The sequence below is a fragment of the Chlorocebus sabaeus genome, chromosome 10 (genome assembly GCF_047675955.1).
Source record: "Chlorocebus sabaeus isolate Y175 chromosome 10, mChlSab1.0.hap1, whole genome shotgun sequence".
Classification (NCBI taxonomy): domain Eukaryota; kingdom Metazoa; phylum Chordata; class Mammalia; order Primates; family Cercopithecidae; genus Chlorocebus; species Chlorocebus sabaeus.
In genome coordinates, this window is record NC_132913.1 from 21,491,838 (window position 1) to 21,636,016 (window position 144,179).

General features: G+C 38.9%; 1 protein-coding gene across 1 annotated transcript; it reads right to left on the reverse strand.

The window, feature by feature from the left end:
• Positions 1–1,175: 1,175 nt before the first annotated feature.
• On the reverse strand, positions 1,176–82,194 carry DARS1 (aspartyl-tRNA synthetase 1). The gene is made up of 16 exons (XM_007964857.3): positions 81,970–82,194; positions 79,974–80,031; positions 75,824–75,916; positions 58,316–58,418; positions 38,888–38,990; positions 29,090–29,170; positions 27,942–28,001; positions 18,906–19,017; positions 17,614–17,748; positions 15,231–15,378; positions 11,087–11,233; positions 9,247–9,289; positions 7,268–7,348; positions 6,165–6,276; positions 5,916–5,987; positions 1,176–1,899 (listed from the first exon to the last, which is right to left on the reverse strand). The coding sequence occupies exons 1-16, from the start codon at positions 82,033–82,035 to the stop codon at positions 1,808–1,810; spliced, it is 1,506 nt and encodes a 501-aa protein (XP_007963048.1). The 5' UTR covers positions 82,036–82,194; the 3' UTR covers positions 1,176–1,807.
• Between the last annotated feature and the right edge of the window lie 61,985 nt (positions 82,195–144,179).

Below are 144,179 nucleotides of genomic sequence, written 5' to 3' on the forward strand. Positions count from 1 at the left end.
GACCACAGAGCAAGACTTGTCTCAAAAAAAAAATAAATATATAAAAAGATCAGGCACAGCGGCTCACACCTGTAATCCCAGCACTTTGGGAGGTGAAGGCAGATGGATCACTTGAGGCCAGAAGTTCAAGACCAGACTGGGCAACATGGAGAAATCTTGTCTCTACCAAAATACAAAAATTAGCCAGTCTCATAACCCGGTCTCAAAACAAATACATAAAAATTAAAAAAAAAAAAATTTTTTTTTGAAGCAAATGTGATAGTGTTAAGATTTGATAAGACTGGATAATAGGTACAAGAGTATTTTATCATGTTCTAATTTGGTCAGCATGTTTGAAAACCTTCACAATAAAAAAGATTACATCATTGTAAGACTTTACAAACTTTATTTTGAAACAAGCTATAATTACATGAAATTGAGAACAGCTCTGGGGCCAATATTATTGTACTATTTTAGGGCCTAGCAATTACATACTATAGAAAAAGATGGATATTCATTTTTTCTTGCTGTGAATTAAATTATGAAATACTTTTGGGGTGCCTTCTATATTTAAGGTATTCTGGTAGGATATGAAAGAAAAAAATAAGAACTGAATCTAAACTTTCAAAGACTGCACAATCTAGATGGTAAACACTCTCTTTAACTTTCAAAAATAATGGGCAGATGTTTGAGGTCCAGGGGTAACTTCCTAACTTTTTGACCCTCCTATTTTTCTGCATATAATTTTTTCTTCCTGTACAAAAATATGTTTTGTTCCTGCCCAATATTTGTGGTTCATGTAAAATTAACATTAGCATCAACATTTGTAATAATCTAGAGGGAAAGTGCTTCTAATTGTAATTCTTACACAAAAATTTCTTTTTGATGGATAAGATGGGACTGTATTTTAGTGACGTTCACTAAGTATTAGTACCAGTTCCAGTTAAAAATGAAACAAAATTCTGCAATATATTTTAACCCATGTGAAATGAACTGTCAACCGACCCAAGCTGTCAACTTTAAGAACTCTATCTCTATGCCCATCTAAATATCTGAAATGAATACATGTTGACAACATATTAGTCTTCATTTATTTATATAAACCAGTTGTGTATTTTTTCTTTTCCCAAATTATAAATGCCTAGCACCAGTTATAAAATCAGATGGTCACAAAGTTACACAAAAACAAACTATAATTAGCTTTAAAATTTTATTGAAATTCAAGTTTAGAATTTAACAATTTAATACAAGATTACACTGAATACTTTCTAACCAGTATTTTAGCCTGCTTTACATAATTTCTAGACATAACTTTTAAGAACTGATACTTTCTGGTTAATTTTCCATGATATGCCAATTATACAATCATTAAAATTTCAGATGCTACCTGAAGATTCTTATTCCAATGTCAGAATTTAAAAAAATAAGTTCAAATACTGAAAATCTAAGACATTAACACTGCGGCCCTTGTCATATAGAAAAGAAGAAAACTTGTACAATCTTAACTGTTTAAAACTCGTAACATTTACTGTAGTAACAGAATATGAATTTTTAACATAACCATATGAATTTCTCAAGTATTTCCTACTGACGCACGTCTGAAGTTATAAAAATCTCTTTTAAACATATCTATACTGAATTACTCCAAAAATAACAGTGATCCTTTAGGGCCTTGCAAATTTATTCTAGTGCATATTTTAAGTACCTAAAGTACAGCCTGTGCACTAGCAGGTTACTGGAAAGAGTAAGTGTGGCTTTCTTTTTTGTTTTTTTTGAGGCAGGGTCTCGCTCTGTCATCCACACTGGAGTTCAGAGGCAAGGTGTGAATTTAAGGAGTGAGTCGTTTGGGATCACGAGGGAACATGGAGGTCTGACGAACATTATGCAATCCCAGAAACAGCATAGTCACTCTTTCCAACCCTGGGGAAGACAAAAATAATCATTAATTCCTTTCTGAAAATCTCTCAGGGTCTTACTTAGAACTATAAACATAAATATAATTGTTAAAAACGAAATACTTTTCCTTATTAGGAAAGAAAATGACTCCTATTATTTTGGGTTTATTTAAAATTGTTTTGAGTATTGATTCAGAAATAAAGATGCTGCTATAAATGAAAAGGACTAAGTAATATACCCTTAAGTGGTATGGAGTCTAAAATGTGAACCACAAAAATCTATATGAGCCAGGCGTGGTGGCTCAAGCCTGTAATCCCAGCACTTTGGGAGGCCGAGACGGGCAGATCACGAGGTCAGGATATCGAGACCATCCTGGCTAACACGGTGAAACCCCGTCTCTACTAAAACATACAAAAAATTAGCCGGGCGTGGCTAACATGCTGAAACCCCGTCTCTACTAAAAAATACACAAAATTAGCCAGGCGTGGTGGCGGGCGCCTGTAGTCCCAGCTACTCAGGAGGATGAGGTAGGAGAATGGCATGAACCCGGGAGGCGGCGCTTGCAGTGAGCCGAGATTGCGCCACTGCACTCCAGTGTGGGCAACAGAGTGAGACTCCGTCTCAAAAAAAAAAAAAAAAAAAAATTCTATATGAATGAACAAAATCTATGATGTAAACAATAAGAAAAACAAAAGACTTCATAAGCTTGAACATTTCAAATGATACCACACTCTGATTATATAGTCCAGGCAATGAGGATCAGAGCCATAAACTTGCTTAAGCAATAATAGAAGTATGCGAAAATTTATTGTAATTCTATAGACATTTAACATGGTGGACCCTATGATAAAAAGCTCTGGAGTACATTATTATACTAAGTGTTTTGACTGTAAAAAAGAAACTGATTTTTGGAAAGTGGTTAACAAGATTATGGTTCCTCCTTTCAATGGATTCTATGTAGAGATGTAAAAAGAATGAAAAAGCTCTTTAGCTATTGATAACAAGTTGTAAGATACATTAAAGTATTTCTTCTCCATCTGGGCTCATATTTAAAAAAATGATACATTAAGTAAAAAATGCAAATTACTAAATGGTTTATATATAATAGTATGCCACAATTTGTGTAAAAATATTTAAAGAAATGTGTGTGTGTGTCTTTTCATATATGCGAAGATATCTTTGCAAAGGTAAGCTGAAAACTAGAAACAATGGTTTCCTGTAGGGAGGCGAATATGCAATATTCTCCTTTTTCCTCCTCCAATTTAAAAAACAGTGTTAAAATACATATAAAATCTACCATCGGAACTATTTTTAAGTGTCCAGTTTAGTAGTACCAAATATACTCACGATGTTGTGCAATCATCACTGTCATTCATCTCTACAACTCTTAAAAAAAAATCATGTTTACATCCAGAAGAATGGGACTGCTGGGTCACATGGTATTTCCAGTTCTAAATCTTTGAGGAATCGCCATACTGTCTTCCACAATGGTTGAATTAATTTAAATTCCCATCAACAGTGTAAAAGCATTCCTATTTCTCTGCAACCCTGTCAGCATCTGTTGTTTCTCGACTTTTTAATAATCGCCATTCTGACTGGTGTGAGATGGTATCTCATTGTGGTTTTGATTTGCATTTCTCTAATGATCAGTGATGTTGAGCTTTTCTTCATGTTTGTTGACTGCATAAATGTCTTCTTTTGAGAAATGTCTGTTCATGTCCTTTGCCCACTTTTTAATGGGGTTGTTTTGCTTTTTTCTTGTAAATTTGTTTGAGTTCTTTGTGGATTCTGAATAATAAAGGTCATGCACGTGTATGTCCATTGCAGCACTATTCACAATAGCAAAGACATGGGATCAACCCAAATGCCCAATGATAGACTGGATAAAGAAAACGTAGTACATATATACCATGGAATACTATGCAGTCACAAAAAGGAGTGAGATCATGTCCTTTGCAGGGACATGGATGAAGCTGAAGCCATTATCCTCAGCAAACTAACGCAGGAACAGAAAACCAAACACCACATGTTCTCACTTATAAGTGGGAGCTGAACAATGAGAACACATGGACACAGGGAGGGGAACAACACACACACTGGGGCCTGTTGGGAGGGTGGGGTGGGGGAGAGCATTGGGAAAAAGAGCGATGTATTCCGAAACTTAAAAAAACAAGAAAACAAAAAACCATATGTAATGACCTTAACTGGCGCTATTTATTTTTAAAATTTTGCCCAGCTTTATTGAGTTACAATTGACAAAAATTGTATGTATTTACAGTGTACAATGTGACACTCTGATACACTGTGAAATAATTAAATCAAGCTGATTAACTTATCTATCATCTTGCATACCTATATTTTTTGTGGAAAGAACATTTAAAATCTACTCTTTTAGCAATTTTCAAGCATACATTATCACCTGCAGTCACAATGTAGAACAATGGATCTCCAGAACTTAATCATCCTAATTCAATCTTCATACCCTTAGAACAACTTCTCCCCATTCCAACAACCATTCTACTCTTTGTCTATGGGTTCAACTTTTAAAAGGTACCATATGTATGTGAGATCATGCAGTATTTGTCTTTCTGTGTCTGACTTGCTAATTTGTTTAGCATGATGTCCTCTAGGTTAATCCACATTGCTACAAATGACAGGATTTCCTTCTTTTTAAAGGCAGAGTGTTATTTCATTATATAGATGAAATAGGTTGAGTATTCCTAATATCCAAAATACTTCAAAATCTGAGACTTTTTGAATGCCAACATGATACCCAAAAACACAAACAAAAAAACCAAAAATGCTCACTGAAGCATTTCAGATTTCTAGATTTGGCATGTTTAACCAGTAAGTACAATGCAAATATTATAAAATCTGAAAAAAAAATCCAAAATCAGACATGCTTCTGGTCCCAAGCATTTTGGGTAAGGGATACTCAATCTATACTATACTTTCTTTATCCATTCATCCACTGATGGACACTAAGGTCATTTCTATATCTTGGCTATTGTAAATAATGCTGCACTGAACATGAGAGTGCACATCTCTTCAACATACTGATTTTATTTCCCTTGGTATATAAGACCAGATAAGGAATTACTGAATCATATGGTAATTCTCATTGTAACGTTTAGAAGAATCTCCATCCTGTTTTTCCTGACAGCTGTACCAATTTTACATTCCCGTCAACTATTTACAAATACGGATTCCCCTTTCTCCACATCCTCACCAACAATTATCCATTATCTTTTAGCTAACAGCCACAGGTGTGAGATGGTTATCTAATACTGAGGTTTTAATTTATATTTCCCTAATGTTTAGTGATGTTGAGCATTTTTTTCCATATGCCTACTGGCGATTTAAATATAGGTTTTACATTTAAGGCCTTTGATCCATTTTGAGTTTATTTCTTATATGATGTTAGGTAAGTGTCTAATTTCAATCTCCTGCAAATGGACATCAGTTTTCTCGGTACTGTACCATCTGTTGAAAAGACTGTCCCTCTACCAATTTTAATTTGAAAATTTTGTAAGTACATATTGTATTTTCCAAAAAACCCCAAAACAAACAAAAACTTCAATAAAACTATACATTCAAAATTTTTAAGAATGTTTGATATGGACATCCAAAGATGAGTTAAATATTTACTGATTTTAAATTGCAGGGCAGTCCCTTACATATACTGTAGAAGTGTTCTTAAAGTCAAATCAAGTGCTACATCTCAATAAAAACACTTAGCAGCTCTTTGAGCTATTTTAAGGTAGAGTTTTATTTTGTGCTAATGTGAACGAACTCACAGTAGCAAGAGAGAAAACAGGATATTCCACTTACAAGGCATTTGGCTTCTAAAAACTCAAGAGAAAAAAATGGCTAGAACTTTATGACAATAATATTTTAAAACACACAAGTTAGCTGTTCATTTTGTTTCTTGGAAATCAAATTTTCACTTATGTCATAATTGACTTAAAAATTCTTGTAATTCAAATTTGTATTATACTTAGAACTTACGAACTTATTTGTAAGCAATAACAGAATATTACCAATGCCTCCACCAGCATGAGGAGGAGCTCCAAAGCGGAAGGAATCAATGTAAGCCTTGATTTTCTCCAAATCTACAAAAAGACACAAAACAAAACAGAATATAATTTATCATCTTATTTATCTTAAAAAATCACAAAAGCAATTATTGTTCAATGGAGACTTTTAAAAAAGACCGAGAAGTCTTTTAAATGTTTACAATGTATTATTTTCAGAAAATATACTCTCTTAAATTATTTTAAGTTGTTTACCAATTCCATGATGTAAAGCTCTCTCTGTTAGCAGCTGAGGATCATGTATTCTTTGAGCTCCTGACAATATTTCTTCTCCTCTCATGAACATATCGTAAGAGTTGGACTGTTTCTGCAAGAGAAAAAACACCACTCTTCAAGTGACTACTATCCTATTTCTATTACACGTATACAGAAAAAAAATCTCTGCTGCATGAAGAGTAAGTTCATTTTTTCCTATAATTAACAATGCAACCTTGTTCTCTAAAGTAGAATTAAACTACTGAGGGCTGAATAACTTTTTCTTTGTTTATATCAATTTTGTGCTCTCCTCCCACATCCCCCAACAACAAATCAGAGCGCCACATCTAATTTTTAAGAAGCAGTGCTGATCCTTATTTCACTTTATCATCTGAGATGTTTTTAAGCTTGATATGATTTTGGGGTGACTTCTGGAACTCCAAGTTAATAGGTGTGAGTCTTTATTATTATTTTTACTTTAATCCCCTGTCTTTCAATAAACCAGTGGTTCTCAAAGTGTGATTCCCGGACCAGTAGCTTCAGTATTACCAGAAATTTGTTAGTTGGTCTGGAGTGGGGCCAGCAAAATGATCAGGCTCCCATTCCAGAGCAACTAATGAGAAATTCTGGGTGGGCCCCGGCAATCGATGTTTTAAAAAGCCCTCCAAGTGATTCTGATGCACGGTAAAATTTAGAAACCACTGCAATGGAAAAATGGTAAAAGACCATAAGACATTATTTAGATTATTAACTCCCAGGATACAATGTGAATTCCCAGTTTAAGGTCAATGACAGGATGATTTGCTAAAGTATGCAAAACTAGTAGTACTATTTGTAATTTACATAGTCTTTCTCCCTCATTAATCTTCAGAAAAATGACCAAGGAAAATGATTTTAACATAGGTTTAAAAAATTAATTTTCTAGAATATTCAAATTTTACAATATCATTTTGACCAGTGGTGACAGACATCAGTGGTAATACGTATGTCTATCAAAACTGCAAATTATTAATGAAAACCATTATTCCCATTATGCATTCTGACAGTGGCAATAAAATTTCCCTTCTGCCCCCAAATGGGTTACTTAAAACCGAATTACTTACGGGATTTCTTGGGTCAGGCATCGTATAGAAAGGTCTTACAGCCAATGGATATTTATCAAGAATATAAAAATCTGTATCATACTATGAAAAGAATAAATGCAATTAAAATACATTTTTAAAAAGTAAAATGGCTAACATTTTGGTAATTAACTTTTTTACACAAAAACTTTGGTTCTTCATAATTACTCTAATTATATTGTATATACAATGAATATCTTGCTTTTTTTCAAGTAACATTTTTATCGTATAGCATTTTGCCATGGTGTCGTAAATTCTTACAATACCTAATTTTTAGGCATTGCTTATTATTCATAGTTCTCAAAAAATTTTTTTTTTTTTAAAAGAGATGGGGTCTTGCTCTGTTGCTTAGGCTGGAGTGCATGATGCGATCATGGCTTAAATAGGAGCCTGGCTAATTTTTAAAATTTTTTGTAGAGATGGAATCTCGCTGTGTTTGCCCAGGCTGGTCTTGAACTCCTGGCCTCAAGTGATCCTACTATGTCGGCCTCTCAAAGTGCTAGAATTACAGGCATGAGCCACTGTGCCAGGCCTACGGTTTAAATATTCATTTTTTTCCTGTTCTTTTTTTTTGAACATGTAATCCCTTTCTAATTTCTTCCCCATTCTATATTATGCTTTAATAAACATCTTTGATTTTTACTTTTTTCTTTGTTATTCTAGTTCATCTAGTCATTCGGATGCATTTTATAATGAAAAAAATTATCTGAAATCCTTTTGGTTGTTATAGAAACTATATTAAGTCTATGAATTATTTTGGGAAATTTGACGTAATTTATAATATTCATCATTGAAAAACATGGATTATCTTCCCAACAATTTAAATTTTTATCTAGATATATACATGAGATTTTGGTAGTTTTCTTCAAATGAATGCTGCAACTGAAAGAAATAAATGACATTAACTTGAAATTACAACTTTTTTTAGAGAATGCTTACTATGTGACCTAGATTTAATTAAAAAAAAAAAAATTACATTTCAGGGTCGGGTACGGTGGCTCATGCCTGTAATCCTAGAATTTTGGGAGGCCGAAGTAGGTGGATCACCTGAGGTCAGGAGTTCGAGACCAGCCTGGCCAAAATGGTGAAACCCCGTCTCTACTAAAAATACAAAAAATTAGCTGGGCGTGGTGGTGGGTGCCTGTAATCTCAGCTATTTGGGAGGCTGAGGCAGGAGAATTGCTTGAACCCAGTGGGTGGAGGTTGCAGTGAGCCGAGATAGTGCCATTGCATTCCAGCCTGGGCAATAAGAGCGAAACTCCATCTCAAAAAAAAAAAATTGCATTTCAACCGTTTTTGACTTTCAACATTTTTGATAAAACTTGAGAAGACAGCTGACAAACTGAAATTGGCTCTGCTGTAATAGCATTTTAAACGTATAAACTGAATATTGTATGGCTTCAGAAATATCAGTTCTCTAGTTTAACAGTTTCAAGTGCAACCAGTAGGAGGAGCTCAAGAACTAATTTTCCTTTTCATTATACCAGTATCTTAAAATTTTTAAAAAGATCACACTAAGCTTAGCTTTTCTCCTCTTTGGAGTCTTGGTTTTAGAAAATGAGATTGGAAAGTAGCTATTACATAAGAGGCAGAGAGGAAGCTCATTCATCTTTAAGTCTCATGAAATAGCAGGGGTACACAGGGAAGATCAAATCTAAATAATTTCAAATAACTTGGAGGTCATTTCTAACTAATCCGACATTCTAACTATCACTTTTAGAGACACCTCAGAACAACTTCGTAGAAATATTAAACACTGAGTTAATCAAACCATCTGGGAGAAACGCAGGCTGTCTGAATATTTCTCATTTTTCTAAGAAAAAAAATTTTTGAACGTCCCTCTTTTTATTTATTCCAGAATCACACCATTCTAGGAAGCTCAGTCCCCTCTGCAACTGTTTTTAGTCCCAAGAGACATTTCAGAATTAGAAAAAGAAATCCAGCATATACAAGAGTCCTACCTTTTCCTTTACCAAGTGACCCAACAGCTTTTCATTTGGTGTACTGAAAAAGAAACGCGAAATCAGTGTTTGAAGATGAAACGGCAACTTAAAATTGTTAATAAGGAACTTCTTCTATTTGAGTTTCTCAAGGGATTACAAAATTTGGCCAAAACACGCAGTTGTCTATTCTGCTCTTTTCTTAAAAGGCAAGTCCTATTGAAAATCACTTATGAGTATACCTTGGTAGAGTGACTCAGTGCTTAGTAGATGCTGTTCAAATATTTAATTAAAGCAATAAACAGAATTTAGCAACTCATCGATTCAGAAATATCATGGATGAAATAATTTCCTATAATTACACATAATAAAAGTTCGCTACACTAATATAGGCTAGTCTTGCCATGAAATAGTCTTCCCTTTTTGGTACTCTTTATCAATGGTTTATGAAATAAAAATTAGTATTATCCAAGGTTTTAAAATAGTGTTTATATGAACATGTTACATTTATAGCCAAGAGGTAGTTAGTTACTTTAGTTTCCTACGTAAAATCAATTTCTAAAATACTTAAAAAAATACTACTCAAGCTTGTAGGATTTTTATTTTGCCTTAAAATATCATCTAGCAATGTAGGCAATGTTTAAAGCCATACATATGTATATTTTTGTTAAACAAAAATAAACGGTTTTGGGTGAATTGTTTTTTGAAAAACCCTAAAAAGTGACAATAATCATTTCCTTTCCCTCCTAAAATACATAAGTATTGTGATGGTTTAAAGGAATCATTCAAGGAAGTCTTGAATAAAATATAAGTAGATAGAAATTTTCAACCTTTACATGTTTTGTTATTTTTTACAGACAGGGTTTCACTCTATCACCCAGGCATGATCATGGGTTACTACAGCCTTGATACTCCTGGGCACAGGTGACCCAATTGCCTCAGCCTCCAGAGTAGCTGGGACTACAGGTGTGTGCCACCACATTCAGCTACATTTTAAATTTTTTTTGTAGAGACAGGATCTGTGTTGTCCAGGCTGGTCCCGAAATCCTGGCCTCAAATGATCCTCCCACCTCGGCCTCTCAAAGTACTGTGATTACAGGCGCAAGCCAACATGCCCAGCCTCAATCTTTATTAAACGACATCATTTGTTTATGATCTGAATTTAGATTGTACTCTGAATACCAGGGACACTGGGAGGGTTATTCTTTCCAGGTTGTAGGAGAGGGTTGTGGGTAAAGGTCTGTCATAAGGGACCAGAGGGGAGAAGAGAAAACAAATATCCACTCTATACCAAATACTACATATAGTATAGTATGTATGATACTATATAAACAATATTGACTTTTATAACTTTTGGATGTTAACAGTTTATACCCCAATCCTGTGTGGGGATGGATTTAGACTGCTGTCTACTTTCTCTAATACCACTAATTTGGAAAGAGAAGTAACATATTAGAAGACAATATCACAGGCAAAACTCCCTATACTCTTTAAAGAGTTACAAACATGAGGGAAAAATAATGGAAAATGGTGTTTATAAACAAAATTATGAAAACTTAAGCAAACCATAGTAAACATTTTTATTTCAGATCACACATTATATAAAACAGCATCATACTGTATACCAAAGTTAATAAAATATAAGTGTATCAGGTGAAAAAAATCATTTATTAATATTTTCATTCTCTCTTACCTTAAACCAAATTACTAAGGTTTTAAAAATCACAAAGACAACTTGGAGGATGGATCAATAGGTGCAGCCAACCACCATGGCACATGTGATCCTATGTAACAAACCTGCATGTTCTGCACATGGATTCTGGAACTTAGAGTAAAAAAAAACAAAATCACAAAGACAAACCTCAGATCGTCTTCATCTCCCATTTCGACTCCAGCTTCCCTAAGCATAGCCAATGCTTCACAATATTCTAGTCTTAGAGTTGGCTCCAAAAATTTGAATGGCTCACATGGGAACTGTTTATTCACCGTTTGAATTTCAGTCTGAAACCTATTTGCAGAATGATTTAGTTAAGAAAATGTGTGAGATAAATGTTTCCTCCACAAGAGGTCACTGTGGCAATATACAAAAATCAATCTTTGAATCAGTATATACACCAGGAAAAGCATATCAAATTATTAAAGAATGAAATTTAAATACTTAAAATATCTAACACCATTTTTCAATCTTATGTTTTTGTAACCACAGTAACATCAAAGGATTAAAAATTTTCTTTATAACTCATATCAGTTAATATAGTTAGAAACATAAAATGCCCATTTTATAAAGCATTACAAAAATCTGACTTTTTAATTCTTTAACAATTCTTGTTATCACTGAGGAAGACCAAATTAATGAGTATTTGTCTTATCTTCCCGCATCCATATTACACTGTATGTTCAGAGAAGTGCCAATTTCCCATTTTGATAATCTCTATAGTACAATGCTTACCCTATATATATAGAAGGTACAAGACAATGTTTATTGCACTGAGCTGAATTTCTGCTATGGACGATGATATTTTATTGAGATTTAAAAAGTTTATTTTTGGCCAGGTGCAGTGGCTCACACCTGTAATCCCGGCACTTTGGGAGGTGGATCACCTGAGGTCAGGAGTTCAAGACCAGTCTGGCCAACATGGTGAAACCCCATCTCTACTCAAACTACAAAAATTATCTGGGCATGGTTAGGAGGCTGCGGTAGGAGAATCATTTGAGCCTAAGAGGTGGAGGTTGCAGTGAGCCAAGATCGTGCCACTGCCCTCCAGCCTGGGTTGACAGAGCAAGACTCTGTCTCAAAAAAAAAGGTTCGGATTTGCTTCAAAATAATAGTGAATGAGGGAAATGGGCAAACAAAATTGGCCACAGGTTGACAAGGACTGAAACTGGTTGGTGAGTTCATGGGGGCTCATTAGACTATTGCACATCCTTTTGTATGTGTTTGAAAGTTTTCCATAATTAACAGACTTGAAAAAAGTATGTTTATATTCTATATACAGAAAAAAGTACGTTTGTATTTTATATATAGAATTCTCTACCTAGAATTTACATTCTGCTTTTATTTTTTTTATTTCTGAGACAGGGTCCCACTCTGTTGCTCAGGCTGGAGCGCAGAGGTGCAATCTTGGCTCACCACAACCCTGGCCTTCTGGGCTCAATCGATCTTCCCACCTCAAGCCTCCTGAGTAGCTGGGACTACAGGCATGTACCACTATGACCAGCTAACTTTTTGTTACTTTTTGTAGAGACGGGGTTTCACCATGTTGCCCATGCTGGTCTTGAACTCCTAGGCTCAAGCAATCTGCCGGCCTCGGCCTCCCAACGTGTTAGGATTATAGATGTACACCACGCCTGGCCTAGAATTTATATTCTCGAAATTAAAACACCATCATTTCTTGATTGGTCTTACAGACTTTCATGGGAATAAAGCTTAGCCATTGATTTATTAAAATCTTGATATAAGGGTTAGAAAGACCCCATAATTGATTATTTATTTATTTATTTATTATTTTTTTTAGACGGAGTCTCACTCTGTTGCCCAGGCTGGAATGCAGTGGAGCTATCTCGGCAATTCAAGCAATCCTCCTGCCTCAGCCTCCTGAGTAGCTGGGACAACTAGTGTGTGCCACCATGCCTGGCTAATTTTTTGTATTTTTAGTAGAGACGGGGTTTCACCATGCTGGCCAGGCTGGTCTCAAACTCCTAACCTCCTGATCTGCCCACCTCGGCCTCCAAAAGTGCTGGGATTACAGGCATGAGCCACCAAGCCTGGCCCCCAATTCATCTTTACATAGCTTTTCTTTCCTTTATATATCAACTCCCATTCATCATGTCTACCAATGGTAGTACAAAAATATGACTGTCAATACTTTAAAATACATTTATATATGTATTTTATACACATATACATATTTGGATATATATACAATACATATACATACAATACAATACATATACATTTGTATATGTATTTTTCTATGAGAGGTAAATACTAATGATAAACATGAGAGGAACATGACACAGGCCAGATAATCCAATAAACAAGTGACACCAAAATTTAAAATTCCTAAATGACTCGAAGAACATACAAAGAAGGCTTTATTTTCAAATTGCCACCTTAACTCTACTGAAAAAGTTCAGCAGTAACGGCGTTTGAGTCCAATTTGTAAGTCGAGATTTGATTAATCCCAAGGACCCAAATTCATGCTTGGTCTGTTGTTATAAAAATCAAAGTGGAAATGTCAAACTCTATTATTTAATAGAGAAGCTATCAGTATTTTAAAAAAATGAGTTTCTGAAACTTTCTTGAATTATAAATGTGAACCGAAAATGAGAAAAGTTGTGTGTGTTCCTTCAGTGTAGTTCTAAAGTATATTTCGTCTTATAAGGAAAATGTTATCAGTTGTTCCATGAACCATTGAAAATTGATTGAAATAAACTGCATCAAAATATTTTAGAGAACAAAGATATAAAAAGAAAAAGGCTGTCTGCAATTAATTAGCCATCAAAGGCACAGATCTGCAGAGAATGCCTTGAAATATTGGCACTTACGCTACAGTATTCTTAAACAAGATCAGTAGTTAATTTCTACATTCTATTTTTTTTTTTTTTGAGACGGAGTCTTGCTCTGTTGCCCAGGCTAGAGTGCAGTGATGTCATCTCAGCTCACTGCACCTCCGCCTCCTGGGTTCAAACGATTCCCCTGCCTCAGTCTTCCAAGTAGCTGGGATTACAGGTGCATGCCACCATGCACGGCTAATTTTTGTATTTTTAGTAGAGATGGGGTTTCGCTAAGTTGACCAGGTCGGTCTTGAACTTCTGACCTCAAGTGATCCACCCGACTCGGCCTCTCAAAGTTCTGGGATTACAGGCGTGAGCCACCGTGCCTGGCCAATTTCTACATTCTTAAACTTACTCATTAAGCTTGCAATGTAGTAAATAAAATTCGGATTTCTGAACTCTTTTAAAATACCAATGAAACATATCAAATACATCAATAAGGAATAAATTGCTGGCCTTCAAATAAAAATTTTTAATATGATCCTTTGTCAGTTATTAAAATGCTAGCTTAGACTATTATAGCTTACCTAATACTTGAAATATAGTCACGAATACAGAAAGAGGGAAAAATAGAGACTTTCTTAATCAACTTAACTCACTTCTATTTTCTTTTCCTATTTTCCCCATGTTAAACATCATCATAAGTAAACAACTTTCAATGACCTTTAAAGGGAAGAGCTCTTTGCCAGTTTTGAGGGTGTAGCTAAATGGACATTCTACATAATTCAATTTTCTGAACATCTAGAACACATCTAATATTTCTGTAAATGTTAATTCATCAGATCCAAATACGTTTAAACATCCCTTCAGTCTACTAGTTTCTAATCTTTACTGAGCACTCAATGTAAATATAAATTGATTTAAGAATTAACCATATTTGACCAGACTTAATTTACATGTCGACAGATTCAGCTGACTGAAGGAACTTTTTACCTTTGAGGTGGGTAATAATGCTATTTCCACTTAATGGCTGAGGAAACTGAGGCACAGAGTTAAATAATCTGCACAAGGCCCACACAGAGAAGCAGCAGAGCTGGGATTTGAACTCAGGCTATCTGGATGTTGCTGAATCTAACCTCTTAAGCATTACCCTCATACTATTTCCCTAACTATTAAAAGTAACATACGCTGTATTTCTGGAGACATTTGGGATGTCAGTATAAAGGAAACAAGGACAACAACAAAATACAGTTGGACTGTTCACGATGTGGTAAATTTACCAGCAAAATAGAGGTTAATTAGTTGAGTCCCCAAATGATTTGAATCCAGAAGCAGTATTCTGAGTGTGAATTTTTCCAACCAATTAAATGGATCATCTAACTGATAAATCTTTATATATATGTTCATAGAAACTTCGTTTGCATGTTTAAATTGAAGAATTTTTTTTTTTTAAAGAGCCCAAACTGATTTGAAGTTAAGTCCATCTAGGTGTATAAAATACTTTTTACCTTTCTTGAAGTCCTTTGAATATTTGTACCATGGTGTCAGCAATTTCTTCCATAACTTCATGGTAATGGTAATTAAAAGCCATTTCAATGTCCAAACCAACAAACTCAGTTAGATGTCTATGGGTATTAGAGTCTTCTGCTCTGAATACTGTGAATTTAATAAAAGAAATAAACAGCAAATACTGTTTTCAATTTTGGATAAATTGGGATTTAAATACAAAACTGTATTTAGTAGGATTTCAGTGGCATTATTTTCCTATTATAGGGCTGGAAGGACCTCTGATAAACCAGCTGTTTGCACATTCTCTTGGACAGCAAGTTCATTACAAACTCCTATGGTCATGCAATAAAAGCCGTACCAAATGTAAATTAGTAAGAGAGGTTCATGAGAACCCTGGGGGAATGTAAGATCCTGAGGTGTCTTCTCAATATTTAAAAATATATTCGATTATGACCAAGACAGTGAGTTCTTCTCAATTTTATTAAAACCTGACTCAAACTAAGTGAAACTCTACAAATAAAGTAACATACATATTCCATTTAACTACAGTAGTCATTTACAGGAATATTAGTGATGTGAAAGATGAGTCGAGCTACAGTCAGGAAGACTGGACAGGAGGAAAAGGCACTGAGGATATTACGAGCCACTAGCTCAGTCCAGCTAATATCCAGTCCAGACTTAATATCCTCAGTGCCTTTTCCTCCTGCCCGGTCTTCCTGACTCTAGCTCGACTCATCCTTCACATCACTAATATTCCTATAACACATTCTTGCTCAGAAACTTACAGTGGTTCCCAAATGACTACTGTAGTTAAGACATAAAATGACAAAAAAAAAAAAAAAAAAAAAAAAAACCCTAAAACCTTTATGCTTTCATAAGTTAATCCTAACCTATATTTCTCACTTCTTAATACTAACTTGTCTTATTTTGTTTTCTTGTGTAGTTCTTGCTCTTTACTTACTCTGCTTCCCGTCTAGAACGCCATCTCTGTTGTCTACATATCCTACTCTGTCCTTAAAGCACATCTCAGTTTGAATTTTCTTTTATGGTGACTCTAGCACACTCTGTTTTCTCTCTTTTTATACTTACTATTTATACTACATAATTAACACCCATTTGCTGATTGTATAGGACAATCTGATTATTCGTTGTGAAAATTATTTGATTATTCCCTATGACTGTGATACATATGCATGTCTTACTCAGTCTTGGGAGCAGGCTACAATGTTGATTCCCTTATCACTCAAAGCATGGTCGGGAAATGAGCAGCATCAACAATACCCAGGAACTTGTGAGAACTGCAGAATCTCAGGCCTCTCCCCAGATCTACTGATAAGAATCTGCATTTTAACAAGATCTCCAGGTAATCTGTGTGCATATTAACATTTGAGAAGTGCTGGCTGGTTCTTCTTTTATGTACATGGTACCTAGCACAAGGTTATATAAGCAGCAGGTGTTCAACAAATAACTAGTTAATAAATTCAGAAAATTAAGACCCTTAATGATCTTGCTAGTTTCTCTATTAGCAGGTATTTAATTTTTATTAAGCTATCAAAAAAGATATATAAAATAACTTGGTAAGTTTTAAAGAATAAAGTAAAACTGCTTTTCAAAGAATAAAGTAAAACTGCTTTTCACTTATAATTAGCTCCAAAAAAGAAACTGCCATATGATTATGTGCCTGTGCTTGACTTTTAGCAAACATTTCTTAAAAACCGTATTAATATAATTTATTAAATATATGATATTTGTTAGTAGTTTCTAATGGATATAGCACATTACCAATAGTAAGGACAATACAAACAAAATAGTGAAACAGAACAGCTCTGGAATAAAATTGATAGCAAATTAGAGGTACACTGTAAACTTACAAGAGTAAGAAGTTATAAAGGACAAAAACATATATTACTTTGGCCACTGCAACTACCTGCTCTTTACTGCTGATAGGGAGCTGAAAAGAGTCCAAATGGGAGCTAATTCTGTTCTAACTGCATGTAGGTATATTAAAATATATACTTAGGTATATTTCAGATGGTGTATATTTTCAAAAAAATGCATTTTTACAATGATATATTCTCAAGATAAAAATTTTCTTCAGCATTCCTCTGTAAGAATACATAATGCTTACAACTGTATTCACATGGAACGATGCTCAACTGTTTAAAGTACTATTGACATTATTATTATTATTATTATTTTTTGGAAAATGTCTACCCAAATATATTATCATTCTACCTCAAAGTCTAACATTTGTGTAGTCAGCAGATAAAATAATTTAAGCTTTCAAAGTGTCTGTACATTATATAAGTAAAATGTATTTCTAACATTGTAACTACTGCACAATTAATGAACTTGGATAAAACATAATTGCCAAAATCTTACCTGGTCCAATACAGAAAACCTTCTCAAAATCAGCACAAATGCACATTTGCTTATATAGCTGTGGGGACTGAGCCAGGTATGCATTATTTTTAAAATATGACACAGTAAAAACATTGGCTCCTCCTTCACTGGCAGCTGAAATGTAAACATTTATATTTACATTATTATAATCAATTGTAAGCTTATCAATGCAAACTTCTAGTTAAAAAGTTTATACTCAGGTAGTTCACTTTAAGAAAAACTGGAAAATGAAGAATTGTGGCTAAATCATAGTCTATGTATGTCTTCTTCTATGTGATTCTAAATAGTTTATATTTAAACCAGATTTACTTCTTTGGCTACGCTTTTATTTCACTTCTGTGGATATATATGCTCCCTTTCTGCATCAATTTCAAAACTATTAAAGCCCCTTTGGAGCTGTAAAAAAATTTTTTTTAAATGAAAAAAGATATTCTTCATCATTTTTCCCTTTTTAAAAAAATTTCCCCAGCAGCTGGAATAATCATTTTTCTAATTATTAAGAATACAATGTTCAATTTTGAATTTGTAACAAAATGCCATTTGTAACACACTTTCTCGTGTTAAACAAATCTAAAAAGGGTAAAATGATTAAGACAAGATTCTCATACAAGAGTAAGAATTAGCCAAGCGCAGTGGCTCACATCTGTAATCCTAGCATTCTGGGAGGCCGAGACGAATGACCTCAGGTTGGGAGTTCAAGACCAGTCTGACCAACATGGAGAAACCCTGTCTCTACTAAAAATACAAAATTAGCAGGGTGTGGTGGCACATGGCTATACTCCCAGCTACTCGGGAAGCTGAGGCAGGAAAGTCGCTTGAACCTGGGAGGTTGCGGTGAGCCGAATTCACAACACTGCACTCCAGCCTGGGCAACAAGAGCGAAACTCCGTCTCAAAAAAATTTACCCATCATTAGTATTTACTGATTTTACAATGTAGTTTATACAAAACAAAACTGCAATACTAATTTCAAAAGAAATCTATATAATGAAGTAGTTCCTGGTGTAACTTCTGTAACAGGAATCTTGCTTTGTGTGTTACTACCTCACTTTACAATCATTATCACAAAATGACTCTTGGAATAAGAAAATGTACTTATTAATGTTGGTGATATATGATTGTTGCTATGTAAGATGGTCTTCAAAATAGTAGTCTCATGGCAATAAACCTTAATGGACACTCAGATTCTCAAGTTAAAAATTTTATTAATATAAAGCAACTCTGGGGCTAGCAAATTTATTTTTAAAAATTGAGAAATATTTTGAAGCTTACCTGAAATAATTTTAGGAGTTTGGATTTCCACAAAACCTTTGTTAATTAAAGTTTCTCGGAAGAGATGGCAGATGCCAGACTGGAGACGGAAGACTGCCTGACTAGTTGATGTCTAGAAGACAGTAATAAAATCTAATTAAATCGACACACTTAATTACTAAGCACTAACTCTGTGGGCTAGGCACTGTGGAAGCCTAACAAGTCTTGCTTTTTTTTTTTTTTTTTTCTTTTTTTATGGAGTCTCACTGTCGCCCAGGCTGGCGTGCAGTGGTGCAGTCTTGGCTCACTGCAAGCTCCGCCTCCCGGGCTCACGCCATTCTCCTGCCTCAGTCTCCCGAGTAGCTTGGGACTACAGGCGTCCACCACCACGCCTGGCTAATCTTTTGTATTTTTAGTAGAGACGGGGTTTCACCATGTTAGCCAGGATGGTCTCGATCTCCTGACCTTGTGATTCGCCCGCCTCAGCCTCCCAAAGTGCTGGGATTACAGGCGTGAACCACCGCACCCGGCCACAATTCTTGCTTTCAACGTTTTTAAATTCTAATAATTGGGAAGAGGACAAAATGACACAAATAAATACAAGGTAAAAAGACATGCTGGAATATAATGACTATATATGATCATATAAAAGTATTTCACCAGAAATGCTTAGTGAGCAGAGGTTTTAATTTGTAGGAATTCCATGAAAGAAAAATATTTCTTAACAATTAGTGAAACAACTTACTTGTGATGGTCTTATTGCTTTTTTTAAAGGCCACCCATAAAGTGAGACATAGCAATGTTTGTGCAGCATATTAATGTTCTAAGTAAGATTTTGGTATTTGACAATAAATGAATAAAAACCATGTATTTTTATTTTAACCATTACAACAATACAATTGCAGATACTTGTGTATTTGTTCAATTAGATTAAGAAATTAAAAAGAAAAAAAATGCAGTAAAAGGGGACGGCATCCCATGACACTGACTTCCAATGTGGTACATAAAACAATAGTAGTACTCCAACTGTCCACCACAGTCACCTGTTTCTATTTTCTCTCTTTCCCTCCTTTCTTTCTCAGTTTCTCTGGTCCTTCTAATTTACTTTTAGCCTCAATCAGTTGCGATGGTGACCAGAAAGCTCTAGAGGTAATTATCTCTACTTTAACGTTTGTCCACTTCTCTGGTCAAAGGAAGTGACTTCTTATCTTTAGGTCTTGGCTTATTATATTTTTTTAAAATAGCTATCCTATGGCTAGATAGGTGTTTAGTAAAACGTGACCTCAAACCACTAAGTTAGCTGTGAATAACTGAGTTAGGTGAAGAAGCTGTCTTCTTAGTCTCATTACAAGAATTTCAATTACTTCTCCCACACCAAAGGGCTCACCCCTTCTGCATTTACACAGTAGTACCCTGTGAAAACACTGTTAATGATGGAATGATTACATTTCTTTCACTCTAAAGAATAATATTGAAATAACCTTGAATTTCTGCAGATCAGATAAAAACATTCATGTAAAGTGATCATATTTAAGTAACATTATTTTATAACTTACATTCCAAGTTACAAATCAGTTTCTCATAACCAACAATGAAAACCATTTAAAAGGTCTTTATAATTTATTAGATTATTTACTTATTCATTTTCAAGATGTCTACATTTACGCTATAGAAAAATACTTGCGTTTTTTTTCACATTATGTGGTTTAGTGAAACATTTGGTTCATCCAATCAAAACAAATGGCATAATCTTCTGCTTTCAAAAACCTAGTGACCTATTTAGCAAAAAGCTGCTTCACTGTTACTGACATATGTACAGAGATGTATTTTACTTCAGAATATATTAAGAGGGTCACTGAATACATTTTATTGCCGTTTGCCTCTTAGCTAGTTCAACTAAACTTGGCTCACTGCAACCTCTGCCTCCTGGGTTCAAGCGATTCTCCTGCGTCAGCCTCCCGAGTAGCTAGGATTATAGGTGCCCGTCAACATGCCAAGCTAATTTTTGTATTTTTAGTAAAGACTGGGTTTCACCATGTTGGCCAGGTTGGTCTTGAACCCCTGACCTCAGGCGATCTGCCCGGCCTCCCAAAGTGCTGGGATTACAGGTGTGAGCCACGACGCCTGGCCTAAACTCACTTCGACATCTTGCTAAGTGGAAATTCAACTTATGAACTGGTTGTCATAGATTATTTAATATGAATAGAAATTTCACCAATTATGGTTTTTAAAAAACTGTACTTCTTCACTTCCTGATTGTATAAACAAGTATGTTAATGTGTAAATTAACATACTTGTTAATTTACAAGTATGTTAGTATGGATCTGTCATATATAAAAAAATAATTTTTTTCTCATTAGTTTCTTCAAGGCACTTGCTAATTGCTAGGAACACAGGCACCTATTTGATTAGATAGTGAACAGTTATTCACATGACAATTCTAATACATCCTAATTTCCACCTAGCATTTACATACTGGAGAATATTTTCTAGCAGATTCTAGCTTTTAAATGGTTTAATTTGAAAACCACCACTCAAAGCAGAGGTGGATGGAAAAAGAATTAAACAAGAAGGAATTACTAAATATAAGATGTTCTTTAAAAGTAAATAACAAGGAAGAAAAATATTCTTCAACTATTTTGATTATGTATCTTACTAGTAAGAATATCCATTACTGCAAAGAGAATCACACTGTGCGAGCAAATTCAGACTAGCTGTCTCTGCTGGTTGGAACAAGACAAAGAAGTAAGATTAGTATCCTGTAAACTCTCTAACTTTGCTCAGAGGAAAATACTGTCCTCAGGCCCAGGTTGGTCAGTTAATTTAGCAGAGGAAGAGTACTAAGCAGACTACATCAGAGTCTGAGAAACTTTTTGTAAGTACTTCTGGGTTGTCTTTCTACATTTATTCCTCCTTCAAAAAGCATTATCACTACATGAGAGAACAACACAACATAGTTAAAATAAGAAATGGTAACAGTATTTTTTCTTTTCCTGGTCAAAACAAGACACTTTGGGTAGAACACATCTAAAGAGAAACAAAATCAATTTTTTATAGACTCATTTTCAAGCTCTTTCCCTATTACATATTGATTACTACAACTGACTTCTATACAAGTATAAGAATTTGCTGGTTAAGGTAAAAATCAACAATGACCCAACTTATCAGTAATATTACAGAGTGTATGTAACAAAATAAAAGTATGTTTAATAGGGTAATTATGTATTAACTCTATCTCAAATTAAATGCTTCTAAAATATAGTACATAAAGTGAAAGCAACATATGTTAATTTCAGTGCAAATATATAACAACCTTATTTTCAATTGACAAAGAATGTACAAATACCCGATATATTTAATTTATCATTACTATACTTACCCTTACCTTAAGATACATAAATGAACAGGAAAAAGGCTTTATCATTTAAGTTATAAACCATACTAATAATATTAGTTTCCTTAATGTTTAAATCTAAAAATTGTTTTGGGTCAAACAAATAATACCATAATATGTGAAAAAATAATACTTCCTCCTCACTCATTAAACAAATATTTATTATATGCTCCTGGCACTGGGCTAGGTGTTAGATGATAACAGTGATTACAGAGGGCATGAGGTAGAAGACAAACTAAACAGAAAGCAGAAAACTAATTTTTCTACACTTAAAAAAAATTACTTTTAAGCCGGACACGGTGGCTTAAGCCTGTAATCCCAGCACTTTGGGAGGCCGAGACGGGTGGATCACGAGGTCAGGAGATCGAGACCATCCTGGCTAACACGGTGAAACCCCGTCTCTACTAAAAAATACAAAAAACTAGCCGGGTGAGTTGGCGGGCGCCTGTAGTCCCAGCTACTCGGGAGGCTGAGGCAGGAGAATGGCGTAAACCCGGGAGGCGGAGCTTGCAGTGAGCTGAGATCCGGCCACTGCACTCCAGCCTGGGCGACAGAGCGAGACTCTGTCTCAAAAAAAAAAAAAAAAAAAAAAAAAAAAAAAATTACTTTTAGAAAAACAAAATGAAAAACCCAGTCCTTGAACTTTAGTTCTAAAAAAGCCTGACATTCCTTACATTAAAATAGTTATTTTTAAATTCTATAGCAAACTTCCCAAAAGTATGGTTATTAAAATTAAAACACTGCTATTCTGTATTATGCAAAAGATCTGAAATAAGGGGAAAGAATATTCTGCATTTATAGAATTCCTTTCCCTGAGGTCCTCATAGCACTAGAAAGCAAAATTATATCTTTTGTGGAGAAGAGAGGCAGGTATATGGAGAGAAGTAAGGGTGTTGGGAGAAAGAATTCCAATAGAAGACAAAAATGCAAACAAACCCAAACTTTATAAAGCAATCTTTAATAGTATTTAGCTCCTTACAATTCTCACAACAAATTACTTCCATGCTGTATGAGACTTGTAGCTTTTAAAAATACCTATTTAAGTTATCAACTAAACTATACCCACTACATCTTTTGCTTTTAATGGCTGCAGAGAATCCCTGTTTATGGTTTATCAGGTTACAGAGACACTACCGTGAAGTTGGACTAGGGGTCAGGAGAGATAGTAGAAAAGACAGTGGGAAAGACATTTCTAAACTGGTATCCGATTTAATTCCAAAGAGAACTATTATTTTTAAAAATCAGATTTATGTAGACTCCCCCCATTTTTTTTTGAGATGGAGGCTTACTCTGTTGCCCAGCCTGGAGTGCAGTGCTAACTGCAACCTCTGCCTCCTGGGTTCAAGTGATTCTCCTGCCTCAGCTTCCTGAGTAGCTGGGACTACAGGCACTGCCTGGCTAATTTTTTGTATTTTTAGTAGAGATGGGGTTTCACCATGTTGGCCAGGCTGGTCTTGAACTCCTGATCTCAAGTGATCCACCCGCCTCAGCCTCCCAAAGTGCTGGGATTACAGGCATGCGCCACTGTGCCTGGCCTGATTTATGCAGAATTTCTTTTTCCTTCTTTTCTTTTTTTGAGACGGAATTTCTTTCTTGTCACCCAGGCTGGAGTGCAATGGTGTGATCTTGGATCACGGCAACAACCTCTGCCTCCCCGGTTCAAGCGATTCTCCTGCCTCAGCCTCCTGAGTAGCTGGGATTACAGGTGTCTGCCACCACGCCCGGCTAATTTTTGTATTTTAAACAGAAATGGGGTTTCACCATGTTGGCCAGGCTGGTCTTGAATTCCTGACCTCAAGTGATCCACTGCGCTGGCCAGAATTATGTAGAATTTCTACTCAAACAAAAGTAATCTCTGTGAGAAAGAATCCGAACTGTCTGCAATTGCTATTATATTACTGTAACAGGGGAATTCCAGTTGTATGTGTTCAGGTTAACTCTGTGTCAAGACATTCCAACACATATCCATTCATTCTAATGTATGACAAAAACGCTAGCCGATCAAGTATGTATGTCCTATGGAGGGACCCTGTGATACACAGCAGTGCTGAGCACCCTTAAAATATTTTTCTAATTGATGTATTGGTCTTGAGGTCAACAGTTACCACATCCCTGAGGATACCTCCCTTGACTATTTCAGACTATCCAGATCTACTTTCAAAGAACTCCTATAGCTGTGGTGATCAAACACCTATCATTTTCATGGCAGCCCCGAGTTCCCAATTTTCTGTCCACTGCTGACACAAACCAGCATTTCTTTAACTTGTCTTTTGCCTTCTACTATCATTTCTGTCTACTGGGTATCTCTCATACTAGTACTTAATATTTTCCTTTAAATCAGGTTTTAAAACTTAACTAATTCCAAGCAATAATATCCATGAAAACATGGTTTTATTTGCTGGTTATATTGTATAGCTATTAAAATAAAAAATGTTCATCTGTTTAACACCCAGAAATCACTGTGTACCTCTGGTGGTAAAGCTACCATACTTGGGAAAACACTGCAAAACCACTGAAATGTCATAAAAGTTTCAATATATTGGCATCAAAAAGTAAAAAACTTCTCTTAAAGAGTTGAGATTTTAATTTTTAGTTTGGAAAATATGTATTGAAAGTAATGAGCTAGGCGATGTGTTAGAAGATGGGCTCTTGATATTATCTAATTTTTCTTTGTTTCAGCGTTTTGTGGCTTTGTTAACAGAAAGTTTCAGGGAGATATGGCAAACAGGCTTATTTTCAATCAGTTAGTGGAGGCTGCCCTGAGTGCTGTGTGGCTACTTTAAGCTCATCAAGAATAATATGTATGTGGTATGTTGTGACTGATTGGGGGCATTTGCCAAGAATGTAATTCTTTTCTCTTGGACACACTGTTAACCCCTTAACTCATGTACTTGCCTTGACTTAAGGGATTAACAATCTGTCCAAGAGAAAAGAATGGTGAAGACAAAGATGACCAATTTCAAAACAAAAATATGTAATTGATAAGATGAAATCACACCCTAATAGCAGATACTTTTCATTCATTAACCCACAGGGTCAAAGTAGGGTTCATTGGTGAACAATAAAATATATGCTCAGATAGCTATTTCTTAATCCCTGCATGCCACAATATACCTAAACATTCAGGAAAAAAATGTTACAGAATTACATAGTAGGAGCTATTTGATACTGTGATTTCAGAGGTAGCACTGAGGATAATGTGGTGTATTAGCAAATGAAGGGAACTTTAGGAAAGCCATGGGGTCTCAAGGGTTAGGTTGCCCATGAGTCCTGAATTGTCTATTCCCTTGGCATGTGAAACCGAGTAGCAAAAAAGAGCTGATGATTCACCTTTAAAGATGGCTCAGTTTCTATGCTTACCTGGCAACCCAAGGGAGGGCATCCCTATTAAGGAGACCTCACACTACTAGTCTTATCTCCCCAACAAAATGATGTGTTCTTTGAAGGTGACCAATATATATTCCACAGGATAAGAAACCTGTAATATGAACATAATAAATATTCTGTAGACTAGCTATAGTACAGGGGGTCTAGATAAAGAAATAGACTGTAATTTTGAACCAACTAAAGTAATCCATTCATATTTGGGAAAAGTACTTAAACAATGATTCTCAAGAGGGAAGACTAACATTTACTCCTAGGACAACCTTCACCTGTACCTTAGAGTGAGGTGAAATAAAGGGAACAATTCTGATCTAAAGGGAACTCTCTTGAATAGATTCCCAGAAAACCTTCCTAACAACCTGCTAACCTATGAGGATGAAGCTAATTTGCCGTGCCAATCCGGAATATGAGCTATGTGAGTGCTATGCACGAAAAGGGTGCCAAAGACATTTTAATCCACTTTTCTAGGAATGAAAATTGCTTTAACCTTCTTGGGGGCTGGAAAGTGAAGTAGTTTTAATCAGGGCACCTGCCTGGAAAGTTCAGAGAGAAAACAATTCATCTATGAGAAAAAAGTTAGGCTACACTAGAACCTAAAGAAGGATATATCTTGGAACATTCATATTATAGAAGAAGAGTGGCAAATTTGCCTTTTATTTTCAAATTCTTTAACCCTTGACTTTGCTGAGAGTCTATGAAAAGAACTAGTTGGGGACTAAATTATATAGTAGTTTATTTTTTATTTGTTGAGACAGGATCTTACTCTGTTGCCCAGGCTGGAGTGCAGTGGTACAAACACAGCTCACTGCAGACTCAACCTCATGGGCTCAAGCAATCCTCTTGCTTCAGCCACCTGAGTAGCTGGGACCATGGATGCATGCCAACATACTTGGCTAATTTTTAATTTTTTTGAGGAGACAGGGGTCTCGTCATGTTGCCCAGGCTGGTTTCAAATTCCTGCGCTCAAGCATTCTTCCCACCTCAGGCTCCCAAACTGTTGGGATTACAGGTGTGAGCCACTGCACCCAACCAAGACAGTAGTTTAGAAGGAATCTGAGGTGCTTAAAACCTTAAAGTGACTAATGTACACAATGTCTCCCAAAATGTAAAGTTAAGGTAAGAGTTAAACATGTGAATGCTTGCAAGGGCCAAATAACATGAATGAATGAAATGAATGATATTTGCCGGGTGGTGCAGGGCAAAGCAAAAGACAGTGTAAGAAACCTGTATATGTCCCATCTAGCATGCTAGTTCATGTGCCAGATTCTCCTCTTTTTAAGAAGTGTCATCCAGATTTTAATATGAAAACCCATTTTTTCAATGGTGGTAATGAATTTAAACAAAACAAAACAACCCAAAACCCAAAAACTCCTCAGGCCAACTTCTAGAGGCACGAACCAATAATAACTTGTGTGAACAACTAGCAAGGACAAATAAATACAGAATGATGTCTCACTCCTGTGGCCAACATACATGAAAAACCTGAGGTTCTAGGTAGTATCAAGAGGACTTTGGATTACTGCTTGCTTTTCCTACACAAATTAAAATGGAAAAGGTAAAAGACAAAAGGCAAATAATTAGGAATAACACGAGTAAATAATAAGGGTAGACTCACATGATGGTAGAAGAGCCAAGAAGAACTCTTAAGGTGACAAAAAATTTGAGCTTCAGGTAGAATATTTAAGTAAAAAAGGAAGATGTGGTCAAAATATTAAGAAAGAAAGATGCAATGGTTTTACTACAATGATGATGAAACCACTAAACTCTCTTTCACTTGCAACCAAACCAGAAAGGGAAACAGGAGACCCATGAGACTACTGCATAAACCACTAGGGCCAACTGCTTGTACATTTTTAATTTGGTGCTCCAATCAAACTCAAAGGATTGAAGCATTAATTACTCATCTCCACCTGGTCGATCTAAAATGTGCATGTAATTTTTTTCATAACTTTGTAGTGATATTAATGGTTATGTTTCTACTTCCTGAATAACTTGTTTAAAAAAGATACCACCTGGAAGCAAGATCATTTACTGCCTTCAAATTCATCTGACATTTTAAAACAAAGCAAGTCAATATCCTGTTAACTAGTATTTAACTGTTCCTGTTGCCTGCAGTTCTTTTTAGGGGAAGGTCAGTCAGAAAAGTAAATTGTTTCCTGTATTATCATACTTACAGTCAGGCAAATACCATTAGCTTTATAAGCCTGAGACAGGTATGGTATCCCTGACCCTCTCAATTGCGGCCTGATTGCTTCACTTAATAAATAAATTAGGCATACCCTAAGATCAATGACTCTGTTGTCTAATCTTGTATCCTGGTTAACAGTAGCTCTTCCTTCCTAAAAAAAGAAGAAAAGAAAAAAACAAATTTTACTAATATTTTGAAGAGCACAAAAAATACTTTCAGAAGTCATATTTACTTTTAATTGAGCAGGATGTTTGTTAATACTATGCCCCAAAATCTCAGGGATCTCAAATAATGGTAGAAACACAAAGTGCGGCCAGAGAGAAGTTAACATTAAAAGAGAGATGGAAAGAAGACAAAGAATTAACAGATATTAATGGTTTCTTTCCCTCCTCCACCCCTCAAAGCCTTGCCTCATTATTAGGATATAAGAAAAATTCACCACCCGCTTCTTCATTGATTCCTGGATTTAACCTGCTAGCCCAAGGGTGAAGGAACAGATAAAAACTGACATAGAGTAGTGGTTCTCAAAATGTGGTCTGGGGAGCAGTGAAGGTGCCTGAGACTTTCCGGGAGTTGATGAAGTCAAACTTACTTTTTCATTATAATACTTTTTCTTTCTCACTCTTCATGAGTATACTGAGCAGTTTTCTAAAGATTCTATGATGTGTATTCATCACAATAGAATGAATGCAGAAGCAATATGAGAATAGACAACTAGTTGTTGTCTATTAAGCCAGAAATTACAAAGAACCGTGGTTATATAAACAGAATGTCATCTGAAGGATGAGGTAGCTGAGTGGTTAAGGCAATGGACTGCTAAATACAATGTCACTCTAACAATAATTATTTTTTGCTTTGGACAACTGTAATTTTTTCATAAAATGTTATTAGCTTCATGATTTGCATAATACTACATATGCCAACATGCATGCAATGTATACATAATTTTAAATAAATATTTAAAAATGTGTTTTAATTCCCAATACTATAAATATTGATATATATACACCAATAAAAACAAAAGCTTGTAGGGTTCTCAATTATTTTTAACAATGTAAAAGGCATCTCGATACCAAAAGGTTTGAGAATTGCTGATTTTAACAGTAAATTTAAATAACAGTTGGAGCTCACAATCACTTCACAGGCACCCTTAGTACAAAAGTAGGGCATCAGGTTTTCAATGTTTTGCAAACTAAATATACAGAGGAAGCATAATATTTCATAAGTAGAATTTTTTACCTCTTCTCCTTCCGCCTCAGGCCGAACAGCATCATCCAGCTGCAGGGGCAGGCGGGGTTCAGCCAAACTGATCACATAAATCTGAAAGTGAGAGATTGCCAAAAATAGTAGAAAGCACACAAAATCTGCATCCTTTGCTTAAAAAACAATCTACAGTTGACTTAAGCATGAAGCAATGTTTGCATACATCTTTAATTGAAACTACTTGCTGAAATCAAACAAGATGATACAGGTTTTTTCACCTTGATGATGTGTTTAAAATGAGGATAATATTTTTTGCCTACCTCTATGGTTGTTAGAACAGTCAAATAAGATAACAGATATAAAAATTATTTGTAAATTCTAAGATGCCTACCAACGTAATAAGTAATGACTGGGGTGTAGGCACTGGCTTACGGTCTAGCTATGTCAAAAAAGCTGTGGTTAGGGGTTGGTGCTGTGGCTCACACCTGCAATCCCAGCACTTAGGAAGGCTGTGGTGGGTTGATCACTTGAGCCCAGGAGTTCGAGACCAGGCTGAGCAACATGGTGAAACCCCGTCTCTGCAAAAAATACAAAAATTAGTCAGGCATGGTGGCACGTGCCTAAAATCCCAGCTACTTGGGTGGCTGCGGCAGAAGGATCACTTGAACCTGGAAGGCCTCTGCCTTCCAGTGAGCCAAGATCGTACCACACTGCAGTCTGGATGATAGAGTGAGACCCTGTCTCAAAAAAACAAAAACAGAAACAAAAACAAACATAAACACAAAAAAGCCATTTTCAGGGAAATCACTTAATCTCAGAGTTTCAATTAAAATAAAGCCTGCTACAAGAATCAAACAGAATAGGCCAGGCGCGGTGGCTCACACCTGTAATCCCAGCACTTTGGGAGGCTGAGGCGGGTGGATCATGAGGTCAGGAGTTCGAGACCAGCTGACCAACATGGTGAAACCCTGTATCTGCTAAAAATACAAAAATTAGCAGGCTGGTGGCACATGCCTGTAATCCCAGTTACTCAGGAGCCTGAAGCAGGAGAATCGCTTGAACCCGAGAGCAGAAGGGTTGTGATGAGCTGAGATCATGCCATTGCACTCCAGCCTGGGCAAAATAAGCAAAACTTCATCTCAGAAAACAAACAAACAAACAAAAATCAAACAGAATAATAAATGTGAAAACACTTCAGTCATGTGAAGGAGCAATTAACATATGACTTGTTGTTGTTATTATTATTAGTTTTGAGATGGAGTACTACTCTGTCACCCAGGCTGGAGTGCAATGGTGTGGTCTTGGCTTACTGCAATCTCTGTCTCCCAGGTTCAAGTGATTCTCCCACCTCAGCCTCTCGAATAGCTGGGACTACAGGCATGTGCCACCACACAGGCTAATTTTTGTATTTTTAGTAGAGACGGTGTTTCACTATGTTGGCCAGGCTGGTCTCGAACTCCTGACCTCAGGTGATCCGCCCACCTTGGCTTCCCAAAGTGCTGGGATTACAGGCGTGAGCCATCACGCCTGGCCACCTTGTTATTATTAACAGCATTTGGCCAGTGCCACTGCCACTGCCACTACTAGGACCAAATTCAGTCCAGCTCTGCTACACTTCTTTTCTCGTTCTTTCTCCTTTCAAGTCCCCTTCATTGCTCTCTCTCATGTTACATATGTTACATATATCTCATTTCCTGTCAGTCTCCTGGTTAGGAAATGCCCTAGAGGATGTTCCTTTATGTTGTCAAAATTCCTCAATATTCACTCACACTAATTTCACATTTTAGTGATAAAAAGCAACTGGATAATAAAGACCGAGCTAGAGTCTTTTGCTCTTTATTTTTCTGGTTACCTTTAAAAAGCATACTACCGTATTAGTTAACCCAAACTATGTCTCGAAAACCTGCTAAAGCACAAACAGGAAAAATACCTTATTTAGTTACTTCAGGAAAAGTAACTAGTTGGCAGGTCAATATTGGCATTCAGCTGAGATACCCCAAGAAATAGTGTAGGAAACTTTAGTATTCCTTATTATAAAATAGAATTATTTGTCACCACTCCCCTCCCTAAACCCAAATTCTAGGATTCCCTTTGACAAGTTAACAGAAACTTGATCTCCAATCCAAATTGGAGAACTGAAGAGCTGCTACTTCTACTTTTATAACTAGTGGGAATTCATCATCCTCTTTACTATACCATGAGTACTCTGACCCCAGAGTCTTCACATAGTGCTTGGCACAAAGTACCTATCAACAGTAATTGCTGGCTGAATAAATAAATAAGTGATAAAGCAAAGTCATTACTTATATAAGATTCTACTTAGTATGTAATACTTCATTCTTTGTGAAATACTTTATAATTATTTTTATTATGGCAAAATTTGTAAGCTCTTTAGGCTTATAATTTATTCATATTTATTGTACACATCTAGATAATATTAAAACTACATTTGCTTCTAGTAGAAAAATAGAAGTACATATACACACACACACACCTTTTTTTTTTTTTTTTTTTTTTTTTGAGACAGGGTCTTGCTCTGTCACCCAGGCTAGAGTGCAGTGGTGTGATCATAGCTCACTGTAACCTCTAACTCCTGGACTCAAGTGATCCTCCCACCCTGGCCTCCCAAAGCACTGGGATAACAGGTATAAGCCACCACATCTGGCCAAATTTTCTTTATTCAAGTACTGAAAACGATGTGTTACTTAGAAGATGTGGAAGTTATCTTTCTTGGTCAGCATAAATGGGTTTATTCATTTATCTTTATTCTTACTCTTTGTCAGTTTGTCTTTACTAGGTTACAAACTTCCTGGTGGGGTTGGTTCAAGATGAGACTTACACAAAGACAACAAAGTCATTTGTCAAATTAGGTCAGTAAAAACTACAAGGTTTTCTAAGTCTTGAAGAGTTCCAGGACAATCAATTCCAGTTAAATACAATATTACTCTTAAATTAATAAGTACATATGGGCCTATCTCTGAATCTGTCTGCCTGTTGTTCTGACTGACTCTTACATATGCTCATGCATGTGCACATGGATCAGGGTGAGAAGAGGCCATGCTGTCTTAAAGACTACTCCTTAAGAGAAATTTAGTGATGCATATTGTAAATACAATCTAGACCTAAATCTGAGCACTGTAGGTTCAAACTGGCAGGTTTATTTCAATAGTGTGAATTCACTTATGATTTTTTTGTTGTTGTTGAGATGGGGTCTCACTCAGTCAGGCAGTTTGGAGTGCAGTGGTGCGATCTTGGCTCACTGCAACCTCTGTCTCCTGGGTTCAAGCAATTCTCTTGCCTCAGCCTCCTGAGTAGCTGGATTGCATGCACCTGCCTCCATGCCTGGCTAATTTTTGTATTTTTAGTAGAAACAAGGTTTCACCATGTTGATCAGGCTGATCTTGAACTCCTGACCTCAAGTGACACTTATCATATTTTAAGTCAATGATAATGAGATCTTTCAGTTTTTAATCCTGAGAAAAAAAAACAGATCAGGGATAAGTCTTGTGAAACAACAACAACAACAACAAAAAAACCCAGAAGCTACTGTTGGAATATAAGACCAATAAGGTATTATTTATTTTGATTTCTCTATGCTGTAAAAATATCAGAAAAATAATTATGAGATGTAAGATTAAGAATTAGTTAATTAATCATCCTTTAAAAGTATATCATTAATTGATGCAGTTTCTTCCTAGCATCGATAGTCTTTATAATTTGGCATGTTTTTGCAGTGGCTGGTACTAGTTGTTCCTTTCCATGTTTAGTGCTTCCTTCAGGAGCTCTTGTAAGGCAGGCCTGGTGGTGACAAAATCTCTCAGCATCTGTTTGTCTGTAAAGGATTTTATTTCTCCTTCACTCATGAAGCGTAGTTTGGCTGGATATGATATTCTGGGTTGAAAATTATTTTCTTTAAGAATGTTGAATATTGGCCCCACACTCTCTTCTGCTTGTACAGTTTCTGCCGAGAGATCCGCTGTTAGTCTGATGGGCTTCCCTTTATGGGTAACCTGACTTTTCTCTCTGGCTGCCCTTAACATTCTTTCCTTCATTTCAACTTTGGTGAATCTGACAATTATGTGTCCTGGAGTTGCTCTTCTTGAGGAGTATCTTTGTAGTGTTCTCTGTATTTCCTGAATTTGAATGTTGGTCTGCCTGGTTAGGTTGGGGAAATTCTCCTGGATAATATCCTAAAGAGTGTTTTCCAACTTAGTTCCATTCTCCCCGTCACTTTCAGGTACACCAATCAGATGTAGATTTGGTCTTATCACATAGTCCCATATTTCTTGGAGGCTTTGTTCATTTCTTTTTACTCTTTTTTCTCTAAACTTCTTTTCTTGCTTCATATCATTCATTTGATCTTCAATCACTGATACCATTTCTTCCACTTGATTGAATAGGCTACTGAAGCTTGTGCATGTGTCAAGTAGTTCTCATGCCATGGTTTTCAGCTCCATCAGGTCATTTAAGGTCTTCTCTACGCTGTTTATTCTAGTTAATCATATGTCTAATCTTTTTTCAAGGTTTTTGGCTTCTCTGTGATGGGTTTGAACATCCTCCTTTAGCTTGGAGAAGTTTGTTATTACCGATCATCTGAAGCCTTCTTCTCTCAACTCGTCAAAGTCATTCTCTGTTCAGCTTTGTTCTGTTGCTGGCGAGGAGCTGCACTCCTTTGGAGGAGAAGAGGCGCTCTGATTTTTAGAATTTTCAGCTTTTCTGCATCAACTAACGAGCAAAATAACCAGCTAACATCATGACAGGATCAAATTCACACATACCAATATTAACCTTAAATGGAAATGGGCTAATTGCTCCAATTCAAAGACACAGACTGGCAAACTGGATAAAGAGTCAAGACTCATCAGTGTGCTATATTCAGGAGACCCATCTCACGTGCAGTGACGTGCACAGGCTCAAAATAAAGGAATGGATGAAGATCTACCAAGCAAATGGAAAACAAAAAAAAGTAGGGGTTGCAATCCTAGTATCTGATAAAACAGACTTTATTTTATTGACTGATTGATTGATTGATTGTGAGCCAGAGTCTAGCTCTGTCGCCCAGGCTGGAGTGCAGTGGCACAACCTCAGCTCACTGTAAGCTCTGTCTCTGGGGTTCACGCCATTCTCCTGCCTCAGCCTCCCAAGTAGCTGGGACTACAGGTGCCCGCCACCACGCCTGGCTAATTTTTTATATTTATTTTTTAGTAGAGACGGGGTTTCACTGTGTTTGCCAGGATGGTCTCGATCTCCTGACCTCGTGATCCGCCCGCCTCGGCCTCCCAAAGTGCTGGGATTACAGGCATGAGCCACTGAGCCAGGCCCGATAAAACAGACTTTAAACCAACAAAGATCAAAAGAGACAAAGAAGGCTATTACATAATGGTAAAGGGATCAATTCAACAAGAAGAGCTAACTATCTTAAATATATATGCACCCAATACAGGAGCACCCAGATTCATAAAGCAAGTCCTTAGAGACTTACAAAGAGACTTAGACTCCCACACAATAATAATGGGAGACTTTAACACCCCACTATCAACATTAGACAGATCAACGAGACGGAAAGTTAACAAGGATATCCAGAAATTGAACTCAGCTCTGCGCCAAGTGAACCTAATAGACATCTACAGAACTCTCCACCCCAAATCAACAGAATATACATTCTTCTCAGCACCACATTGCACTTATTCCAAAATTGACCACATAGTTGGAAGTAAAGCAATCCTCAGCAAATGTAAAAGAACAGAAAGTATAACAAACTGTCTCTCAGACCACAGTGCAATCAAACTAGTACTCAGGATTAAGAAATTCACTCAAAACTGCACAACTACATGGAAACTGAACAACCTGCTCCTGAATGACTACTGGGTACATAATGAAATGAAGGCAGAAATAAAGATGTTATTTGAAACCAATGAGAACAAAGACACAACATACCAGAATTTCTGGGACACATTTAAAGCAGTATGTAGGTTATTGCACTAAATGCCCACAAGAGAAAGCAGGAAAGATCTAAAATTGACACCCTAACATCACAATTAAAAGAACTAGAGAAACAAGAGCAAACACATTCAAAAGCTAGCAGAAGGCAAGAAATAACTAAGATCAGAGCAGAACTGAAGGAGATTGAGATACGAAAAAACTTTAAAAAAAAAAAAATCAATGAATCCAGGAGCTGGTTTTTTGAAAAGATAAACAAAATTGATAGACCGCTAGCAAGACTAATACAGAAGAGAGAAGAATCAAATAGACGCAATAAAAAATGATCAAGGGGATATCACCACCGATCCCACAGAAATACAAACTACCATCAGAGAATACTATAAACACATCTATGCAAATAAACTAGAAAATCTAGAAGAAATGGATAAATTCCTGGAACATGCACACTCCCAAGACTAAACCAGGAAGAAGTTGAATCCCGGAATAGACCAATAACAGGCTCTGAAATTGAGGCAATAATTAATAGCTTACCAACCAAAAAGAGTCCAGGATCAGACGGATTCACAACTGAATTCTACCAGAGGTACAAAGAGGAGCTGTTACCATTCCTTCTGAAACTATTCCAGTCAACAGAAAAAGAAGGAATTCTCCCTAACTCATTTTGAGGCCAACATCATTCTGATACCAAAGCCTGGCAGAGACACAACAACAAAAAAGAGAATTTTAGACCAATGTCCCTGATGAACATTGATGCAAAAATCGTCAACAATAAAATACTGGCAAACCGATTCCAGCAGCACATCAAAAAGCTTATCCACCACAAGCAAGTTGACTTCATCCCTGGAATGCAAGGCTGGTTCAACATACGCAAATCAATAAACATAATCCATCACATAAACAGAACCAAAGACAAAAACCACAAGATGCAGAAAAGGTCTTTGACAAAATTCAGCAGCCCTTCATGCTAAAAACTCTCAATAAACCAGGTATAGATGGGACATATCTCAAAATAATAAGAGCTATTTATGACAAACTCACAGCCAATATCATACTGAATGGGCAAAAACTGGAAGCATTCCCTTTGAAAACCGGCACAAGACAGGGATGCCCTCTCTCACCATTCCTATTCAACATACTGTTGGAAGTTCTGGCCAGGGCAATCAGGCAGGAGAAAGAAATAAAGGGTATTCAATCAGGAAAAGAGGAAGTCAAATTGTCCCTGTTTGCAGATGACATGATTGTATATTTAGAAAACCCCACTGTCTCAGCCCAAAATCTCCTTAAGCTGATAAGCAACTTCAGCAAAGTCTCAGGATACAAAATCAATGTGCAAAAATCACAAGCATTCCTATCCACCAATAATAGACAAACAGAGAGCCAAATCATGAGTGAACTCCCATTCACAATTGCTTCAAAGAGAATAAAATACCCAGGAATCCAATTTACAAGGGATGTGAAGGACGTCTTCAAGGAGAACTGCAAACCACTGCTCAACGAAATAAAAGAGTACCCAAACAAATGGAAGAACATTCCATGCTCATGGACAGGAAGAATCAAGATCGTGAAAATGGCCATACTGCCCAAGGTAATTTATAGATTCAATGCCATCCCCATCAAGCTACCAATGACTTTCTTTACAGAATTGGAAAAAAACGACTTTAAAGTTCATATGGAACGAAAACAGAGCTCACATTGCCAAGACAATCCTAAGACAAAAGAATAAAGCTGAAGGCATCATGCTACCTGACTTCAAACTATACTACAAGGCTACAGTAACCAAAACAGCATGGTACTTGTACCAAAACAGATGTATAGACCAATGGAACAGAACAGAGCCCTCAGAAATAATACCACACATCTACAACCATCTGATCTTTGATAAACCCGACAAAAACAAGAAATGGGGAAAGGATTCCCTATTTAATAAATGGTGCTGGGAAAACTGGCTAGACATATGTAGAAAGCTGAAACTGGATTCCTTCCTTACACCTTATACAAAAATTAATTCAAGATGGATTAAAGACTTAAATGTTAGACCTAAAACCATAAAAACCCTAGAAGAAAACCTAGGCAATACCATTCAGGTCATAGGCATGGGTAAGGACTTCATGACTAAAACACCAAAAGCAACGGCAACAAAAACCAAAATTCACAAATGGGATCTAATTAAACTAAAGACCTTCTGCACAGTGAAAGAAACTACCATCAGAGTGAACAGGCAACCTACAGAATGGGAGAAAATTTTTACAATCTACCCATCTGACAAAGGGCTAATATCCAGAATGTACAAAGAACTTAAACAAATTTACAAGAAAAAATCAAACCACCCCATCAAAAAGTGGGTGAGGGATATGAACAGACACTTCTCCAAAGTAAACATTTATGCAGCCAACATACATATGAAAAAATGCTCATCATCACTGGCCATCAGAGAAGTGCAAATCAAAACCACAATGAGATACCATCTCACACCAGTTAGAATGGCGATCATTAAAAAGTCAGGAAACAACAAGTGCTGGAGAGGATGTGGAGAAGAAATATGAACACTTTTATACTGTTGGTGGGACTGTAAACTAGTTCAACTATTGTGGAAGACAGTGTGGCGATTCCTCAAGGATCTAGAACTAGAAATACCATTTGATCCAGCCATTCCATTACTGGGTATATGCACAAAGGATTATAAATCATGCTGCTATAAACACACACGCACACGTACGTTTATTGCAGCACTATTCACAATAGAAAGACTTGGAACCAACCCAAATGTCTACCAATGATAGACTGGATTAATAAAATGTGGCACACATACACCATGGAATACTATGCAGCCATAAAAAAGGATGAGTTCATGTCCTTTGTAGGCACACGTATGAAGCTGGAAACCATCATTCTCAGCAAACTATCGCAAGGACAGAAAACCAAACACCGCATGTTCTCACTCGTAGGTGCGAACTGAACAATGAGAACACTAGGACACAGGGTGGGAAACATCTCACATCAGGGCCTGTCAAGGGCTCAGGGGAGGGGGGAGGGATAGCAGTAGGAGAAACACCTAATGTAAATGACGAGTTAATGGCTGCAGCACAGCAACATGGCACATGTATACATGTGTAACAAACCTGCACGTTGTGCACATGTATCCTAGAACTTAAAGTGTAATTAAAAAAAAAGAAAAAAGAAAAAATGGAAACTGAATAAATAAATAAAAGTAAATCATCAGAAAACTTACAGCAAGATAGGTCCATTGTTATTCACTTATATTGGTTAGTAGTTTTTCAGATGTGTTTTATATTTTTCCCTATGTGGCTGTGGTAGACGGTTTGCAAAAATGGCTGCAATACTTCCTCTTGCTCCTGCATGTATATTCCCTTGCAATCATATTGTTTTTCCTCCCATCAAGGGCTAGAATCTATTTCTCTATCCCTTAAATCTAAGTTTTGCTGTGTGACTTTGACCAGTGGAATATTTAGCAGATGTGACACAAGTAGAAGCTTGAAAAGTATCTGTTCTTAGGGTTTCGCTCTCTTGCCTTTGGGAACCCTCCTGGTACCTGAATGTCAACATATCTGGGCTAGCCTGCTGGATGAGGGGAGGTCACAGAAAGAGATGCGCCAGACTTATCAGTCAGCCCAGCCAATGTCACATGGAGCAGATGAGCTATCTCAGTTGGGTGCATCACAGAATTATAAGCAAATAAATGTTTGTTGTTTTAAGTCACTAAGTACTGGGGTGATTTGTTATATAATAAAAGCTAATTGATTCAGTAACTAATTTATAAACCTCAGTATTTTACATTAATTTTAACTAGTAAGAACACATAAATTGGACATGAAAAACCATTAGAACCCAAATCTATTTCTATATGTGATTTTATATTTTGAAAAAAGTTACCTTCTGAACATGTAACTCAACATCTTGCTGTGTACAGCTTCCAATTTTCTGATTCACTTTTCTCACAACACCTTCTACATCCACAATGCTCTCTTTGTTGATGCTGTCAAGAGAAAAAATTCCCAATTTTAATCATCTAATCAGAGGTGTCAGAACTCATTTGGTGTTTCAGCAGTAAAGCTGAATATGTTAAACTCTTCTTTAATATAGTAAGCCACTTGAGACAAAGCCAGTCTATTTAACCTACTTAGAATAAGCTATTATGTAGCATACCTTGTGAGATTCCTTGAAGAGATGATTTTTTAGATGCCATAATTTAGTTACCACTTGTAAAAGACTCTGGACATAAAAGGTAATAAAACCAGTACTGAATTGGTAAAAGTAGTAAAAAGTCTTTTAATTATTTATTAAAGAACATTTCCCTCCCTATTTTTGAGATTCACTAAGATCAGCATTTCCTATAATGAGAAATATTGGCTTCAATAAATGCAATTACTGGTATGTGATGGAATTAAATAATAGAAGAAGGTCAACTGAAAACATTTTAAAGTAATAAGAGGACATTAGGGTACTGTTTTGCAATTAAATTCTCACTATCTTTAGTTTCTGAGTATGCTCTGTCATCGGATTTATGACTATTGGATTGTGTACTCCCATTTAAAAGGATGCCTACATGAAGTTTAATATATGATGAGTGTAAAATAAATGCATCTCCTGGGCAGCTCATTTTTATAACAACTTGAATTCTGAACACCAGACACTCAAATTCTAAAATACAAAATTTATAAAGTAGCTTATTAAACACAATGATTATTTTTTAATCACTAGTACATAACTGAGGAAGAAAATGTATAATCCAAAATGGCGATTCCCATACAAAATGTACCAGTTTTACTTTTGTGTATATTATTGCACCGACAAAGTTTACCACAATATAGTTGATGAAAAGGATAAAATTTAATTTTCATGGAAAAATTCTATTCATTCTGATGAGGATTTGGGTCTTTAGTAGTTGTGGTGCAATTAGATATTCCAGAAACCGGATAGTACTTACTTTACATAAGAGAACACCAGAATCCATTTCAATGAAAAAGGATCAAAATGAGGATAATAGGTAAAGAGTAGTTAAGAAAGAAAATTGTTTATTTCACTTGGTTACACTGCCTAGAAATCTGTATGTCTGTTACCAACTAACTTAAAAAAAAATCAACAGCATGCATATCTCTTGCACTCTCGTTAAGTCTCCTGCACTGGGGCTATCACCTAATACCTAGCTAAAATCTTGACTACTGAAGAAACTCAGAATTTATTATGGCAAAAGAAGTAGTTGATGAACTAAGGTAAGGCTCTTCTAAGGCTTGAAGGGATCAAGAGGTGCCAGTGGACTGTTGTAAGGGCTTTCTAATACTTGCAATCTAGTGTCACTGAATGAATCTATCTTCAATGTGACTGCCACCTACCAGTAAATGTGGTAACTTAGTGTATATTCAGGCGTGGTGAGAATTCTATTGCTTATCTCACATGTCTTTACAAGGAAGGTTTTCTCCTTTGTACCAATCAATGTACTGCTTCATCAAGCAACTTGACCTGTCCCAAGCAGAGGTACACTCTGCTACCTTTCTTCTATATCCCTAATCCCTTGGTCTCCTCATCTCACCTCCTTTGACTCCTATTAGAAGGCACTGCTGGCCCTCTGGACCTTCCATCATCAGACAACCTTCTTCAAGCCAACTCAAGTCAAACACATCTACTTTTTTTTTTTTTTTTGAGACAGTCTCATCTCTGTCAAGGCTGGAATGCAGTGGCCCTATCTCAGCTCACTGCAACCTCCGCCTCCCGGATTCAAGTGATTCTCCCCTCTTAGCTTCCTGAGTAGCTGGGATTACAGGCATGTGCCACCATGCCTGGCTAATTTTTATATTTTTAGCAGAGACAGGGTTTCACCATGTTGGCCAGGGTGGTTTCGAACTCCTGACCTCAGGTGATCCACCTGTCTCGGCCTCCCAAAGTGCTGGGATTACAGGTATGAGCCATCGCGCCTGGCCCAAACACATCTACTTTTAAGGATTGAGTGTCATGCTAGTATCCTTCTAGAAAGAAGGTGGAATGTAGTCAAAGATACTCTGCCCAGGGCTGGCTGTAGGTCCAATTAAAGCAAACAAAAATTTCCTCTTCTTTCTCATTCGAAAGTACCAGATGACTCTTTTAACTCAGGACCTGAAACCTGGAACTATATCTACTTTTAGTACTTTAATTCAGTAGTACTGAGTGCTAAAATATTAGATCAGCTAGTCTAGAAAACAACCACCATTTAGAACATTGTTTCCAGTCCTGAACAACTTACAAAATAACTTCTGAAACCACGAACTATTTCGTAAGCTAGGGCCAAAATTATTATAAATTTCTGCAATTACAAATTGCTCTACTGAATCAATGGGAAAGAAGGCGGGATTAATCAGACATAGGGAACAGTTAATTTTTTTAACCCTTCCCATCTCAGCATTTCTATATGCAACTGTTAAAAATCATAACCTATTTAGACATTAGTAAAACCATTCCATGATTTTGGACAATTTAGCTCTATTATCTCTATACAGCTACATCTGTATCTACATCTATTTCTATCTTACTGTAGATACGAGCGAATTCAGAAGAAAAAGCATTAAAATCAAAAAGGTTCCATTTGTGAAAAAGGGTCAGACTATCGGAGGGTTTTATGTATATATATAAAATTCAGTCAAAACAAGAGAGACAGGAATACTTGAGTACATTACTGCCAGTAGAAGAATAAAATTCTACTGATTGTAGAAAGTCTAATTATATGATTTTAACTAACATTGTATATGAAGATGGCATAATATCTACAGGAGAGGAAAGGAGGGGAGGGGAAGAAAGAGGGGAGGAGAGAGAAGAGTGAGGGTACCACTGCTAGCTTCTTTTCATTATTGGAATTCCACAATCTTTCTTCAGAAACCTCACACGCTAAAGGTGATATGTGACTTTATAAGGAGCAATTCAAGTGATAGGTCCAGTGTTTATGTATAAATTAACTATTGGAAAAACTCAAACTCATTCTCATTCTTTTAGATAAAAGAAAAAAGCAGGGAAGAAAGGGTAGGCGGAAAGAAGAAAGTTAGTTTAATTATTTTCTTTCCCTCAATGGGTAATCTTGAGCAAATCACACTTTGGAGAGCACTGGGGTAGAGAACAAGAATCATAAACCCTGAGAAATGGTTACTGCAGATGACCTGAAAATCAATGGTGAAGGTATAATTTCTGTACAGGAGACAGGTGAAAAAATATTTAACAGCATACAGCTCCAGTCAAAGAGGTCACCATCTTGCAAATAAATGATGGAGACATAAATCTAGAGAAAAAGCAGTTTATCTCTTGCTGCTGGGTCCCAGTGTCAGGTTTTGACTCTACAAGTCCTCTTGTGAGTACAGAGAAGAATCACTGGGATCAACTCACTGCAAACTCGTCTCCTAGGTTCAAGTGACCCTCCCACCTCAGCGTTCTGAGTAGCTGGGATTACAGGCAGGCGCACCACACCCAGCTAATTTCTGCATTTTATGTAGAGACAGGGTTTCATAATGTTGCCCAGGCTGGTCTCGAACTCCTGGGCTCCGATTCATCTGCCTCGGCTTCCCAAAGTGGTGGGATTATAGGTGTGAGCCACCATGCCTGGCAAACACACTTTTATTTTATAGCTCAAATGAAAGTGATTTTAGGCCAAGCATAGTGATTTTTAGGCCAGCACTTTTGGGAGGTCGAGGCAGGTGCTTCACCTGAGGTCAGGAGTTTAAGACCAGCCTGGCCAACATGGTGAAACTCCATCTCTACTAAAAATACAAAAAATTAGCCGGGCGTGGGGGAGTGGCCCTGTAGCCCCAGCTACTCGGAAGCCTGAGGCAGGAGAACTGCTTGAACCCAGGAGGCAGAGGTTGCAGTGAGCAGAGATTGTGCCACTGCACTCCAGCCTGGGTGACAGAGCAAGACTCTATCTCAGGAAAAAAAAAAAAAAAAGAAAGAAAGAAAGGAAAAAGAGAAAAGAGATTTCACAACTAAATCCCTAAAGTATTATTTCTATTATCTCTTTAGCAATTCCCTTTTATGTTCCAGGTTCTGTGTGAAGTGCTTTACGTACACAATATCTCATTTGAGCTTCACAAAGGCTTACTTACACAGTAGGTATTATCAACATTTTACAGATGAGAAAACTGAGACTCTAAAAGGTTAAGCAATCAGACTACCATCACATAGCTAATATCATTTAATGATTATTGCCCTAGACAGTTCTGTTACAGACTGACAAATTAGAACTAAATTTAAATATCTCAGAATGCATCATTGGCTCACTCTGAAATAATACATTTTCATTCTTAGAAGCTCATGAGCTGCTAGATTGCTTTATAGTTTCTGTGGGGGAAAAAAACTGAAAATAATAGGCCCTTTAGTAATAGTTTTGTTTTATACAAAGTTATATTTAACCCAGGAGAATTAATCCCACAAATGATCTGAAAATTTCTGACAGCAGATTTTAGACCTGTTTTTTCCTTAGCACATCTTTAGCATTATCCAAATTTTCAATACAGATGTTGCAGTGGACAGGACTGAAAATAGAAGCTGTTTTTCCTCTAACAGATAAATACCCTGTTCCAACAAAGAGGTATAAAATGCAGGTGCAACTGTTCAAGGAGTTGCAATACACAACAGTATAATGGCCTCGCCTCCGTTCACCAACGTATCCACACGGATGCTGAAGGGGTATCCACATGCCCACCTCTCTTTGGGCCTCAACTATAGACAATATACACTCCTACCACAGCACCTGTACCTTGCCTCTGCATGCAGTTGTTTATCTCCCTTTCCCTCTCCCAAAATCAAGCTTCTCCTAAGATATACATGACACACATAAATCTTTGCATACTCAAGCCCAGCAGAGTACCTGGACCAGGGCACGTGCTAAATACAAGTTTGTAAAAATCAATGAGACTTCTTCTGAGTATTATTTTGGTATTTTTCAGATCTAATAGTTAATGTAGGCTGGGCGCAGTGGTTCATGCCTGTAATCCCAGCACTTTGGGAGGCCAGGGTGGGTGGATCACTTGAGGTCAGGAGTTTGAGAGCAGCCTGGCCAACATGGTGAAACCCCATCTCCACTAAAAGTACACAAAAAAAATTTAGCTGGGCGTGGTAGCGTGCACCTGTAGTCCCAGCTACTCGGGAGGCTGAGGCAGAGAATCGCTTGAACCCAGGAGGCAGAGGCTGCGGTGAGTCAAGACTGCGCCACTGCATTCCAGCCTAGGCGACAGAGCGAGACTCCGTCTCAAAACAAATCGTTAATGTAGCAAACTGAAATTTTAACCTACCAACTAGTAAAACACCTATTTTAGGTGAAAGATCTAGAAAGGAAAGAAAATAAACAAACTTGTATGTAGCTAGGTGACTCATTAGAGAATGAGAAACATACTTGTGACTCATCAGCTACCAATAAATCACTTAACCACAATGACTAATATGAAGAAAAATAAAATAAAATATATATGTACACACATAATGGTACTAAAAAAGGCTCATTTTCATAATCAAAATACCTCTATGTTTGGGGAGAGTGGGAAGCATTATATAAGCACAAACAGCGATATATAAATTATAACTTTAAAACTACTTTTCACATTAATTGTAGTCCTTTATAGCAGGCACTGTAACATTAAACTTTAAAAACTTGTGTTCACACTCACTATCCTCTGTAAGAGTCAATACAAAAAGGCCTCCAGGACTTCCTTTAAAAAAAACTGGCTTTACAACACTTAACCAAAACTAACAAAAACTACTCTGTTAATTACTTTAAAATGGCACACATACAAAAAAAAAAAAAAAATTTTTAAAAGAAAAAAGGGATAATATATCAACTCCAGGATCAACTATTAAACATTAGGTAAGATTGGGATCCAGAAACAGGCCTGGACAGATAGGTACTGCATCTTTCTGCTTCTACACAAATTTCATTTAAAAACCTCAAACCATTTCAGATATATAATTAAGAACCTGTTCCTAAAACCTCTAGGGAATTAGATGTGCCAACCTTCCTAAGCAACTCATTCAGTTGCTTCATTTTTACATGCATTCAGCCATGAGAAAATTGATCTTTCCAACAAATTGATTAAAATAATGTGTGAAGAGTCCTGTGGCACTTAAATCCAATTAGTGAGTCAACTTTTTAGATTACTCTATTGATGAATTGGATGTTCCTAAGACAGACAATTTGAGGCAAAATAGTTGGCTCTGTATTAAATTCCAAAATTCCAATGTTTCTTTTAAGGAAAATACTCCAACGCTAGAAACTGCTAGCAGTATCGTCTAGCCAGTAAGACAAAAGACAAGCACTTCAGATTTAATATCTAAAGTAAATGCTAAGATCGTTATCTACTTAAGATATTAAAAGTGACCTCATATTTTGCCTTTTAAATGATTAAGAAACCCCAGCTGGAACTATCTGATTTGATATTTTTAATAGCAGAGTCCTTGCTTTTTTCCACCTGGTATATGGCCAGAGGGAATAGCATTAAATATAGGGCTTCATGGAATTAACATATAAATACCATTATTTCTCCCACTTTGTTGTGTATGAGTTCACATGCTTTAAATGTCCCGTTTCTTTGGGCAGTAACATTCAAAATGGAAACAAAACATCCTGAAAATAAACGAATAGTCCTCAGGCACTCCTCTAGCCCTAAAGATAACTCCAAGCATTTTATATACAACAACTGATCTAAGACAGAATGAAAACGAAATGGAGATTAAAAATGACCTTTACCTCACAGATATATTTCTATCCATACTATTTTCCAAACCAGATTCTGGTAAAATGGTTAGCTGGCCCACTAACTGAGCTGCTAGCTTCCCAAAGAGAATGTGTTACTAACTAAATATTCTTTAGAATTATCTCATGCTTCATTGATCCTCAAGTTTCTAAGTAAAGATTTTTGTTTTATTTAAGCAACAGAATCCAATAGAATTGGTTTAGATGTTGGTGATATGCTGTTTTTAATAATAACAGAAGGGTGGTAGAATACTAAGCAATGGAACTCACAGTACTTTCCAAATTTTGCCTTTCCAATTATATTTAGAGACTAAGAGATAAAGAAGAATGAGATCCTGAAGAGGTCAGTGAAACAACGAAAATAACAGGCACAGCCCATAAACCTCTATTTTCATTATAAAGTAGAATATACACAAGTGGGCCCAGCTGAGGAACAGGAATCAGTTGTCATGCCATGAATACACAGGATACTCCAGCCTGGTGTTAGATGATGGAATCAGGAGTCTTTGAGACAGGGTAGTTTGTAGGGTGTTTGTGGGGCAAGAGAAACAAAGGGGCGGAAAATAGTGGATAAAGGTGCAGAGAGCATGTGCCACATGAGGTAAGGAGGAGGCTGAAAAGACTGGGAGATAATGTGGAGATGGATAAAAAGACAAGAAGTCTTGATGAGGTCCAACAGAAAATGAGGTGGCTTGGGGGAGGCAGATTGGTGGAAATCATAATCAGAGGATTATGGGGTAAAACAACCTATTGGGCTTTTTATAAACTCAAAAGCCTGGAACTTCTCTTCAGTTAACTCAATATAGTTAAGCTTAGAAGACACCACTGGCTGCCTACTCAATAGACTTCCTTTCTTCTTTGCTAAAGGAGCTAGCGTCACTCCTCTTCGGTGTCCACTCTTTATTCGGCCAAGTGCTATATAGGAAGAGGAGTTCATCCCAGCTCCAAAGAGTGGGTCATATGTACTCTCAGTCCATGTTGGCAATTTATTCCAGATTAATGGTGTCATTTCTACTTAGTTTCTCAAACCACTCATTTTCTAATTCATTATTTTCCTTACCCCCACACATTACGTAGTAAGCAAACAGATAAGATTCATGTTTTATCCACTCACTAGCAAACCCTGTTGTCACTTTCAAGAGTACAGTTTTGCTATAAAGCTTGTTTTGAAAATGTGAATTTGTTTCAACACCACTGACACATTAGGGAACAATTTGAGTATGAGAATTTTGCTTTTGCCTATGCCAGATTTCATCAGTGAGAACACTTGGTCAATACAGACAACAATACTTGGGTGCACTCGGCCATGCAGGAATATACAAAATGCACACACCTTAAACATCTACCTGTAATTCATGTTATGAGCCATGCCCATCCACATCTGGTGTTACAACTCTCCCTTTGATTTCAGACACTGTTCCTTCCATCACTTCACAATAACGTACAAACTGCCTTTCTTTTGACACCCACTTCCACAAGCAAACTGCACATTTCTTTCAAGGTAAAATGCTATATTTATTGTAGTATTTATGCATTTCTTAACCATTCAATGAGTATAAAACTGTTACCTTTAAGAAGTTAGGTTACTGGCCAGGCGTGATGGCTCACGCCTCTAGACCCAGCACTTTGGGAGGCTGAGATGGGTGGACCACCTGAGGTTAGGAGTTCAAGACCAGGCTGACCAACATGATGAAACCCTGTCTCTACTAAAAATACAAAAAGTAGCTGGGCATGGTGGTGGGCGCCTGTAATTTACTCAGCTACTCAGGAGTCTGAGGCAAGAGAATCGTTGAACCCGGGAGGCGGAGGTTGCAGTGAGCTGAGATTGCGCCATAGCACTCCAGCCTGGGCGACAAGAGTGAGACTCCGTCTCAAAAAAAACAAATACAAAAACAAAAACAAAAAACAAACAAACAACAACAAAAAAAACCCTTAGGTTCTTGTCTTTTCAAAAAGTGTGCCATTAATGAAGTTTTTTAATTGACACACAATTGTACATATTTATGAGGTACAGTGTGATGTCTCCATAGAGGTATAGATTGTGTAAAAATCAAATCAGGGCATTTGGCATATCTGTCACCTCAAACATTTATCACTTCTTTGTGGTGAAAACTTTCCAAAACCTCTCTTCTCTTCTAGCTGTTTTGAAATATTCAACATTGTTAACCATAGTTACCCTATTGTGCAAGAGAACACCAGAACTTACTCTTCTTCCTATCTATCTGTAATTTTGAGCAGACTGACCAACTCTCCCTTGTCTCCCTCCCCCGCACCAACTATTCTCTCTACATCTATGTGATCAACATCTTTAGCACATGAGATCATGTAGTATTTCTCTTTCCACGTCCAGCTTATTCCACTTAACATAATGCTCTGCAGGTTCATCTATGTTGCCACAAACGACAAGATTTCATTTTTTATGGCTGAATAGCATTCCAGTGTGTATATATCCCACACTTTATCCATTCGTCTGTTGAAGGAAACTTAGATTGAATCCTTATCTTGGCTATGATGAATGGTGCTGCAATAAATATTGGAGTGCAAATATGTATCTCTCTTTGACATAATCATTTCATTTCCTTTGGATAATTACTCCATAATGGGATTATTGGATCATATGGCAGTTCTATTTTTAATTTCTGATGAGCCGCCATACCGTTTTCCATAGAGGCTATAGTAATTTACATTCCCACCAATAGTGTATGAGGGGTTCCCTTTCTCCACATCAAGTTTTTGAGTGTTATGCCATTAACCCCATTTTCTCCATAAACACCATGGTTTTTATTGCACAATTTTGCATAGGACAGTTATTTTTAGGAATGCATACGTCACACAGCAGAACTGACAGTACATTAGCACCACTCTACAAAAAGCTAATCTAAAAGGACACCCATCCCTAAATGTCTCAAGATCTCTTCTCCCTCGCTGTTGATGGAGCAATTCTAGGAAAGGACTTTAGTTGGTACAAGTGTCTAACAAAGAGCCTACAATTTGATGTGTTAAGGAACAGTATTAGTTATCCAGACAAATCCTTTCAATTCTTTCCTGCATCCACAATCTTAGTAAAAGATAAATCCTTATTTTAAATTCTGAGTCTGTGGTTTTATTTTCAACATCAGTGGCATACACCACACGGCTGCTTTTTTGAATGACTTTGTGCCTTATTCCTCACAAGAGTGATACAAAGGTGCAAAATGTATTGTGTCGTGTTAATGGCAGTGCTGATAAGAAAAAAAAGCCCAAAGCCTAAGCAAAAGTAGACGCAATTAATTATTAGATTTGCCTCTAGTGGTGTTAGGTTTCATGTTTATAACTTTCAACATTTTTATTATTGAGATTATTCAGGAAGAATAACTGTCACTGAAAACATGAAACTCTCTAGGTTCCAATTCCCTGTCTCTTCCTCTTATTTTTAGAGCATGCTTTTTAACAATAGTATGATTCCTTAGAAGGCAGCTACTGCTTTAGAGTAGAAGAGACAAACTCATTAGTGTTACAAATGGTTAAAAATAAATTCCTCCTTTGGAATTTTTAGCATGAATTTATCACTCAAACATAAAAAAATTTTTTATTACTTTATAATCAGTTCTACTTTTTATTTTTAATTTTTATTTATTTATTTATTTATTTATTTTTGTAGAGACAGGGTTTTGCCATGTTGCCCAGGTTGGTCTTGAACTCTTGGGCTCAAGTGATCCTCCTACCTCAGCCTCCTAAAGTGTTGGGATTACAGGCATGAGTCACCACGCCTGGCCCAGTTCTATTAAAAGACTAGAGTGAGTACAGAACCTAAGACACCTTAGTCAAAACACTTAATATCTCACACCTCGATTTCCTCATCTGAAAACAAAACAAACAAAAAAAAAAGAAAAAAGAAAAAGAAAAAGAGAGAACAGAATCAACCTCTTCCCCACCCCAAAACAAAAAAAAGACAAAAACAGTATTTATACCTCATGGGGCTGCTGTGCGGATCAAGTGAGAAAAAAGTCTGGCACTTTGCCAGCTCCACACTTAGTATATAGTAATAGTCAGCTATTACTGCTATTATTATAAGCAAACCTGTTATTTCCCCTGTACATCAAATGGGGAAGATGCTGGTGACCATTGTACTGTACCTTTTGGGTCTGGTACAGGGACTAACAGAGAAGAGGCATCCAAATAAGCATAAAAATCCATGCTAGACACTGGAAAGGTTGGCAAGATAAAGCAAGTGTAGTTACTATACTGAGTTTTAATTGCAGCTTAAGTTCCTTAAATATTAAAAATAATATTTCACATGCAATGAGTCCTGTATGTGGTGGGGGATGGGTTTTCCATGATCTTTCATCTAAAAAATATGACACCTCGGGAGAATGGCGTAAACCCGGGAGGCGGAGCTTGCAGTGAGCCGAGATCCGGCCACTGCACTCCAGCCTGGGTGATAGAGCGAGACTCCGTCTCCAAAAAAAAAAAAAAAAATATGACACCTACTAGCGAGGTCGCTGAAGAGTATCCCATCGTTATTCACATAATCTATCAATAAACCCAAGATAATGACAGAAGATGAGCAGCATAATAGTGTTACCTTGTATTTCTCGTCATTCTAGGTACCACAGATTTAAGCACCTAGAAGCACTATACTATATTAGATAGCCACAATAAAGGCCTAAAATATAACAGAAATTCTATATATTGATGTATTCTGATTGTGTTGTTAATAGTAGGGATACACTTGGGAGTTGGCAGAGGCTGGGTGATGACCAAAATTTAATTCTGGATAATCGCTCATATTTTTCTAAACTATTTCCATTTATTACCACCACCAAAAAAAAAAAAAAAAAAAAAAATCAATAATGGTGAAAGAGACACTATGTACATGAAGTTTTTTCATTTGCATATTTATATATCCTTATATCAACAAAAATTATTAAAATTTTTAACACAGAAACTTGACTATTAAAGGTTTTCAGCAAAACCGATAAACTTTTTAGCTTTCTTATTATCAGAAATAATGTGTTAAATCTTACTATATACTCAATGAGAAACGTACTCACAGATCTACATAACCACATTCAAATGAGTAATTTTTAAATCTTTGCAAGGATGTAATAAAGATTAGTTAGAAAAGAGGCATGCCATAAAGTTGTTACACACCAGTTCTTCAAATAATGTACCAACATAAAATGCTTTAATGTTATAAATTAAATGTACAATTCAGTAAGGCAAAGAAGTGCAAAATGCCCAAACACAAGAAACCATATATTTGCTAATTAAAACAGCATTAAAAGAACAAAAATAAAAATAAATTAGGTAAGTACTTTAAAAAATAATAAAACCACCTTTCGACAATAAAAATCCTTTTTTTTTTTTTTTTTTTTTGATAGGGTCTTGCTCTGTCACACAGTCTGGAGTGCTGTGGCACGATCTCGGCTCACTGCAACCTTCGCCTCCCAGGTAGCTGGGACCACAGGCTCACACCACCACACCCGGCTAATTATTTTGACTTTTATTATAGAGATGATGTTTCACCATATTGCCTAGGCTGGTCTTGAACTTCTGGGCTCAAGTGATCTGCCTGCTTTGTGCAGATCCCAAAGTGCTGGGATTATAGGTGTGAGCCACCGTGCCCAGCCATATGTTTCAATTCTAAGAGAAGAACAAGCTTTGTTTATACGTCAAGCAAGCATTTCTTTCAATTATAGTGAATTAGTATAGTACCACACTAGATCTCAGACTTGTGTATTTATCAGACAAGTAGAAATAAGTGTTTGAATAAGAGTGTTAGCTTTGAAGAATGAGGTAAGATAAGCAAACAGTAAACAATATATGAAGTCACATGGTTGTCTGGGAAAACCAGAGATGGACAGTATTTAAAGTGGTAAAAACAAATTTTATTCAAGACTACTGCAATAGGGGAAAACAGATCTGAGTATAAAACTGGGCTCAACTTTGAATACACCATTGGCAAGTGGAAACTTAGAGCCAAAGATGGGAACATAGTCAGTGGATGGAAAATTACTAAGAGGAGCCATCACGGAAAGGGAGGATTCTGGCGAAAGTGACCTAACAGGATTCTTGTTGATGGCAGGTGAGGGTGATCAGACATTACCTGAGGGACGGTGGAGGAGGAGGAACCTGATTAGCTACGGAGGGTGATCAGATACTGACGGGGGATGACAGGGGTTGTAGTTAAAGCAACTCAGTAGGATTCCTGTCAAAACTGAACAATGCACACATAAACATGAAGTAAAAAAGTCAAGGTTTATTGGAGCAGAAAGTTCTTTCAAACTAATCTGAGGAGAGTTTGGTCAATGAGGGACTCTTTGTCACCAGTTAGTAGGGAACTAAATCCCTGTGTTCTCTCTATTACACTGATCTGTCCACGGGTGCTTTGCAAAAATTAAAGATTTAAATCATTCTTTAAATCATGATAACTTATTTATCTATTTATTTGAGATGGAGTCCCACTCTGTTGCCCAGTCTGGAGTGCAACAGTATGATCTCGGTTCACTGCAACCTCCATCCCCTGGGTTCCAGCAATTCTCCTGCCTCAGCCTCCCAAGTAGCTGGGATTACAGGTGCCCACCACCACACCTGGCTAATTTTTTTTAATTTTTAGTAGAGATAGGGTTTCACCACGTTGGCCAGGTTGGTCTCGAACTCCTGACCTCAGATGATCTACCCACCTTGGCCTTCCAAAGTGCTGGGATTACAGGTGTGAGCCACCGTGCCTGGCCCATGATAACTTACTTTTTAAGCTAGAGTCTTGCTCTGCTGCCCAAGCTGGACTGTAGTGGCACAATCACAGCTCGCTGCCTGGACCTCCTGGGCTCAGGTGATTCTCCCACCTCAGCCTCTGGAGCAGCTGCAACTACAGGCATATGCCGCCATGCCCTACTAATTTTTTTTTTTTTTTTTTTTTTTGAGACAGAGTCTCGCTCTGTTGTCTAGGCTGGAGTGCAGTGATGCAATCCTGGCTCATTGCGACCTCCGCCTCCTGGGTTCAAGCGATTCTGCTGCCTCAGCCTCCCGAGTAGCTGGGACTACAGGCATGTGCCACCCTGCCCAGCTAATTTTTTGTATTTTCAGTAGAGACGGGGTTTCACCATGTTAGCCAGGATGGTCTTGATCTCCTGACCTCATGATCCGTCTGCCTCGGCCTCCCAAAGTGCTGGGATTCCAGGCATGAGTGACCACGCCTGGCCGACTAACTAAAAAAAAATTTTTTTTGTAGAGATGGGGTTTCACCATGTTGGCCAGGATGGTCTCAAACTTCTGGGCTCAAGTGAACTGCCCATTTTGGCCTCCTGAAGTGCTGGGATTACAGGCATGAGCCACCATGCCCAGCTGTTAACTTCTTTTATGAACTAATTTTTCTTCACTAAAACCCCAAGAATTTTGGGTCCAAAATAAGCGTGGTGAGAAGTATGCACTACTCAATAAGGCACAGACCAGCAGTTCTAAAACTACTATATGGGTTCTCTTTAGTGGAACAAAAAATGTCAAAAACCCCCAGTAATCACTTAAATAAGTTCTGTCATGTTACTTAAATACCTACAAATACCAAACTAGTGTAAATGCTTATGCTTATAGCCCTTAACTTTAAAATAGAAATAAATTTTTAAATAAAAACAAAATTCAAATTAATAAGTAATATTAAGTTTTAGTTTCACTAAAACTAAGTTGCTGACATTTGGTTTACTGAATAAAGCTTGCAGCCTCAGAGCCAGTTCCATAATTAATTTGTTTCTGTATTCTGACTTCAATACTAGTAATGTGAAGAATACCTGTTCGGTTACCTAAAACATTAACTCTGAGGTAGAGTCAGGATATTTTAGCTTCATAATTAACCAAAATTCTGTAAAGAGTAATCTAAGAATGACAATTTAAATAAAGCATCAGTAATCATTTTATAAAACTATCTTGCTTATGTCAAAGTTAATGTGGCATTAATTAAAATTTGTATCAAATGAATTATCGAATACCTGAAACTTAACTGGAACTAGAAATAGAAACATTTTTCCTTGCATCAAACTGTTATTAGTGATCTGCTGCTCCTATACAGACAAAAAGAGAATTTAATATATCTCCTTGAATGGTACAGGCTTTTCTGAGTTCAGAATTCCTCTAAATTACCAAGTACTACCTGGTAACCCAACTCGTTCAGCACGTGTCTCTATTCAAACTACTGTGAAACCTTCATTTGTACAGAATATGAATATCATTTGGCTTCAGCTGGCATGAATGCAACTGTAAACAAGACAGTAACGCTAATGGAGCACTAGATTCACATGGCAGTTTTCAGTTATAAATCTGTCTTTAAAATGATATGGAATAATATAACTTTAAGATTATCATCAAAATATATACTAAAAATTTAAATATATATAATACAGACATGTACATACATATAATTCTCAGTCTCCTAAGAATATATATGTGGATCCCTAAGAAACGAACAGAGAAACCAAACAATGAGGATACTGATGGATATGGGGTTAAGCTAAATGACAAAGAATGAAGATTAATGAATAAAGCCAATGCCTTTAAAATGAGAAGTGAAGAGAGGTCACTGCGGACATGGAATGTCTGCCCAATCTGAAGGGTACGTACTGGGAAGCAGTGGGAAATAACACTGTAGGGAGGGAAACACCAGGCGGAATGAATCTTGGACATGGTTGGAAGTAGGAAGCCATTACAGATTTTAGATAAACTAGCACTGAAAACAAAACTTCTGGCAAGTGTGGACTTAAAGAGGGAGCAAAAAGGGCATGTATCCTTCAATAAATATTAGTTTAATAAATGACTGGACTACTTTGTCCTAAACCAAATAACATGGCAGAAAATACAAAGAACACTAAAAGGAGACAAAAAAAAAAATTGAAGCCAAATATCTTTACAATCTCATGTGGACAGACAGACATAAGACTTTACTCTCAAATATTTCAGAAATTTTAGTACTGCTGTCCTTCCGGTATCATATCAGAAAATTCAATTATCTTCCATGCTTAAAAACACAGAAAGTCACACCTGTAATCCCAACACTTTGGGAGGTTGAGGCGGGTGGATCCCACCTGAGGTCAGGAGTTCAAGACCAGTTCGAGACCAACCAACATGGTGGAACCCCGTCTCTACTAAAAACACAAAAAATAAGCCGGGCGTGGTGGTGGGCACCTGTAATTCCAGTTAGGAGGCTGAGGCAGGAGAATCACTTGAACCTGGGAAACAGAGGTTGCAATGACCTGAGACTGTGCCACTGCACTCCAGCCTGGGCAACAAGAGCCAAACTCCATCTCAAAACAACAACAACAAAACACAGAAAGTCCAAGTGAACTTAAGGTTTCTTCAGTTTGGTACAACAATAATGAATATAGTTAGTGAATAACAATAATAATAACCACAGTGAATATAGTTAGACCACAGTAGGTTATAAAATTTCTTCCTTTTAATCTGTTAATAACAAATAGAGGAATTTCTTTTTATTGCTATTTATGATTCAATAATAACCTTACACCTTAGATTTTTGTTTTTGTAAGTATCAGTTCACCAAATGGTACTGCCTAAACAAGTGACCTCAAAGATAAATGTATGAAAGCTATCTTAATTTTTGCTTTCACAATGGAGTAATGCATACCGCTTTTAGATAAAACACTAACAATTTTTAGGAAAAGGAAGTTAAAAGACGAAGAAAATCTCCATACATCTTTTCCCTAAAAAGAGTTCTAAAAAGTTCTTGCTGAAGTCTAAAAGTGGACTTCTCTTATCAAGGATCAGGATTTCTGAACTATCTTAGAAGTACAGGTTACATCACACAGAAAGGACAAAATGACCCATCTGGAACATAAAATCATGTTCCTAAGAAAATTATCTTAACCAACTACAAAACCTAAAAACTCATCTTTTGCCAACGAGTCTTTGCCATAAGAATTTTCCTTTTTCACAAGATAGCAAAAGCCATTAACTCACCTACTGGTAATTACTCAGGCTTGATTCCTTAACATACTAGTGCCAAAAGTTTAATAATAGTTATCTATGTACCACATGTTGAATCTATTGTATAAAATTGGCTCCATTCACTTACATATAACCAGTGACAAGGTTTATAATTTGCAACAGCTCAACCTTTTCCCACACATTGCTACTTTATATATAAAGTCCATTTTTTAAAAGGACTAAAAATAGCTACATGTTCTTTGCTAAAAAAAAAAAAAAAATCAAGTCACAATTTAGTTGTTAAGCCTGAACTGCATCTAGATCTTTATGGAGTTCCACTTCAGGAATTACAAACTCTAGGCTAAATTATCTACATTCTTCCCTTGTCTAAAAGATCACCCATGGCTGGGCGCGGTGGCTCATGCCTGTAATCCCAGCACTTTGGGCGGCCAAGGCGGGTGGATCACCTGAGGTCAGGAGTTCAAGACCAGCCTGACCAACATGGAGAAACCCCATCTCTACCAAAAATACAAAAGTAGCTAGGCATGGTGGCATATGCCTGTAATCCCAGCTACTGGGGAGGCTGGGGCAGGAGAATTGCTTGAACCTGGAAGGTGGAGGTTGTGGTGAGCAGAGATCACACCATTGCACTCCAGCCTGGGCAACAAGAGTGAAATTCCGTCTCAAAAAAAGAAAAAAAAAAAAGATCACCCATATATCATCCCAATTGGATGAAAGCCCTTATTGAAATAATGATAAAAAGGTGTTCTTTAATTTTATGAGGGCATTAGTGAACTAAGTTCTGTCTGGGAGACCATCTGAAAGTAGCCTTTTTAGCTATTAAGCTATGGTTGACATCTGATATAGTCAATTGCTGTTACTTAGTCAAGCCCCAGGAGTTTCTGAGAAGACCTGAAATAATAAGAATAACTTATTTGTGGAGTACTTTAAATGTGTCTACTTCTAAACACATCACATGGATTAACTGTCCACTTGTCAGTAGAATGCCTCTCACTGAATATTATGGGTAAGTAGGATTTTCAAAAGGCTTTTCCACTGGAAGCTTTAGGAACATAACACTGAGGTTATAATGCAGTTTAATGGAAAAATGTATTCTCTATGTAACTGTCAGCTTCATGTATTAGTTTTCAGAACCACATAATTATACAAAAGACGATAACTAAAAAAGTTGTTTGTTGATTTGAGGTTGACTTTTTTCCCAGTATTTTTCAGTATATTTAACAGAATTTAGGATCTATGTCTGTAGTTTCCAGGACCATCTTTTTTTCTTTTATAGAAGGCTCTCTGTGCAGATTAAATTTCTAGGGACCAAGCTCATTTACGTTTGACTTCATAGGATACACACTAACCTTAAAAGGCTGGAAGACAAATGCACCCCACAAGCACACACTCTAACTAGGAGACAAAACAAGCAAACCTAATTACCAGAAGACACATGCAGAAGAAAAGTGGTCGTCTCTGGGCAGCAGGATACGGAGATAGGGAGAGGTGGGGCTACTGTACTAGGAGTACTAAAATACTACTGATCTCATCAATGACTTAATTCATGGCACTGAAGTTCTGAAACCTGAGTGCAGGTATTACTATGATATAATGAAACTGATCTTGATAAATACCTAAATCAAAACCAGCTGCTGAGCATCCTTTATATGTGTAACATTGTGCTAGAGGGTCAGGGAGGGCTGAAAGCTAAATTAGGATATTGAATTAGATAATTTTTAAGTTTCTTTCCAATTCTAAAATTCATAATTCCATCTGTATTAACTCATCTTAGAAAGCATGCATCTAAAGAGCAAAGATTTAAAAAAAAAATAGAAAAAATATATCATTTACTCTGATTGAATTCTTTCTGTTAACACACCTATGAATTTACTTTATTACTTAAAACATAAAGATCATACATTTTCCCATGTTTTCTGAGATCATTATCATGGAAATAAAATTCTGATGAAACTGAAAAAAACATGAAACAAAATTAGCCACATCACCATTACCAAGTAAAATAGCTCTCATCACCTTAGAGCCACTGCACGCACAACCACACTTCTATCTCTATATCCGCCTCCTGTAAGCTGAACAAAACAATGTGCTGCTTCTACGGGAACTCTGGGCCAGACAGCTCAGACTTTTACAGGAGGAAAAAGTAAGTTTTACCTTTTTTCTCCTAAACCCTTTTGGTGTCAAAGCTAAAAGTTGTAACACATTTGTTTTACTTCCTTCTGGAGGAAATCATTTGCCAAACTACATTCTTTCATTTTATATACTTTTATTTTTTGGTTAGAAAACTTGTTGCTCAATATGCAAATCTCAAACTGGGGGAGGCAGGGAGGGAGGGAAGGAGGGAGGAAATGAAGTTCAACAAACACAACAAAATAAAGTTGCTCTGCTATGTTGAGGCTGCCAGGCTTTTTGTTACTCTACTTGAAAGTAAATGTGACTTGTCTGTAGAGAGTGCTGCTTCAGCAGTTCCAAATGAATTTCAAGCCTGTGCTCCATATTTTCTCTTTTGTAAGTTTAATGTATTCAGCAACACTGAACTGACAATTTAAATAACTACATTTTTAAACAAACGAAGCATTGATGTTAATGTATGAAAATGGTCCAAACCCCTGGGAGTCTTGGTTCCCACCATTGTTTATTCTGACAACAGGATATAATTGCTTACTTACTTGGCAGCAAATTTAACCATCTGCTTGCTTGCATGGTCTCCCACCGCCACAAGAGCCTGGACATTAAACTGCTGCTGACGTAGGACTAAGAAGCACTGTTTCCCTAAAAAAGACAGAAAGAACACAAATGTATTAAGGACACACAACTTCAGGTTTTACAAAGAGGGAAAATGCTCTTTACTTTAAAACTGGACCAAAATGTACTACACTCATCAGGCACGCACACATGTGTATCCTATCCATTCGGCTTCCACAGCCAAAATACTCACACTCAACTAACAACCCTTAAAGAAACTCAAGTTCCTATGATGAGTAACAAGAAATGCTTTTAACTTGTTATAAGAACACAGGCAAATCACCAATTTCAAAAAAACTTCTAAATCAAGAAAATTATTTTGTCATTGCATTGATTTATTAAACAAATTTCAAGTAACTTGAGATCACTTTCAACATTCATTCAATAAATAGTATATTCTACATGTAAAGGCACTGTACTACTATGGAAGTCTCAATACTGCAACCATGAAAGTGCTAACATAGTGCTTAAAAACAAGGACACAAACACTGTATGGGGGTGGTCCATCTACAGAGTTTCTTCCTACCAAAGTGCATTTTAAACAGCATTTAAATTGACAGGCTAGTACCTTTCATGTTCTACGTTCTTCATTTTTCCTTTATCGTCTTCCTAGTCCTTCATATTTTATAAGAGCCTTACATTTTTTTTTTTTACTCCAAATAACTTACATTGTCTATAAAAGATCATTTTCTTCAAGCCCTATAACCAGTTTTATTTTTACATATCCCGGGCCTCTTTATTCCTCCTCCTTTTATAAAGAACTGTCACTCCTTATTCTTAACCTTCTGAAAAACATTATTCATAATATGTATCATTTATTGTGTCTCCTTGTGACATCCCTTTTCCTCTAAAGCAGACCCTTCTTAAGTCTCTGATCAAATTCTGGGAAATTACTTCCTCATAAAAAAGGGGTTAATCTCTCCAAGACCACTTTTCACATCAGATTGTCTTGTAAAACATCAAGAGAAGATTTTGTTTTTTAAACTGAGCATTATCTTTTACATTTAGAATGGGCCTTAACAAAAAAAAAAAAAGAAAGAAAAAGGAAAGCAAAAATACAAGCAGTCTTACAGTTACTACTTTTAACATACAGTATTTTGAAATGCAAATCAGATAGCAATCACAAGTTTAAAAAGACATGTTGCAAACAAAGTATCAACACAGACATAATCTATTTACTTTGGAGTCATATACCACTGGCAGGTTTTTAACCACTAAAAAACACTTAATTTCCCCTTTTCCTTTGGAGGATGATCCAGTCACAAAGTAAAATCCTAAAAAACGAAGTTGTATTAATGAAACAAATTCAAAAGAATTAAAAAATACTGGATGGACAAAGGTTATTACCACAGAGAAACTTGCAGATAAATAAAAATAACATTTTCCTAGGAACTACTATTGAAATCACAACCACACGTTACCCCACTTAGAAAAGTATGTTACCGTGAAATGGAAGATAATGTGCATACGACAGTGCTAGGCTAAGCCATAATTTAGTCAGAGTGTATTAGCTAATCGAACAGTGCAGACAGAAGCAGCACCGACCTAGCTGCCTCAAAAAGCCATCCAGTGATGAATTTCAGGCCTACACAAAGACCCTGGAGAAAGAATGGAGAACTCTAAAGGACTTACAAAGGGTGAGCACAGGAAAAGACTATGGGCCAGCACTAGGGGGTAACAATCAGTGTTAAGTGTCTGCTAGAAAAAAACCCGAAAGGCTTTGAAATCAAAAGGTCTGGTATCATATCCTATCACTTCCTATGAAGGGGCCTGTGGGAAAATTATTAAACCACTTTATATCTCAGTTCTTCATCTGGAAAATGGAGACGGTAATAGTCATGGGGTTTTCTCCCATAATCACGAGGATTTTATAAGATGTTTAAAGTTGAGACGGAGCCCAATTAATGTTAACTATTAATGACTTTTTTTTTTGAGACGGAGTTTCGCTCTTGTTGCCCAGGCTGGAGTGCAATGGCGCAACCTCAGCTCACTGCAACTTCTGCCTCCCAGGTTCAAGCGATTCTCCTGCCTCAGCCTCCTGAGTAGCTGGGATTATAGGCACGCACCACCAGGCCTGGCTAATTTCTGTATCTTTAGTAGAGATGTGGTTTCACTATGTTGACAAGGCTGGTCTTGAACTCCTGACCTTAGGTGATCCACCTGCCTCAGCCTCCCAAAGTGCTGGGATTACAGGCGTGAACTCACTGCAACCTCCACCTCCCGGGTTCAAGCAATTCTCCTGTCTCAGCCTCCTGAGTAGCTGGGACTACAAGTGCCTGCCACCACACTTGGCTAATTTTTTATTTTTCGTAGAGATGGGGTTTCACCATATTAGTCAGGCTGGTCTCGAACTCCTGACCTCAGGTGATCCACCCGTCTCGGCCTCCCAAAGTGTTGGGATTACAGGTGTGAGCCACCACGCCCGGCCTTAATGATTATTATTAGTAACACCACTACCACTGACTACTTATTTGATGATTGATTATCATTCCTGTTTCACAGCTGGATGACTATATACAAAAACTATGCAGGGCGCTGGGAACACAAACACAAATATTTGTTAGAAAATCATGATAGACTATTACATGAGGAAACAGTGATAAAACCATATGTAATGTGTAATCCCAATTTTGTTTGTGTAAGAAGTATAAGATTGATCATACAGGGAAAAAAACCCACCAAAATGTGGCTACCAATGAATGGTGAAATTATAGGAAACTGTTCTGTCCCTGTATTTTTCTGTATTTTCTGAACTTTCTACAATAAATATGCACTACTTTTCTAATCAGAATATAAAATTTTTAAGAGAACTATACACTCAGAGGTAGGTATAGAAGAAAGGGAAGGGCTGCAAAGGAACTCTGGCCAAGTTCAAAATTAAACACAAGCAGGAAGTAGAACTCCAAAAGTTTTAGGCGGCTAAATATAGGAGCAAATGTACCTCCTAAGATTTGTATGCCTGTGAAATCAATGGTTATAAGTGAAGGCCAGTCACAGTGGCTCACGCCTGTAATCTCAGCACTTTGGGAGGCCAAGGCGGGCAGATCACTTGAGGTCAGGAGTTCGAGACTAGGTTAGCCAATGTGGTGAAACCCCATCTCTACTAAAAATACAAAAATTAGCCGGGCGTGGTGGCAGGTGCCTGTAATCCCAGCTACTTGGGAGGTTGAGGCTGCAGAATTGCTTGAACCCAGGAGGCGGAGGTCGCAATGAGCTGAGATTGTGTCACTGCATTCCAGCCTGGGTGACAGAGCAAGACTCCATCTCCAAAAAAAAAAAAAAGGAAAAAAAAGTGAAGTGAAGATGTTCACTATACCCTTTAAATGTTTACTGTGATTATTAGATTTAATTCTATAAATTATTTTTTTCTTATTAAAAAATGGCAACAGATGGGGGAGGAAGGGAATGAAGTAGAGAGACCAATCTATGAGGATATTATTTTATAAAATCCTATATAGTATGTAAAAGTGTGCCAGTACAAAACACAACCAGATCAATAGAACAGAAGAAAAAATTGATAATAGACCCTATTAGATAAAGGAGATCCTAATTCTAAACAGAATTCAGGAGATTACAAAATTTAAATAAACACCCCAACAAATACAAAAACTGAGTAAAAAATGGAACTGAATATTAAACTATAACATGGAGGAAGGGAGAACTTCCTAAGTTTAAGAATGAAAGAACATCTATATACAAAAATAAATCAAAGGAACAATAACACTGAGAAAAAATAAGTGCTGAACGACATATAACCTATATAAGTTAATCTTTTTAATACATAAGGATCTTAAAGATTTCTGAGAAAAGAACACTGAGATCCCAATAGATAAACAGACAATAGACCAAAACAGATAATCTGAAGGAAAAAGAAGAAAACCATAGTAAGTAAATACAGTATAAGGAAAAAATGTTACTGGTAATGAAAGTAATGCAAGTTGAAGCAAACAACAACTGATTACCTCTCAAATGAGCAAAGATTAAAAAAATACAAAATATAAAATCGAGTATTACTCAATGCTTGGGAGAATTAAAACGGTAAAATTGTTCCTTTATAACTTGCCGAAGGCAGGGTAAACTTGCGTAATGCTTCTGCAGAACAATTTGGCAATAAGCATTAAAAGGCTTAAAAACGTTATCTTTGACTCAATAAATACATAATATATGTTAAGGAAATTGAAATGGAACTACTTGTGACTAATGCTATGGTCCCCAAGCTTTCTATGTTCAAAGCACTTTCAAATACAAGAACCTTAATGGTCCACTTAAAATGATCTTTAAAGGACTCAAGAAAACAATCAGTACTGGCTTCCTGGTAACTGTACACTCAGACTACTTCTCTATGAAGTACTTTTGAGACCAAGTTCTTGTCATGTATTAGGAAACAAAATTGTTCTTTCTTTGGCTCTGGTTGGTGACACACTGTACTGCATGATTACCTTAGTTCCATGATTTACAAGGCACTACCTTCCACATGCTGAGAGATACACAGGAGCAGTGTGTACATGTTCCTTTTTGTGCAAATTAAAAAAACAAAAAATATGGTCATGTCTGTAAATGTATATATTTTTTTCCTGCAAGAACACACAAGAAAAAACAGCAGCTATTTTGCAGGGAACAGACTGTTGTGAGATGGAGGAGATAGAATTGGGAGACCTCTACTTCCGTATGTTTTTCTACTACTGGAATTTTTATTTTTACCATACCCATACATTACTTTTTATTTTAAGAAGCAAATACATAATTCCTCGGTTTAGTAAAAAGTTCTCACTTCAAAAGCTGGTACATGAACTTTAGAGGGCAGATTAATCAACTGCTAAATATTATTCATCTTTCTTCTTGGAACTTTCCAACACAAAAGACAGTTTATAGAAAAGTCAGTGTTCAAAACAGCTGAACAAACTATCTTTTGATATTTTATTTGTTTTTGTTTTGTTGAGACAAGAGTCTTGCTCTGTTGTCCAGGCTGGAAAGTAATGGCACGATCTCAGCTCACTGCAACCTCTGCCTCCTGAGTTCAAGGGATTCTCCTGCCTCAGTCTCCTGAGTAGTTGGGATTACAAGCATGGACCACCATGCCTAACTAATTTTTAATTTTTTAAATAGAGATGGAGTTTCGCCATGTTGGCGAGGCTGGTCTCGAACTCCTGACTTCAAGTGATCCACCTGCCTCAGACTCCCAAAGTGTTGGGATTACAGGCCTGGTCTATCTTTTGATATTTTAAATTCAAATTCTTAACACTTAAAACTTTGTGCTGCATTTTGATTGCTGACTTTTAGCTTGCTAAGCCCCCTGGATTCATTATTTAGATAATGTACCTTAACTTCCTAATATCCAACATTAATATTTTCCTTATCATTTGTATTAATCAATTAGGGATTAAAACAACAAAGATCTAAACATTCTAAAGTTTTTTCTACTTATTATTTCCCCTGAAATGTTCCTGCATAGATTTAAGTTGAAGTTATTTTGGAAGTATAAGTTTTTAGCAAGAATAGTGTCGAAATAATTATTTTGTGCCGGTGCCTTCGACGTGGTATGTGTAAAACTTGAAAGGAACGACAGACATTCCAATTACTCTTTCAATATGCAGACTTAAGCTCTTATGTTTCACGCTTGAAAAACACTAATTTTAAGCATATCATTAAGGTAAGAAATTTATCATTGCTCCTATTTAAAACATTTCACTTTAGGGATGTTATATATAAACCTACTATAAGAAATCCGATTTCTGCCGGGCGCGGTGGCTCAAGCCTGTAATCCCAGCACTTTGGGAGGCTGAGACGGGCGGATCACGAGGTCAGGAGATCGAGACCATCCTGGCTAACATGGTGAAACCCCGTCTCTACTAAAAAATACAAAAAACTAGCCGGGCGAGGTGGCGGGCGCCTGTAGTCCCAGCTATTCGGGAGGCTGAGGCAGGAGAATGGCCTAAACCTGGGAGGCGGAGCTTGCAGTGAGCAGAGATCCGGCCACTGCACCCCAGCTTGGGCGACAGAGCAAGACTCTGTCTCAAAAAAAAAAAAAAAAAAAAAAGAAATCCGATTTCTATTTTAAAAAATGTCTGAAACGCTGCCCTTAAGGAAAAAATATACAGGCTTTTTTTTTTTTTTAAATATGAAGAGACTCTTATTTTTGCATTACAGGATTCTAATTGTCATACTCTTGACACTAGGATTTTGACACTTCCATTTCCTTATTCATAGTTTCTCAGGGCTTTGCTCTACTGGAAATTGCCACTATGAGTTGCTCCTTCAAGCCCAGCTTTAATGTTATTACTCCTGGGGTTAAAGCACACAAACGATCCCAAGTAAGTCATATTTATTGATATGATTTTTCGTACATAAGATATAGGAAGAAGAGGGTACTAGCAATCAGGGTTTTTGCAAATTCAGAGCACAAGATTCTATTCTTAAAGACAATCTATGGCCAGGGGCAGTGGCTCACTCTGTAATCCCAGCACTTTGGAAGGCCAAGGTGGGTGGATCACCTGAGGTCAGGAGTTCAAGACCAGCATGGCCAACATGGTGAAACCCCGACACTACTAAAAATATAAAAATTAGCTGGATGTGGTGGCGCACACCTGTAGTCTACTTGGGAGGCTAAGGCAAGAGAATCGCTTGAACCCAGCAGGTAGAGGTTGCAGTGAGCTGATGTCAAACCACTGCACTCCAGCCTGGGCAACAGCAAGTCTCTGTTTCAAAAAATTCAAATAAAGATCATCTACATTGGCAGAAATAAAAAACACTTACAATCACTACTGACAAGTGTCTCAGTACGTTTTCTGTTGCTTATAACAGAATATCCGAAATTGGGTAATTCATACGGAAACAAACTTATTTTTTTTAAAGTTCTGGAGGCTGGGAAGTCCAAAGTCGAAGGGACACAACTTGTAAGTGCCTTCTTGCTGGTGGGGACTCTGCAGAGTCCTAACGTGGCAGAGGGCATCAAGGTGAGAAGCTGAGTGTGCTAGTTTAGGTCTCCTTTTAAAGTCACTAATGTCACTCCTGTGATAATCCATTCATGGGGGGAGAGCCCTCATGACCTAATCACCTCTTAAAGGCCTCCCCTTTCAACAATGCCACACTGGGGATTAAGCTTTTTTTTTTCTTTTTTTTTTGAGACAGAGCCTCACTCTGTCGTCCAGGCTGGAGTGCAGTGGTGCAATTTCAGCTCACTGCAACCTTTGCCTCCCGGGTTCAAGTGATTCTCATGCCTCAGCCTCCCGGGTAGCTAGGATTACAGGCGTGCGCCATGATGTTCGGCCCATTTTTTGTATTTTTAGTAGAGATGGGGTTTCACCATGTTGGCCAGGCTGGTCTTGAACTCCTGGGTTCAAGTGATCTGCCTGTCTCAGCCTCTAAAGGTGCTGGGATTACACATGTAAGCCACCGTGTCTGACTGGCATTAAGTTTCAGTAAGAGTTTTGCAGGGGAAAAATAATGAAACTATGGCACCAAGGATGTGGAGAAAGTGGTACTGTGACATACCTGTGGGAATATATTTGAATACAACCTCTTCGGAGGATGATCTAGTATTAGAAATTTTAAAAATGCATATGCATGCCCTTTAGCCCAGCAATTTCATTTCTACATACCCATCTTGGAGAAATACTACCTCGTGTAGATCTATAACTACTTATCATGGAAGGGTTTCCAAGAAACACTGTTAATTATTTTTAAAAGTTGAAAAATAATACGTAAAGTATAACAAGGCATATTAAACATACACACACCCAAAATAAAACAAACTGTGTGTGTGTGTATGTATGCGTGCATACACGCATTACAAAGATTTGGAAAGATACTGAACAAACTAAGAATGAATAATAAAAAAAAGAATGAATAGAAAAGGTTGGGGCAGAGGATAGGTAGTATAGAAGAAAAAAGGGAGTATCATTATTTCTGTATTCTTTTAAAGATTCATGTGAAAGTATTAATGTATTATTTGAGTAACTTACATAAGTATTATAACTTAAAAACAGGATTTTCCAGTTAAAAATCATGAAAACCAGATTATAGATGCAAAATTCCACAAAAAGTAAGTTAAACAAGCACTACACTAAAAAAAGTCACTTGCACCTTTGCCAAATAAAAATAGTTCAACATTATAAAATACATTATTGTAAATCACTACAATTACATAAAGTTGATTCTCGTTATTTATAGAAGTTATGTTCTACAAAGCTGCCACAATACTGAATGAGGGCATACTGAATCATTGCTCCTGAGGGAAGTTTAGGGTTAGGTTTCTTCACGCTTATGGTCACAACATTTTTGCCAACTGATTAATACATAACCTTTTTTCGTGTGTGTTTCTGTTTAAAGATACCTTAATACGTATTGTTGAGTCACTAACACAACTCATAGCCAAGGGCACTGTAATTCATGTCTAAACAAAGCATATCTAAACACAGGTATTTTCTCCTTAAGGGAACAGCATAGTCTTCTTGTGCTTGCAACTTTAGAAACATTTGAGAACCATACTTGGGGGCCATTTTAAAAGGCAAAAGCAAGCTGGGCACAGTGGTGCATGACTGTAGTTCCAGCTACTTGGGAGGGTGAGATGGGAGGATTGTATGAGGCCAAGAGTTGGAGGCTGCAGTGCGCTACAATCACATCTGTGAATAAGCACTATACTCTAGCCTGGGTAACACAGTGAGATCACGTCTCAAACAAACAAACAAACAAACAAACAGAGCTCATTAAGCATCTTCGTGGACTACAATGGAATAACACTACAAATCGATAATGAGAAATTCTGGAAACTACATAAACACAGAACATTAAAATTAAACAATATGCTCTGGGATGACCAGTGGGTCAATGAAGAAACTGAGGAAATCAAAAAATTTCTTGAAACAAATCATAATGGAAACAACATGCCAAAACATATGGGACACAGTGAAAGCAGTACTAAAAGGAAAATTATACCTATAAGTATCTACCTAAAAAAAGAACCTCAAATAACCTAACAATGCATCTTAAAGAACTAGAAAAGTGTAAACTGAACCCAAAATTAGGAGAAGAAATAATAAAGATCAGAGCAGAAATAAATGAATTTGAAATGAAGGAAACAATATAAAAGATCAATGAAACAAAAAGCTGGGTTTTTGAAAAGATAAACAAAACTGACAAGCATTTACCCAGACTAAGGAAAAAAGAAAAGATCTAAATAAATAAAATTGAGATGAAAAAGGAGACATTACAACTGATATCACAGAAATTCAAAAGATTATTAGTGGCTACTATGAGCAACTATATGCCAATAAGTCGGAAAATCTAGAAGAAATGGACATATCTAGACACATACAACCTACCAAGATTGAACCATGAAGAAATCCAAAACCTGAGCAGACCAGTAACAAATAACAAGATTAAAGCTGTAATAAAAAGTCTCCCAATAAAGAAAAGCCCAGGACCTGATGGTTTTACTGCTGAATTCTACTAAACATTTAAAGGACTCAAACCAATCCTACTCAAACTGTTCCAAAAAACACAGGAAGAGAAAATACTTCTTAACTAATTTTAAGAGGCCAGTATTACCCTGGCATCAAAACCAAAAACACATCAGAAAAAGAAAACTACAGACCACTATCTCTGATAAATACTGATGCGAAAATCCTCAACAAAATACTAGCAAACCAAATTCAACAATACATTAAAAAGATCATTCATCATGACCAAGTGGGATTTATCTCAGGGATGTAAGGACGTTCAACATATACAAATCAATCAGTGTAATACATCATATCAACAGGATGAAGGACAAAAACCATATGATCATTTCCAACTGATGCTAAAAAAGCAGTTGAAAAAGTTCAAATCCCTTCATGATAAAACCCCCCAAAAAACTGGGCATAGAAGGAACATACCTCAACATAATAAAAGCCATATAAGACAGGCACACAGCTAGTATTGTGCTGAATGGGGAAAAACTGAAATCCTTGTCTCTTAGATCTGGAACACGACAAGGATGCCCACTTTCACCACTGTTATTCAACATAGGACTAGAAATCTTAGAGCAATCAGATAAGAGAAAGAAACAAAGGGTATCCAAATTGGAAAGGAAGAAGTAAAATTATCTTTTGTGGATATGATCTTATATTTGGAAAAACCTAAAGACTCCAGCAAAACCTATCAAAACTGATAAATTCAGTAATCAGTAAAGTTGAAGGATACAAAATCAACATATAAATGTCAGTAGCATTTTTATACGCCAATAGCGAACAATGTGAGAAAGAAATTTAAAAAAGTCCATATACAATAACCACAAATAAGATTAAATACCTAGGAATTAACCAAAGAAGTGAAAGATCTCTAAAAACTATGGAACACTATTGAAAGACACTGAAGAGGAAACACAAAAAATGGAAAGCTATTCCATGTTCATGGATTGAAAGAATCAATATTGTTAAAATGTCCATACAACTAAAAGTAATCTACATATTCAGTGCAATCCCTATCAAAATGCCAAAGATATTCTCCACAGAAATAGAAAAACAAAATCCTAAAATTTACATGGAATCACAAAAGACCTAGAATAGCCAAAACTATGCTAAGCAAAAATAATAAAACTGGAGGAATCACACTACTTAACTTCAAATTATACTACAGAGATATAGTAACCAAAAACAACATGGTACTGGCAAAAAAACAGACACACAGACCAGTGGAACAGAACAGAGAGTTCAGAAGCAGATCCACACATCTACAGTAAACTCATTTTTGACAAAGGTGTCAATAACACACATTGGGGAAAATACAGTCTTTTCAATAAACAGAAGAGAAAACTGGGAAAACTGGATATCCATATACAAAAGACTAAAACTTGATCCCATCTCTTACCTTATATAAAAATCAAATCACAATGAATTGAAGACTTAAATCTAAGACTTCAAACTATAAAACTACTACAATAAAACATTGGGGAAACTCTCTAGGACACTGGTCTGGGCAAAAATTTCTCGAGTAATACTCCATAAGCACAGGTAACTGAAGTAGAAATGGACAAATGGGATCACATCAAGTTAAAAAGCTTCTGCACAGTAAAGGTAACAATCAACAAAGTGAAGAGACAACCCACAGAATGGAAGAAAGTATTTACAAGCTACCCATCTGATGAGGAATTACTAACTAGCATACATAAGGTGCTCAAGCAACTCTATAGGAAAAAAATCTAATACAATTTTAAAATGGGCAAAAGATTTAGACATTTCTCAAAAGAAGACATACAAATGGCAAACAGGCATCTGAAAAAGTGCTCATCACCACTGATCTTCAGAGGAATGCAAATTAAAACTACGATGAGGTATCATCTCCCTCTAGTTAAAAAGGCTTACATCAAAAAGTCAAATAACAAATGCTGGTGAGGATGTGGACGAAGCAGAACCCTGGTACACTGCTGGCGGGAATGTAAATTAGTACAATCACTATGTAGAACAGTTTGGAGGTTCCTCAAAAAACTAAAAATAGAGTAACCACATGATCCAGCAATCACACTGTTGGGTACATACCCAAAAGAAAGGAAATCAGTGTATCGAAGAGATATCTGCACTCTCATGTTTACTGCAGCACCGTTCACAACAGCCAAGATTTGGAAGCAACCTAAGTATCCATCAACAGATGAATGGATAAAGAAAATGTGGTACATATACAAAATGGAGTACTATTCAGCCATAAAAAAGAATGAGATCCTAACATCTGCAACAACATGGATGGAACTAGAGGTCATTTTAAGTGAAATAAGCCAGGCACAGAAAGACCAAAATCACATATTCTCACTTACTTGTGGGATCTAAAAATCAAAACAATTGAACTCATGGAGACAGAGAACAGAAAGATAGTTACCAGAGGCTGGGAAGGGTAATAGGGGTTGAAATGGGGGGTCCTGGGGATATTAATGGGTACCAAAAAAAAAAAAAAAGAATGAATAAGACCTCGTATTTGATAGCAGAACAGGGGGACTATGGCCAATAATAATTGTGCATTTAAAAATAACTAAAAGAATGACTGACTGTTGTGGTGGCTCATACTTGTAATCCAAGCAGTTTGGGAGGCCGAGGTGGATGGACTGCTTGAGCTCATGAGTTTCACACCAGCCTGGGCAACATGGCAAAACCCCATCTTTACAAAAAAGAAAAAAAAAAAAAAAATTAGCCAGGCGTGGTAACATGTGCCTGTAGTCCCAGCTACTCAGGAGGCTGTGGGAGGATGGCTTGAGTCTGGGAGTCAGAGGTGCAGTGAGTGGAGATCACATAGCTGCTCTCCAGCCTGGGCCATAGAGCCAGACCTTGTCCCAAATAAATAAATAAATAAAATTTAAAAAATAAAAATAACTAAAAGAATATAACTGGATTGTATGTAACACAAAGAATAAACGCTTGAGGGGATGAATACCCAATTTTCTATGATGTGATTATTACACATTGCATGCCTGTTTCAAAATATTTCATGTATCTCATAAATATATACACCTACTATGTACCCACACACATTTTTTAAAAGTCTCTTTTAAAAGGCATAAATGTGGCATTAAACAGACTGTGAAAGGGACGCTTGTTTACAGTATGAGAGCTGAAACAAGGTAGAGCATTACTGTGTTTGACTTTAACTGGGAATGTGTGTACTGGATGATGCAAATATTCTGCCACTCTGCACACATACAGGTCTGGCATGACCGAGAATGACCACAGAAGTGCCGCAAGTGTTCACACTGGGGTTATAAATACATTTTAGCCAGTAGGTGAATTTGCAAATACACAATCCACGAATAATGAGGATCAACTACATTAAAATTTATTTCATTACACAGAAAATTTCCAACAAACACAAAAGCAGAGTGAATAGTATAATGAACCTCTCTGCATATACACTAAATAACACAATTATATTTTGAAGGGAAGAAATTCTAGAAAAAGTTCTAATAAAATTCAACATCTCCTACTGACAAACAGAAAACTTGGATGAGAAAATAACTACTTTTAATCTACTTTTTAAAACTTTGCCATTTATTTTCTGATGACATTTTATGTAGAACCCTAAAGTCAAAATAATTCATTTAGAACTTGAATTTCCACTCTTTCAAAAATTCTTCATTGTATGAATCCCTGAAGTACTAGAGAACCTACTAGTATTGCAAGGAGAAACAACAAGAAATGAGATACAAACATCTGAAAGAAAACGACATAATGATCATTATTTGTAATGCCTCTCTTCCCCTCAAAAAACTGAAATGCAAACAGACTTGGAGAAAATTATTTGTTCTTTTTTAATAAAAATACAAACAGGACAAGAACAAACAATATACAAAAGAAGTTCAAAATAGTTAACATATCAGGAAAAGAAGTTTAATCTAACCAATGAGTGAAACACAAATTAAAGCAACAACGGATAAACCTGAACTTTATACAAATGGGAAAAATATAAGTAAATAAATATAGCCATACTATGGAATACTATGAAACCATTAAAAAACAATGCAGCAGTACTACACACACAGACATGAAAAGATGTCCAAAAGATAAAGACAAGTGCAGGTTTTAAAATAATACAGATTATTATAAAAATTTTAGTTCAAACACACATACACACTCATACTGACCCTCAACTTCCCCATAAAAACAAATCTGAGGCCGGGCACGGTGCTTGAAGCCTGTAATCCCAGCACTCTGGGAGGCAGGCAGATCACCTGAGGTCAGGAGTTTGAGACCACCCTGGCCAACATGGTGAGACCCTCATCTATACTAAAACTACAAAAATCAGCTGGGCATGGTGGTGCCTGCCTGTAGTACTAGCTAATTGGGAGGCTGAGGCATGAGAATCTCTGGACACCAGGAGGTGGAGGTTGCAGAGATCACACCACTGAACTGCAGCCTGGGTGACAGAACAAGACCTTGACTCAAAAAAAAAAAAAAAAAAAAACAAACCTCATCTCTACTAGAAATATAAAGATTAGCTGGATGTGGTGGCAGGTGCCTGTAATCCCAGCTACTTGGGAGGCTGAGGCACGAGAATCACTTCAACCAGGAGATGGAGGTTCCAATGAGCCGAGATCGCCTCACTGCACTCCAGCCTGAGTGACAGGGCGAGACTCCACCTCAAACAAACAAACCAAAAAAACCCCACAAATCTGCAAAGAAGGATTACAGTCAGTTTTCCACTCTATACCTGATTTAATTCTATAATGCTTTAGTATTTTACAAAAAATGGTTACTTTATAATCTAGAACAAATTTTTCTATTTTGCAAATTAAAAATATTGTAAATGATCATGTAGAGCTACATAAAATACTGATATAGCATATGAACTCATTTTTGTAAAAGAAAAAGTATCAATTTTTGTTTAAAGCAATTTCTATCATTTCAAACTTTCGCAGTGTTTTTATTCCCTTGGGAGAACAAGTGAATTACAGTTTCTGCTTTATTCTTTAGTTTTTGTGCTGTCTGAGTTTTAAAATAGTGCATTAGTTTTCAGTTAAAAGGAAAAAGGTTATTTCCATTTAGCCCCTCCAAAATTCCCCAATACCCATAAATAATTTATTTTTTTGACACAGAATAACAGTTAATACACAAATAAAAAGTCCTAAATTAAAAACTCTTAAGAAAGTTTTAAACCTTTCAGTCTCTTCATAACACTGACACTCATAAACTCTCCCTATTCGCCCACCATCATTAGCTCGTATCAGACACTCATAAACTCTCCCTATCCGCCCACCATCATTAGCTCGTATCACCAATAAAGTCCTTACACCTTGCAATTTGTTTCGGGTTTTAAGGCAGGAGGCACTATCAATTAAGAGACTGAAATAATTTGTTACAAATGGAAAAAAAAAAAAACCACTGGCAGATGGTACAGGAAGAACATTCTCAAATCTGAAAATCTGCAATGTTTTGAAATCCAAAACATTTTTGAGTGCCGACATGACCCTCAAAAAAAAATGTTTATTGAAGCATTTTAGATTTCAGATTTGGGATGCTCAGCCAGTAATGCAGATATTCCCAAAAAAAAAAAAAAAAAAAATCAAAAATCAAAAACACTCCAGTCCGAAGTATTCTGGATAAGGGATACTCAACCTGTATATTTTTTCACTTATGTGATGCTTCCTACTTACGTGCTGATCTCAATTAGAGCAAGCTACTGGACAGCAAGAATAAGACCCAGAAGACAATGCTCTATTATTTATGTATAAAACATCTATTTTATTCATCTATTATTCGGTAGGTTTCTTATTATGTGTTGTGTACCAAACAAAGCAAGAAAATAACCAGTAGCATCTTCTAAGAGCTGATAACAGGAAATAAGACACATAAAAAACTACAATGGAAGCAAGTAACTGTCATGCTCATTAACATGACTCAATTATTGAAGGCTTACACTGCACCAAGCATAGAGCTAAATACTTTATAAAACATTACTACATAACATCTTATAAGCCAGGTATTAATATATACTTGTTTTAAGAGAAGACACTGAGGATTGGAAAGGTTATGCAATTTGCCTGAACAGATTATAAGCACAAATCCAGGATTCAAACACAGATCTGTCTCACTGAAAAGGTCACTCACGTGTTTTAAGTGCTGAGAAGAAAGAGACATGGCAGTCATAAAATAAAGGGATGGGTATGAAGGGAAATAGTCTTGGTTCAGGCTTACTTGTAGCATGCATTCTATCTTTTAATTTGTTAAATTACTATGTTTAGGAAACAAAGTGCCCAATTTGGACAGAACAAAGGCTCCCAATATAATGGGAGAGAGATGAGTAAATGAAGGATTATAATACAATGTGACTATTGGCAGAATAAGTGGCCCAACCTTTCAGGAAGGCAAATCAACATTATTTGAAAATTTAGAACTCCACCAGTACTCTTCTCAAAGTCCATCAGTATTGATCGGGGAGGATATTGAAAGAATAGACAAACTCTTAACAGTGGTGGCCCTAAGAGTGAAATATATGTATAAAGTGCTGGAATTTTAAAAATAATGGGCATGTATTAATTCTACAATAAAACATATTACAAAACACAATTAAGAAATGCTCTATCGGCTGGGCGTGGTGACTCATGCCTGTAATCCCAGCACTTTGGGAGGCCAAGGTGGGAGGATCTCCAGAGGTTGGGAGTTCAAGATCAGCCTGGCCAGCATGGTGAAACCCTGTCTCTACTAAAAATACAAAGATTTGCCAGCATGGTGGCGCATGCCTGTAATCCCAGCTACTTGGGAGGCTGAGACAGGAGAATCACTCAAACCCTGGAGGTGGAGGTTGCAGTGAGCCGAGATCGTACCACAGCACTCTAGCCTGGGTGACAGAGCAAGACTCCGTCTCAAAAAAAAAAAAAAAAGAAAAAAGAAAAGAAACGCTATAATCATGAGATATATTAAATACTATAGAGGCAAAGTAGAATTTTTAAAAAGATGGGCATGTTTTAAATCTACAATAAAAAATACTATAAAACACAATTAAAAATGCTGTATCATGGGACATATTAAATACTATAGAAGCAAAGAACTCTGCTAAAGAGACGGAGGTGTCTTAGAAAGCTTCTAGCTTCTGTTTATATTCCACCAATTACTATGAGACTTCGGGTAAGTAGCTTCATTTTGAACCTGTTTCCTCATTTATAAAGTGGAACAGGAATGTGTGTTCTGCCTACTTCACAACTTGCAGGGAAGATCAAATGTGAAAAAGTATGAAAAGTATAAAGTTATAAACTAATGTGTCAACTGATATTTCTAGACAATTCTGAACACTATAGTAGGCCAATTTTCTCTAAGAAACAGAGGTCTGTCTAAATGATCCTGATGTTTCTTCTCTGTTGTCGAGGCTAAATTTTTAGCACTGTCTGAAAGAACTTTCCATGATGAGAATATCCTGTATTTGTGCTGTCTGTCCAAAATGGGAGCCGTTAGCCACACGTGGTCATTAAGCTCTTGAAATACAGCTAGTGTGATGGAATTATTGAATTTAAATGTAAATAGCTGCATGTGATCAGTGCTTACTGTATTGAATTGCCCAGTCTTATCGTTCACTCACTTCTCTCCTCATCTAATTACAAATATAAAAATATTAACAAGTGGGAAGTTTCTCAAAAACACTCTTCACTTAAATAATTAAAACTTTACTTTTATTTTTTTCAATTTTTTTTAGCTACTCCTTCTCCAGCTGAAAATAATTAAACTTTAGAGCGACGCTAGAAAAGTAGCTTGAAGTCTTAGATTTCATTAGTCTTTAGGGTCAAATTATTTGTAAGGATGTCTTACAGGAATCTAAAATTGATTAACCATGGGTTAATACTTTACAGGGACTTTTAAGAAAGAAAACAGTTACATGTTTTTGTCTTGTTTTTAAAGATTTACTTTGGTCTGTCAGGAATATGTGAGACAAAAAATTCAGAGTTCTTACTGAAAGAGCTTTAATAATTAAATCAATCCTACCTTTAGCTCTGCTTGTATGAACTCTTGCACGGACCCAAACAACTTCATCAGCTTTCTGTATTGTCAAGTCTCTAACCCGAACCAAAACTCGATCTGCAATAACAGTAAACAATTTTTATATAGTAAAATAATTTTTAAATTCAGAATTTACAAAGAGATCATAATTATTTCTGACAGCTAACCTAAGTACTTGGAACCATCTTGAATAATTCTCAATCTTTGACAACGCTGTCTTCTCTATCAAGTTCCATATGCAATTTGCCTCAAGTTTTGTGAACTGTGCTTTCTAAACTTATTTCTAAAATCTGTCTAATTCTCTACCATCTTCACTGCCGCCATACTAAACCAAGCTATTATCTCCTGCATAAACTATAGCAATAGCTTCCTAACTGCAATCCCTGTGTCCCCTTCTAATTCAGTCTCCTTTGAAGTCAGTTTCAAAATGCAAATCTGAACACTTCAATGATTTATAAGGCCAAACACATCCTATCTTGCCTAGGACATGGAACTTTTGCCTGCCTGCCACAGTACCTACGTCAGCTAGTCTCTGCCAAGTCTGGACAGTTTCAGTATCCTATTTCCCAGGACACAGTCAGTGACTCTAACTGAGCTAATCAAAGTCTTTCTCTGGGACTAAATATACCAATGCTGGGAATGAAGCTCTCTTTCCTGGGATTGCTGCGCTGAGATGGTACAGGCCCAGGGCTGCAGCTTTCACCTTTCCTGCTACGTTTGCAGGATTTGAGAAGGAGACCAATATCCTAAAGGAAACAGAGTCAAAAGGTGGAGACAGAAAGGCCTGCAGATGCTTCCTGAGCCCCAAGATCCAATCATGCTTGATGTTATCTCATACATTTTCCTATCGAGCCTTTTGGCTGTAAGCTAGCCCCAACTACTATGCTCCTAATACTAAACAAAATACTACATTCACCTAGAGTTCCTAAACAGGAAAAAAGCTACAAAACAACTATTATGTAAAGATGTGTATACAATGCAACATTCAACAATCATTTTTGCTACTCTTCTAGATGCAATCATTTGATTAGAGAAAAACATTTAAGTATTAGTTAAACATAGCAATAGACATGACATTACAATATCAAGAATACCTTTTGAGACATAAAATGAAGTCATAGTATAAATACTGTGTGTCTTACCAAATTTGTCTAAATGTATTTATAATTTGCCTATTGAAGAAAAGATGCAGCTGCAGAGAGAATCTGATTTACAGGAGAATAAATAACATGGTTCTCATAGCCAAAAGCAAAGAGAATGAAAGAGGAATTTTAAAGCCACTGGTATCATAAGAGGATTTCTGCAAAACACTGCCAATAGACTTGATGAGTTAAGCCAACTTTCAAGTCTGCTGTGTAAACTCAGGCAAAAGAAAGTGTGAAAGAGAAAAGACAGACACATCAGCAGAAGATTTTTAAAAGGCAGATTTGAAAATGCCAAGACTGAAAAAGCAATGGCTAACTATGCAATCACAACTCAAAATCAAACAAAACAGAAAAGCATAAATCTAAGAGATATGTGATAATTAGGAAAACTGTAATAGCACTTTGGAAAAGAAAAAGGGTAATGGCTCTTCTTTCTTGTGGCATGGCAATTAATTAGCATAGGGGTTCTCAACCTTTAATACATCGAACATGCCTGAAGCCCATGCCATACTCACACCAGTGATTGGCTAACAGGCAACAAGCAATGGTAGCAGGATTTCAGTTCGAAAACTGCACTTTCAAGAGCCATGGGCATCAGAGTGATTAATGTGGAGAAATGGAAGCAGATGAGAAAGGAAACTACCTTGAGCAAAGTATTGGGATTTTTGCAGAGGTAAAACCAAAGGTAGAATTTTATTGTTACATTACTATAACCATATTACATACATAGGTTATCTTTCTCTCTGGTTGGGGGAAATTGGTAAGTGGAAGAACACAACAGTGTGGATTTGCAAGCAAAAGAGGAACAGCAATTATGTTAATGGCTGGTCTGGGCCTATGTTAAAGACTGAAACTCCAGTGAGGATCTTTGTGTTATAGCTCAAGGAAGTACAGTTGAGAAAGACACCTAACCTGAAAACAAAGTCTCAAGTGTCTCCTCCTGTTTGCCCTGGCAGAGGAATGTCATCCCCTACACTCTACTGCTCAAAGTCTATTTTATGTAGTTTGAGCATTCCTAACCCAAAAACCTGAAACGCTCCCAAATCCAAAACTTTTTGAGTGCTGACATGATGTTCAAAGGAGATGCTCATTGGAGGATTTTGGATTTTCAGAGTAGGGATGCTCAAGTGGTAAATATAATGCAAATATTCCAAAATTAAAAAAAATAAAGTCCAAAACACTTTTGTGGTCTCAAGCATTTTGGCTAAGGGATACTCAACCTGTACTCAATTATTTCATCTTTATGTTTTGGAAATGATTTTAAGCAATTTTGGGTTTTTTTTTTTTTTTTTTTTTTTGAGACAGGGTCTCACTCTGTTGCCCAGGCTGAAGTCCAGTAGTGTGATCATGGCTCACCACAGCCTTGACCTCACAGGCTCAAGGGATCCTCCCATTGGCTTCCTGAGTAGCTGGAATAAAAGGTGTGTGCCACCATGCCTAGCTAATTTTTAAATTTTCTGTAGAGATGGGGTCTCACTATGTTTCCCAGTCTAGTTTCAAATTCCTGGGCTCAAGTGATCCTCCCAACTCAGTCTCTGAATTTTGGTCATTTATTGTATTCTTTCCCAACAAGGTTGGGAAGGAAAAGTGATTTTGTGATCATGTGGTAAATCAAATATAATAAAATTAACCTATAGGTGTTTTATTTCCAAAGCATAATATTCATAGGCAGCCCTCTAAATTGGAAGCAGTGCTTCCAGTGGGCAAGAATGTAAAGGTCTACAATTAACTGCACCAAAGAGTGAGAGTCGTAATTTGAAGTGTCTACCAAAAGAAAAAAGACGGCCAAATACTTGAGTAAGATAAATCTGTTGAAATTACATATATAAAATAGAAGTAAAAGAAATGCAAACATTTATAAATAAAAAATCTACAGGTCTGAGAGAAACAAGAATCAGGTCAATTTCAAAGAAATATAAGGCCAGGCGCGGTGGCTCACACATGTAATTCTAGCACTTTGGGAGGCTGAGATGGGTGGATTGCCTGAGCTCAGGAGTTTGAGATCAGCCTGGGCAACATAGTGAAATCTCATTTCTACTAAAATACAAAAAATAAGCCAGGCGTGGTAGCATGCGCCTGTAGTTCCAGTTGCTCAGTAGGCTGCGGCAGAAGAATCGCAGGAACTTGGGAGGCGGAGGTTGAAGTGAGCTGAGATAATGCCACTGCACTCCATCCTGGGAGACAGAGCCAGCCACTGTCTCCAAAACAAAACAAAACAAAAAAAGAAAAATAAAGATGCCAACATACACTAACAAAAAAGAGCGGTTATGAGAAAAGATAGACTGGGGTCTAAGAATAATTAATTTCATTCCCAGACACTAAAGCTAAGAGTAAACAAAATGGAGTGGGGGTGGAGGCTTTAAAACTCCAATCGTAGTACTGCCATAGGAGCCAGAGAAGATGTAAGATGGAAGGACCCATGGACTCTAGGGTCAGATGGCCTTTGGTTCTAATCCCAGGTCCGGCAGATTATGTTTAAGTCAAATTTCTTATCTTTCAACTTTGGTTCCTTAGTTTTCAAGGATGCCGTAGAGCATAAGTGAAAATACAAATGTTTGGGAAGAGTCAAGCAAAATAGGAATAAATAATAGCTGAAAACAGAGAAGTAAAGTTGTGGGGGTTGGGGGAAGTAATATTAAAGCATGCAAAAAGGATACATGTGATGAAGGCAGTTATTGGCCACTCTCCTATCTCCTAGACAACGGCTGAATCTTACCTAATCATTTAGGAATATTTAAAAAATATAATCTGACATTTAAAACATACCATTTAACCTACAACACTTAATAACATTTTTTTTCCTTTTCTAGAGTTGGAACCCTAAACTGACAACGTTTACACAGGGTTGACATCTACTTGGATTATTAATGGCATTTAAGCTTTTCAGAATTAAACCTTCAGATTTATGCCAACCTTACTTAAAACTTCATGAAGAGCTTTCCTGGAATTAGACAGCAAAAAGCTTTATTTATTGTCACATAGCTACTAACCTGGTTTTTCTTGTGATTGTATCATTGAAGATATTCCATATCTCTCTTTAGCATAATCCTACAAAAAATTTTTGCATCATGACTTTTTATGTGAACACTAAGAGCACAGTAAACACACAAATGCAAATAATAGAATATAACAATGAATTTAACTTTCAGGATCATTCTATTAATTCAGAAAGTCAGTAGTTTTATAATGTGGAGATCTGTCATTTATTTACATATGTACTCTATAGAAAACAGAAAAGTACTTAGTTTCTGGTTAGATTGTTTTGAAGATCACCACTCCTAGATGGATTTATCATACTTAATAACATTGTAAGATAAAACTTACACATATGTACAACACGTCTTAACTACCTTCTTCAAAAAGATGAAACTACTTCAAAGCAGGGACATAAATTTCCTGTGAAGGGAGTAGGATGAAGTACCACAGTTTTATTAACTTCCTATTACAGGAAGAAATGTTCAAAGGGAACCAACGTTTTGGGTAAGCTTTCTGAGCACCAGATGTCCACAGTTTTTAGAAACTGGAGATGCTGGGTATAAGCTAACTACAACTTTCCTTTTGTAAAACATCATCAAAAAATTCACCAGTTTCCTGTTTCTAAAAACCAGCTTCAGGATACCAGGTTACAGGGGTTTGACACCGACAATGTATCAAATTTCTTGTTACAGATTAGAGTTAGGAACAGGAAACAGGAGACCTAGGGTCCAATCTGTTAACAAAATATACTTATTAAATAGATAAGTGGCCTTTATTTCAATCTCACTTTACCTCTAAAATGATCTAAGATTCTTCTAGCTATAAAATGGCATAACTCTGCCACAATGTCGACCTTGTATCTAGACCTATACTACCTGTAAGGGTACACTGATAGTTTATGTAATTAAGCAGATTAAGAATACACAAAAATAATTGCCCTAGATTTTTACAAGGTAACTTAAGATCTGTATGAAACAATTAAGTTTCTGTCACTTTACAGCTACCTGTTGGAATCCTCTCCTTTAGATCAGGAGGATGCTGGATTTTGTGTTTACACCAAAATAAAACCAGACATGTTTAAGGTGCTTTCTGAACAATTTAAAGAAAAAGATAACCCTGGAAAGAGTAGAGAGATACAGTCACACAATGAAGCCTGAGGGCAACATAAGATTAAACTGTTTGAAGACATAAAAGTTGCATTCTTTCTAAGGAGTACTATTAATATTTTAGTGACTCTTCCTCATTTAGTATTCTAAGATGACCTATTTCTCACGTTGCTAACCACAAATTCAGAACTCCTCATAGAAAAATTAGGGAGCCAGGCGGAAATTAAGGCTTAACAGTACTACAGCACACATAACTTATAGGATGTTTTCAAACTTTGATTTCTGAAAAGCACCGAAGGATCACTGGGTGTTATGAATTATCCACGTGATTTGGGGTCACTTCACCTCAAATGCATTCTCGGTAACTCCTGTTACTTACCTTACCGGGTCACTGAGAGGGAGAAAGTAAATAAAAATGACATGTGTTCTTTAAAGCTGTCACATGGGAAATGGTCATTAAACATATTGGCAGATGGTTTTGCTAAGTACTGTCATTACTTGCTAAAGCATCAGGAACACAAGGGCTGAGTACATATCGATTACTAGTGCTTATTAAAATTTTCCGAGGGATTGTGCATTACGTGCAGGACGTGCCTAACCCAGAGAGGCTCAAGTGTGACGCCGCGCTCCTACTTCCGGGGCGGCTGGTTCTTCCCGTCCTCCCTACCCGAGGGACACGCTTCTAGTAGGCCAAACTCCCAGGTGACCCCGCGAGAAACGCGGTCCGGAGAGGGTCTGGTCCCACTGCTGGGGTAAGCGCTCTAGGCGCCCGGACCCCATGCTCGCAGCCTGCGGAGAACGTGCTGATAAGAACCCTGAGGGCCCCGCTCCCCCTCCTCCCTCCCTCGGCGCGGTCCGGCCCAGGGGTCTGTCCTCCCAGGCCCAGGGAAAGGAGGAAACCCACTTCCGCCGCGTCCATGATCTCCCGCGGCTTCTCCTGACTCTTGCGGCTGGCGCTGGCGCTGGGCATCGGGACACAGAACTGGGCAGTGGACACCACCCTCCCTCGTAGGCTTCCGTACAGCAGGCCAAAGTGGCTTCTCCCTCCCTCCCAGTCTCCGCCCTCCCGACCCTCGGGTCTCAGCACACGCGCTTGGACTCCGCGTGGAGGGGCGGCTCCGGAAAGATCGCGAGAGCTGCGGCTATCTCGAGATCCCGAAGCGCCGGCGGCCGCGCGCGGGGTCTCCTCCCACTCTTGCCCCGCCCCTCCGGGAGTTTTCCTGGAGTTGGAGGGAATTCCCGGTAGTTTTCGCTGGATTGGCTCTGGGGGCGGGGTCTGGGGTTACCAGGTGGCTGGCTGTAGGCCTGGGCGAATGCCAGCTCTCTTCAGTTTCGTCCCAACTGCGACTTCTGCCCATTCTCCTAACAGCCCGTTAAACTTTGCTCGGCTGTAACCGCAGACTGGTCACTAAAACACCCACATAAGCGCGGGCCTCGGTTTCTCCTCTCTTGGACTTTCCCGCCTTCTCTCTTCCCCGGGGCGACGTAGCTGCTTGGGGTTGGAGGAGACCTCTTTGCAATCCATTGCACTGCGTGTTGGGACAAAGGAGTGCAGTTGGCTTGCCAAGGCAGCATGCGGGTAGCAGTCCTTGTATAAGTGAGGTGTAAATACAGTGACAACGACAAGAAACCCACACAATTGCACTGATTGCCTGGATCTGTTGCAGTGTTAGGGACAGTGCATAGTGTTGGTTGCCCAATGGGTGAATATCCCCAAGTTAGGCTTTTTAAAAAAACTATCATTCGTGAGTTTTGAATCGAAATTGAAAATGATTTGGAGATTTGGTTTAATACTGTTTCCCCTGCCAGACTTTGCACTCCGTCGTTTCAACTGACTTTGTAGTGTCTTCGTCTGGCACAAAGTGTTAAGGGGTGCACGTAGATTCCAGCACAAGTGAAAAGTCTCTGGAGGCTCCCTCATGCAGTAGTGAGAAGATAGCCATGCTCCCTGCTCGCCTGTAGCTTACCGTCTAATTGCAGGTGATATGAAATTTTATTCCCTATTTAATTGATCAAAGATTATTTACAAACATCTACTTTGTGTCAGGCATTTTATCAGGTGCTGGCAATAAAAAGATAAGTCCTAATTCCTGTTCTTAATATTACACAGGTACCTAAACTGATAGATATGCCATCTTGATAGATGCTTCAATGATTACAGAGTCAGGAAGAGAGTTTAGCTATTAAAGTGCCTGCCTGGAAGTGATACATTTCACATTCTGCTCCTAGTTTATTGGCCCAAACAAGTTACATAGTCATTCCTGAGTTCATGGGGGCAGGAGAATTTACTCATTCCTTGGGGAGCAACACTGAATATTCATGATCAATATCACATTCCGTTAAAAAAGGCATTCTATTATATTCATGGGATTCGAATACAGAAGGGGGTCTGTGAAGTTGCTTCATCTTGGAATTTTTTTTTAAAGCTTGGGTTGCTTCAATCAGGTATAGTCCTAATGTATGGACTGGTTATCAGAAATCTGGATACAAATCCGATCTGTTTTCCCTTCACTAGGGTAGTGATCTTACCTTTTCATCTGTCCATGAGGCCTGTCCATGTACTTCTTTCTTTCTTTGGCCTCGTTGCCTTGATAAGAGTATTCTCATTTAGTCCTGGAGTAAGACTGTAAATATACTTGTTTCTGGCCCCCTCTCCTGATAGTGATAGAAAAGAAGCATTTGCCAGATCAATGGCCACATGTCATGTGCCTGAGGTCTTAAGAATCTGCTGTAGTAAAGATACCACAGCTGCAACTGAGGCTATGACTTGGTTGAACTTGCAGTAGTCTACTGTCAATTTCCTGAATTTGTCTGGATTTTGCTGGAGCCACACCGGTGGCAATAGAAATGTGATGGAGATTACCAACCATCAGGTCTTTAAGGGTTGCATTGATCTGCACTATTCCTCTTGGGGACGTGTTATTGTTTATGATTTACTATCCTAGTTGGGGGCTGGGAAAGTGACTTAGAGATTTTCTCTTAGCTTTATCCAGTATGGTAGCCTATTCCGCAGACCAAGGAATAGGGGAACAGCTCGGCCATGGTGCTCTGGCTGCTTTGCGGGATCCACATAAGCCATGTAGGTGAGGGCTTGAACCGCAGCTAACCTGAATCTTGGAAAAACACCTTGTGATCCTGCTGGAATATGAGAGGGTGGAAGGCCGTCTCCCACTCACTTCCCTGTCTCCCTGAGAGCCTGTCATGAGATGGTTTCTTATTACCTCCTAGATTCTGATGAGGTATGGGACTTCTTGCCCCCTTCCCTCAAGGGAAATGCAGAATACAAAAATGTGTATAATATCTTACTGCTTAACTGGAGTCTAGAAGTGGCTCTTCAGCAACAGAGTGTCCCACTACTCATGTTGCAGTCATTTGGTGATTTTTGTTTCAGTGATGTCCTTAACGGGACAAGAATCACAGAGAGCTGGCACCTTTGGCTTATTCTTCTTTCTCTTTTTTTTTAAAATTAATTAATTAATTAATTAATTTTTTTGAGACAGAGTCTCCCTTTGTCTCCCAGGCTGGTGTGAAGTGGCATGATCTTGGCTTACTGCAACCTCTACCTCCCGAGTTCAAGTGATTCTCCTGCCTCAGCCTCCAGAGTAGCTGGGATTACAGGTGCCTTCCACCATGCCCGGCTAATTTTTGTATTTTTAGTAGACATGGTTTCGCCATGTTGGCCTGGGTGGTCTCAAACTCCTGACCTCAGGTGATCCATCTGCCTCAGTTTCTCAAAGTGCTGGGATTACAGTTGTGAACCAATGCACCTGGCCTTTTTTTTTTTTTGAATCAGGGTCCCTCTCCATTGCCCAGGTTGGAGTGCAGCAGTGGGAACAAGGCTTATTGCAGCCCCAACCTCCTGGGCTCAAGGGGTCCTCCCACCTCAGCCTTTGGAGTAGCTGAGACTACAGGTGTGCACCACCATGCTCAGCTAATTTTTGTATTTTTTGTAGAGATGGGGATTCACCATGTTGTCAAGGCTGTAGGCTTATTCTTGTTTTCACTGTCTATGTAAGTAATAAACCATCTAAATCTAAAAGCAGCTTGTTAACAGCTTTACTGATGGAATCATTCAGGCGTTGACCTTTCCTTGCTTGTCCTGTGTGCTCCTGTCTTGACAGCAGTCAGCGTGGGACTCTGCCAATTTCCAATATAATATCCATCCTAAACTATACATTTAGGGAGCAGGAAAATGACTTTTGGGTAGGTTCATGGACCCATGGACCCATTTCATTCTAGGTGTTGCTGTTAAGAGGGTTGAAGCGCCATGGTTCTTCTATTTCTTTATGTTTTTTGAGACTGGTTTATGAGACTAGGTAATTTTTTTGTTTTTTTGTTTTTTAGTAGAGATGGGGTTTCCCCATGTTGCCCAGGCTGATCTGAAACTCTGGGCCTCAAGCGATCCATTGCCTAGGCTTCCCAAAATGCTGGGATTACAGGTGTGAGCCATTGTGCCCGGCCACCACTGTGATTCTTGGTCCTTTGTATGTGGTTCTTTTCCTCCTGGAAAAGAAAGAAGCTCACAGGACATCTGCTAAGTAGACTACATGGGTCCTTCTTTGTTCCTAATGCTCAGGAATTTCATAATATTTATCAGCCTGTGGGTTTAAATTCATCATTGTGCTGGACATTGGGCCATTCCATCTGGAAGTTCATTAGTTCTAGGATGATTCTCTACCTTCCATTTCTTCTCCTCTCTGTTTCCTGAATTGTTATTAAGTATTGGACTTTCCGAGCTGGTCTAATTTCCTTATCATTTCTCTCAAATTTTCCATCTTACTGCATTTTGATAGGCTTTTGGGAGATTTTTTTCAACTTTATCGTATAGTCTTTCAATTGCGGTTTTCTCATTATTGCTATCATGTAATAACTTCCTAAAGCACTCTTTTTGTTCTTCGAATGGTCCTGTAAAATAATAGAATCATGATCTTTTAAAATGCATATAATATCTTCTCATCTTACTGAGCATATTAATAAAGTGATTTTTGGGGAGAATTTTTAAAAGTGTTCTCTCTACATAACCCCTTTCTTACAAGTTGCTTTTCTATTTGTTTATTTTTGGCCTCTGTCTTTCATGTTAGAGACCTACCTCAGGTGTTCGGTGAATCCTTGATTATCTGCTTATGTTAAAAGTGGAGACTAGGCCGGGCGCGGTGGCTCATGCCTGTAATCCCAGCACTTTGGGAGGCCAAGGCGGGAGGATCACGAGGTCAGGAGATCGAGACCATCCTGGTTAACACGGTGAAACCCCATCTTTACTAAAAATACAAAAAATTAGCCAGGAGTGGTGGCGGGCACCTGTAGTGCCAGCTACTCTTGGGAGGCCGAGGCAGGAGAATGGCGTGAACCCGGGAGGTGGAGCTTGCAGTGAGCCGAGATGGCACCACTGTACTCCAGCCTGGGCGACAGAGCAAGACTCTGTCTCCAAAAGAAAAAAGAAAAGAAAAGAAAAAAAATAAGTGGAGACTAAGAAGCTGACTAGGAGCTCTGAGCTCTTCCATGTGGTTTGTCCTTTGTGGGTTTTACTGTATGATGCTCTGGTTGGGCCATTTGATGGGTGTCAGTATCTTTAGATCTTTCCTTTTGGCTGGTCAGATTGTTCAGGGAAAAAACTCTTCTGATCTGCTGCATGAAGAATAAAGGTCTGACTGCTAGTGTTCTGGGACTCTCTGGCATCCCACATGTATTTGGTCACTGAATTCCCCTAGTTGGGGATAGCACCCAGTTCCTGAAGTCAAAGATCCACCTTTTACCTTCTCTAGAGAATGCATCATGTCAGGGTAGGAGAGGACTCTTGCCAAAAGAGTGGAGTATGGAGGGCTGCAGGGATCAGACTTCTCGTGTAGCTTTCCCCAGATTGTCATTATCATTCCCACGCCCCGTCTCCGTTTCCAGAGGTATTTGGTGCTGCTTGTCTTGAGTCTTTTGTGATTTCTGTGGTATCAGTGAAGTCACTTCTCAGCTTTCTTGACTGCTCCCTTAGGATTCAGCTTTTCATATCTGCTAAGTAGGTTACCACTGGCCCACCTGCTGCTTTTTGGCTTCCTGCATTTTTGGGGGGTATTGTCTCCTCTCCTGTTCTCCCATCCTCTTGATTATAGTTTTTGTGGCATTAGGGGCAGGAGCAAGATTAGATCTGCTATCTTAGTGCAGAAGTCACTTTTCTTGTTTTATAATTTCAATGTATACAGAGTTTCTGGCTGATGACTATAGTTACCAAAATTTAGACCAATGCTCATACTGCTTTCTTTTTTTTTTTGAGACAGTCTTACTCTGTTGCCCAGCTGGAGTAGAGTGCAGTGGCATGATCTTGGCTCACTGCAGCCTCCGTCTCCTGGGTTCAAGAGATTCTCCTGCCTCAGCCTCCCAAGTAGCTGGGATTATAGGCGAGCGCCAGTACGCCCGGCTAAGTTTTGTATTTTTAGTAGAGATAGGGTCTCAGCATGTTGGCCAGGCTGTTCTTGAACTCCTGACCTCAAATGATCCGCCTGCCTCAGCCACCCAGAGTGCTGGGATTACAAGTGTGAGCCACCACACCTGGTCCCAATGCTCATACATTCTTTCGGCAAGTATTTATTGAGAGTGAACTATGTGTCAAGCATTAGTCTAGACATTTGGGATACATTAGAGAATAAAGTGGATAAAGGTCCCTGTTCCTGTGGATCTTATGTTTTAGCAGATGGAGGCAGATAATAAATAACAAGATAAGTAACATAATAAGTAAATTGAGAAAATGAAAAAAATGAGAAAATGAAAAAAAATTGAGCAAGTTAAGAGAAACAGGAGTTCTGGGGAGGTGAGGTTGCAGTTTTAAATATGGTGGTCAGGGTAGGCTTCATTGAGAAAGTGACATTTGAAGATTTGAAGGCACTGAGAGATGTGCCTGCGTGCATATTTGGGGGAAGAGCTTTCCAGGCAAGAAGACAACCAGTGTAAAGGCTTTAAGATGGGAGGAGCAAGGAGGCCAATGTTCTCTACCTAGGGTAACATCTTTAAGGCCTCTGAAGTGTGTAGGATTCTTTCTGTATCCTGAATGACTCTAGTTTGCCAGGCTTTTTAAAAAATTGTGACAAAACACATAAAAATTATCTAACCTTTTTAAAGTATACAGTTCAGTCATGTTACCTATATTCACATTGTTGTGTAATAAATCTCTAGAAATTGTTCATCTTGCAAAACTGAAATCCTGCACCTATGGAGTAACAGTTTGGCATTTCCCCTCCCCCAAGTCCTAGGCAACCAAGATTCCACTTTCTCTTTTCATGATTTTGACTATTTTAGATATCTCAGATAAGTGGAATCACATAGTATTTGTCCTGTTGTATATTGCCAAGCTTGTTGGGTTCTTGTATTGCAAATGCATTCTGGCTCCAGCCTTGCTGTCATGTTGAATTTAGCTATTACTTCTCTTGTGCCTGCATGTAATTCAAATCTTAACACCCCTATTTACCAGCTGAATCAGGTGGGATGCCTTTGGCTGCGAATAAGAGAAACCCTGACTGAGACTGTTTCAAACAGTAATGTATTGCTCATCCAGTAGGAAGTTGGGGAAAAAAGAGAGTCTAGGTTTGGTTGATCCATGCATTCAGCAACGTTATCAAGGACCAAGCAGTTCTTTCCTTCTGTCAGCTCTGGAGGCTTCACCCTCAGGTTGGTAGCAAGACAGCTGCAGCAAGTTCAGGCCACATTTAGTCTTGACAACATCAGGGAAGGAGACAGATCTTGTACTTTCCCGTGCCTCTCTCTTAAACATAGAAACTGTTCCTTAAAATTTCTGCATCCAGCTTTCCTTAACACCTGATTGGCCAGAAGTGGCCAAACACATGTGAGTGTTCAAACTAGTTACTGGTAAGGGAAATGGGATCAGTAGGCAATCAGGCCTACCTCAGGATTTTGGGGGTGAGTTGGGAGTGTTGCCTCCACTGAAGCACATGTGTACCTGGGAGAGGGGTGGACATCTAAATAAAACCAGACTCTGTTAGGAAGGAGGAAGGATAAGAATGGATGCTGAGTGGATAGCCAGCCGTGTCCATTACATTAGCTGTGTGATTTGAAGAGAGTCATTTGACATCTTGGATCCTCAATTTTGTCAAGAAAATAAGAGTCATGGTGTTTTCTCATGTAAGCATTAAAAGACATAATAATTGAAAGAGAAAACAGTCCATGGCCCCTACTTTTGCTGATTTCAGTGGTTCTCAAATTGTGGTCCCTGTACCGGCATGTCAACATCAGCATCACCTGGTGTTATGGGCTAAAGGTGTAGTACCACCTCCACCTCCCCAGTTCATGTGTTGGAACCCCCCAATATCTCAGAAAGTGACTGTGTTTGGAGATAGGGTCTTAAAAGAGGTAATTAAATTAGAAAGAAGTAATTGGGGTCAGCCCTAATCCAATATGAATGGTGTCCGTAGAAGAGGGAAATAGGACGCAGATACACATAGACAACAGGGAAGGTTATGTGAAGACACAGGGAGAAGAGAGCCATTTACAAGCCAATAATAGAGGCCTCGGAAAAAAAATCAGCCCTGCCAACATCTTGATCTCAAACTTTTAGCCTCTGGAACTGTGAGAAAATAAATTCTGTTAAATAACACCCAGTATATGATACTTTGTTACGGCAGTCCGAGCAAACGGATACACCTGGGAACTTGTTAGAAATGTAAAGTCTCTGGCCCCATCCCAGACCTACTGAATCAGAAACACTCAGGGTGAAGCCCAGCAAACTGTTTTAAAAGCCCAATAGGTGATTGTTATGGGCAGGGCTGGCCTAGTTGTTAAGGATATAGGAACCTGCCTAGCCTGGGTTCACATCCTGACTCTACCACTTCCTAGCTATGTGATTGGTAGGTAGTTTTAAAAACTTTTCTGTTTCAACTTCGTTGTCTGTAAAATGAGGATAATTCTAGTCCCTACCTCTTAGGTTGCTATTGTGATAAATAGGTCCCTCTAAATACGATTTAGAACAGTACCTGATACGTAGTGAATGCCCAACAAGTGTGAGCTACTGTTGAGATACGTAACACGTAACTGTTGAATCTGCATCTCACTTGGAGTGGTTGGGTTTGGAGAAACGGATAGCCAAGCTTATTGGAATTACTGGTAAAGCAAGGACCTGAGAACTCCCTTAACTCCCTTGAGTGAAGTTGAATACTCCACCTATTTTGGCTGCTTGGCACTCTTTTTTCTTACTTCCTGGTTTATGACTGTGATGTGGGAAATGTAAATTATGCCAAGTTCTTTGGAGTTTATGCAAATAATACATGGCACACATTGTTATGTTGCTCTTCGTTCCCTATGAAGGCCCTTTGTCATCAACTTTATATCCTGTTCCCATGAGAACTTTACCTTTTTCTCCTCTTTGCATTCTGTTCTTGATGGATTGTCTAGTTTCTCACTTGGACAACTTATCCTTTTTCCCTGACAGCCTATTTAAAACCACCTTCTATTAAAAACAGTTTTCCATCAAGGTATCTAGATAGTCATTTCCCTTGTTTTTCATCTGCCTTTTATCTGAGGTGATGCCAATGGTTTTACAGTACGCAGCTGCCACTAGATACTAATGACATTTTCACTGGGCAAGTTGCATTTCCCAGCCTTGTTTCTGTATATTTGATTGTCTTCAGTATTTTATGTGAGTTGTAAACACACTGGGTAGAAACAACTCAATAAATGGCAAACAGTAAAATGAATACTAAAAAGTTATAGTCTCATAAAATGAGAACGAGTGGGGCCCCTCTCCCAAACAGAAGTGAGCCAGGGATATCAGGATGTTATGAAAATGCTGGATGGCTGCTACTTTCCCTTAATATAGTCTTTCAGTCCCAAACTTGTTGTTTTTGTAATTCTGCCTTGCAATATGCAATTCTCTTTCCTTTTATTCACCTTCTCAATCACTCTAGGAAACATAACCATTCATTTATCACCGAGGCCCAAAATCTTGGTGCCATTTCTTACTGCTTTCTCTTCTCCCCACTATTCAAAAATCTATCAAAGTCTTTCTGCTTTTTCCTTTTTTAACATTACCTATCTCTAATGAATCTTAAAGACCAGACCTTTTGTAATTGTGGAGAACTGGAACGTTCAAGGTAAATCATAATTCATTTGGTGAGATTATCTCCAGTCTTATTTTGTAAATCCATGTATGACTGCAGCCATATCCAGAAATTTTATAAAGGATGTTAACCCCCAACCCCAATAAATTATAATGTAAAATACAAATATAAAGTATATCACACTTTAAAAAGAATTCTACATGTGTGAGGAGGTAGGGAAAAATCAAAATCTCAGCAATAGCAATTTCAAGACTCTCACGGGGCTCCTGTCTGACTCTTCCTATTCACTCAGCCTCTTTTTATGGTTTTCTGCTTTGTTCACTTTAACACCGTACCCTGCAGTTTTCACTATAAGCTTACCATTGTCACTATCAGGGAGTATGTGGTTTTATCATCTACCTTTTAAGGAAAAGTTTTTACTTTTAGAAAGGCACCTTACTGATAATTATTTTCTCCAACCTAATGTCTTTTTTTTCTATTTTCATTTATGGTTCTGATTTTATGTATGTATGTATGTATGTATGTATGTATGTATGTATGTATGTTGAGACGGAGTTTCACTCTGTCTTGCCCAGGCTAGAGTGCAGTGGCGTGATCTAGGCTCACTGCAGCCTCTGCCTCCCTGGTTCAAGCGATTCTCCTGTTTCAGCCTCCTGAGTAGCTGGGACTACAGGTGTGCGCCACTACTCCCCACTTGTTTTGTGTTTTTGGTAGAGATGGGGTTTCAACATGTTAGCCAGGCTGGTCTCCAACTCCTGACCTCAGGTGATGCACCCGCCTCGGCCTCCCAAAGTGCTGGGATTACAGGCGTGAGCCACCACGCCCGACCTCTCCATGTGATTTTTGACCTAAAGAAACTATTTTTAATATTCTAAAGAATAATCCTATTTAAGTCACGTATAAACAAGTTGTGCTAAATTAAAAACTTTTAGTTCCATTTACTTCTTCATTTTAGTAGGTAACTTTGTGATCCAAACTCGGATTGATCTTCCTATTTGAGTCATTCAATCCAAACCTTGGTAGGAAAATCTGGTTCCTCTCTCTTCCCGTAGCTGTGGTGGATCATGTTTCCAAAGATGGCTGCTACAGTATCTCTCATCCCATATGTTATTTTGCAGTGTGACTGTGCCACTCCCTCATCAAGAAGTAGAGTCTAGATTCACTCCCTTTGAATCTAGACTGGCCTATGACCTATTTTGAGCAATATAATACAATCTCCAAGGCTGGGCCTTAAAAAGTCTTCAGCTTCTGCCTTCATGTCTTAGAGTGTTCTTTCTTGGAACCATCTGCCAAGCTGTGAGGAAGCTCCAGAGCCGTTTGACGAGACCTGATGGAGGATAACCGAGGACTTTGGCCAGCAACCCTAGCTGAGCTCCCAGGTGGAATGTGAATGAGGCCATTTTGAGTGTTCCAGCCCATTGGAGCCCTAGCCAACACTCTACAAACTAGAACTGCCTGATCGACCCACAGAATCATAAGAAATAATAAACTGCTGTTTTAAACCAGTACATTGGGAAGTGGTTTGTTATGCAGCAATACCTGACTGAAACACTGGGACTCCTTTACTCAGCTTGGTTTTGAGGCCTTGCACCACGTTCACTTGCTCACCTCATCACCCTCAAACCTCTGCAGGGAAATACAACTTACTTTCTGGGTTTTCACAATCATTTTAGCTCTATGGACAAAGTGGTTCACTCATCAGTGACTATGAAAGTGGCCAAATAATGATCACAATACTAATTAAGACTTTGAATGCTTATGATGTGCCAGGCACTGTTTTAAGTATAATATATTTATTCACATATTTAATTTTTAGAACAACTTTTTGGCTGAGAAAGACAGGAACCACTTCCAGTGCTTTCCAAAGCAGCATTCTCTTTGTCTTAAGTCAGGGAAGGCTTTCAAATTACTTTCAGTAGAAGAAGATTTAAAGGAATGTTTCTGTTTAGGGTTTTTCAGTCTAAACAATTTTTAGAACAACTTTTTCGAGCTAAGCAGTATTATTTCCATTTTACAGATAAAACAACTAAGGCAGAGAGAGGCAAAGTAACTGATAAAACAGTAAGTGGGTCGAATCACCATCAGAACCCAAGCATCAGACCCCAGAGCCACATGCTTAGCTACTGTGATGTCCTGCCTCCCATAAATAATGTCTCAAGCTTATTTTATTTTTTAAAAAAAACCTTTTTGAGTAAGGATCTTGCTTTGTCACACAAGCTGGAGTGCAGTGGTATGATCATGGCTCTCTGTAAACTTGAACTCCTGGGCTCAAAAGATCCTCCTCCCTTGGCCTCCCAAGGTGCTGGGATTATACAGGTGAGCCACCATGCCTGGCCCTACTTGAGTTAAGGAAATTCTCTAAGGCTTTGATTGCCTCCTTCCTTTATTCTAGGTTCCGGGCTGTGTCCCATGCTCCAGTTACATTTAGAAAACTCTAATGATAGAAAAGTCTAAATTGACTATTTCTACATTCACAGTTCAGGGTAGGATAGAGTGTTTCCCTGGTTTTCCCAGGTTTCTCATCCCTGTGTGGCCACCACAGAGGGCAGCAGAGTGACAGGCTGAGGGTGCAGAGGGGGCAGAGAAGCAGAACTGATGGAGGGCCCAGGCAGGGCAGGGGTGGGCGGAGCTATCTACACATCTCAGGCATGAGAGCTAGGCGGGAGCTCAGCTACAACTCTCCAACCACCCATTGATGGAGAGGGCAGCTTCTTCTAATAGCATGGGCTGTGGCTGCTAAAACTGTGCCATCTGACTTGAAGGGGAGGAAAGTCTCGGTGCTTGCTACGCAATTGCAATTGCAGCCTTAAGGCAAGCCCCCCACGGCCTTCAGATCCCTCCTAGGCGGACATCCTGGAGCTGTCACTGCAAAGCGTGTGATTTTGCTTCAAGCAGCCCTTGAAGTTCTCCTGCTTCCTATTTGCCTGATAACTGCCCCAAGGACTCTGAAGGAAAATTTTAAACGCTAATTATAAAATTCAGTAGGCCTGCATTCTTAGGTTGTATTAAGAACAAGGCCTTTGGAGACAGACAGCCCTGGGTCAGAGTTCCGTCTCTGCTGCTTAATTGCTGTGTGGCCTTGGGAAAGCTGTTTTCTTCTCAGATTCTCAGTGTCCTTGGCTGTAGAATGGGTTAGTGATATTTACCCTGTGTGCTTGTTGTGAGCAATAAGTAATCCTATAGTCAAAACCCTTGGCCTCATATGTACCAGGCAACCATCAGGGTAGCTATTAATTACAAACATAGAATATATTGTGAATCTATGAGACCATTAACATACCATGTAGTCTTAGCATGTAAGCTGCAAAGGGTAAAGCTGGTGTTTCATGCTCTGCTGTACAATGTTTGCTGAGGAAGAAAGACAACCCGTGATCTGTTTTAGAAAAATGCTATCTTTTAATCGCTTCTCGTTTTACTTTCTTATTTTAGTTTTGTACTTTAAATGCTTTGGAGCATTTAATAGCTCTTCTGCTTTCAACTTCTATAAATTCACAACTTCTATAAATTTAAAAAGTGTCTGAATCTTGATTAAATGCTGTTAATCTGAGGCTTATGGGTTTCCAGGGGTCCGTGAACTTTTTGAAATTGCATGCAACATTGTTTGTGTCTACACATATGTGCATTTTTGAGGGGGAATGATTCATAATTATCAACAGACTCTCAAAGGATTCTGTGGTTGGACAAAAGATGGAAGAGTCCTTGGACAAAAGACTGAAAAACCCTAAACAGAAACATTCTTTTAAATCTTCTACTGAAAGTAATTTGAAGGCCTTCCCTGACTTAAAACAAAGTAGATGCTGCTTTGGAAAGCACTGGAAAAATGGATCCTGTCTTTCTCAGCCAAGGACTGGCCACTTTTCTCCAATGTGTCCCTAACAGAGTGGTGAGGCTGGCTGTTCCCGCCAGTACAGGTAATGTGGTAAAGATAGGACCACGTGGACAAAGAGGTATTGCCTTCTCTAATTACAGCTAACAAAGACCCAGGCCTAACCTCAGCTGCACCTTCTGTCTCTGGAACGTCGCTATGGAGTAGACCTATAATTAGGATTAGGTACCTGAAACATAATTCTCAGGAAGATGAATCTCTAAATTATGTCCCAGAGACATACCTGAGGCAAAACCCTAAGGGCTGTTGACCGTAAGAGGGTGTGTGTGGTATTCCACATTCAGTGGGGATTTATAAATGAGGACAGTATCACTCAGAAGGGGCAGGTGTCCAAGAGGCCCTTTTGACTTCTGCAATGGGGCCTGACAGCCCGTGAACTGAGCTCCATAATTTATGCCTCTGGCATAGAATCTGTGCAAAGCAGGAATGGCCACATCAGCATTTGGGGATTTAAAGCAGCGTTGTTTTTTTTTTTTTTTTTGAGACGGATTTTCGCTCTTGTTGCCCAGGCTGGAGTGCAATGACATGATCTTGGCTCACTACAACCTCTGCCTCCTGGGTTCAAGCGATTCTCCTGCCTCAGCCTCCTGAGTAGCTGGAATTACAGGCATGCGCCACCACGCCCAGCTAATTTTGAATTTTTAGTGGAGATAGAGTTTCTCCATATTTGTCAGGCTGGTCTCAAACTCCCAACCTCAGGTGATCCACCCTCTTTGGCCTCCCAAAGTGCTGGGATTACAGGCGTGAGCTACTGTGCCCGGCTAAAGCAGCATCTTTTATCCACAGAGCTCTTCCCCAAACTGTAAGGAGGATTCAGCTCATTGATTTCACTTTATTTTAAAAGAAAATAATTGTTGATGTGTTAAAGTAAATGAAAACACAGTCAAGGGGGAGTGTAATTGAAAGTAATTTAAGAGTTCAATGGTTGATGACTGTTTTCTCAGTTATTATGGTATCACTTTATTAACAGGAAATTCATAAGTTAAGAAGTATGCAATATAAACCTGGTGGAATATATTAGGGAAACGTTTTTGATCTATGCAAGTAAATTGAGATAGACTGGGTGCACCTGTTCCTAGTCATGCCCAGGGAATATGTGAAACTCTGGCTCAGGATGAACGTCTGTTGGTGTCAGCACAACAATAAGGAAACAAAGTTGGCAGTGGGGTGGGGAAGTGTTTGGTGGGCCGGAGCCACCATCTGCGGCCAGCTCCCAGCACGGCTGTGTGTTCGGATACCCATCAACCAGGAAAGGGAGTCTAAGGCCTCCAGATGATTTTTCCCCTTTCACAAAACCGTTGTAAAATAAAATACAAATCCTTCCTGAATGTTCCTAGCTTTTCTTCCTTTCGGAAGTTTTCAGTCAATGGGAAACAAAGCCTTATTCAAAGGATTAAAGCCATAGTCATTCTATTGTTTGGGGCTTCAATAATGTGGCTTTCCTTTCACAGACAGAATTTTCAATTCACAAATCATCTAAAAAACAGGAAATTTTGGGGAAACGTGCTTATGATAACAAACAAGGGATCTATCGTGTGGTATAGAAGTTTATACAAAGAGGCATCCAATTTTAAGATTTTTTTTTTTTTTAACTGTTCTGGGCTTCTGGCTGCATTCTAGGGAGATCATTTCTTAAAAGAAATAGCCATATGGCTTATAAGGTAAGACTACTCAGTTCCCACCCCAACCCCCAGGAGAGTATGGAGGAAGGGAAGCAGACTCTGGCTATATTTTTATGGCCGCACTCCAGGCAGTACTGCAGAGGCAACAGGCAGGCTCTGAAATGCCTTCTTCCCCCTGTTATCCTCAGGCCTATGTTTCCCTCTTACCCCACCCAAGTCCTGAGCCCTTACATGGCAGAGAAAGGGAGAAGGGTCAGCAACATTGGTTAACAGGAATAGAGAATGTTCGAGGAAGGCAGTGGCAGGCAATAGCCACAGAGAGTCATAGAAGGTTAAAGAGGTTGTGGAAACAGTCACTTGTTTTGCAAGCAGTTCTAGTGGGGTTTAAGAAAGCAGCAGCACTTAATTGTGAGCAGACAAACTCACTTTGGAAACCTATGCAGCCACTTCTGAGTAAACGATTTTATTTAGGTTCCTCATTTCGGTGACAATCTTTTAATCCTTTGAGCTGTATGCTGAAAAGGACACTATAGATTATCCTGAAAGATAATTTTTAGTGTCCATGGTTCCCCACCATGATGATTTTTTCCTCGGCGCCTATCTTCCCTCATTCCCTTTACCTTTTATTCGTACTTTTCCCTGATTGAAGGAAGATGGAGTCTATTTGCTTCCTAGCATCTTCTGTGGCTCTTCGTACTGAAAGTGTGATCTGGATTCCAGCAGCAGAACAGCAGCATCTTCTTATGAGAAGTGCAGAATCTCAGGCGCCATCCTATGACTACTGAATCACAATTAGCATTTTAACAAGATCCTTGGCTATTTGCACGCACGTTAGTTTAGGAAGGCCTGATCTGTACAGATCTGCCCCACTAGTTCCAGTCCCATTAGTCTTTCTCGTTCTGGCCTCCAAGTCTTTGTACTTGCTGTTCTCTCTGCCTGGAGTGCGCTTGCCCCATCTAGTATGGCTGACTCTTTTATTTCAGCTTAACTGTTACTTCTGGCCGGGAGCGGTGGCTCATACTTGCAATCCCAGCACTGTGGGAGGTGTAGGTGGGCGATCATTTGAGCTCAGGAGTTTGAGACCAGCCTGGGCAACATGGCAAAACCCCGTTTCTACAAAAAATACAAAAATTAGCCAGGTGAAGTGGCGCACACCAGTGGTCTCAGCTACTCAGGAGGCTTCAGAGACCCTGTCTCCAAAAAAAAAAAAAAATTACTTCCTTTGAGGATGCTTTCCTGACCCCTCTATATGAAGAACTACCCCCAACCCAGCTACTCTCTATTCCATTACCCTGTTTTGTATTATTATGGCACTTACTGTTATCTGAAGTAATTTTATTCTTTCATTTTTGGGTCTACTTTATTCAGGGTTGTGTGTCCAGTGTTCAGAAGAGTGCCTGGCACATCAAAGGTGCTGAATTAATGTTTATTGGATAAATGAATACAGTTTTGGGAATCATGAACTTTGAGAACCTAGGCCCAGTCAATTCTAAGGTAAAATATGTCACCCTCTGAACCAATCTGACAGCTTTCAGTTGCTTGACCTGAGACCGGTGCTTCTGGGTGCCCAGATGAGAATATCAAACCTGGTCCCCTGAGCAGTTGCATCAATATCTCCTAGGAACTTGATAGAAAGGCAAATTATTGGGCCTTTACCACAGACCTACTGAACCAGAGATCTTGGCAATAGGGTTCACCAATCCATGTTTTAAGGAGCCTGCCAGGTAATTCTGATGCAGTGTCCCACACAATACCAACATCTTGCCAGTATGGAGAACCCACAGTATTCAAGGCTCTTTTACATGTATCACTGTTGTTCTGGATTTCATAAAAGCCCTGAGAATAGGCATGGCAGGTGTCATTATTTCCCCTTTATAGATGAAGAAATTGAGCCCTAGGAAATGATTCCATTTGTGCTAGTAATACTTACTTTATCAGAATCACTTGGAATGCTTGTTAAATTGCAGATTTAACAAGGTCTGGGCTCTACCCTAGACCTACTGAATCAGAATCACTGGGGCTGGGGCTCTGGAAAAGAAAAAGAAAAAAGAAAAGAAAAGCTCCCTAGGACATTCTAAAACTTTTTAAAGTTTGAGAACCAATTGCAACAGGAAACAGTGGAATAGATATCAGAACTGAGAGCGCCTCATTCCTAAGGCGTGCTCTTGGAGAGTCTTGAGAAGAGTAAGTACTGATAAAGAATGACACTGACCTTTAATATCTTTTAGTGAAAATAGTTAAACCGAACTGGCAGTAATTCTTTCACCTTTATTAGACCCTAACCCTACTTGCTACTGTTGTAAACCAGGGAGAATCAAACTCTGTAACAATGGACTGTTTCTTTGTATAAAATTTAGTTGTGTATAGAACCAACTAAATGGCCATCCACTAAGGTGTGGCAGGGCTTCCTGGTTAGTTTGTGATACAGGCATTTTTATTTATTATTAAAAAAAAATTTTTTTTTTGAGACAGGGCCTCACTGTGTTGCCCAAACTAGAGTGCGGTGGCACCATCTTGGCTCACTGCATCCTCACCCTCTGGGGGCGATCTTCCAACCTCAGCTTCCTGAGTAGCTGGAACTACAGGAGTTCACCAGCACATCTGGCTAATTTTTTTTTTGAGATGGAGTCTCACTCTTGTTACCCGGGCTGGAGTGCAATGGCGCGATCTCGGCTCACTGCAACCTCTGCCTCCCGGGTTCAAGTGATTCTTCTGCCTCAGCCTGCTGAGTAGCTGGGATTATAGGCACGCACCACCATGCCAGGCTAATTTTTGTATTTTTAGTAGAGACGGGATTTCACCATGTTGGCCAGGCTGGTCTCGAACTCCTGACCTCAGATGATCCACCTGCCTCAGCCTCCCAAAGTGCTGGGATTACAGGTGCGAGCCACCGTGCCCAGTCCTGGCTAATTTTTTAAAAACATTTTTTTTTTTTTTTTTGTAGAGACTGAGTCTTGCCATGTTGCCCAGGCTGCTCTCAAACTCCTGGGCTCAAGGGGTCCACTTGCCTTGGCCTCCCAATATGCTGGAATTACAGGCATGAACCACTGTGCCTGGCCTAAAATCAATAACTTTTAAAAATACTTCTCCAAATGGGCAAGTAACTCCCAAATCTCTTCTCCTGCCCCAGCTCCCCCAGCTCCAGGCCTACACACTAAACTGCATATGGAACAGTTCTCTTCTAGATGATCTGCGGGCATCTTCATCTCAGTATGTCCAAATTCATTACTTTCTTTCCCACCCCATCCATTCTTCTTCCTGGTTACACTCTATCAGCTAATGACTATATATATCACCCACTGTGTCATCTTAGCCAGGAATCTAGGCAGTTTCTGGATTCCATCCTGTCTCTGGATAGCTAACCAGTCATTTCATTGTACTCCTTAGATTGCTCTCAAATCACCACCCCTTACTTCATCTCTGTTCAACTCCAGCTCAAACCCTCATCATCTCTTGCTTGGGATGCCACGATGGCTTCCAAAATGGTCCCTTCATCGGTGCTTCTAGTTTACCTCATTTCTCCTCTTCCTTCCTTTTGGCTCTATGCTTCAGTGCTATCAAACTGCTTTTACTTTAAAAAAAAAAAAAAGAGTTTTCCATTTTAATTTCTGAGACACATGACACATCTATGTCAGTGTTAGGTCTGGGAAAGTTTCTATTACCTTCACATGGCAGAAAGGACCCTTCTGTCTGGCAGTGAAAAAATCAAAAGAAGAGAGCTTCAGGGAGTTCAGCTGCTACCCAGCAGAAGCTTCAATTTCTAACAAAACTGTGAGGTTTCAAATAATGAAGGGGAACTTCACCCCAAGATGGTACTCGGGAACATTATTTTCCTTCAGCTTTCCCTTGAAATATTCAAATATTCAACAACTTTCTTTCTTTCTTTTTTCAAGATAGGATCTTGCTCTGTTGTCCAGGCTGGAGGGCAGTGGCACAATCTCGGCTCACTGCAATCTCTTCCTCCCAGGTTCAAGTGATTCTCCTGCCTCAGCCTCCCTAGTAGCTGGAACTACAGGCATGCGCCACCACACCTGGCTAATTTTTGTATTTTTAGTAGAGACAGAGTTTCACAATGTTAGCCAGGCTGGTCTCGAACTCCTGACTTCAGGTGATCTGCCTGCCTGGGCCTCTTGAAGTGCTGGGATTACAGGCATGAGCCACTGCGCCTGTCCTCAACGACTTTCTTTTTTCCATTAAGATTACCTCCATTTTGGGCTCTTTTTGAGGGAGGAGGCACTGCATTCTCAGTCTAAAGCTGCTTTCCCTTCTTGGTGATGTTTTCTGCTTCCATGCCTTTGCACGTGCTGTGTCTGTTCTATTGATTTTCCTTTTCCCATCTCCCGTGTATGGCAAACTCCCTCTTGTTTTTCATGATTCTGCGCAAGTGTTCTTTCCTGTATGAAACCCAAACTGTCTACATGGAGAGACATCTGGCCAGCCCCCGCGTTGTTCCAGCCATCCCCAGTTCAGGCACCAGACATGTGGGTGAAGAAGCCATCCCAGATGCCCAGCCCCAGCTACCATCTGATGCAACCACACTGCTCACCCCAAGTGAGAACTGCCTGCAGGAGCCTAGTATTATTCTCTCTCACAGAACCATGGCAGGAAATAATAAATTGTTGTTTGAAGCCACTCTGTTTTGTGGTGGTTTGTTAGGTGGCAGTAGGAAACTAGAACACCATAGTTTTAAAAAATTTTTTAAATTTTTTTTAGAAAATAACTCGATATTCATAAGCAGAGCTTTTAAAGCTGCTTTTATTATTTTTCCCTTTATATGAGTGCATTCTGCAACATAAGGAGATTTCTATCTCAGCCCTGAACAAGATTTATGATCTTGGTCAAGTCTCTTTATAATAAAGTCACAGAACTTTACTTGCTTCAATTCTAATATGAAGGATTGAACTAGTTAATCAGTAAGATCCGTTCTAGTTCCATAATTGTGGCATTCCCTTCTAACTATCAGGGAAAAATGGACTTATTCTTGGTTAAGTTGTAGCTTGCAGTAAAGTTTTATGGGCGCGAGAATTTTCAGCGAGGTGGTAAATGCCAGGAAAGTACTGACTCAGCACAATGCTTGCTCTCTGTTAGCTGGGAACAAAAATGAGGAGCAACCATAAATTTAATCCTTTAGTTCCTTCTCCCTGCAAAATCAGAAGATGTTTTATCTGTAACAAAAGACTTGAAAGGGGATTCTCACTTTTTCCCTTAAAATTTGTAACTCAAGTCTGTAGGTAACATCAGGATTTTTGACAGAAGATTCAGATTTGCATAGTTGACTCAGTCTCCGGAAGATCCCTACACTCAAATTCTAAGTTTAGGGCAAGTGAACTGAGTGATTCCTAGAGGAAATAAACTCTCGCCTGAGAACAACAGCTGAAGTAAAATCCCATAAGCCAGGAAAACAGCCACACAATTACAGTAACAGGTGGTCAGTTTCAAAACAAATTTCAAGGTCTGACTCGCCTGGCACCTGCTCTAGAACCACAGACAGCAGTTTGACACTGTCTGGGTCCAAGTTAGATCATTCCCGCCACGCCATAAGGAAGATTAACTACCTTTATTAGCAGAGCTAAGTCATGGTAGGTTAGAGGACTGCTTCTCTGTGGTAGTAACCGCTGTGTTCCCTGTCTGAGAAGAGGGAATGAGAGAGAATTTGGGAACTGGACAGCACCTTGCAGATTAACCATTAGGTTGATGCAAAAGTAATTGCAGTTTTTGCCCGGAAAAGTAATGGCAAAGTGAAGCTGAGGGGAGCTAAGCGGAGATTTGCTCAGAATCACGTGACCTGCAGAAGCAGAACATCCTACCTCCATTTTATTGTGAAAAAATTCAAACACACAGCAAAGTTGAAAGGATTTTTACAAGGCACAGCTTTATACGCTGGATATACGTAGATTTCCTGGATTCTACTGTTAACATTTTAATAAACTTGTTTATTTTCTAACTATCCCTCTATCCATCCTTCTATCACCTTATTTCCTGGATGCCTTTCAAAGTGAACTGCGGACATCTGTACTCCTTCCCCTAAAGCAGCATAGTGTTTTATTATCATTTGATAATTTAATACCTCAATTTTATATACACTGTGGAACCAGGAAACATTATAAGAAATCACTGGACCCCAAAAATATAAATTAGCCTTGGCTAGCCTGAAAGAGAACCCAATTTCCTAAGGTCCTAACTTTAAGGCACTTGAGGATTCTTACTAAGAGCAAATTCCAGAGATGACAGAAACTAGTCAACACACATCAGTGCCTATGTTTTTCCCTCCTCCTGGAATCCTGTCCTTTCCCCTTCCTGCTCCACCTGTTGAAATCCTCTCTTCATTCCTCCAAGAATGATCTCAGATGTCTGCAAGGAACATAAACCACTGTTACACATGTATTGTTTTAAGGAAAAAAGTTATTTAAGAAATCTGAACTGTCACCTCCTTCCCAATCCCTTCCTAAACCCTGAGTTTTAACTTTTCTCATGTTAATGTCCATAAACTTTCATTGCTATTTTTCGTCCCTCATTCTACCTTGTTGCAGTTTAGTGTTTTATTTGTTTATTTATCACAACTACTGCTCTTCCTCCTAATAGTACTTACGGTTAATTTCTGTTTAAGGGACTATATCTTAAGATTTACTATGTGTCTTCTGCAGTTCTTCGCATAGAGTCAACGTTGAAGGACAAGCAACTTCAAATTTCCAAGCAACAAAATTATGTTCGGGTGGTTTTCTGAAAGCGAGATCTTAAGAACCACCTGTATCAGAATCCCATGAAGAGCTTGTTTAGTGTGCAAATTTCTAGGTTGTACCCCCTCAGAAATGCTCATTCAGGAGTTCCTGTTCTTTGCAGGGACATGGATGAAGCTGGAAACCATCATTCTTAGCAAACTAACACAGGAACAGAAAACCAAACACCGCATGTTCTCACTCATAAGTGGGAGCTGAACAATGAGAACACATGGACACAGGGAGGTAAACATCACGCACCGGGGCCCGTCGTGGGGCGGGAGGCAAGGGGAGGGAGAGGGTTAGGACAAATACCTAATGCATGTCGGGCTTCAAACCTAGATGATGGGTTGATAGGTGCAGCAAACCACCATGGACATATATACCTATGTAACAAACTTGCACATTCAGCACATGTATCCCAGAACTTAAAGTGAAATATAAAATAATAATAAAAAAGGAATGCTCATTCAGGAGTTTTGAGGTGGGGGCTCAGGAGGCTGCAGCCTTAACAATTACCTCTGGTGATTTTTGACACAGGTAGCACAGCGGCCAGACTTGGAGAGATTTGTTCACAGGTCTGCATCACCAACTTTACTTTCTGTTAGGCCTTTAATCACTTTTTTTTTTTGAGACAGTGTCTTGCTCTATCACCCAGGCTGGAGTACAGTGGCATGATCTCGGCTCACTGTAATCTCTGTATCCTGGGTTCAAGTGATGCTGTCTGCCGCAGCCTCCTGAGTAGCTGGGACCACAGACATGCTCCATTATACCCAACTAATTAAAAAAAATTTTTTTAGAGACAGGCTGGTCTCGAACTCCTGAGCTCAAGCCATCTGCCTGCCTCTGCCTCCCAAAGTGCGGGATTACAGGGGTGAGCCACTGCGCCCGGCCTTTTACTCACTTTTAAACCAGCAACTCTAATCTGCCTGTCCCTTGAATGGATCTGGATAAAGGTGTGGCAAACAAGCCTCCTGTCATGGTGGGGTGTGACAGTCATGGCATTACCCCTTCACCACATCATGTGCTGCCAGTCACCACTTCTGCTGTTGCCACCAACCCCCGCGTTTCCCTTTATCACTTCCCCCTTGCCACCACCAACGGCCACTGTCCCTTTGCTCCTCACCCTCCATAGCTGAGTCAGATCCAGCATTGGGCCCTTGAGGAAGAAGCCACTGTGGAAGGCGGGATGAGGGTGTTCCCATTCTACACTCACAAGCCCATTGCTGGGAGCAGAAGCACACCTAATTCTGACCCTGGCTTCTGAAGAAGCTCTGCAAACCTGGCTAGAAAGTTGGGCCTGTGGTTTGAGGTTCCTGCTGCCTTTGATTTTACAATGAGTGGAAATTGAGGTTGAGTAATAGGTCTCTTGCCCAAGTATTAGGGGCCACCACAAAGCATAGAGCAATGAAGGCAGGAGCTGATGACATGTGGTTGGTTCCCCCTCTAGGTCAAGTATCTCTGTATAGTGAAGGCAGACATGGCCATCTCCACGGTTTGGTCTTAGTGGAGTATCTTTTTTTTTTTTTTTTTTTTTTTAGACGGAGTCTTGCTCTGTCACCCAGGCTGGAGTGCAGTGGCCGGATGTCTGCTCACCGCAAGCTCCTCCTCCCGGGTTTACGCCATTCTCCTGCCTCAGCCTCCGGAGTAGCTGGGACTACAGGCGCCCGCCACCTCGCCCGGCTAGTTTTTTGTACTTTTTAGTAGAGACGGGGTTTCACCGTGTTAGCCAGGATGGTCTCGATCTCCTGACCTCGTGATCTGCCCGTCTCGGCCTCCCAAAGTGCTGGGATTACAGGCTTGAGCCACCGCGCCCGGCCTAGGAGTATCTTATATATACTGAAATTTGTTTTTGTTTTCAGGTGCTTAAAGGATAATACCAAGGAAAACTACAAGTGGGGGCAGTGAATGGCCAACATGCCTATAATCCCAGCACTTGAAGCCAGGAGTTTGAGACCAACCTGGGAAACAGAGCAAGATCCTCTGTCTAAAAAAAATTTTTTTTTTTAATTAGCTGGGCATGGTGGCACATGCCTGTAGTCCCAGCTACTCAGCTACTCGGGAGATCAAGGTGGGTGGATAGCTTGAGCCCAGGAGTTTGAGGCTGCAGTGAGCTATGACTGCACCACTGCACTCCAGTGTGAGTGACAGAGCGAGACCCTGTCTCTTTAAAAGAAAAAAAACTATGATTCGGAGTGTTGTTTTAGAAAGCATAACCTGCTTTATGTTTTGAGTTTAATATAACTTGAAATCAGTTAAGTCTCTAAGACAGTGCCAGCCTTGCCATTTTCAGTTCAACATAGATTTCTCTATTACAGTGGTTCCCAAACTTTAGGAGGCCTCAGAATCATCTGGAGGGCACAAAAACACAAATTTATGGACGTCACCCACAGTTTCTAATTCTCTCCCTCTCTTTTTTTTTTTTTTTTGAGATGGAGTCTTGCTCTATTGCCCAGGCTGGAGCACAGTGGCGTGATTTCAGCTCACTGCAACCTCCGTCTCCTGGGTTCAAGTGCTTCTCCTGCCTCAGCCACCCAAGTAGGTAGGATTACAGGCATGTGCCACCACACCCTGCTAATTTTTGTATTTTAGTAGCTATGGGGTTTCGTCATGTTGGACAGGTTGGTCTTGAACTCCTGACCTCAGGTGATCCACCTGCCTCGGCCTCCCAAATCTCTGGGATTACAGGCGTGAGCCACCATGCCTGGCCTGTTTCTGATTCTCTAGGTCTGGAAAGGGGCCCAATAATTTTCACTTCTAACAAGTGGCAGGATGCTGCTGCTGCTGCTGCTGGTGGTGGTCCAGGGACCACACTTTGAGAAGTATGGTACTGTGTGGTACTTACCAGACCACTTATCATACTTCCTGCCTGCCTAATTGTGTCACAATATAGCTATGCATCTCAGGCGTAGCAATTCATTAGAATTACCTGTGAAGCTTTTAAAACATAAGGTTTGGGTGGAATGCTCAGACCCTATCTTACACCCAGTTAAGCCTACGGCTTTGAGGATGAGGCTTGGGTGTTTTTCAGAAAGATCCCCAAGTGATTCTAATGGATACCGAGGGTTGAGAACCACAGGCATATAGCAAACTCTGGCACTATTCTACCTTAACATATGATTCTCATTTGACAAGTACATATTGACCACCTAATATATGTCTTGGAAAATGATAAAGTATGTAAGAAATGGTCCCTGACCTCAAGCAGAGATACATCACATGCCCAAATATTTAAACAAAAAGCTGGTGTGTGGGGTTTGTGCCAATTAGAGGACTAAACCATTAATGAAAACAGAAGGCTGGATGATTCAGGGTAAATCAATGCTGCACTTGATCCTCACATTGTTTGAGGTAAGTTATGTATGCCTCTGCCGCACATGAAACGTATCCCTTTGGTGGGGGAAATTGCTTATTTATTGGTTCATTGAGGATGTTCCAACTGATTCACCATGGTAGGTGTGATTGAACCATGGAAATGATGGAACATTAAATCAATAGCTAGTCAGCTGGTGACTATTCCTTGGCTAAGTATGCTATTAAGGTTCTGTTTCAGAAGTCCCTGTGCTCAATGGAGGTGAACCTTTCCAGTGGAGAAACACAATATGAATTATGTTAGAAAATACTTCAATCTGGGGTTTTAAATAAACAATCCTTAAATATGTATAAAAATCTGAAATTATTTTTTAATCAAAGGGAAAAAACAACTGGGTCCAAAAACCAACCATATTTAGCTTAAAAACATGTTCTTATTTGCATCCACTAGAATACAATATAATGTAATGATTCGATGACAGCTGGCCCATGAAGGGGAGAGTTTCTAGAAAGGAGGAAATACCCTCTTTGGGTGTTACTTAGGTATGAAGGGTATTATTTAATTCATTGTGTTATTTAATTTGGTTATATCTTTTTTTTGAGATTTTGTTTTCATGTTGGGGGTGGGGAGTTTTTCCAAGAATAAGAAATCTCAATGACAACAAAATATCATTGTTTTTAAGAGAAGGAGATACTTTTTAAACTGTTATATATATTTATTTACATTCAAAAAATGCTGGAGGCATCATGTTAGCAATTGCAGGTGATAACATGAATATGACAAAGCTGCTCTCAAAAAACTTACCACTTTGTAGAAGGGAAAGCTAAGTGTCTATTCCAAGCAAAATATGATATGATACATGCCTTTAGAGAGGAATAAATTTTAATGAGGCTTCAAAGAGTTGGAAGAAGAGGTCAAGGTTCAAAGAGCCTAAGATAAGGCATAGAACTGGGGTTCTGGTACAATGCATTACAGCATGGCCAATTTTCAAAGGCCAGCTGTTCCCAGTCAAACGAAGACTGAAGCTGAGGGCAGGTGCAATCAGGCCACCCTCTCCTATTTTCCCATAGATGCAGTTTCAAGATCAATAGTTTTACAGTCTCATTTCAGGAAGCCAAATGAAAATGAATCTGAAGCATTCTTTTTAGTTCATTTCATAAGAATAAAATCCAACCTGAAGGATTTTATATGTTGGCTCTATTGCCATTAGTATTTGATGAAGGTGTTTAGCCTCATTAGTAATCAAAGGAATGAAAACTAGAATAAAAATTCAATCATTGTTTTTGGTCTATCAAATTGGTAAAGACTTACAATGGCCACCAAGCATTGGGGAGGTTAGGAGTGATAGGCTCTCTCCTTCTACCTGTGGAATATTCCTTGGTTCATCATGACTGGAGAACAATCCACATCCTATAACTCATCAAATCTCCCTCTAGGAATGTATTCCAGAGGAATAGTATGGACCTATGCAAAAACTTATGTACAAAATTATTCATCAGAGCTTTGCTTATTATTGGGAAAAATGAGTAAAGAAATAAATGCCTGGCCAGGCGCAGTGGCTCATGCCTGTAATCCCAGCACTTTGGGAGGTGAAGGTGGGTGGATCACCTGAAGTCAGGAGTTCGAGACCAGACTGGCCAACATGGTGAAACCCTATCTCTACTAAAAATACAAAAATTAGGTGGGCGTGGTGGTGTGCACCTGTAATCCCAGCTACTCAGGAGTCTGAGGCAGGAGAATCACTTGAACCTGGGAGGTGGAGGTTGCAGTGGGCCAAGATTGCACCATTGCACTCCAGCCTGGGCGACAAGAGTGAAACTTCATCTAAAAAAAAAAAGAAAGAAAGAAATGCCCCAAAACAGGTTAATAAATTTAAAAGGTATTATGCTAGGAAGGGAAAAGTAGTGGTCCACTATGCCTAGAAACCAAGCCTAGTGGCTTAGAAAAAAATCTTCCAAGTGTTTTAGGTAAGTTAGTATTAATAATTCTACCCAAGGTCAATCCCCTTCCCTCCATTTCCTCCTCTTCAGATATTCTGTGCTCCTGCCAAATAGGACCACTTGCTATTTGTGTCCTGAACTGACCCTATACACTTTCTTGCCTCTCTGCCTTTGCTTATGCTTTCCCACTGTCTCAATGACTTTCCTGAATCTCTGAGGTCTCACTCTGCAAGACCCAGTTGTGTAAGCCACCTTACATAATGTTATTATGATCTCCCCCTTCCTCACCTGGCCAGAAGGACTTAGTTCCTTCTCTGTATGCTCATAGCAATTTGTTCATTTTCTCTTCTTCTCACTCTCTGTTCTGTGTTAGAATTACCGAAATATATGTGTGTGTGTATATATATTTTTTGTTTTGTTTTGTTCCTATTAGATTTTGAACAACTTGAGGGCAGGGGCCAATCTTGCTCAGATTTATACCTCCCAGAGTTATAAGGCATGCTGGGAAAATGATTGTTGACTGAATAAGCGAGTGAGTGAATGCAAAAGTGCACTTGGAGCCAAATGCTCATATTCTCTGCAGACATGGAATAAACTTGACAAAATGTGCTGAAGATGCTCTTTGATTTTTGTGTGGCATGAGACCTCAGGCGGAAACTTCTCATCTGAGCCATTGAGGGGAGCCTCTCATCTCTCCACCAAGAGGGGAGACCAGAATGGTAAACCACACTGCAGTCTTCCCCACTCTCAACCCCTCCCTGTCACCCCAATACTTAGTGGAAGAGGGATAAATTGGAAATTTTACCAAGGGAGAACTGAGGAAGACATTGCAACGAGGTAAGTGCTTATGGTTAAGTTATCAGCTCTTTTACTGTCTCAACGACAGCACATTTGTCCACAAAATGAAGAGATGAGGACTATCCATATAGTTGAGGGGCAAAATAAAAATAGAAACAAAGTGTTTTCAGTGGAGAAAAAGGAATGTGAAAGTGTTTTAATGACACACGTTGATTTCTACCCTCCCAGATTCAATGTACAGCAAAAACTCCATTTACGTTGATGGTGCAAATGCCTTGAGACTGGCAATGAGGACGTTAAGCTGAACAGCCGAACTACTGTTCAGAATAGTCAAGCCTAAGTGTTGCTGAGGAATTTTCTGTCCCCACTGAGTACAAGTCATACCTACATGTCCTATTATACTTCACAATACACCTGCTGGCTTTCTCAGCCCTTCAGGAAATACCTTTGCTTCCTGAAGAATGCAACAAACAACCCGAAACACCACCACAGCCAGCCAGCTGACACCAAACTGTGAACTGTTGTTCCCTCTCTGACAGGGTTAGATACTTGAGTGATTAATATTTGCAGATTGTGCTAAGGCCAAGTTCAAAAAAGAAAGTCTCATATATATACACACACACATATTATATATATACACACACACATATATACACATATGCATGTAGAGTCTACGTAGTATGGATTCTTCTGTGTATGCATGTGTGTATAAATTCTAATATGTATATACTATATTGGCAAAAAGGAGATCATTACTTTTCTTTTTGAAAGTTCCCCAGTGTGATCAAATTAAACCTCATTGATATGAATCCTTTTTGCAGTAAACAACAACAAAAACTACTTTTCACCAACGTTCCTCTCCTGCCAAGTAGCAGTGATTTACAGACCCAACATGTGCGTGAATGGGAAATACTATATTTCCAGACATGGGTAATGAATAACCTCTGAGGGCTTGAACTTTTCTCCGTTCCCACAGACTGTATCCACAGAGCGGTGCTCTTGCCCTGAAAGGAAGGATTTGCCCCGGTTTGGAAGGAAGTGGAATAAATAGAACTGGAAATGGCAAGGTCACCTTTAATATCATATGAACTGCCTATTAACAAGCTTCACAATTGCTTTGTTTCTTCCTCCTCCCGTGCTATAAACAGGCTCAGGCCGAGCAAACTCTTGGAGCACACACAGTGTGGGGAGGAAGCTCTCAGTGCAGCAAGGAAGGAGAGGCTGCAGGCTCAACAGGGCCCATCAGGCACACCAGGGTTACAATTGTGTTATGGTGTGGTGGCCAGGAGGGAAAATGCTTGTTTTTCAAGGAAGGAACTATATTGTCCCAAATTCCTGTGTATAAAATATAGGACAACAAGTTACAGTGGGAATATTTAATTGGAGCATGTGCAATAGCCGGAATATTTGCCTTTCACTTGGCTTTCCCATACTCTAAGTAGTATCACATGGTGGCTACATAAAGACAAAAAAGTTATTTTAAGAACCTTCTTCTTAGGACCCTGTTTAGTTGGCATTCCAAACACACAGAGCAAGCTCTTCACTGGCATTCTGCTTGACAGATTTTTCTTTCTTTCCAGGCTCCTTCAGGCACATTCTGTTGGGCTTCCCTCCACCTCCCCACTCTGCTGCTTCCCAGTTCTTTTTGAATTTCTCTCTGTTGAGGAGAGGGAAGACCAGCTAGGACATATGGAAAAGGCACTCACGAGGTTTGGATGACAAAGAGTTAGGCAACAGGCAGGTCTGGAATTTCAGTGCCCTGGCTTTCAGGAATTCTTAGATAGTGCAATATATAAATCATCCTGGAAGATCTTTTGGGAACAGCACTGTCATTAAAAAACAAACAAAAAACACCAGGCTGGGCCTGGTGGCTCACACCTGTAACCTCAGCACTTTGGGAGGCCAAGGTGGGAGGACTGTGAGAGCTCCGGAGTTTGAGATCAGTCTTGGCAATAAGGCAAGACCTGTCTCTACAGAAAATAAAAATTAGCTTGGCATGGTGGCACATACCTGTGGTCCCAACTACTCAGGAGGTGGAGGCAGGAGGATTGCTTGAGACCAGGAGGTCGAGGCTGCAGTGAGCCATATTCACACCACTGCACTCCAGCCTGGGTGACAGAGCAAGAACCTGACTCAAAAAATACAAACAAAACAAAACAAAAAAACACTCTCTCTCTACTAAAAACACAACAAGTAGCTGGGCGTGGCATACACCTGTAATCCCAGCTACTCAGGAGGCTGAGGCATGAGAATCACTTGAACTTGTGAGGCGGAGGTTGCAGTGAACCGAGATTTCATCACTGCATGCCAGCTTGGGCAACAGAATGAGACTCTGTCTCAAAAAAAAAAAAAAAGCATCACTAAGCTTCGAGTCAAAGAGAAATAATCTCATGTGGCTTAAGTGCGGATAATCAAAGGTAACATAAACCAAACAAAACTGAGTCAGTATTTGTGAATTGTTACTTATCCTTCTGTATGGATTCTGCACATTCAGTCAAGGTGTTTAGGAAAACCTCCTCCCTACTATTTTGAAAGTGTCATAGAGCGATGAACTGTTTTAATTTCAAAAGTGCAATTAAAAAGGTGTAGGAAAGATACAGTGAGTCTTTAAGGGGTAGAAAGAGAACCCTAAAGGGCAGTTTCTATCACATATAAATTTTGGCTACTTCTTTACAATTCTAGGATGATGTGAGTTCTCACCATTGCAGATAATGGGTTAGAGCCGAGCTGTTGTGGGAGCTGCTAGACGGAGCTAGAGTCGTTATGTGGCCAACTATTTTGATCTGTGGCTAGCATGTAATATCAAGAGATTCTGATCTCTGTCTGGTAGATGTGTTAAATTAAGTGTCTGGGGAGTAGACATTGAGGCATCAGTCTAGAAATTCAAACAGATGTGCTCTACTAAAATGCTATGCTAGAATGAGCCTGACCAAGCTAATCATCCTCTAAAGTGCACTGCAATAGACAGAAGACATTTTCTCCCAGACTGTACAAGGGGTAGGGTTGGGGGAGGATGAGCTCTTTCCTTTGTCCTCTGACCACCTAGAACAGCATGACTAATTTGCTTTGTCTAGCAATAAGAAATCTCACAATATATTTAGCAGCAGGGTTGAGTGCACACATGTGCACACATACATGCACTCACGTTCATTTCATACCTTAATATTTTTTTCACCTTTTAAAAAATATGAATGCAGAGGATCTGGATTGAGAAACTTGCCATGCTTTTCTCTCAGATGTTCTCTTTTCTCTGAAGACAGCAGGACCTCATCCAAAGATATCAGCTGTGCAGTTGTGCTGTTATTTCTTTTCAGGTGACAAAATAGCAAAATGTTCTCCTATGATGATGAAATTCAGATTTATTTTATTTTATTTTTTATTTTCCCCTGTAGCTCTGTTTCTGGCAGGAATCTGACACCACTTACTCCTTGGGTAGAAACTCCCCCAAGTCTGAACCATGTGATTGCATGAGCCCTGCTCCTTGTTCATTAAGACTGCTCCTTTGAAATGGAATTGATGAATTTTCAGTGGCTATTTGCAGCATTTGGAATCCATAGGCATCAGGGCTTGATGCATGACCCTCATCTCTGTGGGCTCCTGTGCAATGATTCTCATCTGTCTTAGTTAGAAAGTGAATTAATCTTGACCTTGGCCTTGGGGTGTGGTTCTCTGCTCTCTTACACATCTTCAATTCGCTTTTTTATCAGAAGCACTTGTTTTAAGCCCAGGCTCCCCCAATTTTAATGACATTTGTCTTTAAATTACGTTGCTTCGCTTTTAATCAAAATCTATATTTCTAGTATTATATGTTTCCAGAAAGGTCTCATTCTGGGTTGTAATTTAATTACATGGATCATTAAAGCTTTGAAGGATGCTAATGGGCAGAAAAAAGAGACTTAACAAAAGTTATTATTAGGAATTACAAATCACTTAACATTTCAACATCACTCGTCGGATGTGGGCATTTTGTTGAAAGAGACTTTGTTTTGAACAGTGACAGTGCAGAAGACCTATGGAAGAAACAAGCTTCCAACTTGATTTCTGTTGTTATATATGCATAGCAAATTATTAATTCTATTCTAATAGGGTAATAGATTTAGAAATATTATTAGCAGAAAACTTGATGTATTAGGCAATACTACATACTACCTTAGTCTAACCACTCAACTGTAATTTTTCATCCCTATTTTCTTGGGATGTAAATAAAATTGATACTGTATAATGAAAATAAAATTGCCCACTAGTCTTGCTTATTCTTTTGGTGGGCTGAAGAGTTAAACCATGGTGAATGGTGTTAGATAGGAAGGTAATGAAAACTTCAGTTAGCTTAGGATTATTCTTACTAGCAAGCATTAGTTAAAAGTTAAATTTAGCAAGTGGTTACCCAAATGTTAAAAGCATTTGAACTGGCTGGGCGCGGTGGCTCATGCCTGTAATCCTAGCAGTTTGGGAGGCCGAGGAGGGTGGATTACCTGAACTCAGGAGTTTTAAGACCAGCCTGGACAACATGGTGAAACCCCATCTCTACTAAAAATACAAAATATTAGCCAGGTGTGGTGGTGGGCTCCTGTAATCCCAGCTACTTGGGAGGCTGAGGCAGGAGAATCTCTTGAACCCGGGAGGCAGAGGTTGTGGTGAGCCGAGATCACGCCACTGCACTCTAGCCTGGGTGACAGAGTGAGACTCCATCTCAAAAAAAAAAAAAAAAAAAAAAAAAGTATTTCAACCATTCTCTCTGTGCTGCATAAGATATTAATAATAAAACATTACATGACTGAATTTATATTTCTACTTAATTGTATTGAGTTTTCAAATTCTTTTTTGTGTGTGTCTTAGACAGTGGCACATTGAAAGTACTACTTGTCTGAAACCAGCAACAGAAAAGCATTTCAGTTACTCAGAAAGTAGACATGGCCGGAAAATCACACGTCAGTGGTTATTCATGTCAAGTTTAAAGCTCTCAGGTTCTTCTGTCAGGCCACACAGGGCAAATGAGATCAACAGAATAGTTTCTTCCTTTTTTTTTTTTGACGGAGTCTTACTTGTTGCCCAGGCTGGAGTGAATGCAGTGCCACGATCTCGGCTCGCTGCAACCTCCTCTGCCTCCTGGGTTCAAGCAATTATCCTGCCTCAACCTCCCAAGCAGCTGGGATTATAGGCATGAGCCACCACGCCCGATTAATTTTTATATTTTTAGTAGAGATGGGATTTCACCATGTTGGCCAGGCTGATCTCGAACTCTTGACCTTAAGTGATCCACCCTCCTTGGCCTCTCAAAATGCTGAGATTATAGGCATGAGCCACTGTGCCTGGCCCAACAGAATGGTTTCTAATAAAAATATTTACTACCACTGCATCCTACCCCATTCCCACTCAGTGTGCCTCTTACTTAAATGGCCGCCTTCACCCAGGCCACTGGAGGGAGGGCACTGACTTGGAAGGAGAGAACACTCACCACTAACTAGCCTTCACTCTGGTTATCAGTTGCACTTGATATGGCTATAGCTGGTATATTGCTATAATAATGGGAATCATAGAAATTGTTAGTATTGAGTTGCAAGTCATTGGTAATGTTTTCCAAGGAATGACCAAGTTCTGTGATAATATATCCACAGACAGGAAAACATACTAATAAGTTTAACGGCACATAGAAAAATACCATCACCTTGTATTGTTCATTTGGTGCCATCCGGGCATGTAAGGGAGAGAGAAATAAGATAAATTGGGTTGTGGGAGAAGCAAGCAAATAGAGAGAAGTTGAGAGACAAAGAATTTGGGAGGGGCCGGTGAAAAAGAAGGTGGAAGGAGGAAGTACAACCAAACCCCGTAGGGTAAGTGGAATTGCTGTAAGAGAGATTTTCTTTTGAATAAAAAATGTGGGTACCTTTTAAGTACAAAAGGAATACGAAAAGAAAGAAAATAAAACACATTGAAAGGTACAATTAACCAAAAAAGGAGGCAGAAGGTAAAACGACATAAAATGGACCAAGACTATATCAAGTAACTTTAAAAATATTTCTTTAAAATTTTGTTTTGGTAGAGATGGGGTCTCCCTATGTTGCCCAGGCTAGTCTGGCTCAAGTGATCTTCCTGCCTTTGCCTCCTAAAGTGCTGAGATTACAAACATGAGTCACTATGCCTGGACTCAAGTAACTTTTAATTTAGCAGAAGGTTTCTTTTATTTTACTTCTTATAACTTATTCCTTAGAAAAAGGTCCTAGAGTTATGGATTCAGTGGCCAAGGAACTACTCAAAGATAGTTGCCTTCGAGAAGACTTGAATTAAATGACATCTTCCTTTTTCAACTTAACTAGTTTAAGCAAGTTATTTAAAAATTGCGCCACAGTGTATAATTTCCCCCAAATTTCAAGTTCTGTTAAACTACTTCGAGGAACTGAGAGTATATTTTTATGTCATCTGCACACCAGAGTAATTTGTGAAGCCCTGGAAGGGAAATGTGATTTCTGATGGTATCTCAGCTTGAAACACATGAAGCGGAACCAGAGGTCACTCTCATAACCTATCAGGAATTAAAGGAAGTGATTCCACTTGAAAGACCCCAATGTATGTTAAGACTGAAGGAGACAGGTCCCTCCCTGGCCGGGGGAGAAAGGAAGAATAAAGGTAGAGAGATGGCCAAAGGGGAAAACAGTTATTTGCATTGTGCCTGAGTATGTGATTATCCTCTTGTGCCCTAAGTTCTGAATCTGGATGTCATTGATATCCTGTTCCAGCTTCCTCTGAATCTACTAAACTGTTGAAGCCAGAGCTTGCTTCCTGCCCCAAACTCACAGTGTAGGTTAATACGCGTTTTTATTGGACTGAGATCTCTGTTGCTACCAAGACTGAAAAGAGCAAGCTGAGGAAAGATGAAATTGACCTTCTGGGAGGCTGACGCCAACCCCAAGGAACACCATGCTGCACCCTGCAGCCACCACACAGACCTTGCCAGGGAATTCTTCCTTGGCAGCAAGTGCTCACTTTTGATTATTTGTTTGAAGAGCATAGGCTGGGTTTGGACGCAGCTGTCCCTTCTTTGCTTCCTTAGATCTTGTGTCTACCTCTTTGACTGCTTCTCATGATATCCAGTCGCTGCTGGCTTATTGGAAGGCAAGTTACCAATGTGCCTTATTAATAGTATGGCTTCTGGAGCCAGCCAGCCTGCGTTTATATACAGGTACTAGATGTGTGGCCTTGGGCAAGTTACTTAACCTTTCTGTGGCTCAGACTGCAGAATGGAGATAATGTCTCCTAAAGCTGCTGTCGGGATCAAGGTTAACATGTGTAACGTGTGCCTGGAACAGTGACTACAATATTAACTGTTAATATTATTATAAATCATCTTTTCCATAAGAATGTGGAAAAAAGGAAGGGCAAATTTGTATATCCAGTCCCTAGCATAATAGAATATTCAATGCTCCTTGAATGTTACAGGATAGTTTAGGTAGATTTGGTTTTAGAGCTCTGACCCACTGTTCACTCATTTATTCATTTAGTCCATTATTCAGCAAATGTTTCTTGAACTCCTACTGGGCACTGGGGATCTTGCTAAGTGCTGGGTATAGACGACAAACCAGAAGAAGAAGATCTCTGCCTTTAGGGGGTTTAATGGTGGAGACTATCATAAAAGAATAAAGACAAGAATAAATTTATAATTACAATTTAATTACTTTGAAGGAAAAGAGTAGAGAGCTATGAAAGAAAAGAACCTTTTGTTGTCTTCAAGTCCTGCTGCACAATGGCGAAAAATGCAGGAAGATAGAAAAGAAATCGCATATGTGCTCCTCATATTGTTTTAATAAGTATGGGTGATCAATGTAGAAATGTCTGTACAACTGATCTTTTACTGGTCTTTCTTATGCTTCGGCTCAATCAACACATAATGCTCTCTGATGTCCATGGCTGGTTAGCTCATTTGGTTAGCTAATGAGGTCAAGGTCAGAGGTCAGCATGGGTCAGCAAGCTTTTCTCTTTTCTGTGGCCAGATTGCACTCTTAACCTCAGCCATCTTGCAAAAGTGAACATTTGGTCATAGGAAGGCTGGGTCAAGAGAATGTGGATGGAGGAGTCCCAAAATTACCACAAATGCAAGCCTCATTGATCACAGGTGTCTGTTGGCATTTTCTTATACTAATGATAGCATGCTATATTTCATTGTTTTCTGTCACTAGAGTACTAGTGCCATTTTTGACCAATGTAGCCAATGATTTCTACAGTTTTTTCCCCAGAAAGGAAAATATCTTTTCAAAATAATCAAACCACTTTTGAACATTATCCCTGATAGAGGGGTGTTGTAGACTAGAGCAGTCTATTTCTGATAGTAATGTAAAAATCACTTGGGGGTCTTTTTACAAGGCAGATTCTGCTGCAGTAGGTCTGGGCCCATAGGGCTAGAGATTCTGTGTTTCTACTAAACTCCCAGATGATGCTGTTGCTGTGATCCATGGACCACAATGAGAAGAATATGCAACTAAACAGACTATAGTAAGTCAAAGCTAAGTCTAGATTTTAGCACAACATATACCAAGCCAAGGCATAGTGAATGTGACCACGAGTGCCACTTGGTGGAACTGTTTATTATTGAGGACACTTCATTGTTTATAGATAAGCTCTCCCCAAACAATGTTGCCTTTCAGTCTTTTTTTTAAGTGGCATCCTGTTTTCCTGGGAGGGGAAGCATAAGGAAGAATTCAATACACTTTCATTTCAGAATATATTAGCTCCAGCTCTTTGAGCATTACACACACACACACACACACACACACGTAATGCCATATATGAGTATTGATACTCATATATATATAATGCTCATATGTATATGTAATGCTCAGAGAGCTAATTCCATGTTATACAACATAAAATGTCTTTGAAACACACACAAAGCCTTTGTTTTATGGAGATGATTTTAGTTTCATCTTCCAGTTATGCCACCATATGTGACAAGTGTGGTAAAAATCTTTGTGTCTTCTGTATTTTTTTTTTTTTTTTTTTGGTAACAAAAGGAGACAGCGCCTTTTCCCACTGCTCAGATGTGGGCCTCAGAAGAGGCCTATTCTCCTGCTGACATGTCTGCGTCACTCCTATTGATGCTATGATGATCATGAGCATGAAGGTGCCAAAGAAACTGCTTCTCTGAGGAAATTTCCATGAGTGTGAAATCATGGGAATCAAAATTGATGGGAAAGTCCCTCCAAAAGTGTGAAAATTGCCAGGATTCTTACAGGAAAAGAGCCTATGATCATCTCCTTCACCATTTAGTCAGATGCATTGCTATTGCTTTTGGAGAAAATTGCCAAGTTCTGTTCAGCGCAAAATGCTTCATTTTTCTTCAAGTATTTGGGTGGATATATGTTTGTAAAATTTGAATTTTCATAGTTTAGATTATTTAGTCCAGCCTCAGCATTCAACAAGCAAGGACATCCAAGAACAGAGGAATGAAATGACCTTAAGATGTTACATCCAAGTTACAGCCGGAACCAGGATACAAACCCAAGTCTTCTGCTTCTTTTTATTGTACCTCCGTGCCTTGGACCCAGGGCAGAAGCTGAAAACACATAAATTTGAAGAAAAGTTTAGGATTGGCACATATCTTTGTTCCTCAATTTATTTAAGCAATTAATAAACACTCAATTAGCTACTACTATGTGCCTAGCACTGTTTTGCATAACATAAAGTAATTTAATATTTATTCATTAGTTCAGTTTTTCTGTTGGTAAGCTACTCAGAGACGAGTTAGGTGCCTTGGGCTGCTGAGTTAACTCTTGCAGCCCACTTGAGCTATTTTTTATAACAAACTTCTGCATGCTTAAAACTTCCACCACTTTTTACTCTTCTGTCTCATCCCCCACACAAATCAGTGGCTAAGATTCTTTCCCAAGTGCCTCTTACATCACTTCTTTCCTTTCTTCATCTGCTTGTCTTGAAGGAAGGCCTTATATTACTCAACTGCCTGGTCTGTGGTTGAGGCTTGGAGCCCCTCCTCCCAGGGATCCCCTATAGCCCTGACTTTCTTTTCTCTTTTCTCTCAAAGCATTCTGGTTTTGCTCCCCTGAGTTTGCTAGGTAACTGAAGCTAGTGTACTATTATTCCCTTAGTTTCCTTCCTATAATTTTTGATCTAGACTCTTCCAAAGTTCTCCTAATTAGTGCTCTTGATCACAGCTTTTCTTCCTCCTATTTGTCCTATACATACCTGCTAAATCTATGTTTCTACAATGTGGTCATTTGCAGCCATGGCCCATCTTGCCTGGAACTGCACCTGAAACACTGCAGCGGTTAATAAGTGTCTCCCTCTTGTTTTTCCCTCTATCCTACACGTACCAAAGCTGGGGGAAGAAGTATCTAGTGATTCAGTTTCCATATATGTAAAATGGGGGGTAATAATAATACTAACAATTTCATAGGGTTGTTGTGAAAGTTTAGCTATTATTATTAATGAGAAAATGCCAAGCTATGAAATAAATTTTGTTTTCTTCTGATACTTGGTATCATTTCATGTATGCTAGTTTTAGTTATTTTTTAACCAAATGGTAAATATCTTGAGGAGAAGACAATGTGTTGCCTGTTGGGCTTCCCTTTGAAACCCAGCAATTGCCTAGTATGGGGCTGTGATCTCAGTGGGTACCAGGAGTGTTGTTCAGCTGGGTCGTGCTCATACCGGCTACCAGCCAGGGACCATGCCCCTCCGTAGGACATCTGTTCTGATGGGTCAGTGCTTGTGCCACGTTGGTTGACAAATATTTGCACATCACCCCTGCTTGACTGATTTATGGTAACTGGAGTTTAGCCTTGACCAACTGAAAAAGTTAAAATAGAGGAAAGGTATACAGGCTTTGACTTTCTCCCTGCCACCCTCGTAATATGAATTGTGTATTAAGAATAAGTTACAATGTATGATTTGAATCCCTCTCATGACCTACCTTACTTCATTGTGACTAGGTTTTTGTTTGTTTGTTTGTTTGTTTGTTTTACAGAGTCTTGGTCTGTTACCCAGGCTAGGGTGCAGTGGCATGATCTCGGCTCACTGCAACCTCTGCCTCCTGGGTTCAAGCAATTCTCCCACCTCTGCCTCCCAAGTAGCTGGGATTACAGGAGCCCACTATCACGCCTGGCTAATTTTTGTATTTTTAGTAGAGATAGGGTTTTGCCATGTTGGCCAGACTGATCTCGAACTCCTGACTTTAGGTGATCTGCCTGCCTCGGTCTCCCAAAGTGCTAGGATTACAGAGGTAAGCCACCATGCCCAGCCCTATGCCTAGGTTTTAACAGAATATTATACGGAGGGTAGAGGTAATAATCGGAGAAACACAAAGAGATGGCAAAAGGCTGCAGGAGCAAGGTAGACCTGGATTCCCACGCTGGCTGTAGCCAGCATGCACTCCCACCGTTGACCTGCGGATGGCGCTGTGGGTGGAGCCCACACTTGGGGACCCCAGCTGAGGAGGCATTTCACATTGGTAATAGTATTTATTTGTTAATTTTTTTAGAGAGGGTCTTATTCTGTCACCCAGGCTGGAGTGCATGATCATGGCTCACTGCAGACATCAAGGCTCACTGCAGCCTCAAACTCCTGGGCTCAAGCCATCCTCCCGCCTCAGCCTCTATAGTGGCTGGGACTGCAGGCTCATGCCACCACAACTGGCTATACTTTTATTTTTATTTTTTCTAGAGACAGGGGTCTCACTTTGTTGTCCAGGCCGGTCTCGAACTCCTGGACTCAAGCAATCCTCCCACCTGGGCCTCTCAAAGTGCTGAGATTACAGGCGTGAGCCACCATGTAAAGCCTGGTATTAGTATTTAAAAAGCTAGATAGCATATTGTTATCTTCATGCATTCCTCCCTCATTAAGTAAGGATTTCTATCAAATAGCTGATGTAAGAACACTCTTTGTCCATGTTACAATGTTGAAGAAAAATAAACTCATACCTTGGGATGTTTTTCCTTTGGGAGGAGACCCCTTTCAGCTTTTACATTAGGAACAATTGCTTCTTAGTGTGATTTGAAATCTCTTTTCCCACTTCAGCACTGAATTTCCCTGAATCCAAACATAACGCTGAACACTAGGTTATGGGGTAGAGGGTGGTGAGTTACATGTAACTCTCTTCAGCGTTTGGGGAATCCCAAAGACTTTGTGCTGCCTCCGTCCGCTGAGTTTTGGGAGTTTGGCAGACACCATAGAAAACCTCCCTTCAGCCCTCAGGTTTGAGTTCCCTAGCAACGGCAGCCTTAGAAACTTGAGAGAGAGGGATGGGGGTTGGGGAGATGGTTGAGAAAGAGATAAGAAGAGATGACTGAATAGGCCTGGGATTTTATGTGCAGTGCTTAATTTGAAAGTGAGGGGAGCGGGTGGGAAGGACTGCCCAAGCCCGCCGCCAGTGATCTCATAGCCGCCAAAAGGCAAGCGAGGGCCTGGCTGCCAACTGAAAGGAACAAAGGCGGTAGGTGGGTGGAAGTGGCGGAGGGAGGGAGACAACTCGTAAAGGCTGGCGAGGCCCAGCGTTCTGGCCCTGGGAGGGGACGCATCCCAGCCCACAGAGGCTCCGGCCCGAAGAATGGCCTGGCGTGTAATTCAACGCAGGCCCAGTGACCACACTGGAGTTGTAGCCTTTTGTGTTAGCGACAACAATGGAGGGGGAGAAATCAGGCCACAGGCTCGCGGTGCAGACTGGCTGGTGCGGATGTGTCTTGGCCCTGGCGGCAACGTGAGCTGCCTGTCAGGCCGTTGCCCGGCAACTGGACGCCGCCCGATCCCGCCTGCAGAGCGCGCGGAAAGCCGCGGCAGCCGGGTTGAAAGGCAGAGCCGCGTGGTTCACAGGCCGGTCCAGGGAACAGGAAACAAAGGACAGCGAGCTGAGGCAGGGATTGCGTGGGATCAGGAGAAGGCCTCACACCGTGCGAGGGGAACATTGGGAACCCCCTTTTCTCAAGGCCCTGAGTTGGTGCGCTGTCTTAGCCTAGCGCATGAACTGCTTGAACAAATACAGCTCTTCCTCCATCTTCAAGTTCGCACAGCATTCCTAGCCCAGATGTTGTATTCCATTGTCTGCCTATTGTGTGAAAGACGTAAATAACCCCAGACAAATAACAAAAACAAACCTTGTTCAAGTGGCCAGCTGAAATTCATTTGTGAGTCAGGAAAATTTTCCAAAGTAGGACCTACCATGCACCTGGTGGATAAACAGGCAGAGGCTCACCATGCAAAAATACATTTGTTAAATGTAGTGTGGTTCCTGGATTGCATCGTGAAACTGGAAACACTGTGCTATAAAGCCTGTCCTTTGGTTAATAGTAATGTAACAACGTTAATTTCTTAGTTTAGATCCCGAGTCAGCAAGCTTTTTCTGTAAAGCAGCAGAGGAGAGAATCTGGGGCTTGTGGTCCAGACGGTCTCTGTGCAACTACTTAACTGGGCCACTGTAGAGCTAAAGCAACCAGATAAATATATAAAGGAATGAGCATGTTTCTATTTTAATAAAAGTTTATTTTTAAATTTATCATTATTATTTTTTCGAGACAGAGTCTTGCTCTGTTGCCCAGGCTGGAGTGGAATGGCAGAGCTCACTGCAGTCTTGAACTCCTGGGCTCCAGCAGTCCTCTTGCCTCAGTCTCCAAAATAGGTAGGACGACAGGCACACTTCACTGCCTGGCTAATTTAAACAATTTTTTTTGGTAAAGATAGAGTCTCACTGTGTTGCCCAGGTTGATCTCAAACTCCTGGCCTCAAGTGATCCTCCTGCCTCAGTCTCCTAAAGTGGTGGGATTACAGGCGTGAGCCAACTTGTTTGGCTAAAATTTTATTTATGAGCGCTGAAATTTCAGTTTCATGTAAGTTTCACATGCTATGAAGTATTAGTCTTCTTTTGATTGTTTAACCATTAAACATTTAATACTCTTTGTAGGCTCTACAAAAACAGACAGTGGGCTGGATTTGGCCTACAGGCTGCTACAGCTTGTCATTCCCTGGTTTGAACAAATGAACCAAAGTTATGTAAAATGTCAACATTAGGAGAAATTGATGCAGGATATACAAAAACTCTTTGTACTCCCCTTGCAACTTTCTGTTAATCTAAGATTATTCCAAAATAAAAAGCTGGTTTAAAAAAAGTATTTAAGTGGAAAGCTTCTTAGATGGAATGTTTAGAAAGAGATTTGTTGTGGGGAGGGGAATCAGGATTTGGGGTGTGTGTGTGTGTGTGTGTGTGTGTGTTTTGGAGACATGCAGGAATGTTTTTCTTGTTATTTGTTGACATATGGTACTAAGACCTCCCAAATGAAACTCCTTGCTACACCACTGTATTGGTAATCAAGCCATTAACATCAAACAGCCTGAAAACAAAATAGCATTCCAATTACACAGAACTCTTTGACCCTGAGGGTTAGGCGAACAGTTTCAGCTGCCACTGAACCAGGATGGGAAACACTGGAACAAAGAATTAAACTCTTTTTGCTCCAATAGGAAACTAAAAAATTGTTGGCCAGCTCATTTTTAACTACACACACACACACACACACACACACACACACACACACACAGTCTTTTTGTTTTCTAATCTGGCTAACATCTATGCCAAACAGCATACACAGTACTTTGATTTACAAACCAGGATCTATATTCTTTCCCAGATTTTACTAGTTGTGTGAATACAAACTTTCCTTTATATTTGTTCAAAAATAGTATGATATGAGACCCACTCCTTGCTTTCCTTCAAATTGGGCTCTTAAACATTTTATCTCAGGCTGGGCACTACCAGTTACTAAGAATGGATGACGATTAAGATCTAGACCTGCTATACAACTTAGTGACTATAGCTAACAACACTATATTGTGCACTTTAAAATATGTTAATTGGACAGATCTCATTGCAAGTGTTCTTACAAAATAATAATAATAACAAACACAAGGAAATTTTTGGAGATGATGGAAATATTACATGCGTTGGTTGTGATGATAATATAGGTATATGCATATGTCCAAACTCATCAAGATGTATATATTCAATGTGTGCACACTTCGGTATATCAATTATACTTCAATAAAGCTAAAAAAAAAAAAAAAAAGGATGCTGAGACAGTACAAGGGAGAGCTTAAAGCGCACCTACTTCCCGACTGCAATACTAGGAGGGTGTGGTCTATGGTAGGAAGATGATATAAAAGCTCACAGGGAGCTAATTGGTGTAACCCTGGGCATGCTGGGCCAAGGGAAGCTCCGTAGTGGGTTGATGCTGAAAGTGAAGGAGGGACTGGTGCAGTGTTCCTTGACAAAATGTGAAACAAATGGAAATTTGATTTTAGGAATTTTCCATCACCCCTGCTTTCTAGTTTCCTTTCCTTCTCTCACATTCTCAACTACTCCACATTTAAGACTTTGACATCTCAATCAACTTTTTTTTTTTTTTTGAGACAAGGTCTCACTCTGTCACCTGGGCTAGAGTGCAGTGGTGCAATCATGGCACACTGCAGTCTTGACCTTCTGGGGTCAAACAAGCCTCCCACCCCAGTCTCCCAAGTAGCTGGGACCAAAGGCACATGCCACCACACCTGGCTATTTTTTTTCTTTTTTTTTTTTTGAGACAGAGTCTCACCCTGTTGCCAGGCTGGAGTGCAGTGGTGCAATCTTGGCTCACTGCAACCTCCACCTCCCGGGTTTAAGTGATTCTCCTGCCTCCGCCTCCTGAGTAGCTGGGATTACAGGTGTGTGCCACCACGCCCAGCTAATTTTTGTATTTTCAGTAGAGATGGAGTTTCACCATGTTGAACAGGATGGCCTTGATCTCTTGACCTCATGATCCACCTGCCTCAGCCTCCCAAAGTGCTGGGATTACAGGTGTGAGCCACTCTGCCCGGCCCACCTGGCTAATTTTAAAAAATATTTAATAGAGAAGAGGGGGGTTCTCACCGTGTTGCTCAGACTGGTCTTAAACTCCTGGGCTTAAGCAATCTTCCCACTTCAGCCTCCCAAAGTGCTGGGGGATTACAGGCGTGAGCCACTATGCCAGGCCTTAATTGGCCTTCTCAGTTGGAGATGTTTCAGGACCCATTCCTTCAACAGCTATTATCAAGTATGGACTTTCCTTGTGTCAGGTCCTGGACCAGCACCAGGGATATGAAGATAAATTAAACACAGCTTATAGCCTTGAGCATCAAGGGACTTGGAGTGTAAACAAAGTCAAGTTCTTCAGTGTGGTTGGTGAACACCAGCACCAGAATCACTAGGGATCACAGAAAGACAAATAGTGCATAATGGCACTTATATGTGAAATCTAAAAAGTTGAATTGAGAGAAGAGAAATAGTGGTTGTCCAAGGGTGGGGAAAATGGGAAGTTGTTGGTCAAAAGGCACGAGCTTTCAGTTATAAGATGAATAAATTCTGAAGAGCTAATATACAGCATGGTAACTCTAGTTAATAATCATGTATTAGATTCTAGAAGTTTGCTAAGAGAATAGACCTCAAGTGTTCTCACCATATACAAAAAAGTAGCTTGATTGTGGTAATCATCATAAAGGTATGCTTATGTCAAAACACCATGTCGAATGCCTTAAATATATACATTTTTAAAATACTTCAATAAAAATTAACAAACCATTAAAAAAAACCGGAATCACTGTGGAAGGTTTTATTTACAAATGTTGCCTCCTAGGCCCACCCCACAATTGCTAAATCAAAATCTGCACAGGGCAAGTGAATCTGTATTTTAGCAACTCCCTCAAGTGAATATTTTGCTCACTAAACTTTGAGATCCACTGGAATTTGTGAATGGATGTGAAATATCTTAGTTATAATGATGATGTTATGAACTGATTATTATAGAAGCATAGAAGTGGGTGGTGGGGTAGGGTCAAATGGGAAGTTCCTTAAAAATGACACCTGAGGCCAGGTGCGGTGGCTTATGCCTGTAATCCCAGCACTTTGGGAGGCCGAGGCGGGCTGATCACGAGTTCAGATCGAGACCATGCTGGCTGACACAGTGAAACCCCGTCTCTACTAAAAATGCAAACAAATTAGCCAAGCGTGGTGGTGGGCACCTGTAGTCTCAGCTACTCGGGAGGCTGAGGCAGGAGAATGGCGTGAACCTGGGAGGCGGAGCTTGCAGTGAGCCGAGATCGTGCCACTGCACCCCAGCCTGGATGACAGAGCGAGACTCGTCTCAAACAAAACAAAACAAAACAAAAATCAAAATGATACCTGAGCCTATTTTAATGAAAGAGAAGACAAGAGGGGGATGAGGGTGAGGGACAGAATGAAAAAGGGAATGGGGGCAGGACACAGAATCCCGAAGTGTACAAACCCACACTTCCTTCTGTAGCTGGAGTGTAAGGAGAAAGGAGGAATGACTCGCTGATGGTGACTTTCAAGCACTGTGATAGACAGTGGAAAACTCATTCGAGCAAGGGATATTTCTTTATATCACTTTGCCTCATTATAAGTTCAAGTCCTTTCTCTGATAAGGGGCTCTGGTTTTTGGCAAGGACTTGGCCTTTTCCTTCACATCATAGTTTCTATAACCCAGGCACATGGAATAAAAATGTGCTCCACGTCAAAAGATGATACTAGATAAGGGCTTATCGGGTCACGCAGGCCACTCTGCTTTTTAGACTCAAACACCTCAGGAAATAGAGATATCTACCTTTATCAGAATAGGGCTGTTAACTCTGTGATGTGCAATCAAGGGAGGATGTATCTTATCCTTTGGCACTTTTAAAAGAAGGCAGGCAGTGCCTAGATGTTGGGGCATGGTTCTGAGGTCGTTCTGGGAAGAGAATGTGGCCCTTTCTATCCTCCAGCCTCTATTTCTGCTTTGCCCTGTCATTGCATCCTCATGGTCATTTTTGTCTTCTTCCAGTGTTTCTTTTCCTGGACTTCAACAGGTGGCCTTGGCATTGCAAACCTTTGATTCTTCTGAAAACAAGATGATTACGTGGTGTGGTCAGCCTTATCTTCTTTCCCATGGTTTCATGTTTTCTTCTAGGTTGATCTGGTTTCTTTGACTACCCTATTTTAGGAATGAGACATTTTGCTTGGTGAAGCGGGTGAATGGATGTAGCCAGGACAGCTAATCTAGACAACACACACAAACACACACACACACACACACACACACACACACACACACAGGCCTCCCAACAGCTGCAGAGACTATTATCTATGTTGTTTTTCATCACCGGCTAGAGAAGAAGCTCAATTCATCAAAATAGTTGAAGTCTCTTGAGAAGTTAGCATTTACCATTTGGCTCCTAGAAGAGAGAACCATTTGTTTTGTGCTAAAAGTGACCTTTTGTGTCTTTCAGTAGGAAGCCATGGATGGCTTTAGGTGAAAGCAGAATGGTGACCACTTGTATAAAGGTAGAGAGTAGGGTGTTGATGGGTGGAGAAACATGAAAGTAGATATACTCTTATTTCATCCCTACACATCCACATACATAATCATGTCCATGGAGCAGTTGAAAAAAAATAAATAAGTAAAAAACTCCAGCTCAGCATATCTCAACCTTGCCACTATTGACACGTCAGGCAAAATAATTCTTTGCTGTCGGGGCTCTTCTATGACTTGTAGGATGTTTAGCAATATCTCTGGCCTCTACCCACTGGATGCCAATAGCAGCCCCAAACACCTTCTGGTTGTGACTAGCAAAAATGTTTCCAAACATTGCCAAATGTCCTCTGAAGGGCAAATTGCCCCATGTTAAGAACCACTGTTCTGGTAGAATCACTTACCACGTTAATAAATCAAGCAGTATCCAAGTGTTTATGGTAGTGATGGGAGGGCAGGATGTTCCAGTGGCTGCATTTTTGTGGTTGGTAACTTTCATGGATAGATCAGGCTTAAGTGGATGTGGAGCATAGTTTCACCCCGAGAATGTGATAGTCACAGCTGCAAGCTGACAGTGGAAAGGAGCAAATCCTTCTGGATAGGATATCCTGTGAGCATAATATGTGACATTCATCGGTTTTCAGAAGTGGCTTTAAAGTTTTTTCTTCTTCTGAAGCTTTGTGTGGTTGCTGTCTTCAAGCATAGAATTTCAATTCTTCACAGTTCACAGGAGATGCAGGAGAAATCTTTTTTTCTCCCTGTTGCAGTCTGTGGGTCTCCTCGACAATATGCTGGTATCCATAAAAAAGAAAAATTCAACTTCTAACTTGTGGTATTTGATTTTACCCAGAGTCAGAGAATGTTCCATAGTCCAAGTCCCATTAATCTTATGGTGAAATTATGTTATAGTCTGGTACATCCTTCAGTAGGAAATTCCCATGGTTCCAGGCCCCCAGGGCGGGTCCCTGTGCTGATTTTGGAGGAAATCCACACTGCTTTCTCCAAACTGTGTTAAGCCTTTCCTTTGCTCTTATCAGGCTCGCTCTGCCCTTTATACAATAAGGCCTAAACAATGAAAAAGCCATGGTGAGATTTAGTTGAAAAAAATCACAAAGGAAGGAAATTTTGAATTACTGCTTTCACTCGGGCTCTCATTCAACGGGTCCTAGCATTATCAAAAGATCAGGGAATCATGTTATATATATAATTATCTATAAATATGCTATTATAGGCTTATATTCTTAAAATATCTCAATCTTTGAACTGCCAAGTAAAAAGTTCCAGAGAACTAGTCAGAGTGTCTCAGGGATCTTGGAAATAAATTATGGGTACGCTCATAGTTAAACTTAACAGAAGGAAGTTAAGATTGATAGTCACAATATCTTTGTTCTTTGATCAAATTTAATTTTGTCTAGACATTAACACCATGCTTAGATATCCTGACATCTTTCCATTTTTATATTGTCATTATAGTGGGATATGCATGGACATATTGACATTAATATGTAGAGATCAAGTTGCTTTCATCTTTGCAATACTATCATTAGTGAAGTTTCCTTTAAAGCACCAGTTTGTCTGTGTGAATTTTTTCTCTTTTGTAAGTCAGTTGTAAATTGGTGATTGTAGTTTCACTCTATTCTCATGAGTGTAACCTAACACACTATGGGGTTTACCCTGGCATGTGAGATAGTCATAATAACATTAACTTCAAAATCTGTAGGACGAAATCTAGGGTTTGAGTTTCCCTAATCCTTTGCAGAGCTGTAACTTAGCTGGAAAATTACATTTCAATTGAACATTCTATAATGCTCAGAGGCACTGCAATCAATGAGCGTGAAAATGCCAAGCACATCCCATCCTGGCATTTCTCATTAAGCATAGAACATTCTTGAGTGAAAGTAATATCACAGAGTAATTTGGTTATTAAGGCAATAGTAACATATCTTGTCCTGGTGATAAAGTTACCTTTTCTTAACAGTTTTTCTCCCCCATTTTAATAGTTGCATTAAGAGAGGTGCATAGGAATTTTCTTGGAACATACTGCCTGTTCCACATTGGTTTTTTTCTATCTGATTCTACCATTATTACAAAGGCTGGATGACATAGTTCTGTTCTTAGAGCCAGCAAATCCAAAGATTTCAAATCAACATTAAAAGAAAACCTAAAGACTTCTTCAGTAAGACCTATTGATATAGTCGAAGTGTTATTCCATAGGTGGTAGGATTACAGGTGATTTTTAAAAAACTATTTTTCTTTGTACTTACCTGCTTTCAAATTTTTCTGTAATTAATATATATTATTGTGTATTTCAAAAGCTTTATTGTAACAGGGTTTGTGGATCCAGCTTCATAGCTATTTCAAACTACTCAATTACAGAAATATAGTATACATTTTTATCCCATTTTTTCAAAATATAAAGATATTTTTATTTTGGTTCCTTGTTTATGCATTTAAAAATGCATAAAGGCAATATTTTTACTCCTAAAGTTTATGTAGCAAAGAAAGGAGCAAGTCATTCTTAGCTTTTGGTTTAGGATATTCCTAGGGAGATATGAGTGTATTATTTGTTCATTTAAGCATCTCAAGTTGATCGAATTGAAACAAATGAAAAAGTGTACTATGCATTCAGTGGACTTGTTTTTTTAGGATAGGTATGTTGGGAGTATATTCAGATACATTCCTGATAAGTGTTTTTAATTTGATTAAATATGATCACAACTACACAAAAGCAGCCCTATATTGTAAAGCTATGAGAACATCAGCACAACTACCTGTCACTCAATTGTAAAGCTATGAGAAAATCAGCACAACTACCTGTCACTCCATTGTAAAGCTATGAGAAAATCAGCACAACTACCTGTCACTCAATTGGCTCTGAACTTTCATCTATCATTACCCAGTTTAAAAAATAAGCAAAGGACAGGAGAGAAAAAACGAAAAAAACATAGGTAGGAAGCAAAAATGCATATTAATAGTCAATCAGTTAACAATTTCTGTTGGACTTATTTATCATCAAACAATATACGTCATTTGCCTGAGTGATGAATTGCCTACCAACACAGTATCTGACATATAGTAGGTGCTTAATAAATATTTTGAATGAATGCATACATATAGTAGGTGCTTAATAAATATTTTGAATTAATGCATACATTCATAGAAGTAAAATCATCATAATGAATTTAAAAATGTAGAACTTCAGAGAAGGGAACTTTGACTGTGGCTGGGAAAGTTTTTACCAAGGAGATAGAAATTAAACTTGGAATTGTAATATGGGCATTTCTCAGGTGGAGAAGGCAGGGAAGAGATGTCTCAACTGCAAGCCCTACACTCATACAGATTAGATTTTTCCTGAGCAGGAGAAGAAGTCATATGTAAGAAGAGGGAGAGAAAGGGGTTAGACTGGGGAGGCACTGTTCAGCCACAGAGATGAGTCTAGACTCGCTCATTCTACCGCCGTGCTAGGGAGAGCCCAAATTCTGCCTCGAGGAGACTCTTGGTCCAGTCTTCAGGGAGTTTGTTTAGATCTTTGGTCTCATGTTCAGTTTGTGATTTTTGTTTAGCTTTTGAGCTCCTCACAAATGTGACTCACTCTTGCCCCACTTGGGCTGATGGTTTAGGACACATGACATCTCCCTGGCTACAGAGTTCTTCTCACAGGTATGGCCTTAGACTCACTGCTGCTAGGAGTTCAGAGAAGCAGCCCAATGGGAGGGTTGTCTGAAGAATTCCTCTAGCTAGTGGTTTTCATGGGGAAAAAATACATGAGATTTCTCATATATATGTATTTATATGACATCATGAGATTATAGATTATATAATACATATTTTTATTATGTAATATTGTATATTATATTTATTATATACTATATATTTATAAAATATAATCTCATGATGTCATGTATATCTGATAATCACTATGTGATATATGTGCTCACATGTACAAACACATTTTATTTATGTTGTTATATGTATTTCATATTATAATATGTATGTATTCGCAAAATTTACCCTAAAGCATATTTTCCCTAGTTCCATATTTTTATAACTTGGGTGCATTCTGATATATTCTAGTCTATTCTATTTTTGTATTTCATTTTTAAAAATGCTTGTTATAACAGAATGCACTGATTTTATATGCTGTAATGGGCCTACCCATAGACTGAGAAATTTGGCTGTAGTTGAAGTTTCTCAAACATCAGTGTGTATTAGAAATACTTGGGAAGCTTTTTACAAAGCTAGGTTCCTGAGGCCCCTCCCCGCTAAGATTCTGACTTGTTGCATCGTAGAAAAGGCCCAGGAACCTACATTTTTTGGCTCAATATATGGAAAATAAAAACAACAGTGATCAGTGGACTGTGCTAAGGTCCATATGAGAAGTTCAGACAATGTGTTAAATCCATGTTCAGAGTGAAGAGTGTTTGCTGTCCTGAACAGAGTCTGCAACCCTCCAACTGCACACCTCTCAATGGGTGATCATTTCAAAGATGTCAAGAAAGAAAAGCCAACTCATGAAAGAGGGAAACAAAGAAGCTGGTTCATCGGAGAAAAGCTATTTATGTTACCTGTTAAAATGGAAACCTTTAGAAGCATTGCTTTGTTTAATATATTCACCTAACTTGGTCTTTATAAAATGTATTAATCTTCCTCTCTTCCTTTCAATGTAGTGAAATAAACTCAAAATATGATTAAGCTAATGATATCTAGAGGTGACAGGCTGAGGCATGTTAATTCCTGAATAAAGTACCCTTTGATTGAGAAACCCATAACTAAAATGGCCATCAACAGATCTCCAGGGAAAGCCTGCAAAGGTGAGAGTACTTAAGGCTGCCATGAAAGCAAATAAAGGTCCACATGCCCAGAATCTAAACCATAGCCACATAAAATGAACCTCATGATATTCAGATGGTGTCTAAAAGAATGGGTTATGTTTGCTCGTTTGCCTTTTTTAGAGCCCTAAAAGGCCACACTTGTTTTAAGCAGCTGCAAAATAAATAAATAGATTTTTAGAGCAAAATTAAGATTTGGTTGAAACATCTTTCTCATCAAATAGCATATTTAGGCCCCAGATGCTCTATGAAGCACTCATAAATAATGTGATTTCTGTCTCTAGGAGCTGACATTTGCAAGAAGATGCTTGGTAAAAGTGTAGATATAAAATACCTATTTGTAGAAATACAGTATACTGCCTTTTGTATAAGAAGATAATGTTAAATGACCTATCATCATTTATTTTGAGCCTTATTTCTGTCTACGTACTCTTACCCAGCTACCCTCATAACCAAACACACATTTGTCAAAGGAATAATTCATGGAACAAAACAAAATGAGAAAAGCTACTGAGTTAGTTTTTCACTATAATTTTAGCATTTCGGTGGTCTGTGATAGACAATGGAACTAACCAGTAAAAGAAGCTTAGATTGATAAATGCCTTAATCTGCCTCCATGCAAAAGAAATATTCGCATTATATAAAATTCAGTTTTCTTGAATATTTGCATTATATGTATTTTAAAATTGCTTTCTTAAAGTATAAATCACATGCGACAAAGTGCATGTATTTAGGTGTACAATTTGATAAATTTCAACGCATGTATACACCCATGAAACCACTGCTGCAATCAAGATGAAGGACATATGCATTACAACCCCACACTCTCTTGTTCCCCTTTCTACCCCCTGCCTCCTACCCTGCTGCATCCATTCCTCCTCCCAACAATCTCTAGGCATTCACTAATTTTCTTTCTGTCACTGTTGATTAGTTTGCATGCCATAGAATTTTATATGAAAGTAACCATGCAACATGCCTTCTTGTTTTGTCTGGCTTTTTTTTTTTCCCCCCTCAGGAATTATTTTGAGATTCACCCAGATTGTAGCATTCATTAATAGTTCATTCCTCGTTATTGCTGAGGAGTATTCCATTGTATGGACATATCACAATTGTTTGTCCCTATACCCACTGAAGGACATTTGGTTGTTTCCAGTTTTTGGCTATTACAATAAAGCTGCATGAACATTCATGGATAAGTCTTTATATAGATATATGCTTTTATTTCTCCAGGTAAATACATAGGAGTAGAATGGCTAGATCACAGGGTAGGTTTATGTCTAACTTTTTTTTTTCTTTTTCTTTTTTTTTTTGAGACAGAGTCTGTCTCTGTCACCCAGGCTGGAGTACAGTGGTACAATCTTGGTTTACTGCAACCTCTGTCTTCAAGGTTCAAGGGACTCTTGTGCCTCAGCCTCCTGAGTAGCTGGGATTACAGATGTATGATACCACACCTGGCTAATTTTTGTATTTTTAGTAGAGCTGGGGTTTCTCCATGTTGGCTAGGCTAGGCTGGTCTTGAACTCCTGGTCTCAAGTGACTCACACATCTTGGCCTCCCAAAGTGCTGGGATTACAGGCATGAGCCACCACACCTGGCATGTCTAACTTTTTAAGATACCGTGAAACGGTTTTCCAAGCTGGTTGTCCTATTTTACATTCTCATTAGCAGGGTATCAGAGGTCTGGTTTTAAGCATCTTTACCAATACTCGGTATGATTTGTCTTTTTATTTTTTATGAGTTATTGGTATAATTTTTTTTCTTTTTCAACTTTTATTTTAGATTTAGGTAGTATACATGCACGTTTGTTACCTGGATATACTGCATGATGCTGAGGTTTGGAGTCTGAATGATCCCATCACCCAGACACTGAGCATAGTACCCAACATTTAGTTTTTCAACCCTTGCCCCCCTCTCTCCTGGCTCTAGCAGTCCCCAGTGTCTATTGTTGCCATCTTTGTGTTCATGAGTACTTGATGTTTGGCTCTCACTTATAAGTGAACGTGTGGTATTTGGTTTTCTGTTTCTGCATTAATTTGCTTAGGATAAAGGCCTCCAACTGCATCCATCTTGTTGAAAAGGACATGATTTCATTCTTTTCAGTTTGTCTTTTTAGAAGTGTGTTGTTTAATCTCCAAATATTTTGGGATTTTCAACCATCTTTCTATTACTGATTTCTAGCTTAATTCCATTGTGGTCTGAGAACATACTTTGTATGATTTCTATTCTTTTAAATTTGCTTAGGCACGTCTTATGGCCCAGAATGTGGTCTGTATTGAATGTTCCATGTGAATTTGGAAAGAATGAGCACTCTGCTGTTGTTGGATGTGGTACTCTATAATTGTTAATTAGATATAGTTGATTGATGGTACTATTCAGTTCAACTACAATATGTCTTTACTGGTGTTTCTGCCTGCTGGATCTATTAATTACTGAAAGAAAGGTGTTAAAGTCTCCAACTAAAATATTTGTCTATTTCTCCTTGCAGTGCTATCAGTTTCTACCTCATGTATTTTGATGCTGTGTTATTAGGTATATACATTTAAGCATTGTTATATATTCTTGGAGAATTAGCCCCTTTATCATTACATAGTGTCCTTCTTCATTCCTGAAAACTTTCCTTGTTCTAAATTCTGGTTTGTCTACAGACTGTCTACAGTTACTCCAGCTTTATTTTGGTTTGTGTTAGCATGGTATATCTTTTTCCATCCCACTTATCTTCCCCTCCCTTTCTGCTTTGTCTGTTATTAATTGAGCATTTTATATGATTCCATCCTCTCTTCTCTCTAAACATGTCAATATACTTTCTTTAAAAGGGCCCTGGGCACTACCTGGGTCCCTCTCTATGTGCTGCAGCATGGAAATTCTCTCCGAGTGGTAAGCTAAGGTCGTTGTCAGACTCACCTTGGCACTATTGATATTTGGGGACAGAAAATTCTTTGTTATAGGGGGCTGAAGTGCATTGTAGGGTGCTTGGCACCATCCTTGGTCTCTACCCACTAATAGCAGCATCCTCAGTTGTGACAATCAAGAATATCCCTAGATGTTGTGAAGTATTCTCTGGGGGCCAAAACTATGCCCAGTTGAGGACTACTGATTTTGAGATTTGAACACAGACCCTTCAACCTGACATGCCTCCCTAATGTATTCCTGTCTAACCTCTCCCAGTCTCATCATCTAGACTTTTGCTCATTCCATTCTCTAGCCAAAAAACTACTTGCTGTTCTCCTATCATACCTTAAACACCAGTGTCCCTGTGCCCCTTTTGTGCTGTTCTCTCTGCCCAAAATGCCCTCTCCTAGCTCTCTGTCAAAATTTTCCCCACTTTAAAGACCCATCACAAATATCAAATTTTCTACAAAGCCCTTTTGATTTTCTAACCTGATATGATTTTCCTCTCCTAGTTTGTGTGTCTCACGCCCCCATCTACCTTAGTAATGGTAAGCTTCTTAATGCATATTTTCCCTTCTGCACACATATTGTGCCTTCTGCACACACGGTACTGCCCTTAACTGCACATAACAGGTGCTCAACATATATTAATTGAATTTTTAGCTTTTACATATTAAGGTTCTTTTAAAATATATATCTGTTACCATTCAATAATAAAAGACAACCCAATTTAAAATAGGCAAAGGATCTGAATAGATATTTCTCCAAAGAAGATCTACAAATAGTCAATAAGCACATAAAAAAGATGTTCAGCATAATTAGTTATTAAGGAAATGCAAATAAAAACCACCATGAGATACCACTGCATATCCACTAGAATGGCTATAGTAAAGAAGACAGTTAATAACAAGTGTTGGCAAGCATGTGGAGAAATTAGAATTCTCATACACTTCTGGTAGGAACATAAAGGCTTTGGTAAATTCTTTGGTAGACAGTCTGGCAGTTTCTCAAATGGTGAAACACAGAGTTACTATATGATGTAGCAATTCCACTCCTAACTATAGACAGACCCAAGAGAAATGAAATTTGTATCCACACAAAGACTTGCATACAAATATTCATAGCAGCATTATTCATAATATTCACAAAGTGAAAACAATTCAAATCCATCAGCTGATTAAGGAACACATAAAAGGTGATATGGTCATGCAATGGCATATCATTAGCCAACAAGAAGAAATAGATACTGATATCTGCTACAACGTGAATGAACCTTGAAAGCATTATGCTAAGCGAAAGGAACCAGTCATAAAGGGTCATAAATTGTAGAATTTCATTTTATTGAAATGCCTAGAGTAGGCAAATCTATAGACCAGGAAATCATTTTTGTGGTTGCCTAAAACTTGAAGGATGGGAAGACTATGGGATGGTGGCTATGGGGTATGGTGTTTCTTTTTGGGAGTAATGAGTGTTCTAAAACTGATCATGGTAATGGATGCCCAATTCTGTGAATATACGAAAAGCCATTGAATTGTCTGCTTTCAATAGGTGAGTTGTGTGGCATGTAAATAGTATCTCAATAAAGCTCTTTTTACAAGACATATCTTTAATTAAGATTCCAAAGAGAAATATGTAATATTTAACATGACCAATATATATAAAAATGTTGATTAAAAAATAAAAATCCCTTTCTATGAGAAAACAGTTGGACAGAAAAGTCAGTTTTCTTGGCAAGAAGAAAATTGCTGAAGCTTTCACAAATCTGCCTGTAGAGTAACAGATGAATTCTACTAGGATGAGTTTTTGCTATTTTTGCTAAGACAACCTTTTTGGCACATTGTTATTAAGCTTTGACTCATTACCTTTTGTGACAATATTGATAAAGTTCCCACCTAAGAACACTCCTTTACTCAATTTCATACTGTGTTATTAGAATATATATCCAAATCTTGTCTTTACAAATAGCCAGAATAGCCACTACTTCCTGCATTCATAACATGATCATCCTGAGTTAAATAAGGTGGATTCTCACATAGAGAACAAGTACTTGAAGCAGACTAATTAAAAGACAGACTTGAAGATCAGACCTGATATAGTCACCTCTGTTTTCCAGACAGGCACTCCTGAATATAAATATATATCCCTTCCAATACATTATTATCTGTTAGCTGTCTTTGTGCAAACTGGAGTAGATTTATATTTTGTTTCATGGGTGGAAACACTCAGAGACATAGGAGCAATGTTTTGGGAAATTCTAAACCAATTTTAAAAATCATGCCTGTTACCTGCTGAAAAAAAACTTTATATTCACAAAAAAGCTAGATTAAATTGGTTAATTAATATATTGTAAATCTACTTATAATATTATTGTGATCTAGATTAGTGCAAACTACTAGGCATTTGACATCTTTTCTCCTCCTGTTATAATCAGCAGAGTAAAAAAATCAGCTATTTTTAACTCTTGCTACTGGCAATACTTTAAATTATGAATTGTGATTTTTTCCAGATACAAAATAAATGTTATCTTATCCATATTCATTTTTTTGAGACGGAGTCTTGCTCTGTCCCCTAGACTGGAGTGCAATGGCACGATCTCAGCTCACTACAACCTCCGCCTCCTGGGTTCAAGTCATTCTCTTGCCTCAGCCTCCCCAGTAGCTGGGATTACAGGCGTGCACCACCATGCCCAGCTAGTTTTTGTAGTTTTAGTAGAGATGGGGTTTCACCATGTTGGCCAGGCTAGTCTCGAACTCCTGACATTGTGATCCACCCGCCTCGGCCTCCCAAAATGCTGGGATTACAGGCGTGAGCCACCATGCCTGGCCGTTATTTTATCCATATTCATTTTTAAGACAAGCATATTAAAGAGCACATATTAATAAACCAATGAAATAGAATAATTCTAAGAATTTTTCAGGAAAAAATGCACCTTGCTGGAAATCCATCCTATGTGTGTGTGTGTGTATGTGTATTTGTGTTTCAGTGCAAGATGTAGGAGGGGTAATTGTACCCCATTGATGGTCAATTAGTTTGAAGTAATCTGTTTCACTGGAAGAGACAAAAATATAAATGAGAAGTGTTTTTGAATTTTGTTTTTTAACTAGCTTCATCTTAGTGTATAGGTATGAAAGCAAGTCAAAGGGCTACTTGGCTGGGAACTTCTTGGTAAAGTAATCAGCTTTGATGTTAGTCTTTTGATAACCTCCACGGGTGTGCATAGAGGAAAGGACAGTTCTTCAGGATTTGCTTCCTTTGAGGCTTGATAAACTTACAAATTCTAACTTTATATAGCAGCACCTGGAGTACTGGGGTTTTCCCGCCAGGAGGCAAATAATAAATGATAGGGAAAAAACACAAGACCCAGTGGGAAATATGAATACAAGAAAAGAAACAAAAAGTATTACCCATAGGAATAGAACACATTTGAATTTTGAGCTGGTGAAGAGTTCACAGATAATCACATTCAATATTTTAATTTTGGTCATGAAGGAATATGGTCCCAAAGAGGTTAAATGAAATATCCAAGATCATTAGGGAGTTAAGGCTGGAACCAGAATTAAACCCAACTCCTTGCAGTGTTTTTTAAAATACGTAATAATGTAGGATAAAACAATATGGAGGGAATGTCACTTAGTCATTCCTTAATTCCGCAAACATTTAGTGAGTGCATACGATGCTTCAGGTTCTGGAGTAGGCACTGGGTTTGCAATAGTGAATAGAATGGAAAACGTTTCCACCCTGGGGGGTCCTACAGTTAAGTGGTAGAGACTGAGTGATAGTCTCTTTGGGCAAACACACGCACACACAAGTATGAACTCTGGAAGACAGAGACCGGATGCCGTAAGAACACATAACAAGGAGGCCTAGTGGGACAGTCAGGGTTGGGTCCCTATATAAGAATTCACATCTTAATTTTCTTGTCTTCCATCTTCCTTCCTGTTATGACTTCCAGGCCTGGTTGTGTCCACGTTCACGTTATCTCTGCCTGAAACAAATTCTCTTTACTTTCTAACATGGGAAACATCCTCTTGTCCTTTGGGGCCCAACTTCAATGTCATTTCCACAGAGAGGCCTTCCTTGACCTCCAGCCTAGGTTGCACACCCCCATCATTCATTCTCACAGCACCATACATTTTTTCCATAGTCAGACTTTTCACAATTGATTGTGTAGTTTAAGATCTGGTCACCTCACTAGACTGAGGACAGGGACCATATCTTGCCCTGTCCTGTGAACAGTCCTGCTATGTGTTAGACATTCAATAAATGTTTATTGAATGACTGAATGAATGACTCTGTCTGGGCTGTCATTAGTAATGATAACCATCCTTTCCTTGAAACCTCAGAAGTCCATGAAGTCAAAAGCAGCTTAGTTAATGTAAAAAATACCTTTGTTGTTGCCTTTACCTCTTTTCTTGATCTCTCTATTCTGAATTTCTCTAATTGTTGACATAGAATAATCCATTCTTGGCTGGGTGCGGTGGCTCACGCCTGTAATCCCAGCACTTTGGGAGGCCAAGACAGGTAGATCACTTGAGATCAGAAGTTCAAGACCCTGTGTCTACTAAAAATCCAAAAATTAGCCAGATGTGGTGGCACATGCCTGTAGTCCCAGCTACTCTGGACCCTGAGGCAGGAGAATCGCTTGAACCCGGGAGGCAGAGGTTGCAGTGAGCCAAGATTGTGCCACTGCACTTTAGCCTGGGCAACAGAGGGAGACTCCAACTCAAAAAAAAAAAAAAAAAAAAAAAAAAAAAAAAAAAAAAAAACAGAAAGAAAAAGGCCGGGAGCGGTGACTCACGCCCGTAATCCCAGCACTTTGGAAGGCCGAGGCGGGCGGATCACAAGGTCAGGAGATTGAGACCATCCTGGCTAACACGATGATGAAACCCCGTCTCTACTAAAAATACAAAAAACTAGCCGGGCGAGGTGGCGGGCGCCTGTAGTCCCAGCTACTCCGGAGGCTGAGGCAGGAGAATGGCGTAAACCCGGGAGGCGGAGCTTGCAGTGAGCCGAGAGATCACCTCACTGCACTCCAGCCTGGGTGACAGAGCGAGACTCTGTCTCAAAAAAAAAAAAAAAAAAAAAAAAAATTCCAGTCACTAGACCTTTTAGTCTTTGGAAGAATTAGCTGAAATTAGTCCAGGGATCTCAGTAATTTTGGTTGCAAATAGGAAGCTCCTTATTTGGGGTTTGTCTGTTCACATGCCTCTCCTCTTGTAACTGACTGGCATGCTCTGGAAGAAAGAAACCTGTAGCTGATGGGCCATAATCCTAAACGAACCAATGCAGAAACAGAAAACCGAATACTGGGCCGGGCGCGGTGGCTCACACCTGTAATCCCAGCACTTTGGGAGGCCGAGGTGGGCAGATTACGAGGTCAGGAGATCGAGACCATCCTGGCAAACACGGTGAAACCCCGTCCCTACTTAGAATACAAAAAATTAGCCGGGCGTGGTGGCGGGCGCCTGTAGTCCCAGCTACTCGGGAGGCTGAGGCAGGAGAATGGCGTAAACCCGGGAGGTGGAGCTTGCAGTGAGTGGAGATTGTGCCACTGCACTCCAGCCTGGGCAATGGAGCAAGACTCTGTCTCAAAAAAAAAAAAAAAAAAAAAAAAAAGAAAAGAAAAGAAAAGAAAAGAAAAGAAAACCAAATACTGCATGTTCTCACTTGTAAGTGGGAGCTAAACACTGGGTACTCGTGATCACAAAGATGGGAACAATAGATGCTGGGAACTATCACGGAGTAGGGAGGGAGTGAAGGGGGCAAGGGTTGAAACACTACCTATTGGGTACTATGCTCACTACCTGGGTGAAGGGATCATTTGCATCCCAAACTTCAGCATCACACAATATACCTTTGTAACAGACATCCTGGATCTAAAAAAAAATACCTCCTGGATCTAAAATAAAAGTTGAGAAAGAGAGAACCCTCTAGCTGAAAGTGTGGTGAACATTACTGCAAAACGTACATTTCCTTGAAAAGTCTGGATGTGGGCGTGTTCTGATGATAAGGAAGTTCTGTCAGCCATATACTGGTCCATGCTTTCCTGAAGTGGCCCAACTTCCTAGTACAGATAGACACACAAAGGAAGAGTGCCTCAGAACAAAAATAAGTTTTTAAAACAAAAAATATCAAGAATTACAGAAGTCTGGAGGGGAAACCCATGGTCAAAGCAGCGTGTTGATATAGAAAAATAACGAGAGATACAAAGAAACCTCACAAACTAATTTTTGCAGGCTATTTAGGCTTTACTGTTGGCTCTTTTTCTGGAAGGAGAACACAGTCATGCATCTTGCTTTGTCCTTCTTCAACCCCATTCAATACAGTAATGAATGTGTTGAATATCTACTCTGTGCAAATCTAGCATGACTAAGGGAATGACTAAGACCACAACTCTCTTCAGAATAACAAACTAGTAGGAGATGGAGATATGTATATGACTGCAAAGACAGGTAAAAGTAATGTGCTCCCAGCAAGAGCTATAGACAAAATGTGATAGGAGCCCAGAGAGTGCGTGGTAATTGTAGACTAAGAAGAATCACTGATGTTCTTCATGGAGGCTTTTGCATTTTATTAGGCTGAAAAAAGTGGGCTTCAACAGTCAGATATGGTAGGGCAGGAAGGACTTGTGGGAGGAAGAATGGGGGGTTATGAGGAATGAAGAAGGAGAGGATATTTCAAGGGGAGAGAATGGCTTGACTGAATTCACAGAGTGACAGTACGTTAGAAAACAGTTGAACTGACCCTAGAGGGTATGGCGTGGGGCTGGAGATGTTTGTCTGGGGATAGAGTGTAAAAGTACTTTCTGAGATCAAATTGTAGAAGGTCTTCAATTCCATTTAAGGTGATTGGATTGGATTCAAGTAGGCTGGTCCCTGGGTTGGGAGGTGGGGGTTGAAAGTCCATGAAACTCAAAATACTTCATCCTCCTCCAAACTCATAATCTTTTTGAATATTTAATTTATTTTTAGTCTATCCTTCTTAGATTCATTTTACAGAGTAGTTTTGGTAGATGTTTGTCTTTTTTCATTTCTGTATTTGTAGCCTTTAGCACACAGCCTACCACATACAGACATTCAACAAATTTGTTGAGTGTTATTCACTTCCTCTCAGGCCTTGTCTACACAAAAATTGAAAACTTCTCAACTTCAATTATTTTCAATTGAAAATAACTCAACTCCACACAAGTGATCAATCTGGATCATTCAGGCTAAATGACCTTTGTCACCAGCCTATATTCTAACCAATCTGCATAATCAAGCCAGACTTCTAATTTATCTTGCTTTTGAGGTCATAGCCAATTTAAGTTTCTTTTGGATTTTCTGCTGGATTGCCAACATTCTATTTGGTAAGAAGATAGCCAAGTTAGATAATTGGAAACAAAGAAGAAAAAAAAAGTTTTCCACCATGAGCAGTCCTTCGGTTCCTCTTAATTTTCCTGATAATTGCTTTAACCTTGCACTTCAAGTTGCCTAACTTAGTTTCCACATTTTAGGGTCCAATGCACAATTCCTTGAAATTCAATTGACATGTTAACTTTGAACCTTCAAAGAAGGAAAGCTTTCACTCCCACACAGTCACATATGCCTGAACTGCTTGCCTCTTTACATACAGAACAGGCTTGGTTGCCTTTGCAGAAAATTAAATAACTCATCCTTTTTATGCAAGTGCCAAACATCAAAAGGGCCAACTACCTACTGAGTAGTGTTCAAAGACCAGCTTAAAAAATCAAGAGAGGAATGAAAGCCAAGGTTTCTGCAAAGCAAATGCTTGCAAGAAACTTTTGGTAGTCATGGAGTAAAATCCCATTTTCATAGTTTCACTGTGCTTTTAGATATGTTGGGCTGGGTTTTCCCATTGCTTGTCATATTCCCAGGGATAAATTGGATGCTTATGCTGTTTTAGAAATGGTATTAATTTAAGCCTCTCTGATGAGATATGCAGTAAAAATGTATCATAGTGCTGATGCCAGGGGAAGGGAGATGACACTTCTGTGGGAAGAATGGTATGACCCAGGGTATGGCTGAGTTCATAAAATGCTTTCCATGGAGCAGGATTGTACTGCAGGAGCCTGTGGGATTAGTCTAGTTTATGTCATCAATTAAAACCTCCATCTTCTATGAAACCTTCTCTGTTTCCCATTGGTTCTGGGCTGAGTTGGGAGCTGGCTTGGACCTCACTCCTACATGGCTTTGCATTCTGTCTTCCTCTCTGGCTAAAGTGCCAAGTCTCTGCCATCAACACCTGTTTGTGCCAGTGAAATACAATACTCTCTCGCTCTGTTTTTCTTGCATCCTTCCTCTTTTCCCTTCCTTCCTTCCTCCTCCCTCTCTCCCTCCCTCCCTCCCTCCCTCCCTCCCTCCCTCCCTCCCTCCCTCCCTCCTTCCTTCCTTCTTTCTTTCTTTCTTTCTTTCTTTCTTTCTTTCTTTCTTTCTTTCTTTCTTTCTTTCTTTCTTTCTTTCTTTCTTTCTTTCCTTTTTTCTCTCTCTCTGTCTTTCTCTTTTTCTTTCCTACTGGTAGTAACCAAAGATGCATTTGGAGGCATCTTTTATTTGTGTGAGACATAACTGTTGCCAGTAATAAAACTCAAAATGGACAAAAAGTATTAGAACCAGACTAATTTGGTGAGGGAGGGGGGCAGAAATCAGGATAAGAGTGCAAGGCATTGATAGCTTCACCTTTCTGCTCCTGACTGTGCTGTGCTAGACTCTGTGTGTCCCTATGCCAGACCAAGCGTCTGTCCCATATATAATGTTGTTGA

What these genes read in the sequence shown, in the direction of transcription:
- DARS1 (XM_007964857.3), bottom strand. Translation starts at nt 82,035, where the DNA reads ATGCCCAGCGCCAGCGCCAGCCGCAAGAGTCAGGAGAAGCCGCGGGAG. An exon ending in TTCAAAGGACTTCAAGAAAG is followed by an intron (nt 11,234 to 15,230) that starts GTAAAAAGTATT and finishes TTCTGCAAATAG; the next exon opens with GTTTCAGACTGAAATTCAAA. An exon ending in TGCCTGACCCAAGAAATCCC is followed by an intron (nt 6,277 to 7,267) that starts GTAAGTAATTCG and finishes TTTCTCTTGCAG; the next exon opens with AAACAGTCCAACTCTTACGA.